Source organism: Schistocerca piceifrons, chromosome 1 (genome assembly GCF_021461385.2).
Source record: "Schistocerca piceifrons isolate TAMUIC-IGC-003096 chromosome 1, iqSchPice1.1, whole genome shotgun sequence".
Lineage (NCBI taxonomy): Eukaryota > Metazoa > Arthropoda > Insecta > Orthoptera > Acrididae > Schistocerca > Schistocerca piceifrons.
In genome coordinates, this window is record NC_060138.1 from 860,987,535 (window position 1) to 861,131,713 (window position 144,179).

General features: G+C 40.3%; 1 protein-coding gene across 1 annotated transcript; it reads right to left on the bottom strand.

Moving 5' to 3' along the window:
- Positions 1–1,347: 1,347 nt before the first annotated feature.
- LOC124715937 (RING finger protein 10) lies at positions 1,348–111,085 on the bottom strand. Its single transcript, XM_047243132.1, has 12 exons — positions 110,714–111,085; positions 81,219–81,391; positions 69,597–69,896; positions 60,488–60,672; positions 50,550–50,745; positions 40,439–40,684; positions 32,793–32,961; positions 23,525–23,776; positions 12,091–12,265; positions 6,196–6,331; positions 5,800–6,025; positions 1,348–2,295 (listed from the first exon to the last, which is right to left on the bottom strand). The coding sequence occupies exons 1-12, from the start codon at positions 110,802–110,804 to the stop codon at positions 2,207–2,209; spliced, it is 2,238 nt and encodes a 745-aa protein (XP_047099088.1). The 5' UTR covers positions 110,805–111,085; the 3' UTR covers positions 1,348–2,206.
- Between the last annotated feature and the right edge of the window lie 33,094 nt (positions 111,086–144,179).

Sequence of the window (144,179 nt, forward strand, 5' to 3'; positions counted from 1 at the left end):
ACCCCAATCTCTTGGTTCATGGACTGCCTCATGTTTATATTTTGTTGATAAATATTTTCTTCTGTGAAAGTTAGCAGCTTTGAAAAAAATCTCCTCTTCCATTCAAATGAAATTACAAAACGAATATCTTGAAATCTATGTGATTAAGTATGGGATGCCGAAGTGATGGTAGTCAACGAACTATCCAGAGTATGGATATTATGCTTGCACAAACTGACAATTGACACTGTAACTATATTCAACTTAAATCTGAAAAATAGGGTGAAGATTCAGTTTGAGTTAATGTGTAATTTTTACTAGTATGTGCATGAGATCATTGCTGTTGATTGTCCAAGCCACTGACAAGTTCAGAATACTTTTCACGATTTCCTCCTCTTTTCTTCGACAATTGCTAACACTGTGATGCATGTCCATTTTCATAAAGAAACTGTGATTTATGTGCCAGGTGCCACAGAGTGCTGCTGGAGAGCACTGAGGTCACAAATACTGATGAGCAGAATGTCCGGCATATTTCGCAATGAAAAATACGTCCCTTGTGAGGACAGCTTGAATTTTGGAGTATTTTCCCTACAATCTGGCATAGCCTGACATTGCCAGTAACAGGATAATAATGTTGCCATGAAACTTCAGTCAACTTCCATTTTATATTAGGTATATTGTATGCAAACTTTCAATTGCAGTGCTTATGGTGTAGATGAATTTTGTGCATTGCACATTTCAATGTGGAGAGAAGACAAAGAATCTTTTACTTAGGCACAATGTCAATGTTCCTGTAATTTTCAGTCGTCTGTCACCTATGCTGGTAAAATCATGGGTGTAAAATTTGTGAGGAAAATTGTCATTATATAACATGGGTACAACTGTTAAAAGAGTCTTCATACTGCACTCAGAGTAATTGCTGTGCTGATATTACTGATAGCTAAAGTCATGTTTGTTTCCCTCTTGGGGAGGGAGAACATGGATTAAGACTGTCCACACAGTGACTTTTACACAGATTTTGTGCATTTCATTGGGCACTGTATAACTTTATATTCACTCAAAACTGGGAATTATTCTGCAGTTGCTATGAGGTAGACTACCGTAAATTATGAATAACGATCTGTATGAGACTGTTGAAATTAATTTACAAAATACCAAGACCTTAACTGTGTTGATCTTGCATCAACACACATTTTTTTAAGTTCCTCACAAATCAGTAGTCCTACCATATGTGAATTGTGTGGGGTTTCGGAATACTGTAATTTGTATTAGTGGGTGCCACTGACATATTATTATATTGGAATTTAAAATACTCCACTGACCTACAGTACCATACTGCAACTTCTTTTGAAAATAAGGTACAAACAGTCAGTTTTATCAAATTTTATTCAAATTAAATTTATAATATTTTAAACATAATAAACCTTGAAAACATGGCAATTTCAACAAATATCTGATTCATGTGCCTTGTCACAAAATTGAACACTGAACTGTAGGAACAAATATCACAGAAGCCAGGCCCGAGGCCACCCAGCCAAAGATTCCACACAGCAGTGCCAAGACATTGGCAAAGGCATTATAGCACATAATATTTAGGAAAAATTATAGAATAACCTTTTATGTTTGTCAAATAGTACATTCTGCCATACTGATTTAAAAGTACACAGCTATATTCAAACAGGAGTCTTATCAATCTTTATCACAACCAGTGTTGCCTCCCTTACTGTTTGGTGGTCTACCAAACAATGATAATTTAAGAAAATTAACAAAAAATCTACTGCTTGTGCGGTATCAACAATATAGCATCCAAACATTACATAAACCATATTTATACAAGTACTTCAGCAAAGGATATACCTTTTCATTAACTTTGTGAGTACTATACATTTTTGTGTTGTACCTTCCACAGCATTACACAAATTTTGTAACCTGAATGTTACTTTAACTGATAAATAACCTATAGAAACAAATACCCAGTAACTAAAACCTGACTTAAGACAAATGCCACAAAACCATCAGAAAACAAGGATTCTTCAAGGGGCTACAGTGCAGTAACTATTCTTTATTGAAAATGTAAAATAAGATTAATTACAATGTTAAAATGAAGCTAAATTATTTATATTAAATTTAAGAGTTTGTGAAATTTTCTTCATTGCAAAAAACTATTAGAATTTAAAGACAGTGTTTGAAAGCAGAATGAGACAAAAATTGAAACTGCAATGTGAAGCTACTTGCTAGAACATGCCATGCCAGTAGCAAAAAGAACTTTTTGTTTCATCTTTTTCTTCTTTTTGCCTGAAGAAGGTTGAATGTTGCCTGGAAAAGTACAATTTAGAATTAAAACCCATCATCAGAAATGTGAAATACAGCAATGACTCATACCTGCCTCTGAATTTTTGACATGAAAAGTAAATGATTTTAGAGGGATAAGGAACCAATGGACTGAGTAGTGTGGAGGAAAAAGATGGGTGGAGATGTGTGTGACCAAATAAATGTTATTTTCACAAAATGTATGTCCCAATGACATGATCCCCCTCCCCTTCCCGCCCACCATTGTATGAAATCAGTCCTGGTTCTGAAAATGTATTTCTGTCTTCTGTGACATATGTAGCCAATCTGCTGTTGCATAGCAAGAAACATTTACTTTAAATTAGTTTAAGTTTTTATGTTCTGTCCTTTAAAGGTGTGCCAATATTTCCAATCTTGTCTTGATTATGCTTGTGTTCTGATCATTGGCTAAATAGTGGAAACATTTTCTATACAAAATTCAAATGGAGACACACAGCAGTTTGATCTCTGAATAGCTCATTCTCCCACTGAACCTTACTTTCTACTGTTCACTATATTTATTCAGTGAGATTCAGTTTTGAAGATTTAACTCACCCTATGGAATACAAGTCTATGAAGGGCTTGCTGGCTTCTACTTAGGAAGAATTTTGGAGTACTTGGATAGTAGATTATTTTACTGCATAATTGATCATTATGTTGAAAGAAATGGATCATTAATAAATGTGATAAGAGCAGTGGTTTGACAGATTCTAGACTCAGTAGCTTACACGACACCAACAAATTGGGCAAGCATTCAGAAAAAATAGTGACCGAAAAAAGAACTGACAAATCAAGCACTTCATATTAGGATCATATGGAAAGACCTCCTGCATTTGCACACCCCCCTCATCTCTGTCTACTGTGACGGGGGAATATTTTTTAAGCACTCAGCACTATGAATAACGCTGAAAGCTTAGTGGTATGTTTTCAGGTGTACAGCCAAGACATTGAATCCAGTTTACTGCACAATACTCTGATGTTCTGTCCTTTAAAGGTGTGCCAATATTTCCAATCTTGTCTTGATTATGCTTGTGTTCTGATCATTGGCTAAATAGTGGAAACATTTTCTATACAAAATTCAAATGGAGACACACAGCAGTTTGATCTCTGAATAGCTCATTCTCCCACTGAACCTTACTTTCTACTGTTCACTATATTTATTCAGTGAGATTCAGTTTTGAAGATTTAACTCACCCTATGGAATACAAGTCTATGAAGGGCTTGCTGGCTTCTACTTAGGAAGAATTTTGGAGTACTTGGATAGTAGATTATTTTACTGCATAATTGATCATTATGTTGAAAGAAATGGATCATTAATAAATGTGATAAGAGCAGTGGTTTGACAGATTCTAGACTCAGTAGCTTACACGACACCAACAAATTGGGCAAGCATTCAGAAAAAATAGTGACCGAAAAAAGAACTGACAAATCAAGCACTTCATATTAGGATCATATGGAAAGACCTCCTGCATTTGCACACCCCCCTCATCTCTGTCTACTGTGACGGGGGAATATTTTTTAAGCACTCAGCACTATGAATAACGCTGAAAGCTTAGTGGTATGTTTTCAGGTGTACAGCCAAGACATTGAATCCAGTTTACTGCACAATACTCTGATAACTGACAGTCACCATCTTCATGTTCAGTGAGCTATAGTTGTGTGAACTTGCTGCCTGGACCCCAATCAGACTAAGTATTGTTAGTAATTCACATAAACTGTTTGGAGTACCCAAAGATGACTGGGCTGGTCGTGGAAATATCACACAGAAAAATAAAAAAACAACAGAACACCAGAAAGCACACCATAATCAATGCTGCTGAGAAAACCCACGCGATCTCATCACAGGAAGATCACTACTTGTCTGGGGCTGCAAAATTGTATAAAATACTGGACCTGACAGGTTGAAAGGTATTCCACTGTTGTTTCTGTAGATGATCATGTCTGTTGTTGCACTACTGTCTTACATATATTGGTAGTCGCCAAGTGAGATTCATCAGAATTTAAACCTTGCCTTTACACAATTGTTACATTTTGGAAATGTCTGGGCCAGTTTTCATGTATATTGAGGACCATTCTGGAAAGACGTTATCAACAGGACAACATGTAAGATCACGCAACTCACAAACTCCCTTATTTCCTGAACAACAACAACAACAGCTACTGCTTCTTGAGTGGTCTACATACTCACCTGATCTTTTTCCTATCAAGAAAGTGTGGTTCATAATCAATAACTGGAATGCGGAAATACACTAATGGCCACAATGATTTGATTTGGGCATGCACTCAATCAGAAAGGTGTAGACTCAATGGTGGGGCTGCGAACTACTACATTATGTCGTCAATGTATTAATGAACCTAAGTGCAATCCTGTTACCGCTTATGTTTAACATTCTGCCTAACAAATCTGTACTGGATTACTTCTACTCACCTCCGAGTCTAATTTTAAATGCCCGGGATCATTACAAGACGATAAAAAGTAAAGCTGTCATTAACCAAACGACGGTGCTTTATTACAGTCCGATCCAAGAATGAAGGCAGTTCGTATATGTTGACACACGGATGAAGCTTGCATTGTTGAAGATCCCAAGCAACAGTTATGGTACGCATATGCGTCTGCTTTCCGCTTTAAGAAAGTGTATATCTTGAAAATTATGTCTTGGAATGTGTCACTTATCCACCACGTTCAGTGATGACAACTTGAAACAAATGGAATAAAAATTCACTAAACAATGCACTACAATCATGTTTAATGCTTACACTAGCTACAGCATTCAGAGCAGAGCACTCTGAACACTACTGAACACTCATTGGCTGTCGGAGACATTGTTCGTGATTCTAACTACAGGGGTCGTCCTATTGGAGGTGGTAGGCCACTGCCTTCTTCTGATCAAACTTACTGACCAGTCAGTTACAAGGGGACTTCCAGTTAAACTTGCATTCCGAACCATGGTGCAATTCAGCTTTTTTCACATTCACAAACATTTCCAGAGACGAATGGAGTGATAAATGACATAACAACCTCAGGACTGAGGGGTTCAAGTCAAAGATCTTTGGATCTGTAGCCTGGCACTTTACAAATGAGATAGAGCTAGCACAAAATGAGAAGAGGGATAACTGTGTAAACTGAAGACAGTTACTGTTTTTAAATTTAACTGATAACAGCACGTTCTCAATCACTTGACATGCTATCACCACATAAATGGATTTAACCTTCACACTTGAATAAACCACTCAATTTGGTGCTTCAACCCTACTGCAGTTTATCCTTTAAGCATTTCTGTGCTATACATTACAGTGATATACACTTAAGTTTCTAGACAGTCAGGTGAAATATAAATAAAATGACTTCAAAGTTTCATTTTCATAATAAGGCAACTGCAAACACAGAGTTTCTGTACCACCAAAAGCATATGAAATATTAAAAGTGTACGGATAAAGCAATTTTTTAACAATTCATAGAAACGGTCCATTTTAAGCACATTAAACTATTACCTTCATTGTTCTGATGTGCAGTAGCTGCTTTCTCTAAAGCCAATGCAATGGCATCACTGAAGCTCTGCTGAAATGTAGGTACAGGCACATAACCTTCAAGCTCTGTCTCACTGTCAGAAGAATGACGAGCACCAGTGTGCTGGGTGGGTGCTCTTGGGGAAACTGAGGATGCTACACTGACCCTAGGCCATACTGATGGTGGTCGGCTCTTACCCTCACGAAGCATCTATACAAAAATAGTACAAAATGTTTAATTACAACAGAAGTATCAACAAGTTTTATCTACATTGCAATACTTTTGCGAGGTTAATGATGTTAGTAAACAAACTAGGACTAACTCTGCTGGTGATAAAATTACCAACATTCAATTAAAACCATTTATAATGTGTTACCCACCTGGGCAAATGATGGGCCTGTACTGTCTACATTTTCAAGGCTCAAAGTCTCAACTACAGATGGTAAGTTATCTTCTTGGGATAAAGAAGGACTACTGGCCAAGCTCGACTCTGCAGGTGATATAGGGCTGTCTACTCTGGAACAAAAGACAGCTCATGAATTTAACAAATAAGTGAATTCAAAAGACAGACACTAAATACATCACAAGTTCTCAATGCTTTTCAACAGTGTGGAGGCATGTCCATAAAGCAACCTGCCTTATACAATGGGAAAATATTCTAGCAAAGCTGTAATTTGACCCTCAACCATTTCAGAATTGTTTACATTCTCCATACCATGTTTGAAATGCAGGCTAAAATGCAACTGAGCTAGAAACTACAGACTGCATGGAATACGAAAAAATGTGATATGTTTTGTTTCCTTTTGTCATATGTAATGAATGTGGTGGGACTAGACTATCATTACGTCCACAATGTAAAAAGCTTTGTGGGGCGAACAATAGTAGGTATTGGATTGACAGTGCAGTATGAGAGAATTAAGCATGTGGCTTGTGACGGTGAATCAACATCGGAGTATTGAAAGCAGAGAGGTTACAGTGCAGCAAATTACAGTTGTGTTTCTGGCATTACTGATTGTTTACTCTTGCTTTTGGGTTTTTATGAATGTAAATTCTTTGATTCAATATTCTTGTTATCAGTGAATTTATGAACACTAACAATTAATGAAGTAATTTAATACTCTACAAGATTTTTTAAGTGTGAATTAACTGCAGTAGAGGAATAGTACCTTCAAATAACATTACAAACCAACACTGGCAGAATGTTAGCAGCATGTAAGCCACCAAAAACATTGCAACTTAAATACATCAGGTTCAAGGAATAATACAGGGTGATTCAAAAAGAATACCACAACTTTAGGAATTTAAAACTCTGCAACGACAAAAGGCAGAGCTAAGCACTATCTGTCGGCGAATTAAGGGAGCTATAAAGTTTCATTTAGTTGTACATTTGTTCGCTTGAGGCGCTGTTGACTATGCGTCAGCGTCAGTTGATGCTAAGATGGCGACCGCTCAACAGAAAGCTTTTTGTGTTATTGAATACGGCAGAAGTGAATCGACGACAGTTGTTCAGCGTGCATTTCGAACGAAGTATGGTGTTAAACCTCCTGATAGGTGGTGTATTAAACGTTGGTATAAACAGTTTACAGAGAATGGGTGTTTGTGCAAAGGGAAAAGTTCTGGACGGCCGAGAACGAGTGATGGAAATGTAGCACGCATCCAGCAAGCATTTGTTCGCAGCCCAGGAAAATCGACTCGCAGAGCTAGCAGAGAGCTGCAAATTCCACAATCAACTGTATGGAGAGTCCTAGGAAAAAGGTTAGTTATGAAACCTTATCGTCTGAAATTGGTTCAAGCACTGTCTGCAGCTGATAAGATTAAAAGAATCGATTTCTGTGATTTTATCCTTGCTCAAATGGAAACAGATGAATCTTTCGTTTCAAAGATTGTGTTTAGTGATGAAGCAACTTTCCACACTAACGGGAAAGTCAACCGTCACAATGTCTCTATATGGGGCACTGAGAATCCGCGGGAAACAACTCAGTATGAACGTGACTCGCCTAAGGTGAACGTTTTCTGTGCCATTTCAGCCAATAAAGTTTTTGGTCCCTTTTTCTTCGAAGGTGCTACTGTAACTGGACTACAGTATCTGGAGATGTTAGAGAATTGGCTGTTCCCTCAGCTCTAAAAAGAAGCACAACAATTCATATTTCAGCAGGATGGAGCGCCACCACATTGGCACTTATCTGTCCGTAACTACCTGAACGTCAACTACCCGAGGCGATGGATCGGCCGCCAGGCAGCCCGTGACAGAGCACTTCATCACTGGCCTCCAAGAAGCCCTGATCTTACCCCCTGCAATTTTTTCTTATGGGGGTATGTTAAGGATATGGTGTTTCGGCCACCTCTCCCAGCCACCATTAATGATTTGAAACGAGAAATAACAGCAGCTATCCACACTGTTACGCCCGATATGCTACAGAGTGTGTGGAACGAGTTGGAGTATCGGGTTGATATTGCTCGTGTGTCTGGAGGGGGCCGTATTGAACATCTCTGAACTTGTTTTTGAGTGAAAAAAAAAAAAAAAAAAAAAAAAAAAAAAAAAAAAAAAAAAAAAAAAAAAAAAAAACTTTTTAAATACTCTTTGTAATGATGTATAACAGAAGGTTATATTATGTTTCTTTCATTAAATACACATCTTTAAAGTTGTGGTATTCTTTTTGAATCACCCTGTATAGGGAATAATATATTTTTTAAACATACATTTTTTGAAGGTTCTTTTCATGATTGTGTTCAAAAACTCCTGAGAAACCAACAATGTCTAAATATCTGTAGTCCTGTGCACATTCATTGTGTAGTTTCCTTAAGAACACTGCATTTGAGCTTAACACATTCACTGTTTACAGCTTTTATTTGATAGAAACAAAATGTAACCAGTCAATAAACCTTGGTAGTTAAATGTGGAGCTCTTGAAAAAAAAGTACGTAAACAAAGAAACGCAGTATTGCAGGGATTTCAACATTACTGGTTTACCAGGAGAAATGCACCTGACCCCAACAACAGAAATGTCACCTGATAATGGAGCAAAGCCTTCAAACTGCACTGGACATAAAGAACTTAAACTGAATGTCTGGCTTCAAGTAGTCTGGGCTCCGGATGGCCACATGCACTACCAAGAGGGAAAACTGTCATTCACCCAATGGCTGTAGCACACTGTACTGCATATGCATCAGCAATACGAACAGTAGCTGGCACCACAGTGACATAATTCCCAGTTGCAGCTCAGTTACTTCAATGACTGCTCCAACCGATATGCCCTTTATTTATTTATTTACATGTCAAGTTCCACAGGACTAAACTGAGGAGCAAATCTCCAAGGTCATGGACCGTGTTAGTACATGAAATTACAACAGAAAAGTAATAACAGATAGAAATAGAATATTTATGAACCCAAAAAAGTCAAACCATTAAGTTTAAGTACACACAATCGACAATACAATAAGAATCAGCTTAATTTTTCAAGGAACTCGTCAACAGAATAGAAAGAGTGACCCATGAGGAAACTTCAGTTTCGATTTGAAAGTGCGTGGAGTACTGCTAAGATTTTTTAATTCTTGTGGTAGCTTACTGAAAATGGATGCAGCAGTATATTGCACACCTTTCTGCACAAGAGTTAAGGAAGTCCGATCCAACTGCAGGTTTGATTTCTGCCGAGTATTAACTGAGTGAAAGCTGCTTATTCTTGGGAATAAGCTAATATTGTGAACAAGAAATGACAGTAAGGTAGGTGTGTGTGTGTGTGTGTGAGAGAGTGAGAGAGAGAGAGAGAGAGAGAGAGAGAGAGAGAGAGAGAGAGAGAGAAGAGAAGAGGGGGGGGGGGGGGCAATGTCAAAATACCCATCGCTGTTTGCCACTTCAGTGGTGTCAAGCAAGAGGGCGGAGTGGAGGTCTGTTGCGTTTTCTGATGAAAGCCAGTTCTGATTACGTGCCAACGGCCATGCGTTGGTTATGAGAAGGCCAGGTAAGTGCCTGCAACCAACCTGTCGGCAACCTGGACACACTGGACCTACACCTGGAGTCATTGTCGGGGTGCGAGTTCGTTACAACAGCAGGAGTACTCTCATGATTATCCCGCACACCCCGACTCCAAATTTGTTCATCAGTCTGGTGATTTGACCCGTTGTGCTGCCATTCATGTAAAGCATTCTAGGAATGTTTTCCAACAGGATAAAACTCGCCTACATACCACTGCTGTAACCCAACATGCTCGATGGAGTGTCGACATGTTGCCTTGGCCTGCTCAATCACCAGATATGTCTCCAATCAAGCACGTATAGAAAAACGTCACGTGCCAACTCCTGTGTCATCCTAACTCCACATTAACCGTTCTGACCAAGTGAAACAGGTGTGGAATTACATCCCACACACTGACACCCAGTACCTGTACGACACAATGCTTGCTTGCGTTCAACATTCTGGTAGTTACACCAGTTGTTTGTACCAGCATTCCACATTCCAATGGCTCTTCTTACACTTACATTAGCCTGTGAACCTGCAATGTTAATCGTTTAAATATGTTACCTAGACAAATGTATTTCCAAAATTTCATTACTCTACATTAATTACTACTTCTTGTTGGGATTTTTTTTTCCTGTCAGTGTATATAGCTAGTTCGTCTACAGATTTTGATAAATGAGTTTAAGAGTATCGAAATACGTAACATGTATGACAGTATCATTTGACTGCATGGACTTGGAACCTTAAATTAATTAAACTGCCAGGTGACGATGGACCTTAGCATATTACATAAATTTCAACTTGATGCCACTTTTTCCTGGGAAAAGTTACCTTAACAGACATACAACAAATGGAATAAAAAAAATAGATAAAGTTAAGAAATAAAACTTGTTATAAAATACCAACAAACAATCTTTGGATTTTTTCCTTTACTTGTACTGTGAAATCTTGCTTCTTGTTCTAGCTCAACAGAAAGTTCCCATAGGTTCTGACGAGTCAGTCTACGAATATAAAAATATGTGACGTAAATGGTCCTATCTTTTGATTGCACTGATTTAGGACCTTAAATTTTTCATGCCACCCAGGGACTGTAAACCTTCATATGTAACAAATGTCACATTTATACCTATTTCCTTTTCTTAGAAAAAGGGGCATTAACATTCAGGCAGATAGACAGATAGATAGTGAAGCAATCCTATAATAGGATGAAATTTTCACTCTGCAGCAGAGTGTGCACTGTTACGAATCTTCCTGGAAGACAAACTGTGTGGACCGGGACCTGAACTTGGGACCTTTGCCTTTCACGAGTAAGTGCTCTACCATCTGAGCTTACCAAGCGTGACTCACAACCCGTCCTCACAGCCTTAATTGTGCCAGTACCTTGTCTCCTACCTTCCAAACTTCACAGAAGCTCTCCTGTGAAAGTAAGAGACTATGTATTGGCAGAATTAAGGCTGTGAGGAAGGGTCATGAGTCGTGCTTGGGTAGCTCAGATGGTAGAGCACTTGCCCGCAAAAGGCAAAGGTCCTGAGTTCGAGTCTCAGGTCCACACATAGTTTTAATCTGCCAGGAAGTTTTGATCCTATAATAGTTCAGTTTTTCACTAACTGAGGTACGGAATCCTAAAAAATAAATAAAAAATTATGTTTAAAATTGTTGGCAACTATGGTTCATAGAAAGTGCTGCAACTGGAATCATCATCATTTGTTCATTTGTTGCCTTATTTGATATTTACACCCCCCCCCCCCCCCCCCCTCCTCTCTCTCCCTCTGCTGGAGACATCCCACTGCAAGAAAAATACAAATGAGTACTTTAAGCTTCTTGTCTGTGTTATACGAAACGCACGGTTACTGCGTACAGGAATATTTTAAACTGCAGCAGCTTGTCTGACAATATTATTTAATATCTAATTATGAACAGGAGTTTCATTTAGTAGTGTTTTCTCTGTCTGCCTCCTCCTCTTTCCACTGAAGTTGTCATTGCGCATGATGTACACCAACCACATTGTTTTTGTACTTTTCTGTTGCTTACTGCCTAGAGGACACATTTAAGACTATTAAATCCACATCACCATTTGCAAGTTATTCTGTCAACTCCTCTGATGCAGTTGAAATGGTATAATAAGGCACACATACATACTGTACAAACGTTGTACTATACAAATGTACAAACGCACGCACGCACACACACTGCATCTCAAATGCTGAAGGAAAATACTAGGTACTAAAGCACTGTTGACAGTTTCACATTTTCGGATTTCACTGAGGCTAGTAACAGTTCCAACTAAGCTATACGTGTGACGGTACACAAATTTCACATACCTAATACCATCAACATCGGTGCCACATTGAGGAAATTGATGCTGGGACTCTATACGAATATTTGGAGTAGGATACCTGCCCCAGCGTTTGTTCTCTTCCTCTGTAATACGTTTTTCACGTTTACGCTCATCTTGTGCTTTACGCCGACGCCTTTTACGCCTTACCTCCAACTGATCTGTAACATACAATTTCCAGTTCAAGATATCTGAATAACAAAAGGCAATACTAAAATAATCAAACAAGGAAAATGTTTACACAAGGCCTAAAAAAATCTAACATATACTTTTCCATCGCGACCAGGAGAGCACTGAAAATGGTATTTATATTGTGTAAATGAACTCAGTTAATCAACAAACATGAAATTAAATCAATACATGTAATGAGAAACTTTCTACAATATTGTCACCACAGTGAAGTCCACTTCGGAAGACAGGGCTGTCAATGGAGTTCAACCCTTAATATTTCAGCACTTTTATTACTGACACCAACATATAGCCAGAAAGAAGGGATCTCCTGGACAGTGTGTTCAGTTATTTAGAGAAACACTGAACATCCCACAACATGACTACTTATACATCAATCGAACATTCCAACCTGCGGCAGAACACACACATACAAGACTGTTGTAAATGGCAATCTTTCGGAGCCAGTGGCAACTTCTTCAGGAAGAAGGGTTGAAGGGGGTAGGAAGAATGGTGAAGGGTGAAAGAAAAGAACTGGAGAGTTCTACGAAAAGGGAAAGTCACCCAGAACTGCGGGTCAGGGGAGACTTACCACACAAGATGAGAAGGAAAGAATATCTATCCAATTAAATATTTTGGCAATAATTAATGGTTTTCGTTGGTAAATGATTGAATATTCCAGATATACAAACAAGATGTTTAAAGAACCTTCCAGTAATCATAATAAATAACAAATAACTGCTAGTGGTTCGGTTTGAACCAGCAACAGGCACCATGTCAGCCGGCTGTGCCGACTACTACACAGAACTGCGTGCACCAGAACTCATGGCATTTCTCCCTTTCCCGGAAAAATAGTAATCTTCTCTTTCAGAAGTCCTCACTCTGACTAAATAAAGCATCCTGGATCCTTGTGTTCTGGCTGTGTTGTTAAATCCTCATTACTACAAAGAGCTTAGCATAGAGTGCAGCAGTCTCCAAGCAGGGCCCTGATAGCTGCGAGTAGGGGCCACAGAGCAGTGCACACATACCACATTGTCAATGGGTAGCACGCAGCAATGGCACATCTTGAGCAGCCACCAGCAGCTAGCACTTCGAGTAATTTCACACACACACACACACACACACACACACACACACACACACACACACACACACACGATGATACATCTCATATCACCATAATGGAGCAGTCTGTTGCCACCACTGCTGTCACAGTGTGAGACTTAAGTTGAGCAGCAGTTCCATTTTTTAAAAATTTTTCAGTTTATTTGTCAACCACAGCCGTGGAACAAATAATTAAAAAGTTGCCAAGTGATTACAAGTCCTGTGATCTGAAAGAGGCACGAGGTAGCCAAGAAATTTCATTAAGTACGATGAGGACCCAATTTAGAGAAAATTTAAATAATTCTGTGAGCCATCTTAGGAATAAAATGGGTAATTTAAAGGATAAAATGAAAACTGATTTAGATAGTTCCATGGGTACATTTAAGAAAAACTTAGGGAATAGACAGTAAATTGGAGGTTTTAAATCTAAAATTTGGGGAAGTAGAGCAGAGGTTGCTTATTAGAGTTTATGCAGTTGCAACTGAATTGATGCAGGTGGACAGATATGTGACACCAGGGATACTGACACAATGCAGGCTGTGGTTGAAGTGAATAAAAAGAGTCAGGTATGCAATGAGAAACAAAATCTTTATTGATGAATGAATTACAGGAAGGAGATGAAGGATGTGGCTGCTGTAAAAAAAAAAAAAAAAAAAAAGAATAGCAATGAAGTAACCAACAGAGTAAGTAACTTAGGGCTAATCAATTTTTCTGGAAAGGGAAGTGGTCCATGATGCAGGAGCCCGATAGCAAGACTCTCAGGTGAAAGCAAGTAATATGAAATAGATTTTCTTGCTGCATGCAGATTGTTTTGTGCAGGGTATGAATGATGAGGTTAAAATAATATCTGTAAAGAGATCACACTGCAACAGCCATTAAACAATGACGTTTCATTGCAGTCCATGCACCAGGAAGTTAGGATGGCTGTGGCAGCCCTTAGAGTGTCAAATGAATAGCAGACAATTGTGAGCAGGGTATCACATGCAAAACATATGTGGCTGTCTTCAGTCACTGCGAATTTGTCCAAGCAGCCAGACCTTGTCTGTATACCGTAAACAACATTTGCAGTGACTCTTCTAGGATTTGGGGGAATTTCCAGTTCTGGAAGGATGTACACTGTCTTTAAATTTATGGCCATCTTTTTCTCGCACATAATTATTAAAAACACAGCATGCTTTTACTATAGCAATTGCAAATTCTTCTCTAACATCCACTGGGTGATGGAAAACTCCCAATTTACTTGCCAGAATATCAAACATACATTCCATTAACTGCCTAGCCCGAGACAGTTGGTGCAGACTATTTTGTTGTTTGCTACACTCCTTCCTCCATATGGACACATTACACCAAGTGCCTCATCTCAGACAATGGTGCACGACATCAGTATTCCACTGTTTGATATGATGCTTCTCACTTGTTCCCATAAATCTTTATTGATGAGTATGTTTTATGCAAAACTGACTGCTCAAAAATAGAGGAGTCCCTACATTTTCCATATGCTCCAATATCTATGTATGCAAACAATCCGTGCTGCATAAAGCAGGTACAACAATGGAAAAATAATTTTTATTATTACGGTAAAGAGAACCTGAATAACGTGGCTTTGCATTTCTTATGAGACAAAGGTAAACAATTTTAAGATTTTCACGTTCATCTCACTTGGCTGATCAGTCCCGGCTGTCCGCCAGCTCGCAGCTAAAGTTGGCTGCTTGAAATTTCAACTGCCTAAGCCAAGTAACCAAGGCCTGACTGCCTAGTGCATTATAGCCCTAATGGACCAGTGTATGAGGGGAAGATTTACCAAGAGAGAGTTATGCCAGGAGGGACTGAGAAAGTTAGTGCACTTTGAGAAGCCACCAGGGGTATTGGCAGTAGTCACGGAAACAATCAGAGAACTTATCAAAATAATAGACGAGATAGTTATTTGGGAAGTCAGCAAAATAACAACAGAAATAGGACCCAGAATGAGAACTGGAGAGGGATTGAAGAAGATTTAATGAAGCCAACAGAAACTGAAGGGGTCAAATTATGGCTAACCAATTTTAGGAATTCGACAAGACCAATGCAAAAGATCAGGGCAAGGATATTTGAACTTCGTAGAGGTGAACAGCAAAGCCAGAATTTGAAGAGCTAAGATATGTTCCAGTGGAGATCCCATTTGTGACAATGAATAATGTGTGAAACAGGACCAGCTAGTAACTGATAGCAAGTAATCTGTATCTGAAAATTTAAGGTTATAACAAGTGTTTAAACGTGATTAGTATAAGATGTCAGTGTAAGTTATCTTATTCATGATACAATTTTTTTCTTTTTTCCTCTTTATTTTGAGTCATCAGTCTTCTGACTGGTTTGATGTGACCTGCCACGTATTCCTCTCCTGTGCCAACATCTTCATCTCAGAAACACATGCAACCTACGTTCTCAATGTATGCCGCTGGATGTATTCCGATCTCTGTCTTCCTCTACAGTTTTTCCCCACTACAGCTCCCTCTAGTATCATGGAACTCAGTTCCTCCCATGTTACACTACAATACAATGCTATGCCGTGCTGTGCTCCAGGCATACATTCTCAGAAATTTCTTTCACAAATTAAGGCCTATGTTTGATACTAGTAGACGTCTCTTGGCCAGGAATGCCCTTTTTGCCAGTGCCAGTCTGCTTTTGACGTCATCCTTGCTCCGTCCGTCATTGGATATTTTGCTGCCTAGATAACTTCATCTACTTCGTGACCATCAATTCTGATAAGTTTCTCGCTGTTCTCATTTCTGCTGCTTCTCATTACTTTCACCTTTCTTCAATTTACTTTCCATCCATATTCTGTACTCATTACACTCTTCATTCCCTTCAGCAGATCATGTAATTCTTCTTTACTTTCACTCAGGATAGCAATGTCATCAGCGAATCTTACCATTGCTATCCCTTAACCTTTAATTTTAATTCCATTCCTAAACCTTTCTTTTATTTCCATTGTAGCTTCTTCGATGTACAGATTGAAAAGTAGGGGTGAAAGACTACATCTGGTGAAAGACTACTACTTTGTCTTTCATGATTTTTTATCCGAGCACTTCTTTCCTGTTCATCCACTCTTATTATTCCCTCTTGTACATATTGCATATTACCCGTCTCTCCCTATAGCTTACCCTTGATTTTCTCAGCATCTTGAACCATTTTACATCGTTGAATGCTTTTTTCAGGTCAACAAATCCTATGAATGTGTCTTGATTTTTCTTTAACCTTGCCTCCATTATCAGCCGCAACTTCAGAATTGCTTCTTTGGGTTTACTTTTCCTAAAGCTAAACTTATAGTCATCTAACACACCATCAATTTTCTTTTCCATTCTGTACATTATCCTTGTCAGTAACTTGGATGCATGAGTTGTTAAGCTGATTGTGTGATAATTCTCACATTTGTCAGCTCTTACAGTCTTCAGAATTGTGTGGATGATATTTTTCCGAAAGTCAGATGGTATGTTGCCAGACTCATACATTCTACATACCAATGTGAATAGTTGTTTTGTTGCCATTTTCTCCACCGATTTTAGAAATTCTGATGGAATCTTATCTATCCCTTCTGCCTTATTTGATATTAAGTCCTCCAAAGCTCTCTTAAATTCTGATTCTAATATTAGATCCCCCATCTCTTCTCAATTGACCCTTGTTTCTTCTTCTATCACATTAGACTAATCTTCCCCTCATAGATGCCTTCAATGTACTCTTTCCACCTATCCGATTTTTCCTCTGCATTTAACAGTGGAGTTCCTGTCACACTCTTAATGTTACCACCCTTGCACCGAAGGTTGTTTTGACTTTCCTATACGCTGAGTCAGTCCTTCTGACAACTATTTCTTTTTCGATTTCTTCACATTTTTCATGCAGCCATTCCGCCTTAGCTTCTTTTCACTTCCTATTATTTTATTCCTCAGTGACTTATTTCTGTATTCGTGAATTTCCTTTCACATTTTTGTACTTCCTTCTTTTGTTGATCAGCTGAAGCAGTAGTACTGTTACCCATGGTTTCTTCGCAGTTATCTTCTTTTTACCTATGTGCTTCTTTCCAACTTCTGTGATTGCCCTTTTTAGACATGTCCATTCCTCTTTAACTGTGCTGCCTACTGAGCTATTCCTTATTGCTGTATCTATAGCCTTTGAGAACTTTAAACATATCTCGCCATTCTTTGGTACTTCTGTATCTCAATTCTTTGCATATCGATATTCCTGACTAATCTCTCAAACTTCAGCCTACTCTTCATCACAACTACTTTGTTATCTGAGTCTATATCTGCTCCTGGGTATGCTTTACAATCCAGTATCCGATTTTGGAATCTCTTGTCTGACCATGATGTAATCTAACTGAAATCTTCCCATATCACCCAGCCTTTTCCAACTATACCTTCTGCTCTTGTGATTCTTGAACAGAGTATTCACTATTACTAACTAAATTTATTGCAGAACTCAATTAGTCTTTCCCCCCTCTCATTCCCTGTCCCAAGCCCATATTCTGTAACCTTTTCTTCCATTCCTTCCCCTACAACGCATTCCAGTCCCCCATCACTATTAGAGTTTTATCTCCCTTTTAGTATTGTACAGCTCTTTCAATATCCTTGTACTCTACTCTCCCCCCCCCCCCCCCCTTCCCTCTTCAGCTTGTGACATCGGCATGCATACCTGGACTATCGTTGTCCATGTTGGTATGCTGTTCATTCTGATAAGAACAATCCTATCACTGAACTGTTCACAGTAAGACACACACTACCCTACCCTCCTACTCATAACAGATCTTACACCCATTATACCATTTTCTGCTGCTGGTGATATTATACTATACTCATCTGGCCTGGAATCCTTGTCTTCTTTCCATTTCGTTTCACTGATTCCTACTACATCTAGATTGAGTCTTTGTGTTTCCCTTTTACATTTTCTAGCTTTTCTACCACATTCAAGCTTCTGACATTCCACACCTCGACTCTTAGAATGTTATCCTTTTGTTGGTTATTGAATCTTTTTCTCATGGTCACTTCCCCTCCAGCATTCCCCTCCCGCAGATCCGAATGGGGGATTATCCTGGAATCTTATGCCAATGGAGAGATCACGATGACAATTTTCAGTTACAGACCACATGTCCTGTGGATACACGTCATGCGTTTCTGATTTAGTGGTTTCCACTGCCTTCTGCATCCTCATGCCATTGATCACTGCTGATTCTTCCGCCTTTAGGGCAGTTTCCTACCCCATGGACAAGAGAGAAACCTGAACCTCTGTCCACCCCTCTGCAAGACTGTTGGCAGTACGAGGGTGGCTTCTTATGCCGGAAGTCTTTGGCCACCAATGCTGATTATTAATCAAAATTTAAGCAGAGGTGAGCTTCGAGCCTGGGACGTCTTTATTACTAATCAAAGACGCTACCCTTAGAACAGGGATGCAGGATTGTTTCTATGGAGGTTTTATTCATTGGACATTGATTATATTTTCAGTTCAGTGTTGTTCCATGTTTTTCAATTTGTTGTGTTAAAGTTATAGTTGATCAAGCAAGTGTTTCAATCTGACCAGTCATTGGTATTTATATGCAAATAAATGATAGGCGACACACATTAATTGCTTTTTGTTTGTTACTAGTATCAGTGTTAACTGGCTTGCAGCAGAGTCTGAAAACCAGTACTAATGATTTGAGCTGCATTCTTTTAACTAGCTCAAGCAAAGCCTAGCGACAGAAAATGATCTTTTTATTTTACGGGCATATTCAGTGTTAACTTTCATAGATTTCTGTGCTGTTTTTTGCCAATCTTAGTGCTATTTCATTACTGGACTTGTTTTTGGCCAGTTTCACAATTTTCTAGCAGACTCTACATTACTTCTTTGCCAGACAATGTCTAACTTTTTTTTTTACTACATTCATTTTCTTTTGCCAAGTTAGGTGCAATATTTTTGCCAATTTAGGTATTTTTATTGGCGAATTTGGTATTTGTTACTAATATCTCCTTTTGATATCACATCTTTGTTCATTATGCAGGAAATGAACTATCATTGTGAGGTTATAGACAAAACTCAACCTTGAAGGGGGGCGGGGGTGGGGGGGTGGGGAACACAGCAAAGTGCACTTTCAATATTCGACAATAATCAGTTACAAAAATTGGTAAACTGTCGTCCTCTTAAATTTATAACATTTATTATACAGACAAAGTGGACATATAATACACAAAATAAGAGACATTAGGTTAGTGTCATTATTAGATTAATTTTTGTTGTTTATGCTTTTGTTTATAGAAGCATACTTACTTTTTGGTGTACACACTCAAATGTTTAAATATGCTCGAGTGTAGTGGCCAGTGTGGGAAACATGCTATCGCATAAGGTAACAGGGCTACAGCCTGACAAGTTTTGTAAATTTTTATATATTGTGATTAGAAATGAAATTTTTTTGTGAGATGTAAAATGTCATGGTTGAGTCAGTTTTTAGTGCTTCTTTTGACTGCATCTACTGCACGCAGAGAGTAGCAAGTGGCGGATATGTGAGGGTACAGCCACAAACGGCTGAATGCCAGACTTGAATAAGCAAAACAGCTGAAGGGAGCATACTGGTCATGCTAGGATGGACACATGAGACAGCTGCATGAAAGTCACTATATTCGCTGGTAGATGGCAGCATGTTTGAGTCATTCAGCCCAGCACACAACAGACTTAAACCTCCTAACTGAAAGATGCTGCAGTATAATAAATACTACGGCTGCAGAGTGCAGCAGGTAAACGGTATGTCTTTTACATGATCTGGATAAACAGCACTTGGCTGTTGGAGAAAAATACAGAGGGGCTGGTTACCACAGCAGAAACAAGAAGATACCGTACCCACAAAGTCCTCCATAATTCTGTAAATCCTGATCCACAGGACAGCTACAAAATAATCACATACGCCTTGAAAAAGAGAAAAATGATTGTGGGCATGAAAACACATGCTCATTCAAACCATTTCTTATTAGCTACTCATTATTGGAGGTTTTGCAACTAAATGAACTTCAAAAATTAATGTGTTAATGCCCTCGGTGACTTTCATAAACTGTGTGTCAACAGAACGCAGTTTGAGGAGTTCTATCAGAATATAACATTGAAAGCTTTGTTATATATATATTTCAAGCTAAAAAACAAGAATTTCTCACAATACAAATAAGTTGTGGCAGCACAGTAAACTACACTAAGGTATTTATCCATAAATGTATATATTTCTATATGTATACAAATTTAAAACAACTAACACTGACAAAACGTAATTACTGAGAAGACTAATAGACTCCACAAAAAACTAAAGACAGCATCAGAAAGCTGACAAAATTTTGATCCAATCTGATGTGTTGTACCTATGTTTCATGTAAGACTAACAGTCATTTCAACATATGGACAACACGTATTTGCGAATTTTGCGCAACAGCAGGGAAATGCTTAAACAAGTCGTGACCATCTTGTCTAGGGTCAGTCGTCCCAGATAGCTAGTAGGGGGCAGACACACATGAGAGCGATGCGAGAATTGTGTGTTTCAGAATTTTAAAGTTTTCTAAATACAAATTCATATACTTTAAACATCTGCATGCATTGACTACGAGAACTTAGGATAATTTCACAGAAGTTATCAGGCATGAATTTTTTTACTAATTTACACTTAATGCACACTAATTTTCAGTAATTTACCAGAAACGCTCATTAGTTGGTGGTGCTTACTGCTCTGGTCTAAATTTAACGAGCTTTAGTTCTGTTGTGATCTATATTAAATCAAAACCTGGGTGTGTGGTGAACATTATTTTATCACCACAAGCATTTTATTAAACTACTGGACAATAGTGTGAATAATTATCAGGGTAATGTGACAAATGCGTTGGCTATTTCCTAGACAGTGAACATAGCCAAGTAACTTAAAAACAAGCACATAATATTAGTATAGGAACAGTTTAACCAGTATTTATTCATTCATTTTATTATTACAAATTATTATTTCACACTGGATGGTCACCAACTTCCTTCAGCCTCCTCCTCAAAATTTACATTCAGAACACTAGCCAACATTTCAGCACACATAACGAGCTACAGGCCAGTGTAGAGAATTGGCAGCCAACTGTCTTCTACAATGAGGATATTGGAAAGTTCGGACAATGCTTTGACAAATGTCTTTAAAGTCGGAGTGGTGACTGTGCAGATAAGTAACTGGAAGTTGTAACTAACTGTTGCAAATAAAACATTTTTTTCACAGTGGTTTCCATTTTTCAGCCGATCAGAACTTTTTTTTTCCAAATACCCCTTTTATCTTTAGTATGCATTATAAAGTTCCAAAGCGTGAAATGCCATCAACAATAAACTTCTGCATTAACAACAAAAAGGTAACCAGATGAACGATGAGCATTATAATGCCTGTGTGCAAGGCAAAACAACCTTAATGAAAGGCGGTAAACAACAATTAAATTTGAACATATATAAATGCGTGCACTGGTTGTGACAATGACAGACCATATATTAATGGATTACTTATGAAAGCCTTTACAAATACACCATAAGCTGTAGTTCATGAAATCAGCCAATGTTGAATTTCAAAAACCAATTCTGACATTTGACAACAATCCAGACAAACTTTATGTGAAAACCTGCCCCACACTGTGTGCACAACCCACACATTAATTCCAATTAATCTGACAAGTAATTATTAGTGCCTTTTGGAAAGGGAAGGAAATTATCTGCTTTTTCTTAATTGTATCTATGAGAAAGCACATATACTTCCTTTCATTCTGATCATTTTAAATACTCTACCCACAAAAGGTCTTGTATTGGTATATATGAGCCACAAAAGGTCAACGGAAACTGGTGGCTGAGGATACAGATTTGTCACTTCCAGAGTCTTAATTGACATATTAAATTTTCATACTACACTTCTGATCACTACTGAAAATCTACTTAATGATACAAGGGCAGGATATTATAACCATCCAAATCCAAATTTATGTTAAAAACTAACTGGACAGATTGGTATGCGTGTTTTTTCCCAGTACTTTTACTTTAAGAAACAGTAAGATTGTAGCATGTATATCCTAGTGACTACAACACCTCATTGTTCACTTATTTCCTTCTTAAAGCAGCAATGTATTTGTACTCAATGAAGCTGACAAACTCAGTAATATGGCTGTCATAAATACACTCTACCGTTACTTTAAGCTGCTCGTATAAAAAAGTAAAAAACCCACTTATGTCTCAGTGTCATACTGGTAATTAGGTAGTTTAAGACTGAACTCAAAGTCTGACTAAAGATGTAACCATTCAGATATTTAATGAAATGACAACTTCACTTTACTGGTATCATACATGTGTGTGTCTATATGTGTGTGAAAATTTGTACCAAGTCCGGAAATCAAACCCGCGTCTTCTCCTTACTAGACAGGTGCGTTAGCCACTAAGCCACCTTGGCATAGCATGTCATAAAACTGTACGGATTACCCTGGGAAGCCTCCCTCCTCGATCCAAATTCTTACTGGCGCCCAAGTCTACTTTATATTCCCCCTAACACACGAACAGAATTGCCACGGTTCTCCATGTTCTGGAATAGCACCGAAGCATCATTTCATTTGTATAAGTACCTGCACCTGCGTTTTAGGCTAGAACTCCCATTTACACTGGATTCCGAGGTGCTATTCCAGAACACAGAGAGCTTAGGAAATTCTGTTTGTGGGAATTTAAAGTAGACTGGGGTGGCAGCGAGAATTCAGGTCAAAGAGGGAGGTGTGCCAGGGCAATCCATGCAGTTGTGCAAACTACTGTGCTGAGGTGGCTTAGTGGCTAACTAACGCACCTGCCTAATAAGCAGGCAACCTGGGCTCGATTACTGGCCTTGGTACAGATTTTCACTCACGACTTTAGTCTATAAATTCTGTTATTTGTCTAATGTAATTCATGAGAGTCAAAACAAACTCAAATCTTGGTTATGTTCACAGTATGTCACTACTTTACACAAAGAGAAAATTTTGTCGGAGAGAGAGAGAGAGAGAGAGAGAGAGAGAGAGAGAGAGAGAGAGAGAGAGAGATTGAATTTTAAGATCAAAAAGTCAGAAGAATGGAAAAAAAAGATTACTTCATATAAATATCATTATCAGTATTATTGTGTTAAGCACCAATACATCACTTACCATGGAAGAATTCCAAGGTGCGCCTTGGTATGGTAGGAGCCAAGATGTGGAGTTCTACAACATCAAACTGTGATGTGATTGGAAGATGCTGCAGGTAGCGAAGTCGGTGACGTAATTCTTCAGTTACCGATCCAGGTTCTTTCTCAATTATGCGACCGCGCACTGTTGGAGGGCAGTTCTCTAGCGAACCAAATATATGTTCCAGCATTCGCACATTCAATGCATGCATGTAGATGTGCTGTCCATCTGCAGCTGTAACATGAAATATTAAAATGCTGTTACTATAATTATGCTCACAGGAACTAAAGATAATTTATCAATACATCACAATGAAGTTATAACAACAGTAAAATACTTTGTTTTATCTTTCATCTCAACCCAAACAATTACTGACTGTCAACAAAGGAAACAAACATCTGCTAAAACACAAGACTTTTTGCTATCCACAAGAACCTGCACAATTGTGGATAACTGACGACAGCAACAGAAGCCACAGTCCTAGACAGCGATCTGTTTTCTTGTCAAACCTCGCGGACCAAACATACCCTCTGCAGTTAACAACCATAGTTGTAAATTGCAGCTTGTTCCAACTAAGGTTGACAACCTTCGAAAGTAAAAAATGGAAAGGTCTTTTAGGAAAAAAATTCCACCATCCTGCTCAAAAAGGCAGGAAAAGGCTACATCGGATTCGGTGGGTAGTCAACTAGAAGACAGCAACGAATCGGAGCGTTTGCAACCATCAAAATGCACACTAAAACGCAAAAAGAAGATTAAACATGAGCAGATAAATTAGATAGCAACACACAACATAAACTCACTACTTCAGACCGGACAACAAAAAATTTTAATAACAGGGATCCAAGAAATGAGAAACACCACAGAGGACGCATTCGAATCACAAGGATACAAAATTTATAATGGGAAACCAGGACCGAGGGCAATGAAACAAGGTCCCCAGTTTGGAACAGGGTTTTTAGTAAACATAAAAATAATAGATTCAGTAATGGATTTCCAAGCAGTATCACCAAGAATTGCGACTCTAAGCTTTAAAACAACGAATAAAACCTATACAATAATAAATGCTCATGCCCCAACAAATGAAAAACAAAGGAAGATGTAGATAAATTTTGGGACCTTCTAGAACAAACTGTGAACAGAGTAAATAAAAAGTATGTAAAAAATCTTATTGGGAGATTTCAATGCTCAGTTGGGAAAAGAAAGGAAATATAAAGATATAATTGGAAAATGGAGTCCACATAAATTTACGAACAAAAATGGTCAGAGACTTGTAGAACTCTGCAGAGAACACAACCTTATATCTAAATCAACATACTTTAAGAGGAAGCCAAGTAAACTTAAAACATGGAAACATCCAGACTGCAGGAAGAGGGAGTGGCAGCTAGACCATGTCTGTATGGACAAAAATTTTCATAAGGAGATCCACAATGTTAAAGTACTGAGAGGAGTACACACAGGCTCAGACCATTATATAGTTAAAATTAAAATCAAATTCACTCCGTTAAAGAAGAGGACCGGAAAAACTAATAAAATAAAAAGGAGGTTTGACCCACATCAGCTAATTGAAAGTAATAAATAGCAAAAAATAACACAAACCATCAAATTAACAGATGATCTACAACAACTAGTGCCTAATCTTAAAAAAGAAGCAGAGAATCTAGCTCCCTTGAACCCACGAAGGAAACATGCATGGTGGACATCAGAATGTGACAAATTCCATGAAGATAGACACCAAGCATGGTTAAAGTTTCAAACAAACAAAACTGAAGAAAATACCATCAACCTAAAAAATGAAAGAAAAAAATTCACACAAAATATTAGTAGAATCAAGAGAGGATTTCACAAAGATATTATAAACTCTACAGAAGGTAATTATCATAAAACCAACTCCAGGAACTACTATAAAATCTTTGGGAAACAACTGCAACAATATGAGGCCCCTACACTAATATTGAAAGATGAAAATGGAAAAAATGACACACACAGTAACAAGGAAAATGCAGAAATCATGGTAAAAGCATTTAACAAACTTCTGAATTGCGAGGAACCCAAAGAACCCTTACAAATCAATATAAATACCCCAATAAAAACCAAACCTAACAAACCACACCCTCCAACTTTCCAAGAAGTAGAAAAAATTCTTAAAGAACAAAAAAAATATAAGGCTGTGGAGAAGATCAGGTTTTTGTTGAAATGTGGAAATATGCAAGTGACACAGTCAAGATCTCCTTACACACGGTTCTAACAAAAATTTGGGACAGAACGATTCCCTGAACATTGGACCACAGCTATCATCCACCCACTACACAAAAAGGGAGATAAGAGCAACTACAGAGGAATCTCTCTCCTAGATTGCACATACAAAATTATATCCAAGATCCTATATGAAAGAACCAAGGAGCAATTAGAACAGGAGTTAGGGAAATATCAGGGAGGTTTCAGGCCATGGAGAAGCTGTGCAGAGCAGATAATTAGTTTAAAATTGATTATGGCATAGTACAAGAAACGCAACAAACGTCTGCAATAACATTTGTAGATTTTAAGAAGGCGTATGACTGTCTCCACAGACCTTCAGCATTAAAAATTTTAAGAAATCTAGGACTCCATACAAAACTAATTAAAATAATAAAACTCACTCTAAACAACGCCAAACCAAAAGTGAAGTTTAGAGGAGAAATGTGAAATCACTACAAGAAATAGCGGAGAAAGTAGGCCTTAGAATATCATTTGAAAAAATGGAGATAATGCTAACTGATCCACCACGTGCAAACAAAATTACAATAGGAGAACAGGAAATCAAAATTGTTGATGAATTTAAATATTTAGGCGAAATAATAACATACAATCTAAATGAGAAGCCATCATGTCCGAATAGAATAAAAAACTGAACTACGCAAATTACATTACCAAAACTACATATAACAAAAAAAGCCTATCTATAGATGCAAAATTAAAACCCTATAAAACAGTTACACAACCAGAAATAATGTGTTGTTGTTGTTGTTGTTGTTGTGGTCTTCAGTCCTGAGACTGGTTTGATGCAGCTCTCCATGCTACTCTATCCTGTGCAAGCTTCTTCATCTCCCAGTACCTACTGCAACCTACATCCTTCTGAATCTGCTTACTGTATTCATCTCTTGGTCTCCCTCTACGATTTTTACCCTCCACGCTGCCCTCCAATACCAAATTGGTGATCCCTTGATGCCTCTAAACATGTCCTACCAACCGATCCCTTCTTCTAGTCAAGTTGTGCCACAAACTTCTCTTCTCCCCAATCCTATTCAATACCTCCTCATTAGTTACGTGATCTACCCACCTTATCTTCAGCATTCTTCTGTAGCACCACATTTCGAAAGCTTCTATTCTCTTCTTCTCCATACTAGTTATCGTCCATGTTTCACTTCCATACATGGCTACACTCCATACAAATACTTTCAGAAATGACTTCCTGACACTTAAATCTATACTCGATGTTAACAAATTTCTCTTCTTCAGAAACGATTTCCTTGCCATTGCCAACCTACATTTTATATCCTCTCTACTTCGACCATCGTCAGTTATTTTACTCCCTAAATAGCAAAACTCCTTTACTACTTTAAGTGTCTCATTTCCTAATCTAATTCCCTCAGCATCACCCGACTTAATTCGACTACATTCCATTATCCTCATTTTGCTCTTGTTGATGTTCATCTTATATCCTCCTTTCAAGACACTGTCCATTCCGTTCAACTGCTCTTCCAAGTCCTTTGCTGTCTCTGACAGAATTACAATGTCATCGGCGAACCTCAAAGTTTTTACTTCTTCTCCATGAATTTTAATACCTACTCCGAATTTTTCTTTTGTTTCCTTTACTGCTTGCTCAATATACAGATTGAATAACATCGGGGAGAGGCTACAACCCTGTCTCACTCCTTTCCCAACCACTGCTTCCCTTTCATGCCCCTCGACTATCATAACTGCCATCTGGTTTCTGTACAAATTGTAAATAGCCTTTCGCTCCCTGTATTTTACCCCTGCCACCTTTAGAATGTGAAAGAGTATTCCAGTCAACATTGTCAAAAGCTTTCTCTAAGTCTACAAATGCTAGAAACGTAGGTTTGCCTTTTCTTAATCTTTCTTCTAAGATAAGTCGTAAGGTTAGTATTGCCTCACGTGTTCCAACATTTCTACGGAATCCAAACTGATCTTCCCCGAGGTCCGCTTCTACCAGTTTTTCCATTCGTCCGTAAAGAATTCGCATCAGTATTTTGCAGCTGTGACTTATTAAACTAATAGTTCGGTAATTTTCACATCTGTCAACACCTGCTTTCTTTGGGATTGGAATTATTATATTCTTCTTGAAGTCTGAGGGTATTTCACCTGTCTCATACATCTTGTTCACCAGATGGTAGAGTTTTGTCAGGACTGGCTCTCCCAAGGCTGTCAGTAGTTCTAATGGAATGTTGTCTACTCCTGGGGTCTTGTTTCGACTCAGGTCTTTCAGTGCTCTGTCAAACTCTTTACGCAGTATCATATCTCCCATTTCATCTTCATCTACATCCTCTTCCATTTCCATAATATTGTCCTGAAGTACATCGCCCTTGTATAAACCCTCTATATACTCCTTCCACCTTTCTGCCTTCCCTTCTTTGCTTAGAACTGGGTTCCATCTGAGCTCTTGATATTCATAAAAGTGGTTCTCTTCTCTCCAAAGGTCTCTCTAATTTTCCTGTAGGCAGTATCTATCTTACCCTTAGTGAGACAAGCCTCTACATCCTTACATTTGTCCTCTAGCCATCCCTGCTTAGCCATTTTGCACTTCCTGTCGATCTCATTTTTGAGACGTTTGTGTTCCTTTTTGCCTGCTTCATTTACTGCATTTTTATATTTTCTCCTTTCATCAATTAAATTCAATATTTCTTCTGTTGCCCAAGGATTTCTACTAGCCCTCGTCTTTTTACCTATTTGATCCTCTGCTGCCCTCACTACTTCATCCCTCAGAGCTACCCATTCTTCTTCTACTGTATTTCTTTCCCCCGTTCCTGTCAATTGTTCCCTTGTGCTCTCCCTGAAACTCTCTACAACCTCTCGTTCTTTCAGTTTATCCAGGTCCCATCTCCTTAAATTCCCACCTTTTTGCAGTTTCTTCAGCTTCAATCTGCAGTTCATAACCAAGAGATTGTGGTCAGAATCCATATCTGCCCCTGGAAATGTCTTACAATTTAAAACCTGGTTCCTAAATCTCTGTCTTACCATTATATAATCTATCTGATACCTTTTAGTGTCTCCAGGATTCTTCCAGGTATACAACCTTCTTTTATGATTCTTGAAGAAAGTGTTAGCTATGAGTAAGTTATGCTCTGTGCAAAATTCTACAAGGCGGCTTCCTCTTTCATTTCTTCCCCCCCAATCCATGTTCACCTACTATGTTTCCTTCTCTCCCTTTTCCTACTCTCGAATTCCAGTCACCCATGACTATTAAATTTTCGTCTCCCTTCACTACCTGAATAATTTCTTTTATCTCGTCATACATTTCATCAATTTCTTCATCATCTGCAGAGCTAGTTGGCATATAAACTTGTACTACTGTAGTAGGCATGGACTTTGTGTCTATCTTGGCCACAGTAATGCGTTCACTATGCTGTTTATAGTAGCTAACCCTCACTCCTATTTTTTTATTCATTATTAAACCTACTCCTGCATTACCTCAATTTTATTTTGTATTTATAACCCTGCGATCACCTGACCAAAAGTCTTGTTCCTCCTGCCACCGAACTTCACTAATTCCCACTATATCTAACTGTAACCTATCCATTTCCCTTTTTAAATTTTCTAACCTACCTGCCCGATTAAGGGATCTGACATTCCACACTCCGATCCGTAGAACGCCAGTTTTCTTTCTCCTGATAACAACGTCCTTTTGAGTAGTCCCCGCCCGGAGATCCGAATGGGGGACTATTTTACCTCCGGAATATTTTACCCAAGAGGACGCCATCATCATTTAATCATACAGTAAAGCTGCATGCCCTCGGGAAAAATTACGGCTGTAGTTTCCCCTTGCTTTCAGCCGTTTGCAGTACCAGCACAGCAAGGCCATTTTGGTTAATGTTACAAGGCCAAATCAGTAAATCATCCAGACTGTTGCCCCTGCAACTACTGAAAAGGCTGCTGCCCCTCTTCAGGAACCACATGTTTGTCTGGCCTCTCAACAGATACCCCTCCGTTGTGGTTGCACCTATGGTATGGCCATCTGTATCGCTGAGGCACGCAAGATTCCCCACCAACGGCAAGGTCCATGGTTCATGGGGGGGGGGGGGGGCAGAAATAATGTATGCAGCTAAAACTATCTTCGAAACAACTAATACAGCAGAAATTGACAGAATACTACAAATAGAAAGAAGAATAATTAGGACATGTATAAATAAACAGTATAAAATAAATGGACATTGGAGAATAGCATCAAATGAAACAGTATATAAGAAAATAGAAACAGTCATGAGCACAATCAGGAAGAAACACATCTTATTCTTTGGACATCTGATGAGAACTCCAGAAAACAGAATTAGTAAAAAAATAATACAAAAATTGTGGAATAGCGAGAGCGACATTAAATGGATCACAGAAATTAAGGAGGATATAAAAACTCCAAATTACAGTAGATGACCTAAAAAACAAGACAGAGAAAAACAAAATACTGCAAGAACTGCAAACCAGACTGCAAATGAAAATCAATAAAAGGAGTACAGGAAGAGTGGTCTCAGATGAAGAAAAATAGAAAATATCTGAAAGAATGAAGAAATATTGGGCAGACAGAAGAGCAAAATATCTTTCATATAAGAATAGACTCTAATAATTATATTACCTAAATATCATATTAAGTTATTGTTGAGCCAAATTGTATCCCTGTGTAACAACTTGTTTACAACTTTGTATTTTTGACTAGAGTGGTCCAATGAAGGTCATAAAATAAATAATAAAAGTTATCATTACAACAATGTACATATTTTATTTTGGCATGCAACACCAGGGGATTATTATTTTACAAACAGTAGATCATACGCAAATAAAGAATATGCAGACTGAACTTATTGTGGCATGGCTCTTTGTCCAATAAAATTGGTACACATCACCTTGTGTAGCTACTTAGAACAGCAATGCTGTAAGACAAACTAAATTAAATGTAGTAACAAAGAGATAGAGGGGCTGACCAGTACTTACCTCAGCTCAGTACAGCCGATAGATACACATAAAACAGAAAACAGAACCGAAAATTTACGTTCCTAGCTTTCGGAACAAATGTTCCTTCATCGGGGAGGAGAGAGGGGAAAGAAAGGGAAGAAGGGAAAGGAGATTCAGTTACTCACAACCCAGGTTATGAAGCAACAGGGAAAGGAAAATAGGGAGGGTAGCAAGGATGGAGGCATGGTTGTCAGAGGGAAGCCAAAGATATTCTACTGTAAGTACTGTGCCAGCTTCAAACCAAAGAGGATGCATACAAAAGTAAAGAGGTATATAGTATAAAGATAAACACCACTATGTAGGATGAAAAGATGCGTGAATGGCTAAAGAGGAAAGGGAAAGAGGATAAGACTGAAGAGTAAATGGGAGTGAGGTTGTTTAACGTAGGTTCAGCCCAGGGGGATGGCGGGATGAAAGGATGTGTTGGAGTGCAAGTTCCCATCTCCGCAGTTCAGAGGGACTGGTGTTGGGTGGGAGAAGCCAAATGGCACATACGGTGTAGCAGGTTCCTAGGTCCCTAGAATTATGCTGGAGGGCATGCTCCGCTTCTGGGTATTGGGCATCTCCTAGGCGGACAGTTCGTCTGTGTCCGTTCATGCGCTCAGCCAGTTTAGTTGTTGTCATGCCGATGTAAAAGGCTGTGCAGTGCAGGCATGTCAGTTGATAAATGACGTGTGTAGTTTCACACGTGGCCCTGCCTTGAATTGCATATGTTTTACCAGTAGCGGGGCTGGAGTAGGTGGTTGTGGGGGGATGCATGGGGCAGGTTTTGCAGCGGGGTCGGTTACAGGGGTAGGAACCGCTGGGTAGAGAAGGTAGTCTGGGAATATTGTAGGGTTTAACAAGGATGTTACGGAGGTTAGGGGGGTGACGAAAGGCAACTCTGGGTGGTGTGGGGAGAATTTTGTCAAGGGATGATCTCATTTCAGGGGTTGACTTGAGAAAGTCATATCCCTGGCGGAGTAATTTGTTGATGTTTTTGAGGCCAGGATAATATTGGGTGACAAGGGGGATGCTTCTGTGTGGTCTGGGGGTAGGAACATTGTTGTTGGACGGGGAGGAATGTATTGCTCGGGAAATCTGTTTGTGGACAAGGTCTGCAGGATAGTTGCGGGAGAGGAAAGCACTGGTAAGGTTATTGGTGTAATTGTTGAGGGATTCGTCACTGGAGCAGATACCTTTGCCACGAATACCTAGGCTGTAGGGAAGGGAGCGTTTGATGTGGAAAGGATGGCAGCTATCAAAGTGAAGGTACTGTTGTTTGTTTGTGGGTTTGATATGGACAGAGGTGTGGATGTGAGCTTCAACAAGATGAAGGTCAACATCCAGGAAGGTGGCTTGGGTTTTGGAGAAGGACCAGGTGAAATTCAGATTCGAAAAGGAGTTGAGGTTATGGAGGAAATTAAGGAGTGTTTCTTCACCATGAGTCCAGACCACAAAGATGTCATCTATAAACCTATACCAGGCCAGGGGAAGCAGCTGTTGGGTCTTCAGGTTTTCTGTTTTATGTGTATCTATCGGCTGTACTGAGCTGAGGTAAGTACTGGCCAGCCCCTCTATCTCTTTGTTAGTATTTGTTTCACATCTTTATATGAGATTTTCCATTAATCATTTAAATTAAATGTAGTGAAGACAGCAATAAAGCTATAGTTTTTTTCCTTGAATGGAAAGGGCACTTAAACACAAGACATAGAACATTTGCAATTGACAATGATAATATGAGAAACAGACACAATGGAATAAAAGACTGTGTTAGCCAGAAGCATCAAAGACAAAAATGCATCAAATACATCAACACGTTCTATATTTGCATACAGGTATTCAAAGATAATCTGCCCAAGAAACTACACTACACAACACTTAACACCATGATTTTTATAATAATCAGTAGCTTTAACAGTTTAGTTCTGTTTTGAAATGCAAATTACTGATGTTTTTTGACTACATGCCAATGCATCGTCATCAATTAAATACACAAGAAAATTCTGTGTGTGCACCACTGAGTATAAAGAATAATTCTAAATTGACTAACCTTGATAGAAATAAAAGTATTTTTGTGACGCCTGTGTTGATGGGCTCTCAAGATTTTCAACTGTAATATTTGCGGAATCACTCTCTTCACTGCAGAAACTTTCACAGTGTTTTCGAGCAACAATTTCTTCCACTGCTTCAACTGCTGTTGCTGCCGCTGCCACTGGAAGCTACAGGGGGGAAATTAACATGTAAACATGAGTTCAAAGTAGTTGCCAGTAAAAGTATCCCAATTCCTTGTTTAATTATTTCATCAACATTTGATAATGTTTCCCCATTCACACTCCACAGTCAGAAAGTAATTCTTAATGCAAATTCATACTATTTCTATGTTAAACCCTAGCAAAGTTACATTTGAAAGATTTTATTGAAATTTATTATATTATTGTCAACAGGTTTAGTAACTATTCAAATAGTAAATAATACAAAGAATGTAGCAGTTGAATTTACAATGAAATGAGGCTATACAGTGATCAGGCAGAACATTATGACCCCTACCTAATAGCCGATGTCCACCTTTAGCACATATAACAATGGTGACACGCCGTGGCACAGACGCAATGAGACAATGGTAGGTCGCTGGATGAATTTGACAAATCTGCGCACACAGGTCAGCTAATACTCATAAATTTCAGGGTAGAGGGTGGTTAGCTCTGACGCCACATTTAATCACATCCCAGATGTGTATGCATGGGTTCAGATCTGGCAAGTCAGTGGGCGGTGGAGGGTAGGCAGGGAGGGGTGGGGTGGAGTGGAGTGGGAGGCGGCCAACACACCAACTGAAACTTGCCACTGTGTTCCTCGAACCACTCTATCATACTCCTGGCCTTCTGTCATGGCGCATTATCTTGATTGCTGTTGGGGAAACATGATCATCATGAAGGGGTGCCAAGGAGCTGATCCCACAGAAGACGACGGAGTCGTGCCCTCGGCTACATGGAGAAGGTATCGGGATTCATTAGACCATGCAACACACTGCCAATGCACCAACGTCCAGTGCCGTTGGTCTAGTGCCCATTTCAGTTGTAGTTGCTGATGCTGTGGTGTTAACACTGGCACGTGCATGGGTCGTCAGCTGCAGATGCCCATAGTTAGAAGTGTTTTTGGTGCACTGTGTGTTCAGACACACTTTTACTCTGCTCAGCATTATGTCTGATGTTAATTCCACCAAAGTTCACCAACTGTCTTGCTTTACCAGTCTGCCCAGTCTACAATGTCCAACATCTGTAATGAGGGGCGGCTGTCCCACCCCCCAACGTCTGGACATGGTTTCGCGTCAGTGGTCATAATGTTCTGGCTGATCACTGTTTATAGAGTTTGCGTAAGACTAAAACTGATATAGACACAATGCTGAGTGAACAAGGATTATTATGACAACTGAAAATTTTGTACACGCTTGTCTAGGGCTTTCTTTTGCACTATAGTTAAGAACAGTGCCTTTTTCCTTCTTTTCAAGATGCCAATCAATCAAATACTTTTGCCTTGGCATTGAGGATTGTTGAATGGACTACTACTTCTCCGTTGTTTCCGCTCTATCCAACATCTGGTCGGGTTGGGGTTTCAAGAGTGCTTCGCCACTTTATCAAATCTTTCCACCATTCTTCTTTCACAATCTGGTTCCATAGCGGGTTTCTCCTCCTTTCTCCTCATCTTTATTGTACAATCCTCCTTGTTCTCAGTCTTCTTCTTGGCCTCTTACCCTCAATCTTTAACTCCATCACTCTTCTTGGTATTCTTCGCTCTCCCATCCTCTTCACATACCCAAACCATTTTAATCTCTTAAATTTTCTCACTGAACTTCTGCACTCCAATATCCTTCCTAACTTCTTCATTTTTCACTCCGTCTATCCTTGTCTTCCCTAGCAGACTTCATTTCACTAGTCACAGCCCCAGTCTCTGAGCCGTAAATTAGTATAGGTGTGAAGTAAGTCTTTTATAGAACCAGCTTGCACCTCATTGGCACTTCTCTTCCCCACACCAAGCCCCTCACACACTGGTAAAATGTACTACTCTGTTGTATTCTTTGGCTAATTTCTGTCTCCAAACAAGTATTCCCATTAATACACTTCCAAAATTTAGTTGTCCACTATTTCAATATCCTGTCGCTTAATATGAATTTGTCCCTTGCCCTCTCTATCCCCTCTGGTTACAACCATGGTCTTGCTTTTCTCCACACTAAATTTCATTCCATATTTCTCAACCCTATCATTTAGGGTGTTTGTTTTTGTACCTCGTTACTGCTTGTTCCCCACACCACAATATCATCAGCAAATTGTAACACCTTCACCTTCATCTCCCTTCCTCTACAAGCTTCTTTCGTCTATTTGACTATTTCATCCATCACGATTATAAATAGTAGTGGTTATATCACACTTACTTGTCTTAGTCCTGTAACATTCTTAAACCATTCAGTTCTTCCAACTGGTGTCTGCACACAACTAGAGCTTTTTTCATACATTGCCTGGATGACTTCAAGTGTTTGCTCTCCAACTCCCTTTCTTATTCAAGGTTGCCAATATCTTTTCCCTGGGAACACTGCCACATGCTTTTTGAATGGACTATGTTATTTATTCTGTTATCTGCCCATCTCTGACAAACAACTCTCAAGAATATTACTACAACAGTGCAGCTTAAAAATGTTAACATGAAGGAGGATATCCTGATGTAGGGGTTCAGTTCAATTACATTGAAGAATTGACCCAGAATCTGAAGTTGAACACCTTTTAGTGCATATGTACTCCCTGATCGATAGGGGTTGAGAGAGAGAGAGAGAGAGAGAGAGAGAGAGAGAGAGAGAAAACTAAGCAGATCTTAACTTTAAAGTTGTAAGTAAGATCTCCACGAATTATCTTCACATTTTTCAGCCTTTATTCCTTTGTTGAATAATGGACTGAATTTCTTTTCACTGTTCATCTTAGTTACTGTGCTGCATCAGATTAAGTAAAGAATTGCACAAAATTTAACAGTTTTACAGAGATGATGAAAATGGTTTATTTTAGGTCATTCATTGCTATGTACATTATATAGCTACCAGATTGAAATCAATTTAAAGTGGAGAACAGATTGATATTTGTCACTATTCTTAAGATATCTGTTTTTATATACAGGGCTATTACAAATGATTGAAGCGATTTCATAAAATCACTGTAGCTCCATTCATTGACATATGGTCACGACACACTACAGATACGTAGAAAAAATCAAAGTTTTGTTCGGCTGAAGCCGCACTTCAGATTTCTGCCGCCAGAGCGCTCGAGAGCGCAGTGAGACAAAATGGCGACAGGAGCCGAGAAAGCGTATGTCGTGCTTGAAATGCACTCACATCAGTCAGTCACAAGAGTGCAACGACACTTCAGGATGAAGTTCAACAAAGATCCACCAACTGCTAACTCCATTCGGCGATGGTATGTGCAGTTTAAAGCTTCTGGATGCCTCTGTAAGAGGAAATCAACGGGTCGGCCTGCAGTGAGCGAAGAAACGGTTTAACGCGTGCGGGCAAGTTTCACGCGTAGCCCGCGGAAGTCGACGAATAAAGCAAGCAGGGAGCTAAACGTACCACAGCCGACGGTTTGGAAAATCTTACGGAAAAGGCTAAAGCAGAATCCTTACCTACCGTTTACAATTGCTACAAGCCCTGACACCCGATGACAAAGTCAAACGCTTTGAATTTTCGGCGCGGTGGAGATCATGATCAGCAATTCATGTCATGGCCTCCACGCTCTCCCGACTTAACCCCATGCGATTTCTTTCTGTGGGGTTATGTGAAAGATTCAGTGTTTAAACCTCCTCTACCAAGAAACGTGCCAGAACTGCGAGCTCGCATCAACGATGCTTTCGAACTCATTGATGGGGACATGCTGCGCCGAGTGTGTAAGGAACTTGATTATCGGCTTGATGTCTGCCGAATCACTAAAGGGGCACATATCGAACATTTGTGAATGCCTAAAAAAACTTTTTCAGTTTTTGTATGTGTGTGCAAAGCATTGTGAAAATATCTCAAATAATAAAGTTATTGTAGAGCTGTGAAATCGCTTCAATCATTTGTAATAACCCTGTATATGCAGGAGGGTTGTGCGCAGGGCACCCACTGTTCTGTCCATGCGCAATGTTTATCATGTGCTCGTAACATCTGCCTCATTTCATAAACGTGTCAGGATATCGAAACTAGGATTAACATCCAGTAGTCAACGCCTTGAGTCTAGAGGTGGAGTGGACGTGAGTGGCTAACAGGAAAATATTAAAAATTCCTGACCAACGGAATTACTTTTTGATGTGGAAGACTGGACATCAATAAGAACAAATCTATCTTATTGTGCTCCAACCTCACATCCAAGGTAACGAAGTATCTAAGTATGATGGGTAAGGCACCTTTCTTTATATTCTTACAACTGGTTTTAAACTTTCTATTTACTGCAAGTCTCTAAATTTTCATGGTATGCTGTGTATTTCAACTGACAATGGAATTCTTTCCTCAATATTCAGGCTGACAACTATACTACGATTAAAATTACTTTGTGATCGCTAGTTCAGCGAGTTTAGTGGTACGAGCCAGCCACCATCCAATCTTAATTCTTTCTCAAGTGCCAAGTGGTTGCTGAAATACCTGTTTTGTATGTATGTGTTGTCTCTTGTGAAGTGTCGCCGGCTGCACAAAGGCAACACTGCCCCCCTCCCCGCTGCACTCTGTCAATTGCACAGTAATTTTAATTGGAGTATAGGCAGTGATTTTCCAGCAAATTTTTAAACTGGAGATTTCTAGGGCACATTGCTACATTTATTTTGGAAACTGGCTTGGTGGGACATGGACATAGGTCTCTGCTGCAGGACTGTCTTCTGTCAAACGGAACCCCTCTAGAGTTAATACTCATAAGTATAAAATTAATCTTTGCTGGACAAGACAAGGTGTACATTTTGTCCATATAAACCAATCAAAGTAATGATGAGTCCCATGACTTATCTGATTGAAGGCTGCCGTACGGATTAACAAGGTCCTGTGCCAAACTTATTCAACAGACTCCTCAATAATTAAGAACCAAAAGGATACTGTTGAAGGCACGATTTTTGTGTCAGACTAACTCATGGAATGCAATGCAATATGATAAGACTCGATACTGCAATGCTTGTGTTATGAAATATCCAGTGGATATGTAGTACTCAACTAGAACTCACTACTGGACTGTGAAAGATCAGTGTGACCTGATCATGTTCAATGCACCTTTCATGCATGGTGTGCGTGTTCTGGAAAATGTTGGCTTTGTCACATTGATACAGGACTTCTACAGATGCCAGCTCTCCGCCAACCCAGACCATTGTTTGTCAAGTCAAGAAGGGTGCCACTGTAAGGTGGCTGAAAAACTGCTTCAACATAATGCTTTTTTTTAAGGCTACGCATGATTTTGATTAAGTATGTTTACAATATTTAAAAAACTATGAATGTGTGGTGTCATTCAATACCATTCTTACGGTGGTTTCACGGGGATTACTGAAATATTCATTAAATGTGGGAATGTCTCGAAAAAGGATTTTTAAATATAGGGTTTTACTGTATATTTAAGATGGTCAATGGAGTTTATGAAGTTCCAGATTCCATGAACTATTGATCCAGGGAAACTGGTAATTTCAATGCTGTGATGAAAGTGATTGCAAGCAGTGAAGACAGAATTCAAGCTGAAACAATTATTAAGTACGCAAAAAATTGGAGACTACTTAATATATACAACATTATAACAGCGAAGAGCATATCTGACTCCAGCTTCACCAGAAGCATTTATTAAATATCTGTGACAGTTTCTACATTTTGCTTTTATGTTGTTGCAATCTTTCAATTGAAAATAAATAAATACCATTTAAAAGTATTGCAAGAAAGTCCTGAAGGGCTGAGATTCTCAAGAGCCTACATATGAGCCAAAATGAGAAATTTAAGTTATAAAAATAGAAGCAAAGTGTGTTCACTTAAAATTTCCAGCTACTGAAGTAATTTGTCAACTCTTTATTCCTTTAGAAGCCGACTGAAACTATCTTGAACATTTTCAATTGTGGAGGGGGGAGAACTCAAGATAGGTGGTGGCATCTGGCAGGCCAATCAAGTAGCACTGCTTTTCACATGCATGACATTAAAAGAAAATAGCCCTTGTTTAACGCAAATTTGAGAAATTGTCTGTACCTCTAGTGACACAAATTAATTTTCAACATACACTCCTGGAAATGGAAAAAAGAACACATTGACACCGGTGTGTCAGACCCACCATACTTGCTCCGAACACTGCGAGAGGGCTGTACAAGCAATGATCACACGCACGGCACAGCGGACACACCAGGAACCGCGGTGTTGGCCGTCGAATGGCGCTAGCTGCGCAGCATTTGTGCACCGCCGCCGTCAGTGTCAGCCAGTTTGCCGTGGCATACGGAGCTCCATCGCAGTCTTTAACACTGGTAGCATGACGCAACAGCGTGGACGTGAACCGTACGTGCAGTTGACGGACTTTGAGCGAGGGCGTATAGTGGGCATGCGAGAGGCCGGGTGGACGTACCGCCGAATTGCTCAACACGTGGGGCGTGAGGTCTCCACAGTACATCGATGTTGTCGCCAGTGGTCGGCGGAAGGTGCACGTGCCCGTCGACCTGGGACCGGACCGCAGCGACGCACGGATGCACGCCAAGACCGTAGGATCCTACGCAGTGCCGTAGGGGACCGCACCGCCACTTCCCAGCAAATTAGGGACTCTGTTGCTCCTGGGGTATCGGCGAGGACCATTCGCAACCGTCTCCATGAAGCTGGGCTACGGTCCCGCACACCGTTAGGCCGTCTTCCGCTCACGCCCCAACATCGTGCAGCCCGCCTCCAGTGGTGTCGCGACAGGCGTGAATGGAGGGACGAATGGAGACGTGTCGTCTTCAGCGATGAGAGTCGCTTCTGCCTTGGTGCCAATGATGGTCGTATGCGTGTTTGGCGCCGTGCAGGTGAGCGCCACAATCAGGACTGCATACAACCGAGGCACACAGGGCCAACACCTGGCATCATGGTGTGGGGAGCGATCTCCTACACTGGCCGTACACCACTGGTGATCGTCGAGGGGACACTGAATAGTGCACGGTACATCCAAACCGTCATCGAACCCATCGTTCTACCATTCCTAGACCGGCAAGGGAACTTGCTGTTCCAACAGGACAATGCACGTCCGCATGTATCCCGTGCCACCCAACGTGCTCTAGAAGGTGTAAGTCAACTACCCTGGCCAGCAAGATCTCCGGATCTGTCCCCCATTGAGCATGTTTGGGACTGGATGAAGCGTCGTTTCACGCGGTCTGCACGTCCAGCACGAACACTGGTCCAACTGAGGCGCCAGGTGGAAATGGCATGGCAAGCCGTTCCACAGGACTACATCCAGCATCTCTACGATCGTCTCCATGGGAGAATAGCAGCCTGCATTGCTGCGAAAGGTGGATATACACTGTACTAGTGCCGACATTGTGCATGCTCTGTTGCCTGTGTCTATGTGCCTGTGGTTCTGTCAGTGTGATCATGTGATGTATCTGACCCCAGGAATGTGTCAATAAAGTTTCCCCTTCCTGGGACAATGAATTCACGGTGTTCTTATTTCAATTTCCAGGAGTGTATTTAATATCTATGTAGGATTAAACTGATACCTTCATTTCCACATCTGCTGTGTGCACTTGCAAATCAGGATGCGCAGGTTCCACAGTCGACAGTGTTTCAGGCAGTAGAGCTGCTGCTCCCAATTCCAGTAATTTGTTATCTTCACAAATGGTTGGTATTTTTCTCTGGCTCAATAAATCAATAGCTTGCTGGATGAAACAAGTTTCTGGCTGGGACTCATCATCTGCTAGTTGTACCTCTAACTCACAGCGTTCACGTTCTATTATTGACAGTACCTGGATGAAAACAATAGCACAATTTTCTGCATACTGGTTGATATCTGAAGCAGTGCTTTTGTTACAGTGTTTTAACTGCATTTAATACATTCAAATTAACAACTGATTGATGCATGAAAGTCTACAGTGATTTGTTTCCATGGTTACGGTGATTACTGATGGACGAGCTAAAACAGAACTTTATTTGTGCAAACATACAAAAAGGTTTACATTCATTATCTAGAACTTACAGAATTAGACAACTTTGGTACATTACTTTTGTAAACAAAAGCCAAACTCCCTATATGAAGGATTAAAAAAATATACATCTTTGTATAACTATTAACAATATAAGGAAAAAGACAGACTGCTAAAGAGTATAAGGAAAAGGATAAACTGCTAGTAACTGTAAAGATGTCGTGGAGTTGTGGAGAGGCACAAAACAACAGTTAGACATTTAGTTTTTGGCCAAAGCCTTCGTCGTCACAGAAAACACCTGCACACTTACTCACACAACCCAGCACACCTCACACATACTTAACTGGCCCACCTCCGGCAGCACGTAAGGGAATGCAAATGTCACGTTAAACAAAAGCAGCAATCTAGAGAGAGCAGGAAAGGGATAGTAGGACACACGTGGAGGGAGGACTCAATGGAGCATGACAAGACTGCCACCAAGTGCAGCATCGGGAGGTGGTGATTCAGAGGAGCAGGAGACCTCAGATAGTGGAAAACAAGAAAGGGGAAGAATGGGGAAGGAATGATGGGCATTGGAAGGGGGCACCACACAGCTAGGGTGAGGGGATGTAAATGAGAAGGTGATGGGACATAGAAGGGCAGAAACAGTTGGGCAGGGGCTGTGAGGTCAGTAGGTTACCGTATGTTGGGGCTGGGATAATTTTGGGAGCAGAGAATGTGTTGTGGGGATAACTCCCATTTGTGCAGTTCTGAGAAGCTGGTGGTGGAGGAGAGAATCCAGATGAACCAGGCTGTGCAGCCATTGAAATCATGCATGTTATTTTCTGCTGCATATATGCCACAGAGTGGTCTACTTTGCTTTTGGTCACAGTTTGGCAGCAGCAGCCATTCGCCCCAGTAGACAGCTGTTTGGTACGCATACCAATATAAAAAGTTGTGTATTGATAGCAGCAGAGCTGGTATATGACATGATTGCTTTCACAGGTGGCCCCATCTCTGATGGGCCAGGATAAGCCTGTGACAGGACTGGAATAGCAAGTGTTAGGCGAGTGTATTGGGCTGGTCTTACACTTGTGTCTTCCATAGGGATACTATCTCCTTGGCAAGGGGTTGGGACTGGGAGTGGCACAGGAATAGAGGTTGGATGGGTGACAGAATACCACTTTAGGAGTGGTGGGGGAATGATCTTGGGTAGGATGTCCTGAATCAATGATAATCAAAGCTCTGATGAAAGATGCGGTTCAGTGTTCCAGTCCGGCATGGTACTGGGTGACGAAGTGGACACTACTTTGTTGCTGGTTTTTCAGGATGATGGGAGGATTGTGGGTACGTGAGAAAATGGCACGAGATCTTTTTGTGCACTAAGTTTGAGGAATAGTGCCTGCCTGTGAAGATCTTGGTGAGAACTTCAGTACACTGGGCAAGGATGTTCTTGTCACTGAGAGACCATGGTTGTCCAGATTGTAAGACGTATTTTTTGGTGTGGAAGGGATGATAGTTTTCTAAATGCAGGTACTGTTTGCGTTCGAGTCATCACAGAAGAGGTGGTCAATATCCAGAAAGGCAGCATACAGGTTGAGAAGGACCAGGTGAAGGTGATCGGAGAGAAGGTGTTGTGGCTGTGAAGAAATGAGGATAGTGTGTCTTGGCCCTAAGACCAGGTCCTTTAGATATAGTCAATGAACCTGAATGAGACTAAGGATTTGGTGTTTTGGGATGCTAGAAAGGTTTCCTCTAGATAGCCCATACACAGGTTGACATAAGATGGGGCCATGTGGGTGCCCATATCTGTGCTGTGGATTTGTTTGTATGCCTGGACTTCAAAGGAGAAATTGTGTGTGTGGAGGAGGCAGAAAATTGGCATTAGTCTTCCACCAGATAGTCACTGCAATTCATAATGACATTAGTGGCACCTTTGTCTGCATATAGAATGGTCAGGATCTGTTCTGAGGTTGTGTATGGCTGTTCTCTATTCTGCTGAAAGGTTAGTGTTCTTAGGATGGGATCTAGGGAAGCACCCCAGAAGGTGGTTATGCATGGGGGGGATCACACTTCCAAGGTGGTATGAGGCAGGGTTCAATACGGGTTAGGTTGGCTTTGGTTGAAGGAATTGGTGGCAAAGAAGTGTTTCCATTGCAGGGATTGAGAGGAGGAGAGTAGATCTTTGACAAGTCCAACATGGTTAAATTTGGGTGTAGGGCTTAAGGTGAGGTCTTTGGATAGGACAAACTTCTGTGGGGCTGGGGATTTTGGTGGGAAGTTAAGCAATAGTGTTCTGGGAATGTTTCGGCTCTGGATTTAGTGAGGTGTTGGCAGAAAGTTTTCGGTGATGTGGCAAGTTGGAAAGGACAGCTAGGCAGGGTCTGGATGCTACAAAGGGTTGGGCTGTGCCACCTCAAGGTGGCAGTAGAATTCCAGCAGGTGATATCTGGAGTACTCTGTCAGGGGCTGGAGACCAAGGGATTTAATTTCAGACATGGGATGTATGTACTACGGATTGCACAGTAGCAGTATCTTGTGGAGGGAGTAGAGGTGGTTCTGGGGTGCCTCATCATGGAGACCCATTTTTGGAGTACCAAGGTTTGTGTGTGTGCGCGCGCGCGCGCGCGTTCTTTTCTGACGAAGGCTTTGGCAGAAAATCAATTATGTAACTGTCTTTTCCTTTTTGCCTCTCTGCAACTCATGTCATCTTTCTGGTGAATAGCAATCTGTCCTTTTCAATAATATAAGGAATTCCAACCTTGAATTTCCATTGTTTGTTTTTGCCCAATGATTTTTCTTCCATCCCACAATTCTGTGATTTATTTTTTCCTCTTGTTACTATTACTTAAAGTATTTCCCTTCTGAGTGTCTGTTCTCTCTCTTTTCCTGTGTTTATGCATCGTCTTCCAAACCACACAGATTCTGACTTCCAAGCCACACTATGTCAATGACCTTGTCCGTGCATAATGCACAGCCTCGTGACCATGTAGATTGTCAGTTAACATCTGATGCCCAAAATTCTTCCCATCAATAATTATACATTATTTCTATTGACCAAATTCCCTCCCTCAACCTCACGTATTTTCTCATTCATTTTCCACACTTACGCATGCCACACGAACCTGTGAACCTCCACCTAACCCATCCCTCTGGTGTGTTTACTTCATGCCAACCATAATGGACACTAGTGTTTATGTATCTTGACCTTACCTTTGATAACAAGAAAATTGGCACCAAATGTTCTACGCTTACTCCGAAGCACATGCTACAGATGGATGCAGCAGAACGATGTTATTAACTGGTCTTCACACAGTACGGTGCTACACTGCCCCTTTACTGCGCACTGCCACATCATGCACACTGCTCTAAAACCATGCTTTAATGTCACCAGAAAGGGTTTTTCTTGTCAGGCATTGCTAAGTAACCTGTGTGTTCCTATTGTTTTTCATTACTCTGGTTGAAAGAAGCCACTTGCTCTATCCACCAACTTTTTGGATGAAGTGTTAACATTTGCAGTTTCTCAATATTTTAAGAACTTGTCTTTCCTTTCTTGTATAAATTTGCTTGGTGGGTCATTGTAATCAGCAAAGTATTGGCATTGCTGATTATTAGAATTTTGAGCCAAGAATGTGCTGATTGTAACAGCAGCCCAACTTCACCAAACTCAACTTGACTGAACTTTCATATTTTGTCGCCTTGGAAATTGTGAATTTTTAAAAGAGATGCCACAACTTGACAAACTTGAGTTGATCCATTCCATAGTTTCCATAAGCTCATTAGCATTTGAAGCCTCTGCATAAGATAACATTGCAGCAACATTTCTCTGAGAAGTCAAAACAAATAAGAAGTAGGGCATAAAGATGGAAACTGTTCATAAAATTTGTTCCAAGATCATGACCGGACTGTATGTAGTTCGAGCAGGTTTTTTGATCAGGCTGGAATTTTTTCAGTGACTAGGATGCTTTTTGTCTATACATATTACTAAATGAAAGACCCTTTCCCATTTTTTTTTCATCTGCATGGAAAAGATAATCTCAAAAACTACTGTACAGATTTTGATACAATTTTCAGTAATAGATAGACTGGTCAACAAGAAAGGTTTGTGTAGACAATTCATCATTGGTATACCAGAAGAGTCTTCAGACTGTAGACATTTTGTGCTACCCTTGCAGAGCCAATGAAGGTTGCTAGTATTACTAAACAAAGCCAAATACCACTCTGAATTTTCCAAACAATCAATTGTGCTGGTGATAAAGCAGGGCCCACACATGTATTCCATCTGTATTAAATAAACTGTAGAGGTGCCTTTGCTACAGAACCCTTCTAAACAAAAGAATGCTATTTTTATTTTAGGTTTGACTGATAAGTAGGCAACATCCACTGGTGTGCAAACATTATGGACAAAGTAACTTTCACATGATGTGACACTGCCAAGTAATGTAGCTTGGTGAAGCTTTAAATGAACATAGGAAAAACTGCTACAGTATGGCGCAGAAGAAATACCCTATGAGACAAACAAAAATGACACTTCTATTCAAACACAATAATTATACTTCAGTCATCACAATTTGTGATGGTCCCCTGGACTTCACAATAGCTGGGACATGGTTCCTGAATGAGCATGCAACGTGCTTCCATGTTGGCCACAAAGGTGGCAATGGGGTTCTTGTGGTAGGGAATTTCATTCCTCCACAAGCACAGTTGGCAAAATGCTGGATGGTCACTGGTGCGTTTGACATGCCGCAATACACCTCCCCATTGCATCATTCACATACCTGATGGGATTTAAATCGGAGGAATAGGTAAGCCAGTCCATTCACCCAATATCATATCATTCCAAGCACTGTTTCACATGCACAGTTTGATGCAGTCACGCATCGTCATGGCACAAATAAGTAGTCAGGACCAACTGCACCCTTTAAAAGATAAGGCAATAAATACACCTTTATCACATCATGCTTCCCCACACAATAACATCTACATCACCAAAATGATCCTGTTCGATAATACTGGACATACCCTCATATGGTGATGTTGAGATGTGGTATCCATAATGCATGCAGGATCATTGTCAAACGTGATCGTTCCAGTGATCCAGTTGTTGAGGTGTGGGGAGGCATGATGTGTCATGGGTGTACGAATCTCAAAATTATGGAACACAGTACACTTATCAGTCAATGTTATTGTGACACTGTACTCCCTCCCCACGTGCATGTTTTCAGGGGTGCATCTGACCCTGCCATCATTTTTGTGGGTGACAGTGCACGACCATATTTAACAACATAGGTGAAGCAGCTCTTGGAACAGAGGATATTTGGTAAGTGGACTGGCTTACGATCTCACTGATTGCATGTGAGAGGCATTCTGGGGACATATTGCAGCATGTCCACATGCACCAACGACAATCCGGTAATTTGTCAACGGCACTGCTAGAGGAATGAAATTCCCTATCACAAGAACTCTTACTGACCTTTTGGTCAGTGTGGGAGCAAATTGCAGAGCATGCATTGTAATTAGTGGTGATCACACACTCTATTAATAACCATCCCCTGCCTTTCGTAAGGTCCAGGGGACCATTCTCAATGGATTGCCATGGTCATTAAAGAAAACAGTCTTTCTAATGAAACACAAATGAAGGAAACGGCAGGTGATAATTTTTAGCAGTATGGCATCAAAGTATGCAAAACTTTTGTGCAGAAATTTTGAATTGTATGTTTAGATATTAATAATTTCCTACTTGCATATAGATGTTGGAGATTGGTAGATTTTATAAGTAGTAACTTACCTGTTGAGTTACTAATGAAGTGCTGAATATACCTCAAAGAATTATTGCAGTCACAAAATGGTTGAAAAATTATGTTCCTCAACTTTGACAACAAAGAAAATGGAACTAATGAATGATATCACTAAAAGTTTAGTGCTGGATTGAGCACAAAAAGTTTTGCACCTGATACAGATATCTCCTTTGGGCCCTACTTGTTCCAATTTTAAGCCATCTTTGATGCAGTTGGCATAAAAAACTGCTTAAAATTTAAACAGGAGTCACTTTAATAGATCTCTCTTATGCTTATAATACTGTCAGCCACCAGTCACTGCTCATTAAATTTTGTAACATGACTAACGACTTTTGAATGACAAAATTAGCAGAATGTCTCCTTCAAAACAGACAATTTTGTGTGACACTAAAAATGAGCAGTAGCCACTGAAGAAGGCAAAGGAATGGCCCACCCTAAGGCAGTGTCCTGGCACCAATTTTATATCACATCTATACAAACAACCAGCCTCTAAAAGCTGAGACGAGACAGTTTATTATGTGCCAACAGTACTCTCGTGGCCACCCAAGGAAGTGGAAGGGAAACTGACGTTGACTCTCAAAGAGTTAGGGGTGTACTAGGGCGAGAATTCCATCAAGCCAGATTCCCACAAAAAAATGTGTGCCTTTCATGATAGAAACAATGCACAAAAACAGTGAGTGGATGTGGTAAGGGCAGTAGTTGAACCACGATTGATCACTCACTGAAATATTCGGGTATCCAACTTGACCAATCTGACATTTGACAAGCTCTGTCAAAACATTACGGGAAAAGCATGTACGACAAATAATGATATCTGAAAACTGAACACCATGAACTGGATAGCTAAAATTTTCAGAACATATGCTCTTGTGGAGATTGGAAAAGGGAATTGCAGAGGAGCAGGGAAGGGGAAAGACTGACAGTTTTGTTGGCAGAGGCCAACATGCAATGCGGGTGAGGGGACATGAACAGGGAGGAGGATATAAGGCAAAGGTGTCAAAAATTGTTTTTGCAGGGTGTGGGTACAGTAGGTTACCATCACTCAAGGCTGAGATAGTTTTGGGAGTGGAGAATGTGGTGTAAGGATAACTCGCATCTGCGGAGTTCTGGAAAGCCTGTGGTGGAGGTGAAAACCTAGATGGGCCCAAGTTCTGAAGTACCCATTGATATCAAGCATATTACGTTCAGCTCCATGTTGTGCCACAGGGTGGTCTACCACGCTCTTGGCCACAGTTCGGCAGTGGCGGTAGCCATTCATCCTTGTGGACAGCTGGTTGGTAGTCACACCAACATGAAAAGCTGTACAATGATCGCAGGAGAGCTGGTATATGATTTTGTTGCTTTAACAGTTGGTCTGGCCTCTGATCTGGTAGGATTCCTATGGCAGATGCTTGGGGTTGGAAGTGGCATACGAATGAAATAGGATGTTGGGGTGATTGGGTAGGCAGCAAACACCACTTTAGGATGGGTGAAAACACTCTTGGGTAATCAAAGCCCTGATGAAGAATGTGGTTTATTTGTTCCAGTGGGGTGTGGTATTGAGAGGTGAAGAGGGCTCTCTTTTGTATCTGGTTTTTGGGGTTGGTGATAGGATTGGGGGCATGTGGGGAAATGGCCCAGAAGATCTGTTCATGGACAAGGTCTGGGAGGTAGTGTCTGTGAAAACCTTAGTGAGGCCTTCAGCATTCGGGGCAAGGGAGTTGTTCTCACTGCAGATACGCCATCCCTGGTTGTGCAGGCTGTATGGTACAGGTTTTTAGGTGTGGAATGGATGACAGCTGTAAAAATGCAGGTACTATTGATGGTTTGTACGTTTATGTGGACGGAGGTTTAGATGGAGTCATCAGAGCGGAGGTGCTGACTGTCCAGAAAGTTGCATACAAGGTGGAGGAGGACCAGGTGAAGCAGAAGGAAGAAGAGGTGTTGAAGTTCTGGAGGAATGAGGATTGTGTGTCTTTGCCCTGGGTCCAGATCATGTAGATATCATCAGTGTATACCTGATCAAGACGAGGGATTTAGTGGTTTGGAAGGTTAGAAAGGTCTCTTCTAGATACAAAATTGTCAAGGATTTTGGGCCACTTGTTGACAAACTGCCTGTTTGCTTCTGTCTCAGGTTCTTAGGCTGACAGTTGTTTGGCGATTCTGCTGAACTTTTGACAGCACAAGTGGCTGGCATTGTCAGTGCTTCACCTTCCATTGCTGGAAGCCATAAGCAGTTTCTCCTCTAGACAGCCCATAAACAGGTTGACATACGAAGGTGCCATGTGGGTGTCCACAGCTGTGTCCTGGATTTGTGTGTGTATCTTTCCTTCAAAGGAGGAGAACTTTTGTGTGAGGTTGAAGTTAGTCAGGTGTAAGTGGAATGAGGTCTGAAGGGCATTGGGAAAGGTAGTGTTCAGTAGCAGCAAGACTATGGACATGAGAGATGTTGGTGCATAGGGAAGTGGCGTGAACAGTGACAAGTAGGTATCCAAGAGGTAAAGGGGTGGGGATGGTGGAGAGCCAGTGAAGGAAATTGTTGGTAATTTTGATGTGGGAGGCTAGGTTGTGGGCACTTGGTAGGAGGTGTTTGTAAATGAGGGGCGAAAATCTTTCAGTGAGGGTACTGTAATCAGCTACAAAGGGTCGTCCAGGATTGTTGGGTTTGTTGATTTTGGGGAGCATGTAGAAGGTGAATATGCAGGCTACCACACGGATGACGTGGGAAATAGATTCAGGGGAGAAACTCTGAGAGGGGCCTAAGGCTTTAATCAAGTATTGGAGGTTATGTTGGACTTCTAGGAAAGCATCACTCTGGCAGAGTTACGTTAACAAGCAACAGCTACATCTTTCCGAGTAAATATGGTACAATGAAAGATAGCGCAGTGCCAATGTCGGCCAGTATTCTCCGTCTCTGCACAGAACACAATCACGCAGCCAGCTTCTCACTTGCATGTGAACAACTAAATTCATGGCAAAAGTTTGACTGGTTAGTTAAACAAATAGATAAATATAGAATTACAGTAAAACTGTTTTGTATTGCTTTATACAAAATGAACTTTTTAAAACGATGGTTGGTGAGGTTTTAGTATATTTTCAAACTTGCCTTCTTTATCTTACCGAGAAGGTCTACAGATTCAACCAAATCATTTTTGTACCAGAAAAGCTGCTCTTTTCAATAAAACAAAAATTAAGAAAATAGATCATATTTAGAAATACAAGATCAAAGCTTACACAAAATTTAAGTGAAACTTATATAACCCCCCCCCCCCCACCTCCCAACGTTGACAGCATGTAGCACAGAACCTTGGAATTTTAACAGTGTGTTGAAGAGAAAAAGCTTTTCATCTGATCCAATCTCCCCTATATTACTAGTAGTTTCAATTTTAAACCATCTTAAATTTGGCCAAGGCTTTCGAAGAACTATCTCAACATTTTACTGGTCCCCACAGAAAACCTTTAATTTTTGTATTTTTCAGTTAAAATGTAACCCAATTTTGTTTCATTTTATAAGGAATATCTGTGAAAAATTACTGTAATTGGAGACGATTCACTTGACATGGAACTCCCTATTTCTTTCTCCCCTCTACAGTAGTCCATTTGAATGAATTTACTACGAGAGTCAAACCGTCAGTATAAATCACCACAGAAATGTAAATTTGATAGCAGACTATATTTCTGTATTTACTTCGGTGGGATGCAGCCAAACTGATATTTCAACAGTATGCTTATTGTGAACACCACGTCGCAAAATGAGTTTCCCTTTCAATCTGATACTGACATGAAATACCACAATACATACCTATATGCTGAATGGCAGAAGAAATGTGAAAGAAGTCAGTTCATTTAATTTAATACAGAAGTGAACATGCGTCAGTTAGCTAAATGTGAGAAATAGGAGAAAATGCCTGTGCTTCATAGAATATACAAACCTCCGCTGGTGTTGCTAGTAGCAGCTTTGAGTAAGTTGTGTCTAGTTCTTTCTCAGAAACAGAAAGCAGCTTCTTCACAGGGAGGTCCTTGCACTGGTCAACTGGCACAGGCATAAGTGAGCCCTTCTCTCTCTTCATAAGGCGTAACGTTATTTCTTCACCTACTGAAAATTGCGTGTGTGGAATAGCAATGACGCTGAAATTTAAATATCACCATGAAAATTAAAATTGTTTTGCAAAATACGTTCAGACAAATTAATGATTTATGGCACTCTTAACTATGAATTAAAAAGTTACCGATACATTAACTTTATCCATTATGTACTTGGTAGTTAACAATTTCAGTTAACTGTACACATACTTTCATACTACTTCTGCTCCTGCCTGACTGTCCTCACCTCCATACCAGAGAACTTTCTTCAGAGACAGATTTCCACAGCAGATATAATATCAGTTTGTCAGTCTAGTCAAAATGTTCACGATCTCATCAAGTTATCCCATATAAATTATTGTTAGATTCCTCTATACACCACTTCTTCCTCCCCAAATTGATAAATTCTCGCATGAATGCAACAGCTTTATTTATTTCATACAAGCTAAACTGCTGTGTAATTTCCACAGTTACTAAGTGAGAATTAAATTCTCCCTGAACTGCCTCTCTCAAATACTGCTGCAAATCACTTTTTCTGCTATGTGAACATCTTGACCAACCACGACAAGCTACGAGCCAAGCATGGTAACAACATCGTGTAGCATTATTTACAGTTTCAAGAAGAATACAGCTCAGCATGGGCTTCCCATGAATTGTGTAGAATTTAATTTTAAATAGTACTCTATTCAATTCTGAGTCTATTTTTTGATGAGAAATTAACTTTGCTGCCACTTCTCAATAAATTTAAGACCAATGCCAGAAATCACTTTACATTTTTAAGAGCCTTACCCAACAAACTTTGGGCACTGACATGTGCCAACCCCTATAGTTTTGTTTGTTCTCCACTTGAATATGGTTGAACAAGGCAGGTGTATTTGACGACAATTGATTCTCACTAATCTGCTACTCAGTACTCTCACTGAAGTATGTTTTTTTTAAGGCTAGCCGTGCTCTGTGGGCCTTATCATATCCACAATTGCTGAGAAACAGTGTGTCGCCCTACCTAATTAGCAGTGAATTAGAAACATGTAACAAAATCAAACAAATCCATGACATAATAACAGTAATATTATGAAAAGGATAGGTTGCTATTCACTGTGTAGAAGAGGCACTAAGTCGCAGACAGGTGCAATGAAAAGACTGCTTACCAGTTGCCCAAAAGTTCTCCTCTGGAAATAGAAACAAATAAAAAACGCGCGCGCTCGCTCGCTCCCGCACACCAGCGCTTGCGCGCACATGGATATTGTCTATGGCAGCTGTTTTGCAACAGCAGGGGCAGTCCGTAACTGAATCTGATATAAGCAGCAATCCTGTGTTTGTATTGGGAGTGGGTGGCATAGGGTGGGGAACGGGAGGGATAGGACATTAGGGATTGGGAGGATGACGTGCTGCCTGCGAAAGAGTGCGGGGACGTGGTGGGGACAGGATAGGGTTGCTAAGTGCAGAGTCAGGAGGCTGTGAAGGGGGAATGGAAAATGCTAGAGGGGAGGGGAGAGGAGAGCAGCAGAAAGGGAAAAGACTAGGTGCGTTGGCAGTATAGAAGGAATATGTAGTGCTGAAGTGGGACCAGGGAAGGTCCTAGGTTAGTGGAGGATAGGGACTAGTGAAGTTGAGGCCAGGGGGGTACAGGAACAAAGGATGTTGTTGGGTATGTTGTAGACAGAGTTCACACCTGTACAATTCTAAAAAGCTGGTGGTGTTAGGATGGATCCAGATGGTGCAGGCTGTGAAGCAGTCATAGTGAAGCACATTGTGTTGGACAGTTTGTTAAGCAATTGGATAGTATAATTATTTCAGGCCAATTACCCCTTGCTGGCAACAGTTTGGCAGTGGTTATTCCAGCTCAAAGACAGCTTGATAGCTGTCACGGCCACATAGAAAGCACGAAAATAGTGGCAGTTTAGACTGCAGATTACAGTCTCCATTCACTTACCACCTCCCACATATTCATTGTTGATGACACGGAAGCATTCCTCCCATGACTCAGTACTTCCCAGGACTGAATCACTTTCTCCACCATTATTACAACTATCTCTTGCCTTGTCCTGACATGAGGAATATCCTCCACAGCCCTCCAACAGTGGTATTCCGCTGCCCACCAAACCTACACAATATCCTTGTCCATCCCTACTCTAGTGCTACTCCCAACCAACTGCCTCATGACTCATATCCCTGCAACAGACAAAGACGCATTACTTGTCTCATACATTTTCCCCCTACCATTTGCTCCAGTGCTAATATGTACATCTCCAACCCCATCAAAGGCATGGCTACCAGTGAAAGCAGCTAAGTGTACAAACTAAACTGCAATCACTGTGCAGCTTTCTACACGGACATGACAACTAACAAGCTAGCTGTCTGCATGAATGGTCACCATCAAACTGTGATCATGAGACAGCTGGACCACCCAGTCGGTGATGTCCCATAACACAATGTGCTATGCTTCAATGACTGCTTCAGAACCTGCACCATCTAGATCATTCCTGCCAACACCAGTTTTTCTGAATTGCACAGGTGAGAACTCTTCCTTCCACATATCTTTTGTTGCTGTAACCCTCCTGGCCTCAACCTTCAGTACTCCCCTCACCCTCCACCTACCTATCTCCTCCCCTTCCCTGTTGCTGCTCCAACATTACACATGCCTTCTATTCCACCAATGCGACTACAGTCTTTTCCCCTTCTCTGCTCCCCCCACCCCCCACTCCCTCCATGCAGCCTCCCAGACTACACTATCTAGCCCCCAAGACGTCCCTTCACACTCATACAGACAGCACATCTTGTGCCCATCCCAACCCTGCTATCCCTCCCCTTCCCCACCCCATGCCACTGTCTTACCCCTTATCAGCCACCCCAGATTATTGCTCACATCAGACACAGTCCAGTCCAGTCCAGTCAGCCTACAGCGGCTGGTGACAGTGACCATGTACGCGTGAGTTGTGAATGTGTGTATTTTCTATTTCTGAAGAAGGGCTTTTTTGTCCAAAAGCTTAAATGTCTAGCAGTCATTTCACTGTGCCTGTCTGTGACTTAATGCTTCCTCTATGCAGTGAGTAGCAATCTACACTTTATGAAACGTGTAACAAAGACAAAACTATTTCAAAACCAAGAAAACCAAGTTGTTTCTGTTGCGCATGAAGCCACATGCAAAACAGATAGAAATGATACAGTGAAGGAAGGAAGGAAGATAAAGGTTTAATATCCCATCAGCAAAGAGGGATATAAGATAGCAGATGCATTAGCCAGAGGTACCTGTAGGTATACAATTCCCTGTTGGAGTCAATGTAGCCATACAAGACAACTGGTCACCAGAGATGCAGCATAACTGAGGCGGAAGAAACTCCAGTTCAAGCAACTTGAAAAGCTAGTAAGTTAGGAGGGGTACACCTTTTAAAATAAATGAATGAATAAATAAATAAATGTTTCACTTCTTTTAACAAATACAGGCATGTATGTTTCTGTAAGTCAGTAAAAATGCTGGCTTACGTATGTGTGTTAAACTGCTGCCACATAACAAGCAAACGTATTGCTGTTATTTGATTGTAGTTACATTTTAAAATATTAATTTATTTAGAGTGAGAATTATTCTTATGTAATATCCAACCATAGTACTGTGTCACGAACTATGCAGTGCTTGCAAATCTCAATTTATCAGTCAAAGGGAAGTGTTTTTATCCAATAATGAAGCAAATATTTTACACAAATAGATAAAAAACACAAATATCATTCAATCATTCTTTTCAAATTATTTGTGGAAACTTAACAATTTATACTTCTATTGCTGACTTGCCAACTAGTCAGAGGATGGAAACGGAAAGACTGCATAACAAGCACAGTCATAGTTTCCAACACTAAAAGTAGTAGTTTATCACTAGTGGGCCTCTCAGCTGCTCCATCATAAATTAGAGCAGAAACTAGAACTATTCGCCCATTTAGGCTCAGACAGACGTAACTACATTTTTGCCACTTTTGAGTTGTTAGTACTATAAGGTACACGGAATCAAGACCTATGTCACGGTCAAACAAGCGTAACTCTGTCTTATGTGGTTTCCGTTTTAGTTGTCACGTATCTACATTTGACGAAAAATAGTAAGGATCAAACAGACGGAAGAGCTGATCCATTTTTAGACCAAAGGACGCAGCGTTAATTTGTGAAATGCAACAGCTCTTACATTTCTCTGATTGTAACAGAACTTTTAGAAGTTACTTTTCCCACTGCTTCTCTTTAGACGCATTGTCACTGTTGTATTTACAAGCAAGTAGAAGTATTATGGAGTCCAGAGGAAGAAGGATGGTGAAAATGTGCCTGGAGAAGGAACAGAATGTAATGGAATCTTTGAAGTATTAGAACCTGTTTTTTAGGTATGTATTTTGGTGGTAAGTACTATTATAATAATAATGATAATAATAATAATCCTTCCTATGGACTGAACAACACGACAGATTCTGGTGAGTAGCCAAGCATTTACTAGACACTATAGTAGTTCCAGTTAATTTTCTCTTCCTTCCTCGAAATACCTGTCATGTTATTTTTACAGACAGTGGTTTGGACATGGAACGTCCCTTGTAAAGAATGGCACAAAAACTGCTGAGGATGCAACTGTTGCACAAGTAAATCATCACAATCAGGATGGAGAAATTGCAGATGACAATTCTGGTATTGAGAATAGTAACTAAACAAGAAAACTAAAAATGGCAGCGATTAAAGAGGGATGGAAAAGAAATCAAAGAAAAATCAATCAACAGCATGGTAGGGTACATATTTCTACGAAGAATTCTGAAGTTCCTGCAAGAAATATGAAGCCAAAAGATTACTCTATTAAATGTCCACGAGACTGCAGCAGTAAGTTTACTGAGCAAGACAGGCAAAATATCCATAGAGCCTGCTGGGATCTTGAATCAATTTAACTACAAAGGCAGTACCTAAATAAGTTAGTGGAAGAAGAAGAAGAGAAAGTGTGAGGACAAAATCAGATAACTCACAAAGGAAGAGGACCAAGAAATTCTATCTAATAAAAGGATCTGATAAGATTCATGTGTGTATGCAGTTTTCTCTCGAGACATATGACATTTCCGAAACCTTTGTAAGATGGAGTTTTTTTTTTAAATAAACTATAAGGAAACACATTAAGATTTTTCCTACCCTTCATTCTCATTACCAGAGGAAAGAATCTACAGCAGATTATTTACCTGCCAATATAAGTATTAAGATAATGTACGAGTTATATTGGGAACAATGTTATGAGGAAGACAAAACAGTCGAGAAATTATGGCTGTATAGGGAGATATTCACAAAGGAATTTAATCTGAAATTCCACTGGCCACAAAAAGATATGAGTGATAAATGGGTTAAAGTTTTCACTCCTTTCGGCCAAGGAAAAGGAAGACAGATATTTTAAAAGGGAACTGGAAGAGCATTTGGAAAGGAAAGAAATTGTAAGGGAATTTAAGAACATTAAGAAAGAAAGTGCAAGAATAAGTGAATCTTTGCTAGCTGAAATTTACTTACAATCTGTGCTTTACTGCCCTAAAGTGAATGCAAAGGCAGTATTCTATAAAAGAAGCACTCCATGTACAATATAACAGTTCTTAATGTAGGAGAAAGCAAAACATGGGACGAGGCAACAGCAAAAAGGAGATCCATAGACCTGGTTTCATGTCTGTGGGATTTTTTGAAAAATCATGCAATAGGAAAACCAAAAACCTTGTTTTCTGATACAAGTGGGGGCCAGAACAGGAATGTCAACATGTGCACTATGTGTTTGGATGCAGTGAATACAATGGACATTCCAACTACCGACCAATGCTTTTTTTGAGCCTGGACATTCACAAATGGAAGTACACTCAGTGCATGCAAACACCGAAAGAAAAAGTAAACATGTGGATGTTTTTTTTATCCCCATTGGCTGGTATACAATTGTAATAATGACCTCCAACAAGTACAGAGTGACAAATGGGTAACACTCAAATTTTAGATTTCAACCAGCTACAGAAGAAAATAATTGGGAAGAGGAAAACTGGTGAGAATGGAGAAACTGTGAAATGGCTTAAGACTGATTGGATGTAATACAGGAAAGATCAGCCTGACATCATGTTTTTCAAGTATTCCTACGATAATCGTGACTGTCAAGTTCTGCACACCAAGAAAGACCTGGCGTATGAAATTCTTCAACTTCAGGACCTGAAGACAATACTCTGTGCCCAGCATGACAGTCCTGTTTGCATAAGTAAAGGAGGAAGAGGAGGAGATTAGTGTTTAACGTCCCATCGACAACGAGGTCATTAGAGACGGAGCGCAAGCTTGGGTGAGGGAAGGATGGGGAAGGAAACCTGCCGTGCCCTTTCAAAGGAACCATCCCGGCATTTACCTGAAGCGATTTAGGGAAATCACGGAAAACCTAAATCAGGATGGCCGGAGACGGGATTGAACCGTCGTCCTCCCGAATGTGAATGCAAAAGTAAAGAAAAGAAAAATGATCTTATAGTTTTATATAATAAGGGTATCATACCTCCTAGGTGTAACATATTATATAGAAGGCTCAATGCTGCTAACGATTCAGAAAATGAGGTAAACGTGGAAGAATCACAGGAATAGACTTCATGTTTATTTGTCTCCTTTATTATTGTAGCTAGTTTATCACCTTAGCTATTTTGTGTAAACCATTAATCTTGGCTCTTAAATGTGTGTGTTGTATTATTTTTGAAACACTAATCCACAATCAGAAAAACAGGTGTGAGGGAGCACTGTGTTTCATTAAAATGATTTTTGCTGTGTGTGTTATGTGAAGATTAAAAAAAGTTTATTATTTCTGTTACCTGTAATTATTATTATTATTATTATTATTATTTTTTTGCAAGTTCAATGTTATTGCAGACAAATAATGCAAAGTGAAAATAATAATGGCTTTTATGTATTCTCCATAGCAGACTGATGATAAACTTCCTGATAAATAGTTCTATTGTTTGTAGTACTCACTGAATAGCACTGACACACATTCCCATAGCTTATTCTGTTAATCTGTATTTACAAAGACATTATTAACACAACTGAAGCAATATTTAATATGATAATATTGCTTAAAGCTGCATATTATTTGTTTGACGTTCATATATTATACAACAGCAGCCATTAAGTTAAAGATCGGACAAACGTAGCTATGTGCATAATTTCATAAAATATTCCATTAGCGTCCAACGAGTGACTAGAATATGTAACAACTAGTAGAAAACAACAGTCAATGAAGTATACTCTTTATTTACCATAGAAAGGTTTGTAAAAAACTATTAATAAGTACTCAGTTTTTTGGACAAAACCTTTAAATTGAATTATCTCAAAACACTGTTTTTGGAGTTACGTTTCTTTGATCCTAAATGGGCGTATTGTTATCTGCAACTAAAGTCAACAGTGCTAATATGGGAGAAACCAAGAGGCAGACCCAGACGTACAAACTGATACTAGTTAATGAAACAGCAGAAACAAACATTCTTTCTGTGCACCTCAAAGTATAAACTCATTGGTGGAACTGGCACCTGGGACAAGGCCATAGCCACTGAAGACAATTGTCACCTTAAATGATGGACATCTGCTGGTATATCAAGGTTTTTAGCGACACAGGTGCTCCAGGTCTACTTTAAGTATGAGGTTACTAGCTTCTACTCATGTGAACTCTTATTTCAGCGATCGTCTAGACTTGGGAACACTGAGCAAAGACATTCAAAGAGATGCTCCCCACTCCAAAGGGGGAGAAGTTTTAACAGTCAGGTCTGTCCCCACCAGATGGCACACAGGCAACAATTGTTAATATTAGTTTTGAACAGTTTTGTGATGCCTTCAGAAATCCATCATGTGTAACTGGCTATCAACACTCACCTCAGAGGAAGGTGGAGAAGGGAGACACTAGCCTATAAAAGAGGCATTTTAAAATAGACAGTTCTCTTGGCATCATTCGTAGGTGTACTGAACCTGTGGCGGCCAATTTCTAACCACTGATCACATGCTTTGTATTTTCACATCTCGCCTCTCCAAATTTACACCACATTTCTCATAGGACTTTAATTTTTTTCCACCCTCCCTCTGCATCTCCCACACACTCCTGGTGTAGTTGCTTATGCTCAAAACAAAAACTGCATAACTAATGAGTTTCAGTGTTGTTTGCTTGGGATTTTCACTTTTCTGAAGGTTTCTCAATTAGACAACTAAAAATGCTGTACAGAACTTTCAGTCACAACAGAACACAGAGTTAATTTAAAAGCGAACATATTACTTGTCTTAACATTCCCGAAGTTCCCAGTTAAATTTTATCCTTATGGATATTAACATCCATCATTTAATATGTGCCTTGATGTTAAATGGTTACTTTATCTCTGCAAAGTATTTTTACAGCCTTAGCAACTGGTATCCTTGCAGCCCAAACAAGTATCCTTTCAATGCCTGAGAATTTATCAGTTACAGCAACTTTTACTTGGATCTGTGTTAAGTTGGAACAGTGTTCCAGAAAGACATTTACAAGCTTTGGTGTCTATTTAATTTTTGTACGACAATACCCACAGTGACTCATGTGAGAAGTAATATCTAAGAAAACAGAATATAAAATTCAAGTCATTGTGCTATAACCAATTCAAGACTAATGGCTATGAAATCAACATGCAACAAATATATAAGCAGTCCTAAAATTCACCCTGCACTATCACAAATTGTTTGCCTTATCCAATGAGACATCAAAATCCTATACTGAGGATCTAACAGTGTGGCTGATATAAGAATGCTTAATAAATGAAAGAAACAGTAAAAGAATGGACACAAGAACAAGGAAGCACAAGATCGTTCTCTCAGACACATTGGAAGTCTGATTATTGCCTTTGTGTGTGCATAAAAGTATGTACGAGTGCAGCAGAAGGCCTTCTAAGAAGACACAAAGATAAGGTTTTTATTGTTTTGTGACTCAATAACAGTGAAGATTAGCCAGCTGCTCAGGCATAAAATTGATAGTCTCTACGCCCCCAGCAAAATCCTGGCAAGTAATAAAGCCTTTGAAAGATGATTTAGGTCTCAGAACACCTGGAATATACAAAATACAGAGTGGGTGTGGGCAGTTTTATGTCTACTAGACTGTCCAACATCAAACTGCATTTGACAAGACTTCTATTTTTAAATGGACCAACAGGTTCCGGCACAGCATAGTAAATGAAGCAATAGAGATAAAAGTATCAGACAATACCCTCAATGAGGACAGCAGATTGCAGCTGAGTATGGCCTGGGATTCTGTTATTGAGGAGTTGTAGAGAGAGAGAGAGAGAGAGAGAGAGAGAGAGAGAGAGAGAGAGAGAGAGAGAGAGAGAGTGTGTGTGTGTGTGTGTGTGTGTGTGTGTGTGTGTGTGTAAGTCTCACAACCAAAACATTACCATATATGGTGAAGGACTGAACACCAGTGACAATGACGACGGCACAGCTATATAAGCACAGCAGTGGCAGTCACATGACAATGAACCACTTTAAAACGGCAGAGGAGACCTCTGCCAAAGCTCATGGGCAGTTAACCACTTGACACAGCTCAAAATCCAAAAATATTTTATTAACCCATAAAAATAATTAACTATTACCAATGCACAAGGGACCAGGCCAAACGTAACAAGTAAGTAAGAAGTAAAAACAAATATATACAAAAATAAATATAGAACATATGCCAACTAGTAAGTGTGATGCAGTTTCTGCAAGTAAAGAATTAATTAATTGAACTGAGACTAGAAAACACTCCTTTGAACACCCATCAACAAGTAATTAATGTATTACCTCTTCAGGTCTTGCCTATGTACTGATTCATAACAGATTGGGCATTTGCTCCATGATTTATCTGATAATGCCAGATAGTGTAAGATGCAAGGCCAACAATAAACATGTCCACATCGAGTCATCTTGGCAGCTACAGGAGGATACAGGCATATTGGGCAGGAAACCATTTCACAACTCTGAAGACGCTGTAACAAATAACTACCATCAAAACTGTCTTCCACACTACCAATTGTATTTTATATTTTCATAACATTATACTTATGTTTCAGAACACAATAACATTATCAATTTTCCTAATATTAAATTTAAATATAACATGTTTTCCACAGCAAATACTTTATTATTTCATTTGCCTGGGATAGTGGTGACTATACAGTTTCAATCTTCGTTTGCTTCCCTTTCTTAGGCAACTTACACTGTCTATGGTTGAATTAATTCACTTTTTGTAATGTGGAGAATATACAAAAACAGGGTTGCCACAAGTTTCCCCAAGTGAAATTCCCTGATTTCCAGACAAGTTTTAGCAATTTTCCCTGACAAATTTTGAGATCTCAAGGGTAAGTTAAGACCTAAGTTGACAATCTGTCTTTGCAGCTATGGTACAAGAAACAAGAATGAAAATATATACTGTTTTTAGATGGAGAAAGCAAGCCAAATGGTATGTATGTTTTATTAAGACCACTGATTTTATTCTACTGCAATACAACAAGACACATTTGGTGACAAAAACACATTTCCTTGAAGTCGCAAGACCAATTTAGAATACCATCACTGATTTCAGAAATAACCTCAGAAAAAAGTAAGCCGCTTGAAAGACGTGTATAACGCGGGGAAGAATGGGGTAAACCAACACTGTAGGTGGCCACCAATAAAATGTTGGTTATACGATGTTCATTACTGTCGGTTATTACCCACTGTGTTATATCTATTATTTTACAGGTATTGTGCGTTTTTCCTTTCAAGAAATATACGAGTAGTGACTGACAATTTTCTTCTCCTTATCATCCATACTTTCTAACATATAACTTGCTTTTGAAGTGCCAAAATGGACTAGAACAAATAAAATTTCTATAGAACGCCAGACTGTACAAAATATTTGCGGTGAGACAGTCGCAGTTCCTGAAATCCATCGGTCATTGCATCTGGCCAGCTGAGGAGCACCAGTTCTAGGTCCATGGATAAACCATGAAAATCTGCTGCATTATGCCACACACAAACAGACCCTGCCTGCAGGCAGATCAGCAAGACTAGATCCAATGGGCAGACTCTGCACATTAGTTGAAATGTATGGCGTCAGATCGACAGGCCTAATCCATTACAGATACCCAAAGAACGGCCTGCCGTTTCAGCCCGTTGTGGAAACCCACTCATGTGGCCAACTATTCACGAGCCACAGACAGCATGTTGATGAAGTGAGACCACAGTGATCAATCCAGGCAACAGATAACTTGTTCAAATACTCTGAGAATCAATCATAATGAGGATAGGTAGCAAATCACTGAAGATGATTGCTAAGCCATAGACAGACACGTAGAATCACACTCTCACAACTAAACTTTCAGCCATAGCTTTTGTCAGAAAATGAGAGCGCGCGCGCGCACGCACATACACAAAATCACTGACACAACTCGTGTACACACAGCTGCTGTCTCCACCTGCTGCGTCTAAAGTCTGAGAATCAAAACCACTCCTCACTGCCTCTCATTGGCAGCTGCTAGGCTAGTGGCAGGAAGTGCTTGTTTCATTCAATGAACTATTCAAAATTTTCTAAAACAAAACTAATTCTGGTATTTTTCACAAAATGTGTATTTCTGAAGTCCTATATCTCCTGATCCCACTGAGATCCCATGATAGAATTTTGCTATATGTATTAAGACATTACAAACTATATTTGATAATTTTTTTGTATTTTTAGAACTGCCACTTTTTGAGAAATTTAAATTTTAGAATTTTTAATTTTTTAAAAATTTTAACCCGTATCTTGTGGCATATCATATGAAAGCCCCCTTCAACAGCTTTAAAATGAAACCATTCCCAGGTTTATATCATCACTGGTTGCCAGCCTATAGGCATGCAAAGGCACCAAATGATGAAATTTCTTCATAAAAATTTAAATCTTCAAAAATTAATAACTTCAAAAATAATTGTGCTTCATTACAGAAATTTGGTGTTTTTCCGTAAGTCCATGATATATTGCTGCATACCACAAATAATGGAAATCTGAGATACCAAGTCGGGATCAGTGTGTTGATTTGACATGAAACGACCCTCAGACGAAGCATACGGGCTGTTATTTATACCACATATTATTTTAATTAGATCTTGGTATGTTTCTTTAATAGAAATGGAATTTAGAAGCAATTTAACGTTTTTGAGAATCCTACTTTGTCTTCAGGATACCTTTTTTTTTTTTTTTTTTTAATATAGAGACAATACAGTTCAGTTGAATTACTTAAAACAAGACACTTTCGTTCGTAGATATTTTGCTGGTGCTCACTTTGTCTTTTTTCCCCAGGCATTATTCTCATATTTTCGTCATCTGAATAAAAACACACTATTTTTTGCACTGTACCATGTGGCAATGTCTTTCCTCTTTTCTGCCCAGCCATCGATAAAATAACCTTCTCCATTAAAAGAGCTCTTGCTTGTCGTACCAAATATTCAGAAACCTGAAATTTGGAACTGACTTTCTGTCGAGATCAAGTTGACAGCACAAGAGTAAGTAATTAAATTTTTTCACGATTATTTGCATATTCAATTTTCTGTTTGATTTTGTCCACGAGTTCATCATGATGTTTTGCCTTTTCTTCCAGTTCTGTTAAATCACTATCAGGGATAGTGCTTGCATCTGCTGCAGCCAGCTCAACTTGATATGCACGTGAAATTTTAGTTTTGAGAGCCCCAGCTGCTGATTTCAATTTTCGTTTGGCTGCTGCATACCGACTATTCCAAGCAACTGAATGCAGCTTTGCAGGAAATACTGCTAAGCCAGTTAATCACAGATTTTTCAGGAGTCTGCACCTTCACATTATTGTCATTTATATAGTCTGGTGATGAGTCGTCACTCGCTTGCTTTTCATTGGTAATTTTGATACAGGTTGGGCACATTTTCTCCCCAGGAATAAAGCTAAAGCCTCTCATTTTGAAGGTCTTTGCTTTTCTAAACTAATTCCACTCAATCCAGATGAAACAGATCATTTACTCGTCAGTTCATTCACACAAGTCAGGGCATTATCACATATATCTTGCAGATACTGTCCAAGAAAACACTGCTTACTTGTACTTCCCATACTGCTTCAGTCATAAAACCAATATCTGTTGTAAAAAATTCAAAAGATGATTGGTGTAACCTAAAAGGTAATTAAATAATGAAAAAGCAGTCCACCCCACTGTTTCATTACAAAAGTGTTTCGCATTATTACTGTAACATTAGGGGACTTACTTTTGTTGTGGAATTAGTAGTTTAAAAACTGCAACAATTGAATTTTTAACCAATAACTGACTCTTGGTACAACTCAGTACAAGAGCTCAAAACTACATGCTCAGTGAACACATGACTCAAAACAAAGGTACTGGATGATGCAATACGTGTAGTGGCAATAAAACAGAGTTCTCAGATATTTGTTCCTAGGGTAAACCAGTGTAGCCAACTTCAGCAATTCGGTGGTGACATAGTAGTCATGACTTAGCATCAGTCTACTGACTGGTTTGATGCGGCCCGCCACTAATTCCTTTCCTGTGCTAACCTCTTCATCTCAGAGTAGCACTTGCAACCTACGTCCTCAATTATTTGCTTGATGTATTCCAGTCTCTGTCTTCCTCTACAGTTTTTGCGACATAATGGAATGTTTATAATAATATTGTAAATTTTTCCAAGGTATCAATGAGGGAGCAATACCTTTAAAAAATTATAATGTCAGTGCGTGGATTTTGTTTAAAAGAAATTATTTACAATTTTTTCTGAGATGTACGCGATGGGTATTTCACTACAAGAAGCATGACTATAAAAATATAAACCTTCCTCTTCAACTAAAAAAAAATTCAAGCTTCCACTGCAAAAACTGCATTTTTAAATCATAAAGGAGCTCGCGTCTATGAAAGCCTCCTGAATCTATACGACTTCTTTTTATCATAAGTGAAAAAGTAATGGACCTGAAACATTCACTTTTTGGAAATGTGAATGTATCTAGGTAAACTTCCACTACCCAAAATGTCAAGGATATGCGTGACAATGGATGTCACTTCCTAAAATTTCTGGATAATTTGACACAGAATGATCTGGCAGACAAGACAAGACAAAAGACAAGACAGAAAAAAGGTAAGTAAACTGTTCCTTAATTCAAAAGTAAATGCCGTAATGGTTAATACATTTATCTCACTGAGAGACAAGATGGTCTATACCTTGATGCAAAAATTTCTGCAACTGGTCAGGGAATGATGATTATACAGAGGCTCTTTGCCGTAAGCAGATCATAGGCGACAAATATCTTTCTTCAAGGTTTCAAAAATTTGGAAACATGGCGAAAGATAAGAACGGGTTGCTGTTGTTGTTGTTTTGCGGAGGAGACTAGACAGCAAGGTCATCGGTTTCATCGGATCAGGAAAGGACGGGGAAGGAAGTCAGCCGTACCTTTTTCGAAGGAACCATCCCAGCATTTGCCTGGTGCGATGCAGGGAAATCACGGAAAACCTAAATCAGGATCGCCGGACATGGGTTTGAACCATTGTCCTCCCGAATGCGAGACAGGAATGGGAAACGGGGTGGGGGTAAGCATTCTAGGCAAAAACCTCTGTCTTGATTTATGAAGATGCTCGCCATGTCAATCTCGGCAGTTTCCTTAATAACAGGATGGGATTCTGGATACGGATGTAATATACGTAATAAACGTTCCCAAGTTTTCTATATACACATATATTTTATATGTGACCTATCAATGTCACACAGCGCCTAATGTGATGTATACACCAAACTACTAGCAGCTCAATAAAGCAGCAAGCTATTTTGTGACATGGTTTGTCCAAGGACCTATATTACTGACAATACACCATGTTTACAAATCTCTGGAGTGCCATATTACAAGCTGTTCTACAATTGTCCTATTTGGTGCAGACACTCCTCAGCTCCCCTAAGAGTAGGTGCAGCTAGTATATAGGCTACCTGCCAGACAGCACAACTGTATGTGTTCTGCACATGTGCAAGGCATATGGCCACATCTCTCCCCATGTTCTCCTGGTGCAGTAGTACAGTGTAGGCTACGAAGTGACTGCTTGACAGTTGGCTAATCAGCTGCTTGCCCATCCCTGCCCATGTATGGCCGGCTACCCTCTAAATCATATTTGTCTAGTTAGCACTAAGGCAACAATGCAATGGATCACAAAATAAACATAGCACCTTCTGAATATAATGATCAGACCAATGTGTAGATTGTGGCTGCAGAACACTCTCTTGGTACCAGTAATGTGACGGAATATAGCAACACAGAGATTCTGGCATGCACTTCCAGTTACTGGAACAGTGTACTTATGGGAACTGTCTTTGATTAAATTCTGCCTGGAATCCTGCTCCCTCCCTGGTCAAATAAAAGGACAGAATTAGCACTACTTGGTCATTCTCTGTTAATAAATATTTCACTTTGCATAATGTCTGGCATTGGTTATCTTTGGTTGTGTTGTGGCACTAATTGTGTATGATGTGTTATCTTTCCGCATATACAGGGTGATTCAAAAATGCATGTAAATATTTCAAGGGTGTATTTGTGAGGTAAATATAAGACAAAAATGTTCTATACAATTTTTTCCATACTTGGCTTATTACAGAGTTATGAACAAAACAGGATAATACATTCAATACAACGTAAGGTATTTAATTCCCAGAGTTCACAGTTTAATTACAGTGCATTTGGACTAACAACGCAAACTGATAAATAAACGTGACGTAACAAACTGAAACAATTCCTCGCGAACACTGTATTAATTTAGGTCCTGTTGATTGAACTACAGCAATGCACAATAACTAAGGAAAATTGAAGCATTTTACAGACTGTACTGTACTGTTCTGTATTTGCACAAATCTTAATGCAATGCATGTTCAAAATGCTGTCCCTGAACTTGCAGACAGACCCGTGCTCGTCGCATCAATGATCTCTGCACATTACACAGTCCGTTCAACTCTCCACGAATAATTTCACAACCACCTTCAATTCTTTGTTGTAGCACTTCTCTGTTCGGTACTGCAGAAGAATACACCAATGTCTTTAGTCGGCCCCATAAATAAAAGTCTAAAGGGTTCAGGTCAGGTGATCTGGCTGGCCAAGCAATTGGTCCTCCGCGACCTATCCATCGATGTGGATACGCAGAATTGAGGTACGCCCTTACGTTGCGGCTGTAATGGGCGGGAGCACCATCGTGCATAAACCACATGGTGGCTCGTGTTGCAAGAGGGACATCCTGTAACAATCCAGGCAATTCTCCCTCCAAAAATTCGCAGTACGCGTGCCCATTCAGCCTTGGAGGCAGAACATGAGGTCCGAGTAAGTAATTCCCCACAATACCACACCAAATGTTTATGGAGAATTGATGTTGATATCCACGCACAATTCTCGCGCCAGGATTCTCGACAGCCCACTGGTGCATATTATGCGAATTGATTACACCCGCACGAGTAAACATGGCCTCATCTGTGAATAATATCCGCCGAATGAACATTGGATCATTCAAATGACGCTCTTGTAACCACTGGCAGAATTGCTGACGGCGAGGATAGTCTTCAGGTGTCAATTCGTGCACTTTTTGCAGGTGAAATGGATGCAACTGTTGTCTCCGAAGCAGCCGCCATACAGTAGATTGTGGAAGTCGTACAGCTGCACTAATTTGTCTCGTACTGATAGATGGATCTTGGTCTACCAGGTCCAAAACATGTTCCTCGACGTTCACTGCATGCTCAAGTGGTCGACCTGAATGTGGCCCAGGACGAATGCCATACTCCCGCATACGTCTGTCCACAGATACAAACGTCTGATGACTTGGTAACCGTCTTCCTGGAAACAGCTCACTGTACCTTCGTCTTGCTGCAAGTGCATTTCCATCTGCTGCACCATACACAAGGTGCATATCAGCATACTCACTGTTTGAGTACATCATGTGCACGAAACCTTTAGCCTTCCGACGATGAATGAACGACAGGACGTACTTTTCCGTTACCAACAACATCAGCGCCATCTTCCGTACAGTAGGAGTAAACATCACATGCAATGAAAAACAAACACTATTCATGCAGTTTCGAATCAACTGTTGGGAGATACGTATGTGAATTACGTACCAGAATATGGCATCCTGCTGCTTGCACTGCCGTCGTTTTGATACGGACATGACTTTCGTATTTAACGATAACTCTGGAATTAAACGTTTATGGAAAAACATTTATAGAACATTTTTGTCTTATATTTACCTCACAAATACACCCTTAAAATATTTACATGCATTTTTGAATCACCCTGTATAGTCTTGTTTCCTACACGATGTAGCCCTACCCACCAAAGATTTTAGTTGGTATAAACAGTGATCTCTCATGTTATTTTCATCTGAGATAACAGAGGCATGCACTTGCCAATATGTTGCTGTTATGTACATTACTTGGCTGCATTTCTGTAGTTATTTAAAAACTCTATATGTTGCGAGTAAATGAAGTGTCATCTTATTAGTCAGTTTAAAAAAAAAAAATAATGAAATGATTTGCAACTGACAGTGGGATTTCTCTCTCTGAGTTGTTTGGATACCCACTGCCCAAGTGATTAGAGGGAATCTCACGTAAGAAATATCCTTATGATAGTTAGCCGAGCAATGGAAGGTTCTGTGAAAGTTTTGTCCTTGCATACGATCTTTCAGTGCATCGTATACCTGCTCCATTACCAAGTACCATACGTAAGTTGACTTGATCCCTTGGGAATGGATCCATCTGCACCAAGTTCTTCACAGTCTTTGTTTTTTAAAATATCTTTTCTGCATTGTAGGCTCTACTTATAAATGAACAACAATTCTGTTGGACAATTTAGATCACTTTATGCAGTTACAATAATCGAAATTTCACAAGCAACAAACAATAGCAGATACATATATTACCCTGCATGAATGTGTGCAAGTCAGAGCATGTAGTTACACCACAAAAATAATGGTAGCTTGACAATATATGTACCATTACAAGCCATACAGAAGCAGTAGTCTTTCTTCACTTTTACTTTCACTTCATGTTTCTTCTGTCTTGATCAGACAGTGTAGTAAATTACACCAGCAACACAACATTAAACCAAAACTTTTGTTTCTTATGGACACTGATCAATTCTGATGAACTCTTCGTGTCCAAACAACATCTAGTAATTATGGGAAGCATTGACAATTAAGGTATAAAATCTATTTTTTCACTGAAACCCATTGCTTTCCTCAAAAATACAAAGAGTGTATTTATGAAAAAAGAAAATACCATGTGATTTTCACTATACCCTCAGGGAAATTGTTTCCCTGTTCGCTGAAATGAACATTTCAAGTTTTTAAAAGTACAGTAACCAACTGAAATCTTGCTTCTATGGAGATTTGTAATATATTAAAAACTTTCAGGGATAGCTGTATCATCCAGAAATCTCTTGAAATTAGACATCTGATGTGCATCTTATATCACTAAGTGACTATCCTGGAACTCAGTACCTGTTGCCTTCTAGAGGTAACAAAAATTTAAAAATTTTAAATGCTATTGTAATCTACTCTAACAGGTAAAATCTTATGTTAAAAATTTGACACAATAAGACAAGTACTACAGTTAGAAATTGTGTGAATCTTGAGGCAGCGTAACTGATGGTGCCAACAGTCAAACGTTACTCATCCAGTATTTGAGTACGAGGGCACTTAGCAACTTCCAACAAACTTTAAACATAATTTCACATATCTTACAGTGTGTTTCTTTTTTTTTATTTAGAGAAAAGGGGGTTTACAAGCAATATTCTAAAATCAGACCTATCTCTAACAATTAGCACAATATACACGATTTCTAACACTAATGTAACATTGTTCTTGATTATAAGTGTCTTATCTATAAAATTTGTAAATTGTTATTACTCACAATTTGTTCAATAAGATCCCAACTAACAAGTGCATCAGGGTCAGAGATGTATGCTGAATAATCTGCATCAGCACGGACCACAAACTGACAGTTTGCTTGTAAAAACTGCTCCTTGTTGTATTTGTGGCGAAGTGAAACATGGTGGTGACGACCACTGCCACTGCTACCCCAACCAGAACGCCAACTTGTTGTACCTTCTCTTGGTGCATAATGAAAGTTTAATAAGTGGTTCAAGTTTTGCTTTTTGCTGCTGGGTAGTACAACTGACCCATACTCAGCAATGCTCTCATCCTCTGCTACCTGTATAGAAAAAAGGTTTTATTAAAAAGGTAGTAATTAAGTTAGCAGTATATGCAAGAAATCAAAGCAGATCAAATTCCTCCAGCACTATGCCGAAGAGAAAGCGTTTAAATTCCCAGCCACAATTTAAATATTTATAAATAGCAGGATATGCAATATGTTACGAATATTGTCGCAAAAGAAGCTGAGTAGTGCCGTGGTGTAGTGGTTATGATACTAAGCTGTTACATGGAAGATCGCGAGTTCAAAACTCACGTGGACTGTACAATTTTAATTTCTATATACCATTCGAGTACAGTCTAGAAGTATCCACAAATGTCAACAATCATAGTACTGGAATGTTCTGTAGCTGTATATATACTGTACGTGTTCTGGCTGGAGGCAGTTTGCTCCATGCTCTTCGACATCTACATCCATACTCTGCACTTGACAGTGTGTGGCGGAGGGTACCTTGAGTACCTCTATTGGTTCTCCCTTCTATTCCAGTCTCGTATTGTTCGTGGAAAGAAGGATTGTCGGTATGCCTCTGTGTGGGCTCTAATCTCTCTGATTTTATCCTGATGGTCTATTCGCGAGATATATGTAGGAGGGAGCAATATACTGCTTGACTCCTTGGTGAAGGTATGTTCCCGAAACTTCAACAAAAGCCTGTACCGAGCTACTGAGCGTCTCTCATGCAGAGTCTTTCGCTGGAGTTTAGCTATCATCTCGGCAACGCTTTCGCGATTACTAAATGATCCTGTAATGAAGCGCACTGCTCCCCGTTGGATCTACTCTCTCTTCTATCAACCCTATCTGGTACGGGTCCCACACCAGTGAGCAGTATTCAAGCAGTTGGCGAACAAGTGTACTGTAACCTACTTTCTTTGTTTTCGGACTGCATTTCCTTAGGATTCTTCCAATGAATCTCAGTCTGGCATCTGCTTTACCGACGATCAACTTTATATGATCATTCCATTTTGAATCACTCCTAATGCCTACTCCGACATAATTTATGGAATTAACTACTTCCAGTTGCTGATCTGCTATATTGTAGCTAAATTATAAAGGATCTTTCTTTCTATGTATTCACAGCACATTACACTTGTCTACATTGAGATACTATTGCCATTCCCTGCACCATGCGTCAATTCGTTGCAGATCCTCCTGCATTTCAGTACAATTTTCCATTGTTACAAGCTCTCGATATACCACAGCATCATCCGCATAAAGGCTCAGTGAACTTACGATGTTATCCACAAGGTCATTTATATATATTATGAATAGCAACGGTCCTACGACACTCCCCTGCACACACACCTGAAATCACTCTTACTTCAGAAGACCTCTCTCCACTGAGAATGACATGCTGCATTCTGTTATCTAGGAACTCTTCAATCCAATCACACAATTGGTCTGATAGCCCATATGCTCTTACTTTGTTCATTAAACCACTGTGGGGAACTGTATCAAACGCCTTGTGGAAGTTAGAAACACGGCATCTACCTGGGAACCCGTGTCTATGGCCCTCTGAGTCTTGTGGACGAATAGCACGAGCTGGGTTTCACACAATCTTCTTTTTTGAAACCCATGCTGATTCCTACAGAGTAGATTTCTAATCTCCAGAAAAGTAATTATATTCGAATATAGTACATGTTCCAAAATTCTACAACTGATCAACGTTAGAGATATAGGTCTATAGTTCTGCACATCTGTTTGCCAGCCCTTCTTGGAAACGGGGATGACCTGTGCCCTTTTCCAATCTTTTGGAACGCTACGCTCTTCTAGAGACCTACGGTACGCCGCTGCAAGAAGGGGGCTAAGTTCCTTCGTGTACTCTGTGTAAAATCGAACTGGTATCCCATCAGGTCTAGCGGCCTTTCCTCTTTTGAGCAATTTTAATTGTTTTTCTATCCCCCTATCATCTATTTCGATACCTATCATTTTGTCATCTGTGTGATAATCTAGAGAAGGAACTACAGTGCAGTCTTCATCTGTGAAGCAGCTATGGCAAAAGACATTTAGTATTTCGGCCTTTAGTCTGTCATATTCTGTTTCACTAGCATTTTGGTCACAGAGTGTCTGGACATTTTGTTTTGGTCCACCTACCGCTTTGACGTAAGACCAAAATTTCTTAGGATTTTCTGCCAAGTCAGTACATAGAACTTTACTTTCGAATTCATTGAACGCCTCTTGCATAGCCCTTCTCACACTACATTTCGTTTCATGTAATTTTTGTTTGTCTGCAACGCTTTGGCTATGTGTATGTTTGCTGTGAAGTTCCCTTTGCTTCCATAGCAGTTTTCTAACTCAGTTGTTGTACCACGGTGGCTCTTTTCCATCTCTTACGATCTTGGTTGGCACATACTCATCTAATGCATACTGTATGATGGTTTTGAACTTGTCCACTGATCCTCAACACTATCTGTACTTGAGACAAAACTTTTTTGTGTTGAGCTGTCAAGTACTCTGAAATCTGCTTTCTGTCACTTTTGCTAAACAGAAAAATCTTTCTACCTTCTTTAATATTTCTATTTACGGCTGAAATTATCGATGCTGTAACCACTTTATGATTGCCGATTCCTTGTTCTGCGTTAACTGTTTCAAATAGTTCGGGTCTGTTTGTCACCAGAAGGACCAATATGTTATCGCCACGAGTCGGCTCTCTGTTTAACTGCTCAAGGTAGTTTTCAGATAATACATTTAAAAAAATTTCACTGGATTCTTTGTCCCTGCCACCCGTTATAAACGTTTGAGTCTCCCAGTCTATATCTGGTAAATTAAAATCTCTACCCAGAACTAACAACATGGTTGGCAAATCTACTCTAAATATTTTCCAAATTTTCATTCAGGTGCTCTGCCACAACAGCTGCTGAGCCAGGGGGCCTATAGATACATCCAATTACCATGTTTGAGCCTGCTTTAACCGTGACCTTCACCCGAATTATTTCACATTTCGGATCTCTGTCAATTTCCTTCGATACTATTGCACTTTTTATCGCTATAAACACACCTCCCCCTTCACTGTAAAGACTGTCTCTGTGGTATACATTCCAATCTGAGTTTAGAATTTCATTACTGTTTACATCTGGTTTCAGCCAACTTTCCGTCCCTAGTACTATGTGGGTATTGTGACAGTTTATTAATGAGAGCAGTTCTGGGACCTTTCTGTAGACACACCTGCAGTTTACTACTACCACATTAATATTGTCATTCCCTGTTGTGTTATGCCTACTGCTACCTTGTCGCGTCTCTCAAGGCGTCTTGTCGGGCCAAGGGAGGGAATTCTCTACTCTAAAAAACCCACATGTGCACTCCACACGTACTCCGCTTCCCTTGTAGCCGCTTCCTGCGTGTAGTGCATGCCTGACCTATTCAGGGGGACCCTACATTTCTCCACCCGATAGCGGAGGTAGAGAAATTTGCACCCCAGTTTTCCGCAGAATCGTCTGAGCTTCTGGTTTAAGCCTTCCACCCAGCTCCAAACCAGAGGACCGTGATCGGTTCTGGGAATGACACTACAAATAGTTAGCTCAGATTCCACCCCGCGAGCGAGGCTTTCCGCCTTCACCAACTCCGACAACTGCCTGTGTGAACTGAGGATGACCTCTGAACTCAGACAGCAGGAGTCATTGGTGCCGACATGAGCAACAATCTGCAGTCAGGTGTACCCAGTGTTCTCCATCGCCCACGGCAGGGCCTCCTCCACATCTCGGACGAGATGGAAGATATTGTATTAAAACACAATGCCCCAAGGTCGGTAATTACAGATCAAGGGAAAGTTTTTCAAGCGAATCTTGTGACAGAGATAAACAGTCAGTGCGACATTACTCATCACATGATGACTGCCTACCAACTGCAAACTAACGAGCTTACTGAATGCCTTAATAAGAGCTTGGACGACGTGCTATCAATGTTGAGCAGAGCAATTGGGATAAGTTGCTACCTTCCGTGACCTTTGCCTACAACACCGCCACACAAGACACCACAGGATTTATGCCATTTTTCCTGGTGCATGGGCGTGAGGCGACAACGATGATGGACACTGTGTTTCTGTTACATCCTGATGATGTGAATGACGAATACATCAGCCAGGTGTTAACCAGAGCTGAGGAAGCCTAGCAGTTAGTTCGACTCCGCACGCTGCAGGCTCAAGAAAACAATCGCTGAAGGCATGACACGAGCCACTGCCCTGTTGTCTACCAGCCTGGCGACTGTCTGGATCTTCACTCCTGTTCAGAAGGTTGGTCTCTCTGAGAAGCTCTTCAGGCACTACTTTGGACCTAATAAGGTTGTAAAACAGTTGTCTGATGTTACTTATGAAGTTGAAGATTTCGACCCTGACAAGACGACAAAAGGTCAGAGATATGGTCCATGTCCTTCGAATGAAGCCCTACATGGATCCTGCAACCCACGGTAAATTCAAAGCTCCAGCGACAGGCAACAAGTGGAAAGGTAACGAAGAGCGTAGCGGCAAAAGAAGTTCTAAGAAGATTACTGCCAGGGCGAGCATCAGTCAGCATGAGTCTGAGTATGCAGGACCGATGACTCATTCCGAGGCTAGGACGACTTAACGAGACGCTGTTCTCTTAAGAAGGGAGCAATGTCGCAGAAGCAGCGGGGTAGCGCAGTGGTGTAGTGGTTATGAAACTAAACTGTTGCATGGAAGTTCGTGAGTTCAAAACTCACCTGGTCTGTACAATTTAATTTCTATATACAGTTCGAGGACATTCTAGAAGTATCTACAAACGTCAAGAATCATTGTACTGGAATGTTCTGTAGCTGTATATATACTGTATGTGTTCTGGCAGGAGGCAGTTCGCTCTGTGCTCTTGTATGTGCAAGTGCTGAATAAACCTTCGTTAAGTGAAGTTAGCGTTCGTCATTAAACTAATTACACCTTCTTTTATGTGACAATATTATACAGTGAATAATGACGAATCTCGGTATGAGTAAAACAATTATCACAAGGTAAGGTGTGTGGAGTACCTAAACAAGAAGTTGATATATATATGCACAATTTGTTCATCCTCTCTCCCTCCACACTTGTACTAACATAAAAAAACTGGCAAACAATGCAAGCGACAAGTGGCTGTGGAAGTAACTTCTGTAACTACACATCCTCCTAACTTCAATAATACACAACAGTCCTCGATGAGACAATTTTCAGCAAAAAATAGGTAATGTCCAATGAGTTGTCTACAACTGTCGCACGCTAGTTTCAGCCACTTGCTTCTTGCAATTCACAGAGACTACCATTCTTACCTTCAAACAGTTATGGAGCTCCTTAGGGAAACAACATCCAGGGTTGGAAAGAAATCCAATGTGCACTCAAGTATGTCTACCAGGAATGGGGTAGGAGAGATTAGTGGGAGTTGGAGGAGGAGGAGGAGGAGGAGGAGGAGGAGGAGGAGGGGCACAAAAACTAGTGTCATATACGCCCCCGTCAGAACTGTAGAACATGAAGACAAAGAGAGGAATTAAAAATGAATACCCAGTAATCCCAATCGATGGAAGAGAAGACAGCTAAAAACAGGGATGTGGAGAAAGGTCTGTAAAATGCACCATAACAGAAAGAGAGGTCCAAAACTAGAAATTAAACGACCTTCACCATAGTAATACAATGGCAAAAAAATAAAATGCAGTCGACAGACTGCACATCATTTTCTAAAATGGCCGATAATTCAGATGGCAAACACAAATGAGAACATAAGTGGTTAAAAAAAGGATTCCGGCAGGAAATGGCAGACCGTCTAAGGTTGAGCACAATGAATACAATGTGATTGGGGAGCACCACTTGACAATTGGCGATGGTTAAAAAGACAGCGCCCGATACGCAACCTAGCTAAAATGATCTCCTCACCACGACTGAACTGAGAGGAGGTTGTCCAAGCTGCTAGGAGAAGCTTAATAACCCAGAGCTTGTTCCCATGAAGGGAGGACCAGTGGTGGTGGCAAAGTAACACCACCTGCTGACACATGGCAACACAGAGATCAGAGGGAATGTAAGAACTAGTGGGCTGAGGTGCGAAGACTGCAGCCTTCGCAGCAGCATCGGTGACCTCATTTTCTGTCAGACCGACGTGACCAGGAACCCACAAACATCACACTGGCTTCATCAAAAATGAGCAAGTGACAACTTTCCTGAACCTGTCGCACTAAGGGATGGATGGTGTTCAGCACACAGAGGCTTTGAAGGCGATTGAGAAAGTCTGAACAGGTGACTCAACTGAAAGCCAGTGTCGCGGGATGTACTGCGTGACCCGATAAATGGTGAAGAGCTCTGCTGTAAATACTGAGCAGTGTTCCGGAAGCAGATACCAAAAAATGTCTGTGCCAATGATGAATACACACCTGACACCACAGTCAGTCAGTCAAAGTCATCAATGCACACAAAAGTACTATCGTGAAGTTCCATGTGAAGATCATGAAACTGAAGGTGATAGAGAAAGGCTGGAGTAGTGTCCGTAGGAAGCGAATGAAGAAGGTGAACACGGCCCATCAGACGAAGCAAGATGACGAAGGATTCCCACCAGCTGGAAAAGTTGCAGGTGGCATGAAGTTAAGCTGCCAGAGCAAGAGCCAAAAGCAAACTCCAGGACGTAACAGAGAAGAGGGTTGCACCCCATACTGGCAATCAAAGGAGTCATTCAAGAAGGAGGCATAGGATAGGTGGCCACGCATGGCAGACAAACGGCATGCTTATCTGCTGAGGAGAAAGTCACAGCAGTAGTTCGACAGCTTCTGTGTTCCAACTCTCAAACGTAGGTGCCATTGGCCAAACAGGTGCCATGATGGTGGATAGTATTTAGACAGCGTAAGAGGGACGTGCAGACGCATAAACGAAGCACCCATAGTCTACTTTCGAATGGACAAGGTATCAGTACAAACAGAAGAGGATGGTTCAATCTGCTCCCCAGAAAGTATCATTGAAGACACCTAGGGCATTGAGGGACCGTATACAGCAGGCTGCCATCTAAGACATGGGGGAGGACCAAGGAAGTTTACTATTGGGAATGAATGCCAAGAATTTCACAGTTTCAAGGAACAGAAGAGCAACAGGCCCTAGATGTAGAAAGGGTGGAAGAAATCAACTGCGCCACCAGAAATTCATACAAACGATTTTGAAAAATGAAAGCTATAGTCGATGCTCAGTGCGTGAAGACTATTGAAACATCGCTGAAGATGCTGCTCAATGAGACAAGCCCATAGAGAACTGCAGTAGATGCCACAATCGTCAATGAAAAGGGAGCCGGAGATGCCTGGCAGGAGATAGGACATTACAGGGTTAATGGCAATAGCAAAGAGGACGACGCTCAGTACAGAACCCTGAGGCACACCGTTTTCCTGGATAGAGGTGTCCAAGTCAGAACTCGCACGAACCTTGAAAGCTTGGCCTTTTTAAAATTCCCACAGGAAATGGGGAATGTGGCAACAGAAGCCCCACATTTAGGGAGTAAAGAGGATACCAGTCCTCCAGCAGATGTCTTATGCTTTCTCCAAATCGAAAAACACGGCCACAGTTTAGTATTTTTACAGAAAATCATTCATGACATGGGTGGACAAAGTGATAGGATGGTCAACTGCAGAATGGCACACTCTAAATCGACACTGTGCAGTGGTTAATCAACTGCAAGACTCAAGCCACCACACCAGCCAGGCATGAATCATACGTTCCATCACCTTGCAAAAACACAGTTGGCGAGACAAGAAAAGGAAGGGAAGTGTTTTGTCTTACCAGGCTTAGGTATGGGTATGACAAGAGGCTTCATGACAGCTTCTGGGAAATGTGCCCTCTGCCCAGATACGGTTCTACAATGAAGTAGGAAGTGCCTGCCCGCAAGAGAAAGATGCTGCGACATCTGAATGTGAACATCGTCTGGCCCAAGAGGGGAGGATCAAGATGAAGTGAGAGCATGATCTAGCTCCCTCATAGTAAAGGCAGCATTGTAGCACTCACTATTCTGAGAAGAGAAGAGTATCGCCCGAGCCGCCTCCACTAGTTTCAGATGGAGGAATGCAGGGCGACAATGAAAGGAGCTCGAAATCTCTGCAAAATGGTGTACAAAGGTGTTAGAGATAACTATAGGGCCTTAGTAAGCTGCCATTTGGGTGTGCACATAGGTGGGGTAGGTATCAGCAAACAACAACACACAAGAAATGGTCACTTGAGAACGTGTCTGAGAGAATGGACCACTCAAGACGATGGGCGAACTGGGCAGAGCAGAAGGAGAGGTTCAAATCTGAATAGGTGTATGTGGAGTCTGAAAGGAATGTGGGTGTTCCCATGTTAAGGCAGAAGAGGTTATGTTGATTGAGGTCAGCCAAGAGGTCACTATGACACATTCTGGAAGATCCCCAAATTGGATGGTGTGCATTAAAGTCACCAAGCAGCGGAAAGGAGTGAGCTGCCCAAAAAGATGGACGAAGTCTGCCCTGGTGACATCAAATGACGGAGGGGTCTAAATGGTACTAAGAGAAAAGGTCAAGTAAGGAAGGAAAAGACAAACTGCAACAGGTTGATGGCGACTATGAACATCATCCCGTACGAGCAGCAAGACTCCCCCATGAGATGGACTGCTGTCTTCAGGGAGGAGGGCCAAGGTCAAAATATACCAGGAAGACATTCGAGATCTCTAAGCAGTCAAGGCGTTCTCATGACCTCACACAATTTTGTTTCCTGGAGGCAGAGAACAAATGGACATTGCAATTCAGAGAGCAACCGTAAATCCTCTTTGCTTGATCAAAGGCCACGAACATTCAATTGAAGGAGAGGCATTACGAGGAAAAAGGAGGAGGGAAAAAATGAAAGGAGTGGAACCTAGGTGGCTGCTCAGTGCCAGCCTTCAAAGACTCACTGCTACAAGGCGCAGAGGCTGGAGGATCCTGCTCCATGATATCCACAGGCATTCTCCCTCTTTTGATCTGCAGAGTTCAGGGCAGAAAAACGCCTGGCAGTGCGCACCGGTGACCTGGAGGAAGGCTGGACGAGGGTATCACATGGCAAAACCATCAAAGAGAATCCCGAAGTCGGCGAAGGAGAAGACCGTTTGCCTTTGTTTGACTTCTTGAGCCTTTCTGGTTGGCAGAGGAAGGTTCAGATGTTGGTTGGCTGAAGGGACGTAGGGAGTCTTCAAAGAATACTCATTCCGTCCTTTCCAACCTGTCAGTTGTGTAGCAGGTGATCTCGCCCCGTGAGGCAGAAGTTTGGTGGCGTGTATCTCATTAGGCTGAGTGTCAATATGACTCGAGTATGGTTGTAATTGTGACACTGGTAGCAGCGCATGGGGTTCGAAATGCATGGCTGGATGGTGATAATTTCATAGCCTGCTTTGAGCTTGGAAAGAAGAACCACTATCAAAGGTGAGAAAAAAGTGCATGTGGGCACTAAGGATGCATCTACCTTTTTTATCACTCGATGGATGGCCAGAGGCCTGAGGCCTGATCAGAGGTACGTTTGACTTTCTGCCTCGGTCAGACCATCGAGCAGCCTAGTGTAAATAACACCACGGGAAGAATTTAGAGTTCTATGGGTCTCGACACAAACAGGATAGCTGTAGAGAAGCAAAGCTGCGAACAGTTGTTGTGCTTGAGAATCACAAGTAGTCTTCAAAAGCAAACTGCCATTGCATAAACGAGAGCAGGATTTCACAGGGCCAGCAATTCCATCAACACCTTTCTGTGTAAGATACGGATTTACCGTTGCAAAGGACTGACCTCCTGTACATGAAACCACGAGGAACCGTGGTGCAGCTGGGAGTGTCTTTAAACAAGGAGCTCCATTCCTTTTATGTTTGGTAGACATGGACTGCGAAGATAATGGGGGCTCATTGCAAGAAAATCCCCCATGGTTGCCAGCATCTCTGATGACGCGCTCATTCCTCTTTAGGCGACTGTTCACACCTTAGGTCACACCTCCTGAATACCTGACAGAGGGACCAATCAGCAATTTGGGAAGGTAATAGCTCAGGCAGTCAGCCCTCCCTGGGCCTGGCCTGTATCAGGGGGTATGTGCTAACCACACCTTTTGTCCCAGGGCTGAGAATTACACATTACCCAGTCACCTGTTACATGGGCCGACCTTCAGGAGTGCACAGGGAAGAAGAAGACGAAGAAGAAGAAAAGAGGAGCTTCAAATGCCAAAGCAGGGGAAGGATAGAATGTGAACAAAGAAAGGAAAAAAGGAATGAAAACCAGTGGTGAGACTGCTCTTACGTCATCTACTGAAAATGCGGAACACCACCTTCCCAAAAACACCCCAGACATGTTTCCCAAGATAAAGAAACAGGAATAGCAAAAGAAGAGACAGGAAGCATGGAAGGAAAAAGATGCTGCAAAGGCTGTGGCCTCGTGGTGGCAAGAACAAACCTGCCAAATTGCAGCGAGCCTCCTTTGAGGACTGACATGTGTTGGACACCCTGCCTGCCATTACTGAGCCATCTGCAGGTTGCTGTTCATGTCAGAACCTATGATGTCTGTTGCTTAGGTTCTGAGCCCATCCTCAGTTCTCATGGCAGCTGGCAGAATTGATGATGACTTCTGGCCTTACTCACAGGGTGTGAATGAGAAGTGAAGAATGGAATGAATGAACGAATGTTTGGTGGAAAATTCTGTGATCAAAAGAGGCTGACGTGCATCTGAATTTGGTGGAGATGGATGTTACAGTAAATCTGATGAGATAGTATCAACAATTTTAGTAATATAGTGACAGTAACGCAGATAATTTTGTTTCAGCTGAAGTAGGTGGAGCTATCTGTGAAGGCGGTGTAGCAGCTGTCTTGTTAGCTGGAAATGAATTTAACGGTGTATCAGTGGAATATGTGAAGATATCTTAAGTGGCATAGCAGTAGTCTCATCAACTGGAGATGAATTTAACGATGCTTTGGCAGAAATGTGCGATTTATTGTTAAACTGCTACGTAAAGTTGCCAGGAGGAGAACTACTTGAAAGAATTCCCTGAATATGTGGTAATTCAGAAAAAAAAATCCTGTCTTGAATGTGTTAAAACACTTTGTAATCTTAGAGAATTTCAATTTTTTAAATTTTGGTGTAGCCTTTGTTGAATTTAAGTAGACTGTTGTATTGCTTAATGGCATCAGGAAATTCACTGCTAGGGGCGACACACTGTATGCAATTCAGTTTAGTTGGAACCCGAACAGCACACAATAAAATCTGTGCTTTACAACTGACATCAAAATATTGTGTAAAAAAATAAAATATAATAACATAAAGAATGACAAATTGGCTCCAAACCCGGAAACTTTGAAACCAACAGTTACTGTCTTGGAAATTATAAACAAAATTCTCCAAATAAGAGAAAATTCAAGACACAGAAACACAAACCTTGGTATCCTCCTTTCCACCACTGTAATACTGACCCCGTGGTTTTGGTCTTTTGTCAATAGATTTACATTTTTGTGGGGCAGGTTTCCGACTTGTTTCATATCTGGTATTACTTGAAGTTGCCTGCTCTCGTCGCCGAACTGTTTTTTGAAACTGTTTGTTGCTGCTGACATCTGGAGAAATAAAAATACATTTTTAGATCAAAAATAATTTTACAAATGGAAAGGCAAAACTGCTCTAACTACCATAAGGTTTTTACATAGCTTTAGTGTAGTGTGTAGCAAGAAAGTGACAGTATAGTGTCCTAAAAATATTTCTTAATTTTTACTTTTAATAATAAACAAATACTGTAGAAAATGTATTAACAGTTGAAACTTATCTGGTGCAGCAGTGATTTTGGGAACTTTTCCTTTATTTATTTTAGTTTCTGAGTGAATAAAGGACTAGCCAGGCCTACAAAAATCTACGCCTTAAGTGAGGAATGGAGACCAACAGGAAAGTAACCTATTACAAACCAATATACAAAAGCATCACGACTCTAATGGTGCAATTAGCACCCTGTATCATACATAGATCACCCGATCCCGACATTAGAGGTAACAATGGGTACTGTGGAAACCGTCAAATAAGTCACAGATACACAACATCAGGTGTACCTACTGCTTTTATGTGCTAACACTGAATTGTTTTTAATGACGGTTCTGCTCGTTATCTAAATAAAGGCTTTCCTGAATTCAGTTTCACAGCAGGTGGTGGGGTGACGCACATTGCTCAGGAACAGTGTGTCATGTTATATTCCAGCCAATAGAGTCATGCCCCTCTTCTGTTGGTAATGTATGCTTCAGGGCACACACACAATATTTAGCATTAATTTTTAGGTAACTTTGGGTAAGTTGAGAGTATTTAGCCACTGTAGTACTAATTATGGGTGAAACAGCAAATGTGACAAGCGTTATATTAAGATGCAACAGTTTTAGTGCTTCGAGAATTTCCACATAAATTATAGAACCACTTGACCTTCCTCCATCTCGAACCCACGATATTTTAAATAGAAGTGTGTGAGAGACGAATCCAACCTATTGTGCATTGCATGTTTGTGTGTGCGGGTCTAAAAACAGCCATGAGCTAAATGTGGGTGCGGCGGCCGAACGGTGGCCGACAACTAACTGCTGTACGATCCATAGAGTTTCAGTGTATGTGTGGAGAAGAGCCTGTGCTATTCTTCGCTGGTTTAGTAACTGTGATGATTGTTAAGGACAAATGAAGAAATGAGATTAGACTTAAGTAATTCATGTGTTGGACTTGCTAGAAGCAAGACATGTTCATAAATTACGGGTGGTTCTTAAGTCAACACACTTACGAATGTTAATTTATTGCATTTGTAAAGCTTGAACTATGAGCGAAATACGAGAAGACGGAGATATTTACATGTGAAATGCAGGAATGTTATTCTGCATAATCCAATACATCGTTAATTGGTGAAAACAAAGTTTGTATATTACTCCATCCACATGTTCTATCATCAAAAAAATGTTAGAGCGTGGCGACCAGTGGGGGGGGGGGGAAAGGAATTTTGAGAAGAAATCTAAGCAAAAGATATGAAGTGTTGCCATAGCAAACAGATATAACAAGATGAGAGAACTGTTTTGTGTAATTGGATCAAGTCCAAAAATCAAATGGAAAAATTTGTGGCTGCAACAAAAGGGAAGACATAAGGAAGCAATAACATTAAAAGAATGGAAAGAAGACCCTGGTGTATTAGACTAAGAAGAGACATGACGAGAATAATTCAACTATAGAAGATCCAGTGGGGGAAGTCTACAGCTCTCACACACATCGCGGCAGCACTGACGCGGAAACAACATCCAATGCCACCGGCACCAGTTGTGGTTCACCGGAGCTGACCTGCTTCCACAGCTGGCTACCGACATCGACGTCAACACCGACGTCTGATGCCACAGGCTTGCTGTTCACTGGAGCTCACTTGGGGTAACACACAAAGCGCAGCTTCAAATGCTCAAATTGCGACTAAGTGAAAAACTAGAGGCCCAGGGTGCAGCTTCAACTGGTGCAGGTTTTATTACATTCGACGCCTCACTGGGTGACCTGTGCGCCAGATGGGGATGAAATAATGATGAAGACAACACAACAACCAGTCCCTGAGCAGAGAAAATCCCCAACCCAGCCAGGAAGCGAACCCGGGCCCCTTACGACAGCAGTCCGTCCCGCTGACCATTCAGCTATCAGGGCAGACACCTAATGTGGTGTTACCTAGTGAAGTGGTGATTGTTTTGCAATAGGAAAAAATGTCCGAAGAAATGTGAAGAGAAGTATTGGTCTTCACTTGCTCAAGTGAAGTTAATATCAGATCCATGGGATCCGAGCGGGTTCACATCCATCCCCCAGGGACGTTAACGCTCTGTGTTAACTGGTGGAGTGACGACCGTCAGATCCCGAGTTGTTTTCGGTGTTTCTTCTGTAGTAAAATTTTCCTGCACTGAATTTCTTTCAAATCTTAAACTATTCTTTAATCTATTCCTAAAATTTTAAACTATCCTATAATGTTAGCACTTAGAAAACTGGATAAGACAATAAGATAAAGATTGGTTTAAAAGAATCACAGATAAACAGTGATGTCTAGATGAAAAACTGAATAAGAATATTATGTCTGTGTAAAATATAATATAATGTGACGAACTGAACAACTGTTGTACAGTAGTGTACAATTTTTTTATTTTGTATAGAATGTTTTATACCTTTTGTGAGATGTGATGTAGACAGGAGGGTTTGTATCGATTTTGAAAGGGGTGGGTAGTGTAGATAAAAGCACCATTTACACCAACAGATAAATCATGACTAACACAAAACACACATCACACCTTTCAAATGACCCTCGCAAACAAGTGTGCCTGATTATTCACCATTTGCTGTTACCATAGGGTTGCTAAGATTTTCTTCAGGGACCTCAAGGGTGAAGGTGGGAATGTCCATTCTGTAGTAGACGATTTAACACCATACCTCCTCCGGCTTTCTCACTCTAGTACCAGCGAGGTAGTGATCCTGGGGAAGGGGGATGGGAAGGGTTTCCTGTCTTTGGGGCTGTCTTTTTTTCTCTTCTTCGATCTTAGCAACCATTTCTATTTTTTCCTTTCTTACTTCTCTTTTGAGGACTTAACTATTTTTTTCCTCTTTCCACATTCATATACTTCTATCTCAGAAGTCCTTCCTCGTCTCCGTGGTTTCCAATAACTTACAACTTATTTTCACATAAGAAGGCCGAAGAGTCGGAAAAACACACACACACACTTATGTATACACACAAAGAAATATGACTACACAAACAATGAAGTCACGGATTAGAAGGATATAAGAACTGACAAGGGTTGTACGGGAGAAGATATATGTACATCTAGAAAGATGCACACATTGCTTTTTATTATGACTGTTCTACATCACCTATTTACATGAAAAGCCATTTTATATATAGACACACACACACACACACACACACACACACACACACACACACACACACACACACACACAAAATGAAGATTCCTTATCGCATATGTACATAAGTACAGAAAAACTATGATGATCTTACAACGAGTATACATAAGCAGGAAGCATGAGTAATGAAAGAGAACGCAAGCCAGATTGGAGTTAATTGTGATGCTTATTTAAGAGAAGTCAGTGTAGCGAATACTTAAACTGATGAATAGTAGGATAGTGTGACTTGAACAAATTAGGTAGACATAGTATCTACTATCAGTTGAATAATATGTGTAAGCATAGTATCCACTAAAATGATACGGGGCGTTCAAAAAAGTCTCTCCGCAGTGCCGTATGATTGTTCGCCTGCCTGGATTACTTCCCTTCAAGTGGACTCTCCCAACATTCCACTGTTTCGTTTATCTCAGCCAGAGTCAGTGGTATTGTTGGTGTGTGTCGTTACGTGTTGACGTGAACGTTTAAGTTTATTTCCTTTGTTCGTCTGTTTCATTTTTGTCACTGTTAAAATGCTAACCACTGAAGAACGTGTGTTTTTGGTCCAACAAGTGTTCAAAGCTGGTGGTAAATACACAGTTTCAGTTCGTCAAACATTTAATTCACTTTTCCCGGAGACAACACTCCCACATCGCAATACTGTGCGAGATTTGATCAACAAATTTCGAAGTACGAGTTCAGTGGTCGTCCTAGCGTTTTGTTTGAGGATAAACTACTCAATATTTCTGATAAAATGTCCATGAGCCCGAACAACCGGTAAGAAAACTCGTCCAGGAAATCAATGTTAGTGTTGGAATGGCCCACACAGCTGTAAGGAAAAAATTAGAACATTTCCCATACAAATTGACAGTCGTGCAAAAACTGAAAAATACTGATCATGGCAAGAGACTGTATTATTGTCAATGGTTCAAAAATTTTGTTCAACAAAATGGAAAGGACGTTCTTAATAAAATGTTTTTAACTGATGAGTCGTTGGCCTTCCTCCACCTCAAACACAAGATATTTTAAATAGTAGTATGTGAGAGACGAATCTGACCTATTGTGCATTGCATGTTTGTGTGTGCAGGTCTGAAAACAGTCACAACCTAAATGTGGGTGCAACGGCTGACAAGTACCTGCTGTACGATCCATAGAGCTTCAGTGTATGTGTAGAGAAGAGCCTGTGCTATTCTTTGCTGGTTTAGTGACTGTGATTATTGTTAAGAACAAATGAAGAAGTTGAAATATACCAAGGCTAAACTAAAAGTATTCTGTGAGTATCCACTTATTTCATGCGTGGGGGGGGGGGGGGGGGGGGGGGGGGGGGGGGGGGGGAGAGAGAGAGAGAGAGAGAGAGAGAGAGAGAGAGAGAGAGAGAGAGAGAGAGAGAGAGAGAGAGAGTCTGAAATTCCTTAACCAGCTTTATTCTTCGGAGAAGAAGTTTTTGAGATCAACGTGGCTAACTATCCAGAGAAGAAGATCGGCTGTGCATTGCAGTAAGTCAACTAACGTGAGAGAGGTGTGAATTTTGCAATTCAACTTCACATTGATTCTTGTCATCTAAAGTGTTAGACAGTGATAGTTTTATCTAGAAGTAGTCAGAAGCAGATATAATGACCCTAAGTGCACTCCTCCAATTCTGCCAGTTACCAGGGTAGGCAACGGCTAGAGCAAGAAGCTCGGGACAGACACCGAAAGCACACTGGCGACACTGAAAAATTCTCTCCTCCTCCTCTGTTCAGAATGCATCATACGGCCACCTTCTTACCTGCTCACCACTATAATCTGTTACTGACCTTTTGCCTTTACTGATTATTTGTGCAGAGTAAATGTTTTGTATCAATTTTGGTGCACAAGTCATGGACATTGCTCGAAAATCCTCAAATCTTTCAACAACCCAAATGTCTTATCAATTTTACCTGCTGAAGAACTGAGAAGTGCTTCAATACACAGTGTTACTTTATTTTTTACAGCTTATGACTATTATAAAATCATCACCGAGCTCTCAGAGACTTAGCAATGGAGTTCGATGCTGACCTCTTCAAGTCTTTATTACTTGTGTTGCACAGCACACATGTGTATCTGCATAACTATGAGAAGAACTGTATGTTGTTTGTTTATTACTGAGTGCTGGAGTGGTTAGCTTTGGGTGTTCTGCAAAATGTGCTCTAAAAATAGCAAATAATTTTGGTATATTGTTTTAAATAGGTCTCGAGGTTGAAAACCAAAACTAATGTACCATATAGGAGAACTGTTTGATTTTGTGTTCAGAATACTTTTCTTCCTGTTATTGTGAAACAGAACTATTCATTTAATGTGGATGGACTGCACCATATCATCTGAGTTTAGTGTAGACCATATTAATGATAAACCTTATGCTGTCGAATGCATAGATTGATCAAAATTTGCACACACTCCATAAAAGTAAATAAGGCTATGAGGGGCAATAAAAAAGTAGGGAATTTCTTTTTTTCTTACAGAATCTTTATTTATTCATTAACATCAACCTTGTCCCTTTCAAAGTAATCCCCCCCTCAGACATACCACATTTGTGCCAGCACTTTTTGTTCAGCTCCTTCAGCTGATTCTGTTTTATCTCATCAATGGTGGCAAAATGACATCCTTTCACGGTTCTCTTCAGCCTCGGCAAGAGAAAGAAGTCACAGGGGACGACGTCCAGCGAATGTGTTGGCTGAGGCAACATAACCGTTTTGTTTTTTACCGAAAAATCAGGCAAATGGTACATAACTTCTAGGTAGTATTCCTTATTTATCGTATGACTGTAAGGCAGGAACGCTTGATGCACTATCCCTTTGCAATCAAAGAAAACAGTGAGAAGAACTTTGTATGTGATCAAACTTGTCGAATTTTTTTCAGTCTTGGCTATTCAGGTAGTTTGGGATGACTGGGCCTTGGTTTCAGCGTCATACTCCTAAATCCATGTTGCATCACCTATTATAGCCTTTAGAAGTTCTGGGTTGTTGACTTCACTCAGCAATTCCTGAGCTATGTTTATGTGAAGTCATTTTCGGTCGAAATTCAACAATTCTGGAACAAACTTTGGTGTTACACTTTTCATGGCCAAAAAATGAAAAATTTGCTTGGCAAGAACTATCTGATATGTCGACATCAGTAACCTTTCTGATTGTGATGCGGTACATTTCCATGACCATTTACTTTACTTCTTCCACAAGGTTGTCAGCAATTTGTGTGTTAATTTGGGCATCCAGAGTGGTTGTCACCTTCAATGGCTGCTCTACCCTCATTGAAACGTAAACTCTTGTCATAACCATAACAGATTTGCCAAAAGGCAGTCAACATTTCAAATGTGGTGCTGCACTTTATTTCATTTTTCAAACAAAATTTAATGTAAATTCTTTGATCCATTTTTGTCGCAAGCTAAAATTCACCAAGCACACAAAAATACGCAAAACCTTTTCAGCTGTGAAAAACAAACAAAATATACAAAAACAACTGAAAAAGAAAATTTACTTCACAAACTTGGGTAAAAAAAAAAAAAGATAAAAACTGAAAACTGTATGCAAGAAGTCCACAAAATTAAATTTCCATTAATTTTTGATCACACTTTGTATTTATTTGGCTACATGCAAGGCAATTATAGATCTTTAGCTGACGGACTACTTCTAGTCAAGAATTCCTTGGCCATATAGAAGTCATCATGGAGAAGTAATATTTAAAATATTCATTTAAAAACGATTCAGCTATCTGTCAAATTTCATTTTTGTAAGCAGACTGTCCAAGAGTTTAACAGCAGTGTTCTATGGTCTTTTGCACGATGAATACTTTCTGCTGAAATAGAGGTAGGCCTACTCGAAAAAATTGTCCCCTGTTTGAAATATGAAATTATTATGACCCAGTTTCATGTTGAATATTGTGTTGCATTTTAGTTTCTTATAAATTTTTAACCCCATGAATTCTAGTGTCTGGTCTTAAGAGTTTTAAACAGTACTTAGGAAGATTAAAATTCTCTCTGCAATGAGTGTTCTAATGAAAAATGTTACATACTGATAGATATGTCTTCAATGTTAGCAATTCTTGTGTCAAAAGTATCTGAAACTGCATATTTTGGCAGCGCTAAGTGGTTACAAAAGTTAACGAACTGCAATGATATTACTTTTACAATGGTTTACAGACAAAAAAAGTTAATTCAAGAAAACCATCATTTACTATTTTATCTTATTGCTGTTTCTTTGCTTGGTGTTGCAACAATTAAATGGTAAATCATTAAAACAAGACATGAACAATGGGTCAATGAACAAACCTTTTGTAATGATCAATTTAGTATTTCTGAATGTAGAGGTGTTAATGCTATAAATTTATTCCAGCACATAATGTACATTTCTGTAGCATTTATTACATAGTGATCAAGTCAAACTTGTACTGAATTACAATAGTCAATTGAAACTTCTCACGTACAGAATGCTATAATGACAATTCTTCAATAACTTTCCATAAATCTTAGCTATTGTTCGACTAAAATTATTTGATAGTTGATGTCTATCACTTTCTGCTAGAGTTGCCACATCAGCTACTGTCAACCGCTCGTTTATAGACATTGGTTACAGGTGACACACAAGCATGGCGGGTCAGTTCATTAATGCTGTTAATGTGTAATGCAGAGGAATTTTGGAAGTGGCCTCCACAAAGGATGACAGAAAAATGAGATGCTCTGTCAACAGCTGATTTTACGTGACCAGCCACTGAATTGTGGCAGTAGTAGTCTGTAATGTGTGTGAGAAAATGACAGTCAATAATCTGCGACAGGACTAAAACCATGATTAAACCTTATCTCTACAAGCAAACAGATTCCAATTTCAGTGCTACAAAACAAACTAATTTCTCACTATCAATCATTGGTTACCTGAAACTATCCTCCCACTGGCTACATGAACTGCTGCATTACAAACCGATGAGCAGTTCTGGTTGGCACTTGGTTGTCGGTTATACATGATACAGTCAGACTACAAATGAAAAAGATTGTTGAGAAGAAAAATATGAGCAAATAAAAACATCAGTACAATAATCAAGCTGTTTACATGGGGCTCCCAAAACCGGACTTCGTGAACCAATTTCCCAACACCGCTTCCGAGTGGTCACGTAAACACTTCGAAATCAATTCTGGAAATCTCTTTCTGGTTGCCAGTTTTACAATTCCGCAATCAATTTTTGCTCCCATGTAAATGCAACCAGTTTTGAAACGTACCTGGGCTGTCAGGTTTTGTCTTTTTCTTTAAAATTTTCAGCTAATATGGACAGGGTGGTTTCCTGCACAGTGAAGTATAAGTATAAATATTTGACTGAAGCTGTTTACACCTTGTCTAAGTGAAGAGAAATAGCAATTGTACTGACAAACTGTAACAGCTGTTTTTCAAGCACCATATTTAAATGGGCTAGCAAATCCACTTCAAACCGTAACATGTAAACATGACAAAAAACAGTGTTCCGAAATTCATCTCTTGTCTTTCAGAAGACGTGTCACATGTAAATGTAGTGAGTGAAAATGACACGGTGAAGTATTCAAAACTAAAAAATTACATTTAAATCAGTCAATTGAATAAAAATAATAAGGTGTTTTGATTAGATTTAGAAATAAAAAATCTCTGTACTTTACGTACTTCATAAACCTTCTACACTATATAGGTTAACATGCTAACCACCATGCTAAGACACTGCTGTGTACAGTTCTTACATTCATAACTCATGTATCCCAGTAGCAAGCATGAATTGCAGCTCTCAAAAATTCGGCTTCACCTAAAGCAGAGCAAAACTTATCTAATGGAAGTCTATCTCTGTGATTATAATAACTGTGTATGTGACACTGTATTGCGGTCTAGTGCGGAAGGGTCTGGTAGTGTTTGGTTAGTGCCGAGTGTGAAATGCGTTAGCTTTTCTCTCTCTCTCTCTCTCTCTCTCTCTCTCTCTCTCTCTCTCTGTGTGTGTGTGTGTGTGTGTGTGTGTGTGTGTGTGTGTGTGTGTGTGTGTGTGTGTGTTGGACTATAGTAATATTTTTTAATTTGTGTTATTGCTCTGTGAATGAACAGGGGGAGACAGCGTATTCTGGTCAGACTCCTGCTCCTTCAGAAATTTAATAAGGCAGCACTTACATTTCATTAGCAATGATTATTTATTGGCTAGAAGATCGTGGATGCTGCCTACGGGAAGTTAAAACACAAACCAGAGAGGGGGCAAAAAAAAAAAAAAAAAAAAAAAAGGAGAGGCAGCTGTATACATACCAAGAGCTCAGATGGCACGCCACTGCTAAGCAAAGAAGGCCAGCCGTAAAGGTGTAAGGAGAATACAGATGGAATGTATAAAAGAAATGAACTTTAAGGCAATATTACTGAAACGGATAAGAAAGTAAATTGAGATTAAATGAGGGAGAGGAAACTGCATCTAACAAAGGACTGAAATACCGAAGCCGAACAAGATCCCTGAAGTGGATGGCACTCCCTCTGAATTATCGAGATCCTGAGGAGAACCAACCATGACAGAACTATTCAAAGAATAGTTAACTAGGCACCTGACAATCATCCCTTTGTGAGTCACTGAAGACGGACGAACACGTCCTCTGTTCCACAATATGCAGTGCGCTGTGAATATTCCATGCATGTGTCAAAATCATGTTGACATATGGACCACACACTAACCGGCTGCAGCACCCTCGCTTGTGGAACTGTGAAGAGGGCCGTCCTCTGCATTACTGCTCGCCATGGCTGTTGGCACATACTGTTTTGTTCGCTTTGGGCAACTCATGGTGAAGAGAGGATTCCACATATTATGCAGTTGGTAGCAGCTGTCGCGGTTCATCAGATTTTCCACCATGCATATTTGCACAGATTCTTTAATAACGGAGTCCCAAAAAGATGTTGCTGTGGCCAAAATAATTGTTTTATCATACTCCATTATTATCCGATGGAGATGCAACTTTTGACAATAAAAAACTTAGTTGGCGCAAAATGCAGAGCAGCATTGATGTTATCCAGTGTTTTTCCATAGAGCCCATAGAGCACTTGTTCTGCCCTATGTAAGTCATACCACACTGGCACGGTTTATTAGTATATTCCAGTCTTTGTAATAACAAACTGTCCTTCACTGGTGGAAGTGCTTAGTGTTTCACACCCAGTTGACGATGAGGTTATAGACTGGGCACTAGCTCAGATTAAGGGAGGGGGAAGGAAATTGGCTGTGCTCTTTCGAAAGGACCATCGCGACATTTGTCTGAAATGATATAGGGAAATCACAGAAAACCTAAATCAGGATGACCGGACCTGTGTTTCAACCATCGTCCTCCTGAATGTGACTCTAATGCCCTTCACTGATCCCAATAAATCAATAACCTCAGATCATGAGTAGAAAACCACTTTCACCTGAAAATTTTGGAGGATTCTTGCTATTTTAAATGACACATTACCAACAACAAGAAGAAGAAAAGCTAGAGATTTTGCTGGCTTGCTCTCTTCTTTTTCCACTTCCTGGTTCTTGGGTTTAACTGATCCTGACTGTTAATCTTTCAGGTACAGTATCTATTTTTCTTGAACACTGTCTTTAGGTTGGTGAGCTCTTTAGATAAAATATCTGCACCCGAGACTGTGTGAGCTCTCTGTACAAGATTTTTAAGCACACTTATTGCTTGCAATGACTGATGACCACTATGATTGTAGATGTGTGGACTTACGATAAATTGAATGTCCCCCAGAGCCACCATCCTTCGGTCTAACTGTGTCATCCAAGAAAGGCACACAACCTGCTTTCTTTAATTTCACAGTGAACTGAATGTTCTTATGAACGGAGTTTAGGTGGTGTAAAAATTGCATTAATTTTGTTTCTCCTGGAGCCATGCTATGGAAGTATCATCTAAATACCTCAAAAATACAATTGGTTTAGGGGTTGCTGATTCAAGCACATTCTCTACAAAGTTCACCATAAAAAGGTTGACCATCAGGGGAGACAGAAAGCAACCCATGGTGACACCCTCAAGTCTGCTCAAAATATTCATGGTTGAACACAAAATAGGTAGAGGAACATGTGAGCCGAAGTGACGTACAGATGTGCACCTGAAACTTATTACTAGTTAGTACCGAACAATCTTGGAGAGGGACCTTTGTAAAAAGAGATGCTGAATCAAAGCTGACTAAACCGTCTGAACTACTTAAATTGAGAGTTTCCTATATAATTTAAGCATTTACCCACCAGTGGAGGAAGCGAGGCATTTGGCTACATCATATTTGGCGGCTCTCATGTTGCTTGCTATTGACTGTAAAGGAAGACATGGTGTGTAACCATGTAGCCTTAACCCCTTGATGAGCACTGTATGGCTTTCCTGAAGTACATAAATAAAGCCTAGCTTTACAGCCAGTGGTAAGCAAAATTGGTGTCCCCAAACAATTCACCCAAGTACCCTGTTTTCTTCCTAAGGCTGCTGGTGGGCAAAAACATCATATACAAAACTCTGCCGATTGTATCGACACACTGAGGCTCTCCATCTAAGCAGCTCTGGCTATTTAGTCAGCTTTGATGTAGCATCTCTTTTTTACGAAGGTCCCTCTTGCAGTTTCTTTTGTGCTAATTGGTAGTAAGTTTGAAGTGGACATCACTACTTCCAATTGGCACGCATTTCCTTCAATCTGTTCTATGTTGAACCGTGAATATTTTGAGCAGACTGATATCACCACCATGCGTGGCCCTCTGTCCCAACTGGTGGACAACCTTTTTATGCAGGACTTCCGAGCAGAGAGCACTTGAGCCACCAGCTATTAAACCAAGTATATTTTGGAGGTATTAGTCTATTCAACATAGAAAAACTAAGAGAAAAATTTATGTAGTTGCAAACTTTTGTACAGTGGTAGGAGGAAGTGCTACAAACAACATACTAAAAAATCCTGACTGATAGGGTCTGAACAAATGGGTTGAGGGATTGTGTGTGGTTTTAAAGGCCATTTTTTTCCTTGAACATATTGAAAACCGTGGCTTCTAGCAAAAACATTCCCCAGTACACTATTAAACTACATGAAATTTCATACAAAACTTTCCTTTTTGTTTTTTCTCTGTGCTGCAGGGATGGAAAAATTCCAGATTATTAAAAAATATTGTTTTAATGGTACAAAATTGAAGCTTTTTCTTTAACTGAAGTGGGTGAAAAACAAATATTAGATGTATGTACCATATCCCAGTGCAGTAGAGCCATATTAATAGATAATCCTGTGCTCCAAGCTGTATCAGGATTTTTTTTTGTGTGTGTGTGTGTGTGTGTGTGTGTGTGTGTGTATGTGTGTGTGTGTATGTGTGGGGGGGGGGGGGGGGGGGGGGGGAGAGAACATGATGGATGGTGGGATGCTGGATTTGTGTTCATGCTGTAGTGCTCTTCCGCAGAAGGCAATTCCCCATTATAAGTGCTACTTGCTTTTCAGTTTACAGACTGCGTACACCTCCCCAGCATTTCTTGTTCAGTTCTCTTACACGAATACATAAAATACTCTCACTGAGCACTTGTTTAGAGTTATTTTCAGGTTATCAAATGAGTACTTATTTGCAGTTGTTAGGTGAGCTATTATGTAAAAAATCTCTACCGCTGAAGCAGTGAACTTTCGACCACAATGAAGAGCCTGCCCCCCAAGTGTTACATGCTATGGATACATATTCGACAATGTTGATTTCATAGTCACCACTATCACAGTCTGTAATACTTTTCACAATAGGGGGCACATCAAATGCATCAACCAAGCCTCAGCTCTCCCAGAGACTTATACTGCCTCCCTCTGAGACAGAAGTAGGTAACCTATTTGCAAAGGAACTTCAGATATTTCACTGTAAGTCACACATCACTTTACAGCAAGTTACTGTTCCAGTCTTTAACACTATCAGTCTCATTCCATGAGACATATTTGCGCCCACCTTAGAAGCTATACTGTAGATGTGTGGCAAGTGGCTCCACTCACAAGGGAACCTCCCCATCGCACCCCCCTCAGATTTAGTTATAAGTTGGCACAGTGGATAGGCCTTGAAAAACTGAACACAAAATCAATCAAGAAAACAGGAAGTAGTAGTGTGGAACTATGAAAAAATAAGCAAAATATACCAACTGAGTAGTCCATACGTATTATATGCAACATCAAGGCTCACGCGAGCTCAGGAGCGCCGTGGTCCCGTGGTTAGCATGAGCAGCTGCGGAACGAGAGGTCCTTGGTTCAAACCTACCCTCGGGTGAAAAGTTTAACTTTTTATTTTCAGTTTATGTAACAAACGCTTATATTTTCATCAATTTTTGGGAGTGATTATCACATCCACAAGAAAATCTAAATCGGGCAAGGTAGAAGAATCTTTTTACCCATTTCCCAAGTGTACAAGTTAGGTGGGTAGACAACATATTCCTGTCATGTGACACACATGCCGTCACCAGTGTCGTATGGAATATATCAGACATGTTTTCCTGTGGAGGAATCGGTTGACCTATAACCTTGCGATCAAATGTTTTCGGTTCCCATTGGAGAGGCACGTCCTTTCGTCTACTAATCGCACTGTTTTGCGGTACGGTCGCAAAACACAGACACTAAACTTATTACAGTGAACAGACATCAATGAACGAACGGACAGATCATAACTTTGCGAAAATAAAGATACTAAAATTTTCAGTCGAGGGAAGACTTGAACCTAGGACCTCTCATTTCGCAGCTACTCACGCTCCTTGAGTCCTATAGTCATTAATGTTGCATATCTTCGCATGGACTACTCAGTTTGTATATTTTACTAATTTTTTTCATAGTTCCACACAACTTCTTCCGGTTTTCTCGATTGATCTGTGTTTAGTTTTTCAAGGCCTATCCACTGTGCCAACTTATAACTAAATCTGATGGGGGTGCGATGGGGAAGTTCCCTCGTCAGTATAGCCGATTCTACCAATGCTAGCAGTTCTTGAATGGAAGAGATTTATGCAGTCTACCACTAACACAATTAATGGTGAGAGAAGTACCATTAACTTTCTGGTTATTCTTTAAGTCACCACCAAATGACAATACAATTATAGGGCTTTACAATATGCAATATGTTGTCAACAATAGACAGCAGCACAGTGCCACACTTCCCAATCCAATTCCTTTCCCAGCAACACTAGTACACAGATCACTAACATCAAAAATTACACACTTCTCAGCCACTGTTTACAGGAATGTATTTCACATAAAAGCTGACTTAACAACTGCAAATAAACACTCACTCAATACACTGAACATAATCCCCGGCCATGAACAAGTGCTCAGTGCAGTTATTTTGTCTATTCACACAGGAGAACTGGACATGAAATGCTGGGGATGTGTAGGCTATCTAAACTGAAAAGCAAGCAGCACTTGTGGTAGGGGAAGTTGCCTTTCCCAGAAGAACACTACAGCTGCTGTACACAATTACTAAAATCAATTTCCCCTCTAGCAGTGTAAAGAAGATGTACAGAGATTTTTCTAGATTCTGCACATATGTATTTCTTGCATTAGTTTTATTAGTAACCAATCTCTGCATTCCATGTCTATGAGCTGGGTTGCCACCAATTCATAAGGCACACTGTGGAGAGTCAGTGTAACTATGTGTAACACACTGTAGTTGCTTCTTGCAGCATAGACAGAATGGGAAACCAACTGCTTTATCTTCAGTTTGCAGACCTATTAAGGGGGGAAGTGCATGACCACAATTCAGCAATCTACTGTCCTTGTGTTCTACCTCACGTATGTGCAACCCCCCCTCCCCCCCACCATGTTGCACTTCAGAACACAATCCCTTAATATGGCTCTCCTGAACTTACACATTTAATATTTGTTTTTAATCCATTTCATACAACAATAAATATTAACTTTATACTATTTAAACAGTTTTTTAATACTTTGTAATTTGCCATTCCCTGCAAAGTAGAAACTATTAGGAAATTTAATGTAGTTAAACTCTGTACTGGGAATAATTTTTACTAGAAGCAGCAGTTCTAAACATGCCCCCTGCCCCACCCCAATGCTCACACCCCCATCAGCCAGGATTTTTGCGTCAACTGAAGAATGGGATACAACCCGTCAGCTTTGAACAATGATAACATAGTTTACTTATAGATAATGTCCTTATTATCAGGCTATAAGATATTAAATTTGTTATCTACAGTTGCGAGGTGTCATCATTGTAAACTGAAATAAATGGATGTGTTTTTAAAAGACAGAGCTATACATTGTGTACGATTTTTGTCGCTTGTGTTAACTTAAATCACATGCTTGTTCCAATTCATTTGGTACTTATTTTCATTCTAAGTGAGTTTGAGATATTTTGGAAGAATTTTTTTTCATTCTGGACAATTTTTACATTTTGATTTTCATCTGTAGGTATGGATTTATGTATTCCTATGAATATGGAAGACTTAAAGCAGGATTCGTCAACTGCAGTACGGAATACAATTTTTACAATTGTCACTTTTTCGCCTTTGACAGCACTAATATTACTACGATACTTTTCAGTCAATACTAGTTCTATTGAAGACGAAAAGACTGACGTGTGAAAAATTTGTATCCTGTGCTTCAGTTGACCTATAAAGGTCACTTGAAAAAATAGGATACTAGTGCCATTAAAGACGAAAAATGCAACATATGTAACATTGGCATCCTGTACCTCAGTTGAACTACTGAACATCGTATCCTGTTCTTCAGTTGACCTATAACCGATTCTCCAGTTGACCTATACTGCATAGGTCAGCTGTCTTTTCACCTTCACTGATACTAATATCAACTGAACAATAAAATGCTAGTAGTAGCAGAGGCAGGGGGAAAAAACCCCAAACCTGTAAAATTTGTATCCCGTATTTCAGTTGACCTAGGATACTAGTGCTAGCGAAGGCGAAAAGGTCGACATACTTTACACTTGTATCCCTTACTGCAGTTAACCTATACATATCAACTGCAGTTCAGGATACAAGTCATACATGTCAACTGAGGTGTTCCATGCTAATGTTACTTCTGTTCCTTTTTTTCTTCTTTTCTTTTTTTGCAGTAATACCCTATTCTTCAGCTGAGTTATATAGGTCAACTGAAGAATAGGATACAAGGACTCAAAAAAGCGATATATTCAAAATTACAATTGAAATATGAATATACGTGATAAACGTCTACCATCTGTTTTCTCTGTCCTGCATTCATTTGTCTTTGCTATTAAATCTGTGCAATACATCATTTCTGGTAACTTCTGACATAATTGGCCAAAGCTGACAGGTTATACCCCTTTCTTCAGTAATCCCAGAATTTTACTATGTTGTTTAAAACACTCCAATCTACCACTGTGCTAAAATTTGTGACTTCATGAATCTTTTCTCTTAGTAGACTTTGTTTGGTCTTTGTTGACTGGTTAATATGTGGACAATACTTTCACAGTGTGGTTTCAAGGAGAAGCTAAATTAACAGAGTTTTTATATTACCTCAACTCCATTCATTAGAATGTCTGGTTTCCTATGGAATTAGAGAAAGATAGATGGTTTCCTTTCCTGTGCATTTTGGTTAGACTGAAAAATGATTGCTCTGTGCGGAATTCAGTTTCTAGAAAGCCCACACATTTACAATCATCGAGTTGTCATCACCCACCGCAAATTATGAGTGTGCTTCAAAAACTTGTACAGAGAGCTCATACAGTATGCAGATGGTTTGGTAAGAGTTCACAACCGAAAGACAGTGTTTAAGGAGAATAGCTACTCTGCCCGAAAGATTAACAAGGCTGTGTCTGGTAAAAACCAAAAAGAGGAAAGGATGCCAACAAAATCTCTAGCTTTTCGTCCCTTTGTTGGTAATATTTTGTTTAAAACAGCCAGAATCATCTATAATTTTCAGATGAAAGTAGTTTTCCGCCCACCATCTAAGTTTGCCAACTACTGGGGTAAGTAAAGGAAACTATGTTACTGTGGAAGGATGGGATTTAAAAAATACCTTGCCAGTATGTTATGGCTTGTATAGGCCAGACCATATGCACTGTGAAAGAACATTGTACTGCAAATCAATGTAGCAGTCACCTTTTGCAAACCAAACAAGTCTGTTATTGCCAAACGTTGCACCTTCACTGGACAATGGAGCATGGTAAAACAATTTTGGTCACAACAACAGTTTTTTGAAACACCATTATTAAAGAACCCATAGAAATATGCATGGCAGAAAATCCGATGAACCACTACAGCATCTACCAACTGGATTATACAAGAAATCCTGTCACCTCCACGATTTCCGCTAACCAAAGACAACAGAGTGCACCGACAGCCATGGCAAGCAGTAATGCGGAGGACGGCTGAGTACGTAGTTCTATCGCTGATGGTGCTGCAACTGGGTAGTGTTATCTGCCTGTCAACATGATTGTGATGCATGCCAGAATACTCACAGTGCACTGTATATTGCAGAACAGAGGATGTCTTCACAAGTATTTGAAAGCTCACCTGAGGGTGACTGGCAGGTGCACAGTCTTAATACTGATGTAGTTGCTGACGAATGGAAGCAAGCCTGAAATTTCTTCACAGAATCAATTCGCTGAAAAATTTTAAAATTCACTTCGTGACAGTACTAGTCCACCTGCTGTGCAACACATACAAAACACGCAAAATATCTCAAGACTTAAAGAATGTAGTAACTTCAATTCTAAAGATGATAGCTAAAGGTTGAGATAGGCGAACCTACATTTATAGCATTTGTGGATTTAGAAAAATCTTTTGGCAATGCTGAGTGGAACACACACTTTTAAATTCTGAAAGTAGCAGGAATAAAATACAATGAGAGAAATTTAACCCCAACATGCACAAAAACTGGACTGCAGTTACTCGAGTTTAAGGATATGAAACTAAGGTGGTAGTTGAGAAGGGAATGTGGCAAGGTTTCTTGCCTATCTCCAATGTTACTCAATCTGTTGTGCCTTTCCGCTATACGGTGGGTAGGGCAAATATCTTTTCACTAATTTGTAATATGTTTGTTTTTTCATCATGCTCTGCAACCATCTGAGAGTCTGCTGTGACACCTGTCATCTAAAGGCTGTGTGCTCGCAGCCACATCCACTGTGCGATCTAATGGCAAATGCCATGTGGCTATAAGATTGCCGATGACAACTATGTGTCCAAGGGGCTAAACTACTGGGTCACAATCCCTCCAATTCATGAGAGAAACACATACAAAAAGGAAAAATCAATCAAAAACGTGGGGATTTGCCTCCTATATAAGCAAGTCAACGAGTTTAAAAAAGGGCGGACAGTAGTAGTAAAACGATAGGTTGCCTTGAGCCAGCAGACATGCGGCAGCCAAGATAGCTTGTGGCCAAAGAAAATAAGAATTTGAAGTATCAACGACTTCAGGAACCTTGTCACCGAGATAAATTTCTGGGTGCAGGCGCAAAGTCTAAGAGTCAACAAAAATGCATAACTCACGATTTTGCAGGGGAAAATTGACCGTCGTGGTTCAGGGCCCAGTCATGGACTCTCCACACAGTCCCCTGAAGTTGGCACTCAGCAATGCGCAGTGAAGCAAAGGCATAATACAGGCAAACACATTTGTACTGTGACGGAGAGACTGTTGCGCCCACTGCATTTACGACGCCACTGATGGCGATAGCAAACAGCGTTACACTCAGGACCGATCCCTGAGGGACTCCAGTTTCCTGTATACATTGGTTGCTGAGAGTAAACTATCTGGACCTGAAGTAGTCAGAGACAGGAAATTCTGGATAAAAATGAGTGAACTGCCCCAGAAACACAATCATGCAGTGTAGATAGTATGTGATGTTGCCAGGTGGTATCTTATGCATTCTGCAGGTCAAAGAACACAGCAATCAGATGTTGGTAATGCGCACTGCAGATTCCAGTTGAACCAGATGATCTGTGGTGGAACGGAAAGACTTAAAGCCAACAAAGACAGCAGTTGATCATAAGTTTGGATAGCTTACACAACTGATTTTACGTAACCCATTTATCAGAGAGATTGGCTGGTAGGCCCAGTTCTTTAAAATATGTGGGTCCTTACCCAGTTTCAGGACAGGAATAATAATACCTTCCTGCCAAATATGAAAAAGCCCAAGAATATGTTTCATGCTGTTGGCACGAAGATATTTCAGCATTTGGTTGTGAATTTTGTTGGGCCCGGGAACCACATCCTCACATATGCCAAAGTGCTGCAAAACTCTCATTTGCTAAAAGGGACGTTGTATGACAGAACTGTGTGCATGGTAGGATAATGGGCTGCACTCAGTGAGGTGATTCTGGATAAGGAAATGAGGATGGTAACTACTGTAAGTGGACACACTAGTGAAGTGTGCCGCAAAACATCCAGCAAGTAAAACAGGATCAGTGCACATGTTACCATTGACAAGCATGCCAGGAACCGCCGTGGGTGGTTTGTAGTTGATGGCTGCTGGCTGTATATGCAGCAGAGTTTAGTTCATATTTGGAACAATGGGGTACGGGATCGCACTGATGATACATGTTGCTCCCAACACTCCTGCTCCCTATTCTTTATTAAAAATTGTAATTTCGTCCAAAGTCTCTGGAATGTTATTAAATTATCCTCAGAGGAATGGTGCTCATGCCACTGAAGCCCCTGCAGCCCTCCCCGATTGCCACTGCTGTATCTGAAGACCATCATGGCACCGACAGCCATTGGAATGAGCCAGAGGACACCATTGCTGTGGCAGCAGGAATAACAGTATCAATAGTATTCTGTACCACTCCGTTGATATTCGACGCATGACTGACTGCAAAAGTGGCTTTGGAGGAGAAAGCCTGTCAGTCAACTTTCCCAGGAGCCCAAAGTGGAACATGTCCCACATGTCTGAATGGACAGCGAGAGAATAATAGCAAAATGGTCGCTGTCATAAAGATCAACATGGACTGAATCAGGGGTAAGATAGGTTGCAAACTGTGAGATCAACACTTGAGTACGTTTTGCGGGCCACACTGAAATGCGTTGCAGCTCCAGTGTTGAGTATGCAGACATCCAATTCTGGAAGGAGGTTTTAGCACCCGCCTCTGCGAGACACTGTCGCCACCCAACACTCAACTGTGGGCATTAAAGTCCCCAGTAAGAGGAAGGGAAGAGGTGTAACTATTCCATTAACTTTTAACAGCTTGTGCTAATGGGAAACATACATTTGGATTGTCATTAAAACTGACAGGTAGACGCTAATGGCCATGGTCTCTAGTTCAGTGGTAAGGGGCATCTGAAAAAGAGCTTATGAGGGAATGAACAAAACTGGACACACTCTTGACACCAACACAATAGGTACAGTAAGGTTTGTAGGTTTTCAGAGCAGGGAGACGTGTCGCCGTACACCGCGTTTGTTGAAGTGCTATGCCAATTACAAAATAAGTAGCCAGTAAATGACGGAAATCTGTCAGGTGGCGATAGTGGCTGTTAACAGTTCCATTGAAGGAGCAATGGAGTCAGGTCCGAGAAAATGGCGAATGGAAAGATGGGTGTGATTACTTTGCTACCAGCTTGCAGGCTGCCTGATTGTGCAAGACATCGTCAAGGTACACAGGCTCAACCTTTGCAGGGGCAGGGAGCAGAACATCTGAAGCCTCAGGAAGAAGTTTATCTTTCTGCTTATCCTTCCTATCTCTGAGAGACTCAGATTTCTGTTAATATTTCCCAATTTTATGTTCATAGAGTGAAGAAGACCATACTTTTCTTCAGCCCCCAGCCTATGGCAGCTGGTCCCTGTCTTTGAGAGGGGGCACCTTGACAGGTGTCCTCATCACTGACGACAACAGAGGATGACTAGGCATCTCTGGCTGCACAGATGGTGTGCAACCACTGCTGCTACAGGGGTGGGGGTGGGGAGGGGGTGGGAGTTGTCATTCCCTCCTCCAACCGTGGAGCAGGCCCTGGAATACGACAAAGTCTAGGTGCGAGACCATATCGCATGATGTATAAGCTCACTCAAGTCACAAAATTTGAGACCATATAAATCAGATTAAGTCTTTCAAACTTTTTCTTCTCATCTTGATTAGACAAGCGGTCAAGTCTTAGTCTCTTAAATTTTCTTCTTCCTCTTGAACACTAAGCATTGTGGTGACCAATGAGGGTATAGTTCCAGATAGTTAACACATTGAGGGCGTCGGTCACAAGGACTGCCTTCATGGGATGTGCCCGACAGCCTCATTAAAACAGAGGTAGCATGTGTGTCCGAACCTCTGGCACCTAAAATATCTCATCGAAGGATGAAAATTAGACCTGACATCACATCTAAAAACCATAACCTTAAACTTCCAGGCAAAATTTTGCTGTTGGAAAGCCAGGATAAAAGCTCCACTGTCCATTCTATTATCTTTGGGTCTCTTCTCGATGCGGTAAACAAACTGGACACCACGCCAGCCACACCAGATTAGTATGCAGCTCTTGATCACCCTGAATTCCATCGAACTTGTTATGGAAACGGTTACTGGTATATCTCCTATCTTTACACAGCCCTGAAGTGCCCACGATTGATTGGCACGCGACTGGTCAACAAAGAGCCATTCCTCATTCCCCCCCACACCGATCTTCAATATTTTAAATGAAAAACAGTGGCTGTCAATTCGGGAACAAACCAAGAACTTGGCAAATTGTACACTTCTATTTCTCGTTGAATGGCTCTCATCTTGAGACATGGTCATACACTGAAATGCCACACGACTAAACCTCTGCATTAAAATCACTGTTCCTGACTGATGAGATGGCCTGCTGACATGGCCACTGTTAAGTTTGATCCGTTTCATTGCAGATCACCCGCCGTTCACTCTGATCACGGGCCCTTCCTGTGGGCGACACACTGCCAAGCCAAAGGCTATCTGGTACACCCACCATTGCACGGAGTGCCGATACCCAGAAGCTGACAGGCACCTACTCCTTGACTGACACTGGAAGGTTACAGCCCAGATACCGGCAGTGCGATCCCTGTGTTGTCAGGGGGCTGCCACTGAGAGGGTATGTGACAACCCCACAATAACAAACCTGCTGCTACGCTGAATTCTGGGTGCAGAGGTAGATCCATTTGATTGTTAGGTGTAAAAGATAACAGTGCACAGTTTATGGCCCGCACTTCTGTAAAATTTGGAAAGTGAAGGTCAAACCCAACTTGAGGACCAGAATTTACCAGTATGAAATGAGCGTTTTTTTAATTTTTTTTTAATTAAAAAAAAGAAACACTAATTTTGAATTGAAAAGTAAAAACATTTTATTCAAAGTACTGACCATTGCTTTCTATACATTTTGACTACCTTTTTGGCAATCTGTGGACACCACGCCAATAGAAATGTTCGTCTTTTGAAGCAAACCTATCGGACACCCAATTTTCGACTTCTTCGTAGGAATCGAAGTGTTCCTCAGCCAATGCTTGTCCCATTGATGAAAACAAATGGTAGTCGGAAGGAGCCGAGTCTGGTGAATACAGCGGGTGGGGTAACAGCTCCCAGCCAAGTGTTTTGATTGTATCCTGAACCAGTTTTGCTTTGTGTACAGGTGCATTGTCGTGTAAAAAAAATTACTTTGCCATGTCTTCTGGCCCATTCTGGTCTTTTTTTTATCAATGCATAGTTCAAATTGATCATTTGTTGTCTGTAGCGATTAGTATTCACAGTTTCACTGGGCTTTAGAAGTTCATGATACACCACACCTTTCTGATCCCATCAAACACAGAGCATTGTCTTCTTGCCGAATCGATCTGGTTTTGCAGTCTATGTTTATGGTTGTCCCGGATTAACCTGATTTTTCCCGTTTAGGATTCTTAAAATAAATCCAATTTTCATCGCCAGTAACAATTCGATGCAAAATTGATTCTCTTTCATGTCTGAAGCAAAATTGGACAAATGGTTTTTCGGTTTTCCATCTGCCTTTCAGTCAATTCACGTGGCACCCATTTTCCACACTTTTGGATCTTCCCATGGTCAGAAATTGTTTGTTGTGCAACATTTAGCATTGCTGCCATTTGCTTCTGACTCAAAGTATCATCTTCACCCAACATTGCTTGCAATTCGGCGTCTTAGAACTTTTCTGATGGTCTTCCACGTTCTTAATTTCTTACATCAAAATCATTATTTCTGAACCGCTGAAACCATCTTTTGCATGTTGCTTCTGATAGAGCATGATCACCACATGCCTTAACAATCATTTGATGCGACTCTGCAGCACTTTTTTTTCAAATGAAAACACAAAATTAATGCTTTCCGCAAATCATCACTTTCTGGTACAAAATTCGACATTGTTAACACGATGAAAACATATGATGATGTTTGTGTCATGACTTGATGTATACTAAATATCTTTGACAGATGTCATACCAATCTAACAAAAAAAAAAATTAAGGCTCGTTCACAACAAATGTTCCCTATCGACACATTTGTATTTTAACTCTCATTTCATACCGGTACATCTGGTAAAGGTAATAACATGACTAAATAAAAATACTCCTATCAGTTGTCTTTTAAGACGGGCAAGGAAGTGCTGCGGGTCTGTTTTGGTGTCCAACACTGCAGGGGAGTGAGAGGCTATAAATTATCTGTAATAAAGATAATTACAACAACATTAGATTTTGAAACGACACCACTTTAATACGCTATATTATATTTCCTTGCATTTTGGACCACTGTGCTACATCCCACGTGTCTCTCACTTTCCTTAGCTCTGTCAGCTCACCACCAAATTGTCACCTTTCAACCTAACCTAGACCTCGCACTGCACTACAGGACATGATATCTTAGGTTCTGGACACCACATCTTAGGTTTAATAATCGCATTTGTTAGCTTCGCCAACTAACAAGATGTTACTTCCAACCCAACCTGAACGTCAGGATATGCTATGTATCAGTCTTACCACACCATAAATTCCATCCGAGACAAAAATCATTGAAAATATTTTTATGCCCATACTGAAAAAGTGCTGTATGAAACAGTTGGAAGTGGTTAGAGCACAAAATAACAGGAGGGCCATTAGCACTACACAAGTGATTCCTACTGCATCATCAAAACCAAGAGGTGTATTTCAGACTAAATGTTTGATAAATTTTTCAACATAAAAGGTGCAAATGTACTACATATATGCCAAGGCATCCAGAGGTTCCCACATGACCATCACAGACTTCGATGAAATTATGTATGAACATCTGCACATGTTCCAAATGAACATTGGTAAAGTTTTACAATCACTAATTTAATATTTCCAGAGATGTAATCATTTGTTTAACCACAAAGTGCAGCTGTCAACAAAGCACCCATGACTTTTCAGCAACTCAGAGTAACATCTCCAGCAATATTTTCTTGAAGCAAAAAAAAACTAGGCTGTCTTTTACATTTTGCGCTATTAAAAAAAACAAAAAACAAAACACAGCAATTTTTGCATGGATAACATGAAAGGGGGGGGAAGGGAGGGGGGGCAGGGCAGGGCAGGGCAGGGAGGGGGAATTTGTGGAGTTTAGCAATTTATATTTCCAGAAGTAATTGCTGGATAAACGTGTAACATTGCATGTAGTGCCTTAACACCACAAGGTCTTGGAACATAAAAATTCATTCTCCTATCACTGCTTTCCAATAGTTTACAAACAAAGTGCAAAGATAGATTTTTAAGCTATTTTTGGACAACTTTTACAAAAAAGGAGTTTCCCGCAATCTCTTTTAAACTATAATCATTAGAAAGGACATGTTCTATACAAACTAAAAATATTTGGTTTTGTAATGTGTGTGTATAAGCTCTAGAAACAACAATAAGGTGGAGGTGTGTTAAAAATAGGTCCATATTCCACTGGAACTCAAATTAAAACTGGCATCTTTTATTATGTTCTACAACTCTGTGGGGAAGGTAATGTCAAATTTCAGAAAGGACACCTCTTATCACAATGCAGCGTGTCAAATTTCAGTGTTTCTATGTTATAACTAGAGAATAAACTTAGTTATAAATTCCACAATTTAACTGTGCATTACCGAGGCAATGGAGATCATGGCACACAGTGTATAAATTTTGGTGAACTTTAGAGCAACATTTCTGACTGTTTTTGAAATGAATTCACGCAACATAATTATTAATTTGTCATTTTATTGTGTAATGCTGTTGGTGTGCTAGTTTAATTCCAGTTTAAGGTATAGTGTACTTTTTGTTAGCATAATCTGCCTTTTATGTGGAACATTACTGTACTGATAAATATGTTGCTATGGTCCATGGTGATTTAAAAACTGCTGGTTTCTTTTGAAGTGAGAAAACCAGCATCTCCCATCATCAGACAGGCCTCACATGATAGCTGTGCAACAGCAGCCAAGAAGTGTTTCTTTATCAAGTTCCCAAACCTGGTATTTTCATTACACACTATCTCAAGGTCAATGATACACTTCCATAAGTGTCTGAGGTCAAAATAAGAAGAGGTCTCCTTCCACCAAGACCATGTTCAGTTCAAGATCTTTTAATTTTTACAGGTTTCAGTAATTTGCTGTAAAATGTCTTGAGGCAAACAATACTGCTGGCCAGATGCTGTAACCGATGGGATTGTTAGGGAAGAGATTTTGGTAAGACAGAACACAAAAAATTACACTTTTCAAACATGATTACTTCAAATTATTAGAGTGTCAAGAAAGAGAGAACTATTCTTTTTATTAGATTACTTATTCCATTTCATTTTATATCAATTTTTTTTTGTAGAGCTGAATCATAAAAAAAACCACAAATTTAAGTGTTACAAAGTCTTTTCAGAAAAAGTATATTGAAAGTGTAGCCGTGTACACAAGTGAAATATGGACAATAAGAAAGTGAAATATGAACAATAAGACGACAAGAAGAGACTGTAAGCTTTTAAAATGTGATGCTACAGAAGAATGCTTAAGAATAACTGGGTAGAGCAAATAACTAATGAAGAGTCACTGAATCAAATTACAGAAGAAACTAATTTATGACACAGGTTATCTGAAGAAAGGTTGGCTTAGGAGCAAGGTTGATGCACACAATACATCTAAGCCAAAGCCTTTACGAGACTGGGTAATCTAAAAATGTCAATGAGCAGGGGACAGTATATTTTTAAAACACAAGATAGACTCAAAGAAAGTAAATAATTGCTAACACACACACACACACACATATACAAATAGAACTCAAGAACAATCAATACTAAAAGAAGATTTACTATACAGACCAAATGGAAGAAGATGCACTGGAAAACAAGGAAACATTGGTAACAGTTTTCTTGTGATCATAACAGGTGAACACAGACTCTTCCGGGGGGTTGGGGGGGACGGGGGGGGGGGGGCAGCACAATGATGAGGAGAATACATTTGTGGATTTGGGTGAACAAAAGCCGACAAATTCAAAATTATGCTAAATACATCATCAGTCGCAATCTGTACTTACACTTTAAAAACAATGAGAGCAAGTTCGGCTTTTCATCTGGTGTGTTATTAAAGAATATCATTCATTATATTAAGGGACAAGAGTGGGTTGCAACTCCCAGAAGTTTAAAATCCTGATAACAGGAGGAGAATTGGAATGAAGTTCAACCCTTGATCACTTTAACCTGTGAAGTTTTCTTTTGAGTGTGCCTATCAACAATTCAACACTTCTGCTTTTTGGTGAGTGGTCTGCTTTAACCAGTAAAGGAATTTTCATAAATATAACCTTTCCATTAAAAAGTGTGTTATCTCTTTAAAACATCTATCACTGGTTGCTATGTAATCCCACCATGAACTGGAAAAGTTCTAAAACTGAGTATATTCACCAAAAGGTGATGTGACAGAAGCCATTAACATTACGTATCTAGCCAAAGCCAAAGGCTTATATTTAACACACCTGTTGACCCATCATCTTTAAAAATATTCAACTGAGGAAAAACTAGAAGAGCAAGAGTGAAGAAAGGACTCCCATTACATTTTTTGTAACTAATTTATATCTTTTCTGTAGCAGTGAGAGTAGTAGATCGACTGTCAGTTACTACTGGCACAGGATATTTCACTAGAATGAGATTACTTTTACACTTAACTAGTAATAATATACAGAAAATGTGTTATCTTTGACTTTACGGGTGGTGAACAATTAACAGTAATACTGTAACTTCACTCTGGCTACAATTTTTAATTTTAATTTGGAATACTTCCTGTCATTTCGATTTTCTAAGCACACACACCCTCTTCTGATATGTTTTTTTAATTGCACTGTACATTCTTGCGTATAATTAATTAGTCTAGTTACTTTTATGATACAAGTATAGCTATCACACCCAACAGACAAGAATTAACTGGTGAAATTGTAAACGATGTTTTTCAGAAAATCATTAAATGGTTCTCTGCAAATGGGCTCTCATTAAACAAAACACAGTATATACAGTTCCACACAGTAAATGGAATGACGCCATTGATAAATATCGACTTCGATCAGAAATCGGTAGCTACGGTAGAATATTCAAAATTTCTAGGTGTATGCATTGATGAGGGATTGAACTGGAAAAAACACACCAAGGATCTGCTGAAGCGTTAGAGTTCAGCTACTTATGCTATTAGAGTTATTGCAAATTTTGGCGATATACATCTGAGTAAATTAGCTTACCATGCCTATTTTCATTCTCTGCTTTCCTATGGCATCATATTCTGGGGTAACTCATCATTGAGTAAAAGGGTGTTCATAGCACAAAAGCATGCAATCAGAATAATTGCTGGAGCTCATCCAAGATCATCCTGCAGACAGTTATTTAAAGAGCTACAGATCTTCACTGTAGCCTCACAATATATATATTCACTTATGAAATTTGCTATTAACAATCCGAACGAATTCAAAAGTAATAGCAGTGTACATGGCTACAACACTAGGAGAAAGGACGATCTTCACTACTCAAGGTTAAATCTAACTTTGGCTCAGAAGGGTGTAAATTATGCTGCCACGAAAGTCTTTGCTCACTTAATAGCATCAAAAGTCTGACAGATAGCCACATAGCATTTAAAAGGAAATTAAAAGAATTTCTTAATGACAACTCCTTCTACTCATTAGATGAATTTTTGGATATAATAAGTGGGTAATTTCCCGGGAGGGAAGGGGGGGGGGGGGGAAACCACGTACTAATCTAATCTAATGTTCCATAGGCTATAATTGGTATGACATGGAATGTGTCACTTCACAAAAAAGTACAGTTTCTCTTTGAAAAACATGACATCATACGAAGCCTTTACACAATTAAAAATCAACTTTATTCCCATTCATACGGTGACTGTAAATAATTGACAGAAGCTGATATTACATCAACATACATCTACTTTATACAACTGCGTTTTACATTACATTAAGTTATCTTTTTTCCGTCTTTCAGTAGTATTTCACAGACAAGGGCACTTGCACGCGAGTTACGTGAAAAGCTGCAACTTGTCAAATATTCTTCACACTGTCATTTACACTATGACAACAGCAATTAGGGTAACAGATTCATTATCAGTCTCCATAGGACAATTAGATGATCAAGCAGGCCTATTTCGTTAATATTACGGAACGTTTACTTCTATTGTTGATGTTTCCTTTCAGGTAATATTTTTTATTCCAGATTTACAAGCAAAACTGTCTACATATTTTTACGCTACGGACTACGATGATTCAAGTTCTACACTTAACTTCATTCCTCCTTTCTCGCTTCTGCGACTAGATAAAATAAGCACTTGTACCAAAGTTAATTTTTGTTCTCTCTGTTCTGGTCACATCGTAAACCATGACGATAGGCATTATATTCTTTCAATTGCAAATTTACTACGACTTCGCAATATGAATTATTATATGAAGAAAGAAAAATTAGGAGCTCGTCCGAAACCATTGCGCAATCGTTAAATTAAAAGAAAAAAAACAAAAAAAAAAACACCAACAACACGGCATCTGTTGTGCTAAAAGGCGAGTCACAAATTCATTCTGTTAACACTCACAACTTATTTTGCTACGCTAATGAAAAACCAGTGTCAAAACAATCGTTCATAATAACACGAACAACAAATAACAGTTTGCCAAGGTCATTAAAATGATCAGGTTAAGTCAATATTCACCTTGATTCTTCTTAGCCTCAGTACCATTCCCCTTTACTGGGGGTTGTACTGAACGAGTTGATTTTTTGTCCATAGTAAAGTCCTCTAGCATCTACGATGGTGGAGAAATAATCTCCGCATGGAGAAACAGCAAACAATTTCAGGCCCGACATTTTTTCAGCAAGCCATGATTAAAATTACACAAATAATAAAACCTTTTGCCAGTGCCACAAAACTGGTTCAAAAGATGCTAAAAGTTTATACACGAAGGAAACGAAACCCTTTCGGGAGCAGGGATAAACCCTGTCGCCGAAAACGACGATGAACGAAAGCGCTTTTGACGAACACTGTCGTCGCTGTAATGGCGACGGCCAACACTGAAAGTCACGGATGAAGGGAAAGGTGGTATTGATTTCAGCACTGACGACAAACATTTTGCAACGTTAATCGTAGAATATTCCAATTGGTGACGTTTACACGAGATCAATCTATACACATGCGTTATCCTTACTCTTTTTCTTACGTTTTCCGGTTTGAATCGCTAAGTGACGATAAACATAGTTGGTAAGCATAAATGAGTTTAGTTTGAAAGTTTGGTACGTATTAATCCATTGTTTATATTTTTCATATTACGAGCGGCCAAATGTTTTATTGCATTCATAACAGTTTGTAATATAAAAAATTTGGATATAGTTCGTATTTTTAATAAGCCAAACATGTTAAAAAGGAGAAAGAAAAAATCCTTTCTGTTTCAGTGCACTTCACGCATGATTTTGCCCAGCCCTAAAGGCCCGTCCACACGCAACGATCTGTCTGCGCAAATGTCTGCGCACATTACATCTGCGCAGACAGATCGTTGCGTGTGGACAGAAGATCTGCACCAACCTGAGGTGTGTGCAAACCTGGAAGTTGGAGTTGGAGGTTTGACCGAAACCTCTCAAATCTGTCGGTTCAAACCACATCTGCGCAGACAAGTTGGAGCGTGTGGACAGGAGATCGTCGCAAATCTGGCGCGAAACAGCTGTTTGCTCAGTCTAGTGTTTGTATTTGTGTGCACAGGGCTGATACTCGTCAGTGTTCTCGAGAGTTTGTAAGTGAATTCATTGAAATATACAGAAATCACCCATGTTTTTGGAAGATTAAAAGTAAAGAATATAGTGACCGAGACAAAAAGACAGCAGCATACAATGCTCTAATTGAAAAATTGCGGGCGGTTGGTCGGCAAACAGAGAAACGGTAATAAAAAAATAATTTCGTTGCGAACTGGCGAAATTATTTGCGGATGGATGTCGAAACTTATAATTATCTCTTAAAGCATGTAACCCCTCATATTATGAGAAAAAATACTTGTATGAGAAGGGCAATTTCTCCTCTTGAACGCCTGGCAGTATCATGAAGATTCCTAGCGACAGGAAGGAGCTACAATGATTTGGAATTTTCATCTGCAATATCGAAACAAGCATTGAGTGAAATAATACCCAACACATGTGAAGCTATTTACGCTTTCCTGAAGGATGAGTTCATGAAGGCAAGTCAAGTAAATTAGTCTGTCAGCGAACTGTTTACCGAAAAGAGTTATCCAAAGTTCAGAAATCTAGAAGACCTGGTGTAGGAGTAGATCAAGTACACCAGCCAACGTTATGGTATTTTGATCTACTTGGCTTTCTTAGTGATCAAGAAACGCCAAGACCAAGCAGGAGTACAATTGAAGATGAAATTGGAGTGCCAATGTGCGAGGAAATGGAACACGAGGTTATGTAAAACAAAACAGGTTCGCCCTGCAACTCTCGCAGTATCTTTACGTGACAAAACTGCTTTCGCTTTAGCAGCCACTGTCTGCACCATTTTGACCGCTTTCTCTGTTTCCTGCGGTTGGTCTGAATGTTTTTTGCAACACAAGTTGCGAACACAGACCACAACAGAACTTCCTCCATTTCTGTTTTTCAAAATATCTGAATTAAATTTTGACGTTTTCGGGGAGCGTAGTCGCTTGCCACTGATATTTCTTTTCTACACCGACAGATGGCGGGCGAGTAGTAGGTTGGGGTTTGTGTCGTGTGAACACACCACATTTGCAGCGATCTTTTGCATGTACAGACATCTGCGCCGATGTCTGCGCAGACAGATCGTTGCGTGTGGACCGGGCTTAACAGTTCAATATTATTGTCAAACCACGACATATTGACCGTCTGAGGGCGCACATTGAAGTATTGTCAATGTTATAAATATTGACGAGCAGTACTGACGGATCCCAAAACATTTTCGGTATCGTTAATGTGTATCGGGTATGTGGGGTCGAGAACTGACGGTCTATTCGCCATTCAGATGTTGCAAACATTCATGATATTCACGAATCAACCATACAACATGCTCAATGTTTATGCTTCAGTTCATCTTTTAACATGCCATCCCACAGATTGAGTTTTCAAGTATTCTTTTAAGGGGCCTGCTCACGTTCAGTACTTTTTGACAATACTAGTTTGTCAAACGTGCAATGTATTGAAACGACTTCACACTATTACATCGACAAAAATTGTCGGTTGACAGCGCGATTTTAGATGGTTAAGGTATCGAACTGCCAAAGGAAAGCGTGTGTTGCAATTATAAAATCTGCAGCTTCCAGGTAATAGAAAACAACGAGTAGAGACTGGTTGAAAAAAGGAGCGAAGGATCGCATGTTAATTTACTGACTCAAGTTAGAATCACGGACCCGAAAAGTTTCGTAAGTTTTTTTCCGAAGATTTCTGCATCATACGGCAAATTATTAGTGTTGATACGAGATAAAACTGAGAAGTAAAATGTATTAATGAGAGAGCATGTCGCGTTCGTCAAGAGATTAGGAGTAACTTTGAGATGTCTAAGACTGACAGATCACTCTAATGCTGGAAGTTTAGTTGTGTAATATCACCAAGACCAATTAGTGAAATTCTATGGAAACCTGTGAACCAATTGTATCTGCCTGGCTAAGACCTGTTCAGGCAATTAACGTAAAACTTGTTTCTCACTCTTTGTGGTAATTCGATGAAACTGACATGCATTTAGCAGGCCTCTTAGGTCATTGTAGATATACGACACCTTTTTCGAAATGGGAGTGCTTTCTAAAACTGCTGTGTAACAACCATCTGCACTATATTCTCAAATTAATAAAGTAAACAATGCATAGAGAATCCTCCGTTAATCATCCTAAAGTGGCATTTACAATGACTACCCTTGCATAGGCTTATTAAAATTCTTTTATGTTAAAGACTCTTTAAAAATTGAATCTGAGATGTGACGTACGCAATGGTGAATTTAAAATATAAACACTGCGCACTCACGCTGCATGGGTGTTTACTAAAGCTCTGTCACCATTATCAGACCTTCAATATTTGGTCTCATACGTTCAGTATGTATTGACAATACTGAGAATATTCTGAGGTCCATCAATACTGATCATCAATATTTCTAGTATTGGCAATGTGTCAATAAGCACCATCAGGTGATCAATATATTGACAGTTTTATAATATTACTGAACGTGTGAAGTTTCAACATAAAACAGTATTAATAGGATTATGCAGTGGTAGCCATATTGCCCACTTCAGGTGGTCAATCGAGAACTCATATTTGACAGAATGGAACGGACTTTGTAGTGTCAGAATGTTACGTCTTAGTGTCAGAATGTTTTATACTCCTACCTCTGGCGCAGTTATTGGCAGTGTTTCATGTGGGTGACTCACCAATAATCCAGTTAACGATAGCTGTAGGAAACCCAGAAGTATCAGTGAAAGATCCAAAGAAATGCATGTGTGAGTATTAACATCCTAGTGTTTAACTGCTCAAGCATTCACAACAAAGTGCATTGAAGCACACATAATACTAGTTACAGAAAGCAGGTTGAAACCTGAAATTGATAACAGTGAGATTTTTCGTGAAAATTTAAGTGTGTATCGAAAGATTAGGTTAATGGGAAATGGAGGTGCTGTATTTGTCGTAGTAGTCAAGTAACTTAAATCCACCAAGATAGAAATTGAAGCTGCATGTAAGATTGTGTGGGCAAGACTCGTTATCAGGGATGAGCGCAAATTGGTAACTGGATGCTCCTATCGTCCATTAGACTGATGAGTGTCAAACTTTAAACAAAACTCCAGTGTCCTTGTACAGCATGTACAACTTGTACAGCATCATCATCCAACTATCAACTGGGAAAATTACAGTTTTATTAGTAGTGGGCGTGATAAGACATCCTCTGAAACATTACTAAATGCCTTCTCTGAAAACTACTTAGAACAGATAGTTTCAGAATCCCACTGATGATGGAAGTATATTATATCAAATGGCAACGAATGGACCTTACCTCTCTCAGGATATTCACATGGAAAATGGTATCAGTGAACATGATGCGACTATGGCAACAATGATGACCGAAATACAAAGGACAACTAAAACAAGTAGAAAGATATAGATGATCAACAAAGTAAATAAAAAGCGATAGTGTCATATCACAATGCGGAACTTGAAATTTCCAGCACAGTGCAGGGGCATGCAGAGTAATTACGGCTCAAATTTAAAAGAATAGCTGACCATGCACTGGATAGGTATGTACCCAGTAGAAAGTTCAGAATGGAAGGGACCTCCATGGTAAAAGAAACCTCTAAAGAAACACAGACTTCTACATAATATGTGTAAAACAAGTCATGGGACTACAGATAGAAAGATCCTGAATAAAATGCGTTTGACTGTCAAGAGGGCAATGCGTGAAGCCTTGAGTGACTATCATAGCAGAATATTGTCACATGACCATTTACAAAACCAAAAGAAATTCTGGCTATATGTAAAGGCTGTTAGTGGCATCAAAGTAAGTGTCCAGTCGCTCGCAATTTGGACAGGAACTGAAATTGAGGGTAGCAAAGCAAAAGCTGAAATGTTTAACTCTGTTTTCAAATGTTTCTGTACAAAGGAAAACCTGGGAGAAGTGTCCCAATTTAATCCTCGTACCACTGAAAATATGAGTGAAATCAGTATTAGCGACAGGGGTGTTGAGCAACTTCTGAAATCGTCAAAACTAAACAAAGCGCTGGGCCCAATGGAATGCCTATGAGATTTTTATTTGAATTTGTGGCTGAGTCAGCTCCTCCTTTAAGTGCGCCACAAAACTATTGTCAAATATCGTTGACATTGATTTGTTGTAGAATCTTACAACATATTTGAAACTCAAATAGAATGAGGTCTCTCAGACACAATGCAATCCTTCATACCATCCAGCATATATCCCGAAAACATCGATCATGTAAAACCAAATCACATTTTTCTCACGTGACGTACTGAAAACTTGGGATCGAGATGGTCAGGTAGATGCAGTATTTCTTGATATCCTAAAACCATTTGACTCAGTGCTATATCGAAGCTTATTGACAAAGATATGATCATCTGAGATATCAAGTGAACTTCTTGACTTGATTTAGAAATTTTTGGTAGGAAGGATGCAGCATGTGATCTTGGATGGAGAGTCATTGTCAGATGTAGAAGTAATTTTGAGTGCGTCCAGGGAAGTGTGTGGGAACCTTTCTTTTCATGTTGTATATTAGTGACAGTGTGGACAATATTAATGGTGCCATCAGACTTTTTGAAGATGGTGCAGTCATCTACAATGAATTACAGTCTGAAAGAAGCTGCATAAATATTCAGTCAGATCTTGTTAGGATTTCAAAATGGTGCAAACATTGGGCACTTGCTTCAGATGTTCACTTCTCAAAACGAAAAACCATAGTATCCTATAACTACAGCAAACGAGTAACAGCTGGAATTGGCCAACCTGAGTGTAACGCTTTGTGAGCATATGAAATGGAATGGCGATACAGGCTCAGTTGTGGGTGAGGAAGATGGTAGACTTAAGTTTATTGGTAAGGTACTCAAATCACTTGTGTGACTGGTTTTAGAATATTGCTCAAGTCTGCAGGATGCGTACCAAATAGGTTTAATAAGGGATATTGAACATATAAAGAGAACGGTAGCACAAATGGTACTTAGAGACTTTCAAGAATCGTCTTTAAATTATGACTCTAGGAATATACTACAATTCCCTACATATAGCCCACATTGTGATCTTGAGAACATGATTGTATTAATTACAGCACACACAGAGACATTCAAACAATCACTCTTCCTATACTCCATACGTGATTGGAATGGGAAGAAACTCTAATAACAGGTAAAATGGGCCTTTCCTTTGCCATGCACTTCACAGTGATTTGCAGTCTAGATGTAGATGTAGTAGTAGATTTAGCTTAAAGTTACCAGATGTTCAGAAATTCCTAGACATGTCCTACATTTTAAACATTTGTCCAGCATCCAGAGGGATCTTTTGAAAGTCCTAATACCCCACATTTTCAGAAACAAGCAGCGACTGTTAGAAAATGAACTGACAATTACGAGAACATGAATGAATATTTGGTTATGAGCCACAGTTGCAGCTCACTATGCCAACATAGCTACACAAGCAACAGTGAAAGAGCATAGTCACACATTATTAACATAGAACAAGAGATGTGGCAATGCAGCGTTTGCTCTCAGAGCCAAAGCAAAGTAACGTCAATCTCCTCCAGCCAATTTGCATGTTGACACACCCAACTTGCACACTGTTGTGCCAACTAATGTGTAAGCTACGAAAGTTAAGAGGCATCCTAGTTTCTTGCACAATGTTGCTTCCCCCACTGTTGCCTACGAGCTTGAGCAGCTGCTGCTAGGTGGATCTGCTTCCATTCTGCTCTTATTCATTTGGCGGCACCAATCTAGGATCGTTTGATTATGTATACAAAAAATTAGCATCATGCCAAAGTAATGGGCTTACTTTCTCAAGTGTCCAAAGTTCTTAAAATGTGCGACAGGGATATCATTTTAGCATTCAGCAACTCCTTATAATCACGTATTTGTAACAGAGTAACACAATCGTCTGAAGTGACAAAATTGATTAAAAAGTGTTAAGACTGAGAGTATGAACTTGCATAGGTCCGTATTGCTGATGAGCAACCAATACCTTAAAGGTATTTTTTTATTTTAGCATAATGATCATAATTTTTTGCTTTAGTAGTCAAGTGTAAATATTGCAGTGAAATGAAAATTTATTTATGTCTTAAGAGATTTAAAACTATTCTTGACAATAATTAAAATCTCATGTAAATGTATCAGTGTTCGAATTAGCGCTGTTATTGAGTAATGACCTTTCTGTGTAAAGTTTTCATACAAAACTATCATACAGGTAAAACAAACAGATAAGTCCAGCGCCTGTAGTGTATCAGAACCTTGCTTCACTCTGATAATAAAAACGAAACTGAACTGTTGAGATAAAAACATTACCTTCCACTGTACCCCCAGTGTATTGGAGACAAAATAAATATTTAGAAATCTGGTAGTGTTGTTTGAAATGCAATACTTGTATTGTAGTTTTCCAGTTGTCAGTTGCCTGTTACATGTAATTTAATGCAAGCTAGCACACCATCCCACATACATGTATTAAACATTTATATAGAGCCAGAATTATGGCTCAAAAAGATTTCAAAACTGATTTTACTCATTCGAAAATGATTTTCGAACAAAACATCGTCTTCCATAATGTAAGTCCCTTATTAGCATATTTGTCGTTTCCAATCGATTCCTACAATATGCCCATTGCCACATCCAATATTGTGGCTCCATTTTGAATTCGTCAATGTCACTAAAAGCTTTTATGTTAAAAGCTGCACAACTCCTGTACGAATAATTTCAGTTGTATCTTTCTTGAAAGTCGTGTAACTAGGTTTTACGACTCAGGTGTATGGAAACTTTAATGCACATGCAATGGTAGTGATTGAGAGACACATATATAAGAAATTCATGTCTGTGCAAACCTGACGTTAAGGCCAATTCACACTGATCGTCATGTCACATCACATCGCATCCCTTCTGCAATGCATTTAAAATGGCGGCATTCATGCAATGGAGACATCCACAATGGCCATCATGTCATGTCATATTGCGTCGTGACACTGTCAGAGTTTCTTGTGAAAAAAGTTTTGATGGTTGACGGCATTGTCCGTTGTTGATCACAAGACCCTCAAGCTCATTTCCTCCTGAAACACAGCTGTGCACACGCTCCCCGTACTTAATTTTGTCATGATTGATATGAATTGTTATTCTAACCCTTCATTATGGGTTATTTATGTTATATGTTGTAAATTGTTCCGTTTTGTTATTTATTTTGTTAAAATTTATAATTTTATAAAAAAAATTAATTGAAGCAATGAAGCAACAGTCTGAACTGTATGACATGAGCGAAAAAAGTTGCTCAAACTCAGTTACAAAAGAAGCATTGTGGAACAGATAAACAATGTGTGAAGTCTGATTCTTAAACATCTTAAACCTTCTCACAGCTGTGTTGTCAAGATCCCATGCCAGATATGGAATTTCAATAGAACTTTGGTATTACATGCCCATTAATAAAATGGTTTTTTATACACACCTGTATTTAATATTTTGCATTGAAATGGATTGAAGTTTGGCTGTAACTTGAAACGAAAAAGGGACTGTATGTAGAATTAGATTGATTAGTAAGTGGAATTTATTTGCATGTTCCCAAGCATTTATAATATTTGATAATGAAATTGACTGAAACCTTCAGACACTGCGAGTGGCGAATTTCCTTTCTTGTAAAGGACACGTCACGGAATATTAGAGTTGTTTGTTTAAATATATATTTGTAGCAGACTTATATGTTGTTATTGGCTCTGTGGTTTCTGTGTGAAACAGTTTTGCAAGCATTGGTGGTCAATATATATGTGGTTTCACTAGCTAACTTCCAGTGAAAATAAGGCACTTGAACTATTAAAAGCCAAATACAAAATGCAAAGGAAACATATAAATCTTTAAGGGAAAGGTATTGAGGGTTGCCTGTTGCACAAAAAATTTCACTGATTTGGCAGTGAAACTTAACCTTAAAAAAATTAATTTTTCACGAGGTGTGATGGCAGCTCATAATATGGTGTTCCTTTTAGTTAGTCTGGATGCAATTTGAAATAAAAAAAATGAGAAAATCGACGTTTTTATAAAATGCTGATTTCTCTTCCATGAGCTCCTTCTAGTGAGTGCGTGAAATATCCCTTCTGCACCATGTAAAGCCATCTTTTTTTGGAGCCACACTGTCTTTTTTTAGTTGTTTCACACTTCTATCTTCCTTGTTCAATATAAAAGCCATCCCTGCAAGCTGCAAACCATAGGAGTCTGATAAACGTCATTTTTCACAAATGTGGATTACAGGATAAGCTACCGAATTGTACAGGTTCACCTCCCATGTAAAAACATCTGGGAATCATGAGAAAACAATGGAGGACAGCCATGCAAGTTGAGTTCACGTGACATGAATTGATTTGACTTCATGTACAATGTGAATACATGCTAACATGACGATGCTGTGACATGACAGCACCATGACGACTAGTGTGAATTGGGCTTTACTCTCACTCTTCTATTAGCCTTTTGTAAGGATTGTTGTGAAGGGATGCACATTTAAGAAATTCATGCCTATGTTATTGGTTAATTCATGGTGCATTTGTTACAATATGCCAAAACGGAAATGCAAATTCAATGATGCATTGTCATTAAAGTATAAGTGTTTAAAGGCAGAAAGAAGTGAACAAGAAACACAATGCCTTATTTGACTTCCAGCAACATACATTTCTTTTGCACACAAATGCAAGGTTATAAAATAGGTTTTTTTTCCTTTTTAATCTTTTGTGTGTTGACTTAGACCAACACATTGCTATGGCAATTATTTAAAGAGGTTAAGTTATAATTATCAATTTTGGTCGATTGTCATTACTTTAATAAAATGAAGTTTCCTCCTGTAGGTGTGCAAGATTTGGAGATTCTCCTATCTGCTTAGAAACATAACAGTTCACAAAATTCTGCTGATACTTGTGATATTAAAGGTTTCTTTGTTCAGCTGTAATAGCACACTGCATTAGTACTGCAGAGGAAACTCTAGTATTTCATGTTGTTGATCACTTTGCATCATATATACCCACAGGTTGCATGCGTGAACTAAATGCGAAACTATACAGCAATTCTAATATTTTGAAGGAGGTTTTGTGCACAAGAACAATGACCTAGGTGACATTAACAAAGTACTGGAACCACATTCTGTTGACGTCTTGAAGAAATTCCTTGTTTTGGATTTCATGCTAAGAGCAGTAATCATGGCTTCCAGAAAATATTTCCTATTTTAATACAATATTTTGATCTTAAAGCTGGAGGTATGGAGACAAAGTAGTCAGAATTGAAATAACTCCAAATAAAAGTGCAGAAACAGTGTCATCATATGTCCGAGATACTTTAGTAGGATTAGAAATAGAAAGCAAGCTATGTTGCTTCTGGAGCTGATAATACGAACACAAATTTTGGTTACATAAGTCAGCCAGATGGCAAAAACATATTCACCAAACTTCAGTCATATATTAATGAAAATATGAATGGTGTGGGTTGCCTAGCTCACATTTTTAACAGTGCCAGTCAGCATGAGTTACACAATTTACATATAGATTTAGAGTGCAGTGTTTTGAAGCTGTACAATTACTTTTCCATATATGTATTGAGAACCGAGGAACTAAAGCATTATTGTGAATTTGTAGACTTTACTTACCAGCAGCTTCTTAGTCACAGTAAAATCAGATTTTCCCTGCATGTGACAGAATAATTGAAATGTATAAGGCTTTAAAATCGTACTTTTTGCCTATATCCAATGCTCCTGAAGTTCTAAAGATGTTCTTTGGAAACAGTTTGAGTAAGCCTTACTTATATCATTTATATTCATTGATGTTTGTGTTTCATCATGGGATAAAACAGTTTGTTGAGAGGACTGCAGTATTAGATAAACATGTGTTCTGTTCTTTAGAACAGACTGGAGAGAAATTTCAGAACACAAAAGATAATTGCTAGGGCGGAGGGCCTTTTAAGAAATGCTGACAGTTTTGAACATGAGGGTGTTCCACAGTACAGATTAGATTAGATTAGGCTGAGGAGATCCTTGTGGATGTGGAACATGTCAACTTTTTTTTTATAGCTGAAATAACAATACTAATAGTTTGAATATGTGCAATACATCATTCGTTTCTATTAAAAAATTCGTCAATGGAGTAGAAGGAGTTGGCCACTAGTAAGTCTTTCAGGCTCCTTTCAAACTGATCTTTATTTGTAACTACATTTTTTATGTTTGCTGGAAACTATTGAAGATGAGTGTTCCTGAGTAGTGGACCCCTTTTTGAACTGAAGTAAGTGCTTTTAAGTCTTTGTGCAGATCATTTTTATTCCTGGTATTGTATGTATGAACTGATCTGTTTGTTGGAAAAAGAGAAATATTATTTAGGACAAATTTCATTAAGGAGTAAATATACTGAGAGGCAGTGGTTAGTATACCCAGTTCTTTGAAGAGGTTTCTACATGACGTCCGTGAATTTACGCCACAAATAATACGTATTACACGCTTTTGGACTCTGAAAACTTTTGTTTGACTTGAAGAGTTACCCCAAAATATTATACCATATGACATTATGGAATGAAAGTAGGCAAAGTATGCAAGCTTTTTCATTTTTATGTCGCCTATGTCTGCTAACACTCGAATTGCAAATACAGATTTGTTAAGGCGTTTCTGCAGTTCTGTGGTGTGCTCCTCCCAACTGAATTTATTATCAAGTTGTAATCCCAGGAATTTAAGATTGTCAACCTCTTCTATCTGCTCTTCTTCATACTTTATGCATATGCTGGGTGGAAACTTCTTACAGGTTCTGAATTGCATGTAGTGAGTCTTTTCGAAGTTTAATGTCAATGAGTTGGCTTTAAACCATTTATTAATATCCATGAAAATATCATTAGCAGATCTTTCTAGAACTACACTCTACATACTATTTATTGCAATACTTGTGTCATCTGCAAACAAAACGAACTCTGCTTCTGGCAGTGTAACTGATGAGAGATCATTAATGTACACAAGAAAAAGCAATGGCCCTAAGATGGATCCTTGTGGGACACCACATGTAATTTCTTCCCATTCTGATGATGACTGATGACTTAATTCACTAGTCCCTTGTACTGACACCCTTTGTTTCCTGTTAGCTAGGTATGACTTGAACTATTTTGCAGCACTGCCCATGACACCATAGAATTGTAATTTATTTAAAAGGATGTTGTGGTTCACACAATCAAGTGCCTTTGACAAATTACAGAAAATACCTGCTGCTTGTAATTTGTTATTTAATGAATTAAGTACATTTTCACTGTAGATGTAAATAGCCTTCTCGATATCAGAACCCTTCAGAAATCCAAACTGTGTTCTTGATAATATGTTATTTGTGGTCAGATGGTTGAGAAGCTGCCTGTACATTACTTGTCCTAAAATTTTTGAGAATGTTGGCAAAAGTGAAATCGGTCTTTAGTTTGATGGTATCTCTTTATCCCCTTTCTTGAATAGAGGCTTAACATCTGCATATTTTAGCCAGTCAGGAAATGTCCCTGTTATAATTGACTGGTTACACAAGTAACTTAGAATTGTACTAAGCTCACAAGAACATGCCTTAATTAACTTTGTTGATATTTCATTGTAACCACTAGAATGCTTTGTTTTCAAAGATTTTATTATGGAAGTTATTTCTTTTGGTGAAGTGAGTGACATATTCATATAGCTGAAGCTATTTGTAAAGGCTTGTTTCAGATATTCAAGGGCATTATTTACTGACAATCCCATTGTACCAGTAACGGATATAAAGTACTTGATAAATAGATCTGGCACACTATGCCCATCGGTTACTAATGTGTCATCTACCCTTAATGCTATTTGCTACTGTTCCTTTCTGGTTTTACCAGTCTCCTCTTGCACTATATCCCACATTGTTTTTATTTTGTTCACTGACAGTGCTATCTTCTTCTCGTAGAGCATTTGTTTAGGTGTCTGAATTACTTTTTTTAATATTTTACAGTATTCCTTGTATTTAGCTAAATCATCAGTATTGAAGCTATTCTTGGTCGACAGATACATTTTCCTTTTTGTCTTACAGGAAATCTTTATTCCTTGTTTTATTATAGTTTTATTATAGACTTCTGTTTAATTTGAGTAACTTTTAGAGGAAAACAGTTTTCAAACATGGTACTGACATTGTTCATGAATGTATTATATTTTTCATTCATGTCATGTGCACTATAAACATCTTTCCAGTTCATATCTTTGAGCAGTTTTCTAAAACACTCAATTTTTGGTTGACTGACTACTCTCCTGTACTCAGACTTAGCAGTCTTGATAATCTGCTCAGAATTTACATCTAAAACAAGGAGCTGCATGTCATGATCTGATAGTCCATTTATTACAGGTTTTATGATATGATTTTCTTCCTTTGATTTGTCTATAAAAATGTTATCAATGGCTGTCCTTGAGGATTTAGTGATCCTAGTTGGAAAGTTTACAGTGTGAGTTAGATTGAAAGACAACATTAATAACTGCAGTAAATGTTTACTGGAAGATTGCATTAGAAAATCTGTATTAAAGTCACCAGCAATCAAAATTTCTTTGTTTCTTCCTGTTAAATAACCCAAAAGAGCTTCTAGATGATTTATGAATAGATTATAATTTCCTGCAGGTGCTCAGTAAATAGTTACTATTATATAGGATCTGTTATGGAACTCTACTTGTGTTGCACATGCTTCTAGACGCTGGTCTAAACAGAATTTATTAATGTCAATGTTCTTGATTTTATGGCAGTTTTTAATAAATGTTGCAACTACTCCTCCATCCATATCTACTCTGCAGAAGTAGGAAGCTAGCTTAAATCCTGAAATATCTAACATATCTATGCCAGTGGTCACTTGATGTTCAGAGAGGCAGATTATGTGAATTTCGTTAGATGAATTCATTTCATCAATACAAATGAGTAGTTCATCAGTTTTATTTCTGAGTCCCAGAATGTTCTGGTGTAATAAAGATAACTGATACTGCATGCTAATGGGATTATAACTGCTTTGGCGAAGATGAACTGGCAGTTTCTGATTACTTTCTGTTAAACATTGTTTAAATTGAATCTGTATGCTAAAATCTGACTCCTGTTCATCTGTTTTCACAAACTGAGTGCGTCTGCCAATCTCTCTTAAAACTCGTTTTCTTTCCCCCTTCCCTATCCTAAAAAAGGCATTCCTCTGACACCTGTGACCACTGGTATTTTACCACTTGTGACAGTGCCCCCCCCCCTTACGTTTTCTGCAATCAACCCAGACAGTTTTCCCTTCCCTTTCCTATTGAGGTGAAGGCCATGCCTAGTGTAGTCCCCCCTATCGATAGTATTCACAGGAATCAAACCAATATGGGACCCTATATCCGTCCCAAGCAACCACTCCAACTCCAAGTTCACCCTCCTTACGGAAGAGTTCAAATGATGCCGATCATGGCGTCTCAACACAGACACAAATCCCACACTCGTATGCTTAGTTGCTGATGCTATCTTCACCAGGTCACTCGCTATGGAATATTCAGAGTCTCTGTCAATGCTGTTTCCCGGACCATCCACTATAACCACGGCATCCTCCTTCGTGAAATCTTTGCATAAAGAACCTACATCCTCTGTTACCTGACCCTGATCTGCACTAGGCTTGAAAAAGTTTGTGACCTGGTACTCTGGACCTAGATTTTCCCACAGTAGTTGGCCAACACCTCTACCATGGGAGCTACCTAACAACAGAACTTTCTTTTTCTTTACAAATTTCCCTACCTTTTTCAAGTCCTTGAAAGCTTGTTGTGCCCTTTCCACAGCTTCATCTACATGAGGCTCATCCGATTCTGACTGAGGCAACAGATTAAATCTATTTTCAAGATTTATGACAAAGCTGTCTGATGCTCTCCTTTGTCTGTTCCCCCTATTACCTGTTGCCACTTCCCACCTCTGTTCGCCTTTCTCCCTCTTCAACCTGTCCAGTTCCTCCCTTGGCTTGTCTAAGTCAGCTTGAAGAGCTGCAGTTTTCCCTTCCTGTTCCAGTATTTTCCTGTCTCTACTGCAGTTCCTACAATACCACTGGTGAGCCTCATTTATGTCCCCATTTCCCACGCCACTACATTCGCCCCAATGAAAGAAACTACAGCACCCATCACACCACACCCCGGAACTAACGATCCTTCGGCATATCATACACTTCTCACTCATGGTAAAAACAGAAATCGTATAAACTGATTTACGTACTGACTAAAACGTAAACAAAGGACCCTAGAAACTATTCAAGCAGATATAAATAAATTGAAAGATTACTGAATAAAAAAACTGGTGATTACTTATAAGTTTAAGTCATTGTTTACTTTCGATACGCGCGCTTGAAATTAAGCCTAAAATCCGTGCTATAGGCGCGAGAAAGAAAATAAACTTCTTACCCGTTTAATCTTCTTTAACAATTCCCTAACACTTCCACTAATGTAACAACACTTATATTATATTTATACCCTCAGGAAACGTCTACCTATGAGTTTAATTCACTGCTTACTTACGATTCGCACGCGTGAAATTAGGCCTAGGATTCGTGCTACAGGCGCGAGAAGAAAAATACGCTGCTTACCCCGTTTAATCTTATTTTATACTTCACTAACACTCCTACTACTTTAACAACACTTACATTATATTTATAACAACTGTAAACGTTTAAAAACAGCTTAATAACAACGTTTTTATAATTATTTAATGCAGCGAATACTCGAAGAGTCCGCGTCGGCGCAGTGTTGTCGGACTTCATTGGCCACCTAAAAGACGTAACACTACAAGAGTCCGACATCATGGTCAGCTTTGATGTCGTGTCACTGTTTACAGGAGGCCCCCTGGAAGATCCTGTCAACTTCATCATTGAGAAATTCGGTGCAGAACTGACACAGCTTCTCAGGCATGTGTTGACATCAACCTCCTTGACTTCAACCGCCAATACTTCGAGCAGACCGACGGAATGGCCATTGGGAGCCCTCTCTCTCCTTTGGTAGCCAACCTATTCATGGAGGGTTTCGAAGAAGTAGCCCTGGAAACTGAAGAACTGAATTCTGTCTGTTTCTCCCGATATGTGGACGACACATTTGTAATTTGGTCACGTGAAATGGATCAACTACAAATATTTCTACAACATTTAAATTCAATCCATAATAACATACAATTCACTGTTGGAAATCGAGAAAGATGGACTACTACCGTTTCTTGACGTCCTGGTGCAGTGCAGGTCAGAGGGCTCGCTAGTTTACGCTGTGTACTGCAAGGCCATATGCACTGACCTGTACCTAGATGGTTGCAGCTGCCACCATCCAACTTATCTAAATGGAGTGCTTAACACCTTGGTACACAGAGCACACATGATCTCAGATGAACAGAACCTATCCAAGGAACTCAAACATCTGGTGACTATGTTCAGCAAGAATGGATACGGAAATCGCCAAATCCCAAGGGGCTTCCAACAACAGAGGCTCAGTAGAGACCAAGATGGAGAACAAACGGAAGAAGAGGATAAAGGCTTGTCGTTTCTAACTTTTGCAGACAACGTGTCGTCCAAAATAGGAGACAATTGATTCAACACAAGATCGACACAGTCTTCAGATCACCGGCTAAGATGCGCAGCTTACTAGGAATGGCGGAAGACGATGTTGGTCTCAAGAAAGTGGGCATATACAAAATTCCATGTGGCTGTGGTAAATCCTATACCAGCCAAACAGTTCATATGGTGGAAGATCGATGCAAAGAACACGAACACTGCACCTGCCTAGGCCAACCAAGCTACACTGTCCTATAGAACATTGCATAAACACTGGACACACATCGAATTATGGCGAGACAAAAGTACTGGTCTCCACAAATAATTACTGGGACTGCATCTTCAAAGAGGCCATAGGAATTCGCATAACAATAAACCTCATCAACAGGGACACTTGGTACCAACTCAGTAAGGCCTGGGAACCAATACTAAGCTCTATCGAGGAGCAGTGGTGCAAGTGGACAGGAGATCATTCCGCCACAGCCGCTGAAGACATACTGCGCCCTGCCGCCCCACCTACTGCAGCCTTTGCTTCCCCCACCACGGACACACAGTGCACCGTCGGCGCACGGAATCGCACCTGGCCCGCCGGGAATAAACACTAGCAGCTGAGAGCGGACAGACCATTGCATCAGCATCACCTGATGATGGCGGAACGGTTATTCGCCGAAATATCGTGGGCGCTCGACGATCGTATCCGGCTGGACAGCCGAGAACCATTCAAACATCTTCACTAGCCATGCCACTTTTGACGGGAATACTGAGATAGAACTGCACACTATTGGTAGCGCAAATCCAAGCAGATGTTCGATCAATCATCAACTCCCAACACAAAACTGTGACGTTTGTTTGATAAATTGCTGACAAGTGAAACAACGTCAAAACATCGACATTTATTTCATAGAGGAAATATATTCACACAAAGAAGATTATCTTGGGAATTTGTCACCGTATAGAGTAGGGTAAACATAGTCATGTGTAGGGACTGTGGTTGTTGTGAGCGGACGCAAGGAGAATTGGCCACTCTTCGGGGGCAGGTGGAGGCTTTGTCTGTTAGGCTCATCGAGCTCGAGGCGCAGGCGTCGGCTCGTAGTGGCGTTGGGGCAACTGTGGTGAGACCTATGCCTACTTCGGTGGCCTTGGAATCGCATGGAACCCCTGATGTCGCTGCGTCTTCCGGCAGTGAGCATCTTACCGGTCAGCCATCACTCCAGGGTGAATGGCGGACAGTGGTGGGCTCACGCGTGCCTGGCCGAAAGGCGAAGGTGGGATCTGGCCGTGTGGCAGCTGCCTTACCCCTTTCCAACAGGTACGGGGTGCTTCCTAGTGGTGATGACATCGTTTCCGAGCCACCACAGGATGCCTCGCCTGTTGGGCCAGTGGCCGATTCTCCGGCAAGGTCCCGACAGTCACAGAGGGCGGGCCTATTAGTTATAGGGAGCTCCAACGTTAGGCGGGTTATGGAGCCCCTCAGGAAAATAGCGGGTAGGTCGGGGAAGAATGCCAGTGTGCACTCGGTGTGCTTGCCGGGGGGTCTCATCCGTAATGTGGAGGAGGCCCTTCCGGCAGCTATTGAACGCACTGGGTGTGACCGGCTGCAGATAGTAGCACATGTCGGAACGAATGACACCTGCCGCTTGGGTTCTGAGGCCATCCTTGGTTCCTTCCGGCGGCTGGCTGATTTGGTGAAGACAACCAGCATCGCACGCGGAGTGCAAGCTGAGCTTCATATCTGCAGCATAGTGCCCAGAGTCGATCGCGGTCCTCTGGTTTGGAGCCGTGTGGAGGGTCTAAACCAGAGGCTCAGACGACTCTGCGACTATAATGGTTGCAAATTCATCGACCTCCGTTATTGGGTGGAGAACTGTAGGGCCCCCCTAGACAGGTCAGGCGTGCACTACACACCGGAAGCAGCTACTAGGGTAGCAGAGTACGTGTGGCGTGCACACGGGGGTTTTTTAGGTTAGAGGGACCCCCCCTTGGGCGAAACGATAAAATACCTGACGGCTTACCAGAGAGGACATTATCATCGTTGATAAAGAACAACCGTCCTCAGAGACCAAAAACAGGAAAAGTTAACGTAATATTGGTAAACTGCAGGAGTATCCAGGGCAAGGTTCCTGAATTAGTATCTCTTATTGAAGGAAATAGTGCGCATATAGTATTAGGAACGGAAAGTTGGTTAAAACCGGAAGTGAACAGTAACGAAATCCTAGACACAGAATGGAATATATACCGCAAGGATAGGATAAACGCCAATGGTGGAGGAGTATTTATAGCAGTAAAGAATTCAATAATATCCAGTGAAGTTATTAGCGAATGCGAAATAATCTGGGTTAAGCTAAGTATCAAAGGTGGGTCAGATATGATAGTCGGATGCTTCTATAGACCACCTGCATCAGCAACCGTAGTAGTTGAGCGCCTCAGAGAGAACCTGCAGAACGTCGTGAAGAAGTTTCGTGATCATACTATTGTAATAGGGGGAGACTTCAATCTACCAGGTATAGAATGGGATAGTCACACAATCAGAACTGGAGCCAGGGACAGAGACTCTTGTGACATTATCCTGACTGCCTTGTCCGAGAATTACTTCGAGCAGATAGTTAGAGAACCAACTCGTGAAGCTAACGTTTTAGACCTCATAGCAACAAATAGACCGGAACTTTTCGACTCCGTGAATGTAGAAGAGGGTATCAGTGATCATAAGTCAGTGGTTGCATCAATGACTACAAGTGTAATAAGAAATGCCAAGAAAGGAAGGAAAATATATTTGCTTAACAAGAGTGATAGGGCACAAATCGCAGAATATCTGAGTGACCACCATCAAACGTTCATTTCTGAGGAAGAGGATGTGGAACAAAAATGGAAAAAATTCAGAAACATCGTCCAGTACGCCTTAGATAAGTTCGTACCGACTAAGGTCCAAAGCGAGGGGAAAGATCCACTGTGGTATAACAATCATGTACGAAAGGTACTACGGAAACAAAGAAAGCTTCATCATAGGTTTGAGAGTAGTCGAATCATAGCTGATAAGGAAAAGCTGAACGAAGCGAAAAAGAGCGTAAAGAGAGCAATGAGAGAAGCATTCAACGAATTCGAACATAAAACATTGGCAAACAATCTAAACAAGAACCCTAAAAAGTTTTGGTCATATGTAAAATCGGTAAGCGGATCTAAATCCCCTATTCAGTCACTCGTTGACCACGATGGCACCGAAACAGAGGACGACCGAAGAAAGGCAGAAATACTGAATTCAGTGTTCCGAAACTGTTTCACTGCGGAAAATCGTAACACGGTCCCTGACTTCAGCCGTCGCACGGACGCCAAAATGAAATATTGAAATAAACGATATCGGAATTGAAAAACAACTGCTATCACTTAGTAGCGGAAAAGCATCCGGACCAGACGAGATACCCTTAAGATTCTACAGTGATTATGCTAAAGAACTTGCCCCCTTTCTATCAGCAATTTATCGTAGATCGCTGGAAGAACGTAAAGTACCTAGCGACTGGAAGAAAGCGCAGGTCGTTCCCATTTTCAAGAAGGGTCATAAATCAGATGCGAATAATTATAGGCCTATTTCGCTTACGTCAATCTGTTGTAGAATAATGGAACATGTTTTATGTTCTCGTATTATGACGTTCTTAGATAATACAAATCTCCTTCATCATAACCAACATGGATTCCGCAAACAGAGATCATGTGAAACTCCGCTCGCCCTATTTGCCCAAGAAATTCACAGTGCCGTAGACACTGGCGAGCAGATTGATGCCGTATTCCTGGACTTCAGGAAGGCATTTGATACGGTTCCGCACTTACGTTTAGTGAAAAAAATACGAGCTTACGGAATATCGGACCAGGTTTGTGATTGGATTCAGGATTTCCTAGAAGAAAGAACACAACATGTCATTCTTAACGGTTCAAAATCTGCAGATGTAGAGGTAATTTCGGGAGTACCGCAAGGAAGCGTGATAGGACCTTTATTGTTTACAACATACATAAATGACTTAGTTGACAACATCGGTAGCTCCGTGAGGCTATTTGCAGATGACACGGTTGTCTACAAGAAAGTAGCAACATCAGAAGACTCGTACGTACTCCAGGAAGACCTGCAGAGGATTAATGCATGGTGCGACAGCTGGCAGCTTTCCCTAAACGTAGATAAATGTAATATAATGCGCATACATAGGGGCAGAAATCCATTCCAGTACGATTATGCCATAAGTGGTAAATCATTGGAAGCGGTAACGACCGTAAAATACTTAGGAGTTACTATCCGGAGCGATCTGAAGTGGAATGATCACATAAAACAAATAGTGGGAAAAGCAGGCGCCAGGTTGAGATTCATAGGAAGAATTCTAAGAAAATGTGACTCATCGACGAAAGAAGTAGCTTACAAAACGCTTGTTCGTCCGATTCTTGAGTATTGCTCATCAGTATGGGACCCTTACCAGGTTGGATTAATAGAAGAGATAGACATGATCCAGCGAAAAGCAGCGCGATTCGTCATGGGGACATTTAGTCAGCGCGAGAGCGTTACGGAGATGCTGAACAAGCTCCAGTGGCGGACACTTCAAGAAAGGCGTTACGCAATACGGAGAGGTTTATTATCGGAATTACGAGAGAGCACATTCCGGGAAGAGATGGGCAACATATTACTACCGCCCACATATATCTCGCGTAATGATCACAACGAAAAGATCCGAGAAATTAGAGCAAATACGGAGACTTACAAGCAGTCGTTCTTCCCACGCACAATTCGTGAATGGAACAGGGAAGGGGGGATCAGATAGTGGTACAATAAGTACCCTCCGCCACACACCGTAAGGTGGCTCGCGGAGTATAGATGTAGATGTAGATGTAGAAACAATGCCCGAAAGTTTCTTGGGTATTCAGCCAGATTAATTGTAGAACAGATTTTCGATGCTGTAATGTGCCAAGGTCATATAGTTACTCTGGCTGACTGACATCATGGACCAGTGAATGCAATATATACACAAGTCGTCTCCCCCTTCGACTGCTCTATATGCCAGCCACGGTGGTGGGGACTGGGGGAAGCTTGCGCTGGGGAATCGAATGGCAGTCCTCAATCTGCACGCCATACAGTTCGTTTTAGTGCTGGAGTCCACGCTTGACTAAGAGGAAATCCATCGCCCTTGTTTATAAGGTTCTCATGTAGCCGGATTTAAATAGTCTCCTTGTATCCACAGTCCCAATAGAAAGATGTTTTGCAGAATTTTTGTATCTTTGTATTTCATTTTGTGGTTGGTTGTTGTTGTAATGTTCAGCAATTGTAAATTTTGCAGGCTGCTGAAGGTCTAAGTACCTTTTGTGTTCCATGCACCTTTCTTCAACTGCGTGAATGGTCTGTCTGTCTGCACACCAGGTTTCTGGAGTCCCTGGTCGCCTTTTACTATCCTCAAAAGAGATTTGCTCATTGCCAGTGGGCGGTACACATTTCTGATATTTTTTCGACGTAAAATTCTACCGACTTTTCCAGATACGTTGCCCATGTATGGAATGTAGGCTATCTTTTTCGGGTGATCTTCATCAGGTGTTGGTTGTTGTGTGGTATTTTGCTTGAAGGCGCGCGGAATTTGGTGGCCACTATAGAGGTTTTTGTAGAATACATCCTTCAGGTGATCAAGTTCCAGTTTTAGGCTTTCTTCATTGGAGGTCACAGAACTCTGTGGACCAGTGTGCTTAGCAGCGATTCTCTTGGTGATGGGTGATGACAGCTAGAGGCGTGAAGGTACTGGCCCGTGTGGGTTTCCTTCCGATAGATGCTGTTTCACAGTGTGCTGAGTCTAGTGTGTTGTCCTCAAAGTCTTCTATGTACATATTGGCCACCACAGGCGATAGAGGACTACACATAGGTTCATTGTTAGTCTGTACCCGCTCCACTTGTGCCCAGGTTGAACGTTCAACCTACTCCCAGGTAGTGCAGGTGAGCAAGGATGCCAGTTCTAAATGTAGGGCAAAGAGTTTGCGTTCTGTGGAGTCACACTGGCGGGATGTGCTCTGCTCTGTTGGTTCACTAAAGCCAGGATGGGTCTTCTGGTAAAACAGTCCGCTGCTGGAGTCCCAATATGATCTACCATCTAGGCAAAGGTTGGCACAATACAGACGAGACAGCACGTTTTCAAAAAGGCAAATGCACGCTGGAGATGATGTTCCTTGTTTCGGATTTTATCAAGCTTCTTGACTAGCTGTAGCATTCCCTCTTTGCGGAGAAAACTAATATGTGTCCACAGGTTTTCCCATCGAATATGCTGCCTGGAAGTCTCTTGGGCATGCGACCAGATCAATTGATTGTTACAGAACAAATTTTGGATAACAACGAGTCACATCATCGAGTTACTCCTGCCGACTAAGATCCTGGACCAGGGGGTGTGATATTTATACCTACACCTGAGAATCCCTCAAACAGCCTATGTACTGGGAAAGCATCAGATCACATATTACTAGTGAAGATGTCTGTGCCTCCTTTAAGATACAGAAAGATTTTTCTTTCATCTCATTTCACGTAAATTTGGCTTCTCCCTGTAGACGTATTAGTAGTGGCTATGTCTTGAAACTTAAATCTTTTAAGAAGCATCTTTAGTAGGAGCACATTTCGAGGTAAACCTCTCACATCACAATTTTGTCAAGAAGTTGGAAAATGTCTTGTGGCACCATTTCTTGGGCTATGATAGACTCATTTTTCCTTTATTAGATGTGCAAATATTTTTATTTCCTTGACAACGAAGACCTGCATTATGGACCAATGTGGTAGAGAGGCTTAGATGCTCTTCTGATGTCTTTGAGTGTCATCCAGGCTGCATAGACATGCTGCACATTGAAGATGTCAGAACTGATTTTCCATCACGCATTTAAAGGTGGCTGGAGCATTTCATAACAAATGGCATAACTTTGAACCAATGGCAGTCATCTGGAGTTTCAAAAGCAGTTTATTACCTCTGCTTCATCAGTCTCTTTCTTCCAGTAGCAAATCTGTGTATCAATAATGAAGAACTACTGTGCTATCTTCAGACAATTTAGTTGTCAACATATTCATTTTTAGTAATTTTGTTCAGCCAGCGGTAATCGATACAGAAACGGTATCTGCCATCTTTATTTTTCACAAGGACCACACAGAAGAAAGAAGGACTTTCAACCAACTCAATAATGTCGTCTTGCCGCAACTTTTCCGCTTCTATTCAACTGGAGACACCTTATATGAGCGCTCAGTGATGGAAGAATTATCCGCAGTGTCGATATGATGTTCCACACTGGGTTGTCCTGTGTGACACATCTCCACTCTGTACTTGAATGCATGCAGGAAACTGATGCAGCATACCTCCTGACGTTGTTCCTCACTGTAGCCATGACCTATTATCAGATGGATAGTAGATTCCGCCTGTGGGAGGATGGTAATGTCAGCTTACAATGATTATCCATCAGAGGTACAGAGCTCCCCCTTATGAGCTGCTTTGGCTGCTCCTGTGACCTAACACAATTCACACTAGGTGTCAATAGGATGACAGGCGATGTCATCATCAAGTCGTTGTATGTTAATAATAGTCGCCAGCACAACATCAATTCACTTACCTCAGTACTGAAGGGATAACATAAAGTAATGACATACCATCCTTGGTACAAAAAGTCAGAATACAATATCAGAACTCAGGAAATAGCAACGATAAAATTTACTTATGATCAAAACAAACTTGACAACAAATGTTCTTGAAAAGTTTATATGCTAAACTGCCAAGTTGTGGAGCAACAGAAGAAAGTGTCGTCCAAACATTTCTAAGTAACGACATTTACTAACAGAGATATATGCACACAAGCACATCAAACAATATTACAGAATTGATGAGGTGATACATTAAAAGTGGAGTCACACTTGTTGGAATGTTACCGTCATGTAACCATCACGTTTTTGAGTGTTGATGGTGAGAGAAATTCCTGAGCAGTCACACTACATGCCACGTCAACGTCCAAAGAACGTCGTGACTTTTCAACTGGTTCTTAAAATACCCTCCATTTCGTAGTTCATGACGAAATTTAATTTAAATCAACTTGCAATGATTGCTGTTGCACTTGATGATGAGGAATAGGAACGGCAAGCAAAAAAACGTCTGTGAAGGAGAGTTTCACAATCTTTACAAGGAGCTGGAAGAGGAGGAGTCAGCATTCTATAAATATTTCAGAATGCCTAAACAACAGTTTTTTACCTGCTAAGCAAGATACAAATAAAAATTATGTAGAGAAATTCAAGGTTTAGGTGTCTAATATCACCATGGTAGAAGCTGATGGTTTGCCTTAGGTTTGCTTACATGAGCTGTTTTTCTTAACAAAACAAAATATATGGGGTTGCAACTTGCCGGCAGCAACAGTGAAATATCACGTGACTCTGCCAATGGCCTGTCACAATATTCTTCCTGAGATACCTTGTTGGCATGACGCTGATGTGGCGGGACATGTCGATGACGTTCCGTTGACAGCATGTGTGAGTGCCACTATTTGAATTATATAGGAAAATCTTTTGACATGAGAGTCGTGACGGTGACGTTCCGTCAAGTGTGAATACACCTTAATCCTGTTTGTTTTAACAGAGCACAGTTTTTCAATGTTAAAAATAGGTATTTGACAAAAAATGCTTCATCGCTTTATTTTCTTCTTCATAAACAGAGTAGGCCTTTTCTCTGTCCAGTTATCGTAAAACGTAAATAATTTTACGCTTTACTATATCTGACCTAAGCTGACGCAAAAGTACGAACTCTTCTACTGTAACATGAGTTGGTTGGTTGGTTGTTTTGGAGGAAGAGACCAAACTACGAGGTCATCGGTCTCATCGGATTAGGGAAGGACAGGGAAGGAATTCGGCCGTGCCCTTTCAAAGGAACCATCCCGGCATTTGCCTGGAGCGATTTAGGGAAACCACGGAAAACCTAAATCAGGATGGCCGGACGCGGGATTGAACCGTCGTCCTCCCGAATGCGAGTCCAGTGTGCTAACCACTGCGCCACCTCGCTCGGAGTAACATGAGTAAGAGGCGGCAAAAATAGGTTAACTTTCGATGTTAGCAGACGACGATATCGTCGCCCTTCCTCCCGCTCCCTCCTTATTAACGTCAACGTAAGAACTTTCTTCCCGAGAAAACCTGAATTTAACGTCCCGTACCATTCCTCCCACCCCCTATGTGGATGCTACCCGTTAAAGAGCACTGTGGAATGTTCTGATATTGACGTTCTGTTCCTCCAAGCGTGATTCGACATTTAGGGATGGAAATGAAATGAGCGTTTGGCGTCATTGGCCGGGAGGCCCCTTCGGGGCAGGTCCGGCCGCCATATCGCAGGTCTTATTACATTCGGCGCCACATTGGGCGACCTGCACGCCGGATGGGGATGAAATGATGATGAACACAACACAACACCCAGTCCCTGAGCGGAGAAAATCTCCGACCCAGCCGGGAATCGAACCCGGGCCCAGAGGACGGCAATCCGTCACGCTGACCACTCAGCTACTGGGGCGGACATTTAGGGATGATTTGCAGCTGTTCATGGTAATTGGTGATGCAGAGCTCTACTGGTCCACTTGTGATGGTAATCATAGTGTCTGGCTTACAGATTTCATTTGTGAAGCCGAGTGCATTGCTGCTCTTGACTACAGATTCACTGCATCCAGATTGTGGACTTCAACTCGTCTCGCTAATCATGGTGGGAACGGGTAATTTCAATGTAGATCAAGCATTATTAATGGCTTTTTCAGTCTGGAGTTCCAATTTTCCACATTATATATCACCTTGTGATGCCTGCAAAAAGCCCACCTAAGATTAACACTATGGCTCCACTCCAGTAAAACTACAAATTCGAAAGGCTACGTTCTGACATTGATAGTTACTTCTACAATACAGTTTCATGTTGACTGGATGTAGTTTTCCTCTTGTAATCTTCAGTTAAATATCCTCTGAATCACGGAACATAAATTTCTTCAGCTGGTGGCAATAAGCATTCAATATCAGAAGAAATAACGCCCCAGTATCATTAGTGCATGGCACATTGGTAATTGCTTGTGACATAGATGTGATTTCTCAACACTTGCCAAGCAAGGTGATGCAGTGGTTAGCACACTGGACTCGCATTCAGAAGGATGACGGTTCAAAACCACGTCTGGCAATCCTGATTTAGGTTTTCCGTGATTTCCTTAAATTGTTTCAGGCAAATTCGGGGATGGTTCCTGTGAAAGGCCACAGCCAATATCCTTTCCTAAGCTTCTGCTTCTCCATCTCTAATGACCTTGTTTTTCACGGAAAGTGAAACACTGTTCTCTCCCTGCTTCTCTCAGCATCTCGGCATCTGTCTCTCATGGATACTGATTGCCGGCCGAAGTGGCCGTGCGGTTAAAGGCGCTGCAGTCTGGAACCGCAAGACCGCTACGGTCGCAGGTTCGAATCCTGCCTCGGGCATGGATGTTTGTGATGTCCTTAGGTTAGTTAGGTTTAACTAGTTCTAAGTTCTAGGGGACTAATGACCTCAGCAGTTGAGTCCCATAGTGCTCAGAGCCATTTGAACCATTTGGAGACTGATTAGTAGGTGGAGTTTATTTATATGTTGCCATGTATTTTTAACGTTACATAAAGAAACGCACTGAAACCTTTAGACAGTGCAAGTTGTTCGTTTAATATGTATTTGTGGCAGACCTATTTATTGTTAAGCAATTCTCTGAATTCTGTGTGAAACAGTTTTGCAAACATCAGTGGTCAATATTTATGCGGTTTCACTAATTAACCCTGGTACAAAAAAGGCACCTGAACTGCTAAATGTGTGAAGAAAACCTATACATCTTGAAGGGAAAGGCACAAAAATTTGCACTGGGCTAGCAATTAAAGTTAACCTGAAATCAAATTTTCACAGGATGTAACAGCAGCTCATAACACTGTGTTCTTATTAGTAATTCTGGATAAAATTTGATGTATCAGATGAAAAAAACTGATGCTTCCACTTTCCAAAATATGAAGTCCAGATTCCTCTTCCTCAAGCTCCATGTATATGTGTGAAAGACCCCTTCTGTAATACATAATGACATACTTTTGCACTTCTGTCTCTCTTCTCTAATTTACAAATTTTCCCGGCAATTTGCAAACCATTTGAGTCCAACAAATGTCATTTTCGAACAAATGTGGGCTCCTGCATTCATGCATATAAGCTACTGCATTGTGTATGTGCACTTCGTGCATAAAAACGTTGAAAATCGTCTTGCAAAGATGACAACTCCGTCGGACAGTGTGAATATACCTTGATGTGACAGTGCCATGACAGATAGTGTGAACTGGCCTATATCTTGCTTCCCAGCGTCAGCTGATGATATCCTGCTGCCATCCGTTATGAATACAGGCGTCAAAGATGTTCTTTGAAAGGTTTGTTGGCGCCGACACCTAAAGGATTGGGAATGGACATTAAACCTCCAGGAATGATGACAGAATGGGACTTCATCCGTTTCATTTTCACCTTTACAGCTTCCACAAGATGACCTCAGAAACTGTCTAGGACAAGAAGGGACTTCTTTTGTAATAATGCCCTTAGTCATCTTTCCCAGACTGTCTCCAGACAATCAGTCATCAAATCTGCCGTCATCCAGCCTTTTCCCTGAATTCATAAGTGAACCCATGTGGGATAGTCTTCTTTGGTAATGTCTTCCTTTTAAACATGGCATACAATGGAAGTTTATTGAAATCTGCTGTAATGTACATCATTGTGCATCTTAGTTTCTCAGCTTTTGTTGTCTTCACGACGACACTTTTTGAGCCAGTTGGAGCAATTGTGGCGTTATACACCATATCAAAAAACACTGGTGACCAGCCCTAAATCTACGATATTATTGAACAGGGGGAAAAACTTGATAATGGCGCCCCTCCCCCTCTAGGGTCTGAGTTAGGATGACAAAATTTAAAAAAAATGTTTTTTTATACATCGTTCTGAAGAGTTTGACATATAAAACATGTATGTTTGAGGAAATGTAACACATTTTATTCGGTCTTAAGTGGGCCAGACTGCAGTGCCACACCTCTTCACACAGATTCTTCTGTCGCATGTCACTGTATTTTGCTTTGTGGAATTCAAACGTGTATATTTTGTAATGGAAGCTATCAAATCTATATCCCGGGTAGTGGAAATTAAAATCTCCTGTTGTGCCTCTCCTGCTCCCACTCAGCCAGTTTGACATGTTACCATCCCCTTAAAAAAAAACTCACAATTAGTCCTGGGTAGGATTATTTGTGACTGGGAGAATAAGAACTCTTCACAAAATTTGCACTCTTTATTCCCTGTTAGCTAATAAATTTCTCTTTCATGTGACGTAAAACTGAATATAGGAAACAGAACCAGTAAAGACGAGAGACAAGCAAGGCAGAACACATTTCTTACGTCCCAGCATTTTTCTCTCTCCAATCTTGCTACTGCTCTACATGGCGTGCTTTCCTTTCTGCGAAAGAATCTGTTACTTCATCAAAGTTCGACAAACGTTTTGCTACATGAGAAATCAAAATGTCGTTGTCTAATACTGGAAAAGCTGTTAATATGATTAGTACCTAAGACTAGTGTGGTTTCTCGATCTGATTACGTCTATTTTGTCACCGTGTCTGCTAGAAATATGAAACAGGCCTTTCTAATATTGCAGCAGTTGTAACACACGTCAAATAAGCGAGACTGTTTTGGTACAGATTTTTATATACTTCATTTACATAAATAACATGACAGAACATAATTCATGAAGTACCAATATCAAATGCCTATTAGGTCTACTGTAAACAAAAAGTTTTATGTTAGGAAATAGTTCCACATTTCATTCATACGTTCTACTTTCTCAAGCATGAGATCGAAAAATAACAGTACGAAATTTTTATATAAATTAGGAATAGTCATATTCTTCTATATAATTTATGTGATGTCTGCGTATCTTCTCCTTCCTCATTCTAACAAACAATCTTGTCATCACTTATTCTGTAATATTCCTGCTAGGGTCAAAACTTATTCTCCGGTTAACTTCACCCTACCAGAATCATCGGTTCAGCAATCCCGCGTTTATTCCCCGGTTAGGCGTTATTACATGTTCGTACAATGCGTTTTCCGCGCTATTCCGACAACAGAACTTAAAGTAGCTGCTAAGTACAACTGATAGTGTAACAATCTTGCAAAAATTTTTGCTGTCAAAACTTCAGTTTCTTAGATACACTGGGAATATGTAATCTTTCTTACCTGTTATTCCTGTTAGTCGTTTATTTCCGCTCTGGTAGCCTCAGTCTATAGATTTCGCTAATTATTATAACATAGCTGATCACTTGCACACCCAATCAACCACATAAACGAACAGAAATTGGCATTCACACGTTCTGGTTTATTCGGCTCAGTTTGTATAGCCCCATCGCCTTTTGTCTGCAGGATAGTTTTTTATTTCTAGATGCGACGGGGATTCCCCTGGCAGAGACACATAAAATATACACTCATTCAAAAATCAACCTATGATTCGTTCAGAAATCAACTTAGAATATGTTCAAAAACCAACTGGGATGCCTTTCAAAATAATATGAATAATCGATAGATCAACGTGTGCTGGATGCTAGGCGCTTTGTGAAACAAGGAGACTTTTTTAATCAAGAATTTGAATTTGGCGCCCCCTGAATTTGCTTCCCGGGGCAGATACCACAGTTTCCTACCAGGCCTGCTGGTGACTGATCAGTGTTAACAATCTGGGAGAGCAAATAGTCGTATTGCATTAAATAAAATGGAATTAATTTACCTGATTAAGTGTAGTCTCGAGGTAAACGCTGGCACAAAGATGTTCTCCTTTATGGATTGAGATTTTTCCATCACATAAAACGAATCACCCAACCGATGCTTGCTTTAAAATCCTCTTGTCAATGTTGAGCATGGCAACTATCTCGTGAGCTTCGTTCTGAATCATTTCATAGCAAACAGCACAACCATCATTTCGAAGTAAAAAAAGAAAATAGCAATTGCACCATTATCAATTTCGGGATGTTCCCCTGTTCTGGGCCCATGGAAAGATTTGGAGCTTGCCTTTGCAGCCATGAATTTATCTTTTCGTCTCCACCAATACCTTATTGAATTAGGAGTTGGTTATCATGTTATGCTGGTTCGTAATAACACACTTTAAATATCATAAATGTTTTTACTAGACATGAAGCAAGAAGAACAAAGCATGGCAGTAGACAAGTTTTGCGCCGAGAGTTACATAGAACAAAGCAGTTCAAAGAGGTCAGAGTCAAAGATAGGGCGCTGCACGCCAGAGACGCCACAGAGTCCCACCCAGCAGTGCAGAGCACGGCGGAGGAAAACTTCATCACTCGAAATTGTAAGCCTTGCATCAGCGCAGCACTTGTAGGTGGCGGCCGTCGCGAGAAGTAAGTGTGTCGGAATCTGTGCTGCAAGAGTCCCATGTGGCCACCTACTGCGTATGCGGAGAGGCATCGGTCAAGGGCAGGTCAGTGTCGTCGGGAGGCAGGGCAGCAGCCACGGAAGGCAGATTGGAAGCGTTGGAAGGCAGGTCGGAGAGTGACCACGCCGGTTTCATGTGATTAACACACACTGTCTGTGTTCGTCTGTGTAGATGAATTACGAACGTGTTCACACCTCAACGTAACACTCGGTAAGGCCATGAATAAGATGGTTGTAAGGCTGCTCGCATAGCATCATCGCACAGCATCACAAATTCACAAGATGCAAGGTCCTTGTGGATGAACACAGGAGTGGTGGAATGAGGACAAGGCAAGGGGGTGTGGAGGCATGTGACGTGTGTACAAACCCGTTCAACCAGAGCTGGAAGCTTCATAGTATTGGCCGATGGTGAGCCCTTCACGAACTCTGCTGGGAGGAGGAGGGGCTCACTGTATAGAATCTCAACAAGCGATGCATTCTAGTCTTCTATATGTGCCAAGTGGATGCCCAACAGGACCCAAAGGAGGGCCTCAGACCATAAGCTGCCGTGGCACAAAAGTGCGGACTTGAGGGTGCGGTGCCCAGTTGTGAGGGAAAGAGGACAACTAAATAGCACAACCCATATGGATACGAAAGAATGAGCGATGGTCTCGGCCATGATGTCAACAAGAGGTACCACTTTGACCCAGCGGGTTACGCGGTTGACAATCGATAAGATGTATCTGTACTCCTCGAAAGGGGGGAGGGGGCCAACGACGTCAGTGTGGATATGCTGAAGGCGTTGGAACATCAAACTTGCCTAATGGAGGTTGAGTGTGCCTGCCAACCTTGCAATATTGGCAAGTTACACATGCGCGGGTCCAAGTGCGGCAGTCGTGCTTCACACCGGGCCAGATGAAGCATTCGGTAACTAGCCTCATCGTGGCCTGCATCCAAAGGTGGGCCAAGCCGTGCAAAGCAGTAAAGACCCCGTGTCGAAGAGCAGTAGGGACCAAGAGGCAGGAAGCAGGGAGTGCCCATAGTGATGTTGCAAAGGACTGGGGTCGTCGACCCGTGTAGGTTGTGGGGTTGGACAGAGAAAGATGACTCGTCTGAAATTAATTTCTGTATATTATCATCTTCAGCCTGAAGTCAGGCGAGCTCTTCCAAGTTCAGCAGTGTGGTTAGCAAGCAGATGTGGGATAGGTAGTCTCCCACAACATTCTCCGCGGTACGGGTATAGCGCGAGTTGGAAGAGTGCTGACAGATGTAGTCCATATGGTGGAAACGCCAGGTTACGAATAGCGTCCACGAGTGGCTTGTGATTTGTGTAGATCGTGAAAGGTGGCCACTCGAGGTCACTATGGAAATGTTTAATCGCCTCGTACACAGCGAGGAGCTCATGATCGAAAGCCGACCACTTGCACTGGCTCTTAGTCAGTTTCTTGGAAAAGAAGAGGAGGGGCTGGGTGGAGTCAGTGGTGTGCTGTTGTAAGACAGCGCCCACAGCTGAGTCACTGGCATCAGTCGTGATCGAAACACGGGCCTCAGGGTCAGGGAGCACGAGTCGAGTGTGATGGCTTTGATGAGGGCAGATTTAAGGTTGCCAAAGAGGTCGAGCATGGGTTTGGACCACTTCAACTTCCGTTTCCCTGTGATGTTTCTGCTGGAGAGGGCGTCAGTGAGGGCCCTATGGACAGAAGCAGCCTGAGGATGTGGCAGCGGTAAAAGTTTACCGTAACCAGAAAACGACTGAGCTGAGCATAATCCTCAGGAAGAGGAAGATCAAGTATGGGTTTGACACATGAACTCGTTGGTCGGAGGCCATCGGCAGAGACAGTATTGCCTAGGAAGGTAACTGATGTGGAACACAGTTGAGATTTATCATGGTTGATCACAACACCATTTGCAGCGAGGGCCGAACAGCCTGCATTGAGGTGAGCTTGATGCTCGTCAGCAGAGGAGGAAAAGATCAGTATATCATTTAAGTAAGCATAAGCAAATGGCAGTGGGAGCAAAATGGAATCAATGAACTTCTGCCACGTCTGCGCAGCATTTTTCAATCCATAAGGCAAGTAACAGCATTCAACTAGGCCAAAGGGTGTGATGATGGCTGTCTTCGGAATATCCGGTGGATGCACAGGAATTTGAAGGCACACCTTGGAACAATCAAAAACAGAGAAAAACTTAGAACCATGTAGTAATTGCCTGAAATCCTGGATATGAGGAATGGGGTAGTTATCAATAATGGTGCGAGCCTTAAGGGACCTGTAGTCCCCACACATGCATAAGTTGCCATCCTTTTTAGGAAGAAGGTGAATAGGTGAAGACCAGTCACTATAGGAAGGGCAGAGGACGCCCAAAGCCAACAGATCCTGAACAATCTCATTCGTGCGCCGAAGTTTGGAAGCCTTAAGGTGCCTGGCCTTATAACGAACAGGTGGGCCGTCGATGGTGCGAATCCTAAGACAAGTGCCATTAATGATGGCTGATAGTTACATAGGAGGGTGGCCAGTAGGGGTCAAGAAGCTA

What these genes read in the sequence shown, in the direction of transcription:
- LOC124715937 (XM_047243132.1), bottom strand. Translation starts at nt 110,804, where the DNA reads ATGCTAGAGGACTTTACTATGGACAAAAAATCAACTCGTTCAGTACAA. An exon ending in GGGATCTTATTGAACAAATT is followed by an intron (nt 60,673 to 69,596) that starts GTGAGTAATAAC and finishes TATTTGTTACAG; the next exon opens with CGTCTTCAGAGTTGTGAAAT. An exon ending in ATACTTTTATTTCTATCAAG is followed by an intron (nt 23,777 to 32,792) that starts GTTAGTCAATTT and finishes TTCATGTTACAG; the next exon opens with CTGCAGATGGACAGCACATC.